At 37.4% G+C, this 144,179-nt stretch overlaps 1 pseudogene; it reads right to left on the reverse strand.

Moving 5' to 3' along the window:
* Positions 1-34,339: 34,339 nt before the first annotated feature.
* LOC118857663 lies at positions 34,340-93,164 on the reverse strand (annotated as a pseudogene).
* Positions 93,165-144,179: the final 51,015 nt, after the last annotated feature.

The following is a 144,179-nucleotide window of genomic DNA, read 5'->3' on the forward strand; positions in this document are numbered from 1 at the left end:
AAAGAATTTGTGGGAGCTTTGAGTATGTGCTGGGGAGTCAGAAGGGAGAGGAGGGAGGACAAGGCAGATGTTGACAGAAATCAAGAGCAGAGTTTACTCCGTTCTATTCAGTTTCATCAATAAATGGCTTGACCTTGCCTAGAATGTACAAGGACTTGCACAGTGTGACTCTCTCACCCCACTCCACCCTTCCTTTCCTGTTTTCTCTGTGTTCTCTAAGTTAGATTTCTGCTTTCACTACTGTCACTGTCACTAACCACATACATCTTAAATAAGTACAAGCTCCCATCTCTCTGGAGGGGGCCTGTGTATTTCAGCCCCTTGCGGTCTCAAATAGGGAATCTGCCCTTACTAGAAAGATAGCGCAAGGAACCTTGATATCTTAACAGTCAAGAAAGGTCAGAGTCCTTCCCCCAAATGTATTCAAACAGCTTACAATTTTGACCTAAAATTCATTCTGATACTTTTGTGCTCTCCCTACTCAGACTTTGGCAAGAAAGTCTGCTTGGAGGAGAGGCTTGATAGCCCTGTTACTTTAACTGTGTAACGTGTCTGATAGAATGCATGAATATAGCAGTGATGGGTATTATAGGACTAGGGAGAAAAATGTACCTGCTTACAGTTTCGAAAGTATCCCTGGTTCCTTTAGAGTAAATTGTGCTCTGTAAATCATAAATCACTCATATTAGAATGCCATGTCGAGCTTAGGGTTGTTATTTAAAGTGGGAAATTGGTATTACAGTCTCTTATTGATAATGTACGTAGGAACGTTCATTCAACATGTTCGCTGTGTGCAAGGCACTAAGCTAAAGTTAGCAGAGATACAGAATAATAAGATGTAGTCTCTGCTATCAACATCTAGTAGAGGAGATGAAAAATATTTATCAATAGCTATAATGCAAAAAATGTCACATTTATGTGTAATTTTAAGCCCTGGAGAGTGTTTTTCTCATTAACAATCCTGTGACAAAGATAGTATAAATATTGTTATTCCCAGGAGATATTTGAGGATTAGAGAAATTAAATGACTTGCCCATAGTTATGCATGATATCATAAATCATGAAGATCTGAACCTTGGAATCCTCATTTCAAATCTCGTACCCTCTTCACTATGCCACAATTCTTCCCTTCTCAACAACCTGGTGAGGTGGGTAGTTTTTAAGTATCATCCCCATTTTATAGCTGAGAAAATAATGTTCATATGGTAAGTGCTAAGAAAGTTATGATCAATTTACTATGATAGTTGATTTGTAGCTGGGAGAAGCAGCGAAGGCTTTAAGGATGTGCCTTGAAGGATGGGTTGGATTTTATCTAGGATGAAGGATGTAGGAAGATACTAGGAAAGGCATTCCTACAACTGGAAAAGGCATAGAGGTGGGAAAATATCAAGCATCTTTTTCAGAAGATGGAAAACAATGCAGCTTTGAGGGAAGATTGGCAATGAGGTAGCTTTTAAACATGCTAAGGTTATAAAAGAGAACTAATTCACGTAGTAATTGTAATGATGATAATAATAATTATAACTTTTATATAGCACTTAGTATGTGGCAGGCACTGTGCTTAAACACTTTACAAATATTATCTCATTTCATCCTCACAACAACCCTGAGAGGTAGGAAGCTACATAAATAAAACCCTTAGGTTATGAGCGAGTTCCATTGTGGCATTATAGTTTATCCTGAAAATCTCCCTGCGAGAGACAATTAGCACAGAAACTAATCCACCAAGTAAATGTTTAAAAGGTATCTTTTTAAAAGTAGGGATGATATTTGTGGTATCTCCCCCCACCCTGCTTTGTTTCTCAAGGCATTATCTTTGTAGATGTTGGCATGTATGATTTGAAAATCCAAAATGTAGCTGTAGCTGTGTTAAATATCCACTTTGGACTTCTCCTTTTTGGTCTTTTATGCTTTATCTGATCAGATTACTAACAATAATTCTTTGGTCCTCACTCTGGCTCGGTTCCCACTGGGAAACTTCCAAATGGGAACTAGGCCCAAGTGAAGACAAGAGAACCGGGCTCACAAAAATATCTTTCTATGCTTGATACCAGAAAAAAACAGCAGCAGCAGCAACAATAAGCTGAACCGTATTCTACATTGTGTCATCCACCGAATTACCAGGTAAATTCTGATTTACAGAACATCAATCAGGTTTGATGCTGGTGGGTAGAAAAAAATGAAGCTCATTTTATCCTTTACATGGCAATATCTTTGGGCAAATAGAGAAGAAGTTGTGTTTAACTTTTAAAAAGAAGCCAATTTGATAGGGAAACTACTGAGGAAGCATGTACAGGAAAAATCCAAAGTCAACAGACTGTGAAAAAGTAGCAAAATGATTACTTCAATTAGCATAAGTATGGAAGAAAACCTACTCATTTAATTTTTTACATCTAAGTTTTCTTTTTATTATGAGAGAGAAGGGTTCCAGTTGTGCTTTTGGCCTCACCTTATATGTCTTTTTATAAATAAGAAACTCCTTAAGACTATAAGAAAAGGTGCCAATCTGTTTTGGTAAGGTAAAGTTCTTCTCTGGGAGTTCCTTACATACTAGTAAACTCATGGATTTAGTTCAAATATGTATATATAAATATATATGCACACATATACACACATATGTATAAACAAGTCAAAGAAAGCAAGTCAAAGAAAAGGCAAGAGCTCCATTTGAAAGTTTTTAGGTATATATATTTTGATGGAACCCAATAAGAACTATGTTAAGGAAGATTGCATAGGATGATTTATATTTGAAAAGTTATTTTAACTGTGTTTCAGATTTCCATGAAAACTAAGGATATGAAAAGAGTCTTCAGTTGTCATGCTTTTTATGTATAGAGAAAACAAGATATTAAAATTAATCTATTTTGGAAATATTTGGTATCATGGAATCTGTCCATATTTTAGCAATATAGTTCAACCTAGGAAGGGAAACCTTATACACTTACACAAACGCCCCTGGTAAGCTTCACATTCATAAAAGGAGTCACTTTTGTTGAACAGGGGAGATTGTTTAACATTTGGGCTATTGTTTTTTGTTCTCTGATTCTGGATTTTGGAGCGACTTTTCTTTTTTCCTTTAAAAAAAAATATCATTACAGTAATATTCCATTGAGCCTGTAGGTGGCAGCAACTTTCCGCCTATGGAGTTTGCGTTATGAAACTTCATTTGGACTGAGTGAGAGAGTAGATTGAAATTTGAGGTGGTTATTGCAATGGGGGTGCTGGCTATCACAGATCTATTTTGAGTTAAGCAAGTGTAGGTGTATTTTATATTTGACTTTTAAAGGCCACCCTCACCCCCCACCCCCGCCTCCACCTCCGTAATTGAACATATGCATCCATGAACTCATATATATACACAGTCTAGATTTAGGGAGTATTCATTTTGAAATCTAATGCCCTTGTAAATCTGGGTGTGATATTACTAGCTGGCCTTTGTCTCAAAGAGAAAGTGTCGTACTAAGTGGAGTGTATTATCAACAAAGGCAGTGAATATCACCAAGCATTTTGTCATCATTCTTTTGGCATTATATTTGAACTATTACACAACTTTCCTAAAGACAATGACCTTTAAGATTTGTGTTGAATCAATGAATATAGTGATCCAGTATATTTACAAAGTGTTCTGATCAATTTTCTTCACGGACCCCACTTACTTACACCTGAAAGGTCGCCTCCTGCCTGTGTCTCCAATCTGTCACTGATTTACTCCCTTTTTTAGGCATGACAAAACTTGCCTTTTCTGAGCAGTGTGCAAATTGAAGGCCTTCACAATGGCAATAGTTACAAAGATTTGGAAGGGCTAATTGGAGAGGTCAGGGGGAAAATCATTCATATTGCCATGGCTAAGTCTTTCCAAGGGGAATTATTTAAACATCTTGGCAGCTGTTTATTTTTTACAATGCTTAGAGATATTAAGATTGCTATCCTTTTGATAACTCCTTGTGATTTGCCTCCCTTTGGGTTGACCGAGATGATACTGGTGAGAAAGGATGGTTCCAATTAATGAATCTTAATAGAAAATCTGGCCCCAACACATTTGGCCTCTGTGGCCCTTTCCCAGTGGGGTTTCAGTTTAAAGAAATAGAGGGAAGTGTTTTGTAAAACTGAACTTCCAAGGGTCCCCCTCTCTGACTGCTGGTCAGATCAATTTTCAACATCGCTCGCCTACCCAGGCTGGTTTCTGACATCTGTTTCTTCGTTTGTCACTGGGCAGAAATCCAAATAAATATTTTCTGAAGCAGGACACCTTGTTCAGAAGTTGAAAGCTTGACAAGTCCAAGTAAATACTGATGGTTAATAAGATTAAGAGAGAGAAAGGATGAGTCAAAGATGCTTATTTAAGAAGAATTCTTTTTTGGAAAGAGAAGAAGAAAGTCAATGAGCTTCAGTGTCTCCTATGTTACTGTAGATGTGATGAGACAAAGTCAAGTTTCTTAGGCAGAATAGAACCCCTTTATAGCATGTGCTGATCCCTATGTAAACAAGACACATGATTTGTCTTATAAGATAAACAAATCCTTAACATAATGTACTTTAAAGCAATTTTAAAAATTTAGTTAAAATGTTAAAACTGCAGAGGATCTTAATTTCATTTACCGGTAGAATTGTAGGTATAGAGTTGTAAAGGGACCTGAGAGCCCATCTCAGGGTCAGATAAGTGGTGCAGTGAATAGAGCACTGGGCTGGAAGTCAGAAAAACCTGAGTTCAAATCCCACCTCAGACATTTACTAGCTATGTGACCCTAGGCAAACCACTTAACTCCTGTTCTCAATTTTCTCATAGGTAGAATGTGGATAATGATAGCACCTATGTTGCTGGGTTTTTGTGAGAGTCAAATAAGATAATAATTGTAAAGCACTTAGAGTGCCTGGTACAGAGAAGTATTATATAAATATTATTATTATCATTATGTCTAATCCCCTCACTTTACAGATGAAGAAACTAAGCCCGAGTAAATTCAGTGCTTAACTAAGGTCACACCAGTAGGGTCAGAGGTAGGATTTAACCCCTGACTCAAAATTCAGGGCTTTTTCTACCATCCCACAAGATCTTTTAGTCTAATGCCTTCATTTTCTATATGACGAAACTGAGATCCAAGGAGGTTTAATGACTTGTTCAGAATCATATACCTAGCTATTTTCTTATTTCTTATCAATGCAATTGCTGGCTGAACCAGGGAGTTGATTCAGGTTTTTCTCTGTGACTCTTATTTGCCTGCAGTCTGTTTTTAGGCTCATAGTGTCCTAGCCATCACTATTTCAATTTACAAGTAAATGTCAGTTTAAAAAAATCCCTCAAACCTTGATATTTGTATAAGTTTCTATTCACAATAGGAATGTTGATTCTTTCTTTGAAGTAGAATTAGACATTTTAAATTTCTTTTTTTTTAAAATAACTTATTTTTAAGCATGAAGTACAGGACAATTTACAGAAAACCGAAGCGTCAAGCAACAAAAAAGGGATTGTATTTTATCTTTCTGTTTCACTTAGCACCCAGCTAAGCACCCAACAAGGCACTTTGTAAAAATGTAATGAATATTGTATGAACTAATTACTAGATGAGGAAAAAGGATATTATACCTATTGTAGAGTAATAATTATAGCTGATACTTATTAAGGGGCTTTAAGATTTGTAAAGCAATTTACATGTATTCTTTCATTTGTTCCTCATAACAACCAGCACTTAACACAGTAGGTGCTTAATAAATGTTTATTTATTGGTTTATTACTGATTGTAAGGTAAAAACTGTAAATATTACTGTTCTCACTTTACATAGGAAGAAATTAAGGATCATAGGAATTAAGACACTGACTCTGTGTCATATAAGTTGTAAGTATTAGAAATGGGATTCAATCTAGAGCTCTCCTGATTCTACATCTAGCATTCTCTATCTTGCTTGGTTTTCTGAGGTGCAAATGATAACTTTGTGGTTTAAAAGAAAATTACAGCTTTCAAGGTTCTTGAACATAAAATCATATACTATATACGTATGCGATATCAAACTCTTTGGCTAATTATAACTTATAGGATGGTTGATAACAAAAACAAAGTATTTTTTACATCTGATACCTGTATTACATTTCTCTCAGAAACTAATGTAGGCTTAAACATTGAGGAACATTAGTCATGTGACTTGGGGTAAGTCACACTTGTCTGGGACTCAGTATCCTCATTCATAAAATGAAGAGATTGGACTATGTTATTTCTAATGGTTCCTTCAAGAACTAAGTCATCCTGTCTTGTGATTTATTGGGACGGTATGTTTGATTTTGTTGAGTCTAAACCTCTGGAAAAGAACAACTTAAGCTGTTCTGTGAAAACCCTTGTGGGGATTGGCCCACCCCTTGAGGAAACTAGATTGGTCGTCTTAGATTACTATTTTTAAGAAATGATGTCAAGACATTGAATCCAACAGTCTGAGCAGGGAAAAAAGAATCATTCATATTTCTGAGACTGCATTATAAATGTTTCATAATTTAAGTAATAGATAGTAATACTAGTAGGAAGATTTTGATTTCTAATAATGCATTTGTTTTTAATAATATGTTAGTTTTTCAAGTTTAAGAATCACTAATAACCCAGCATATTTTGAAATTTTGGTTCTCAATTTGTGATGATTAAGTCGCTGGAAATATTTGTTAAGCTAAAGAAAAAAGAAAAACTACAACAACAAATCCCACTATATTAAAAAAATATACAAAGAAAAGAGAAACAATACTTTAGATTTGACACAATATAGTCCCTGTAGATGAACTTTCCTTTCTATGCCAGAAAGCCTGCTTTTGTTCTCAGAAATGTTCTGTAACACGCATATGTGCCAACTATCCATGTTTTAGAGAAACATTCTATTTTTTTGGGAAAAAATTAACCATTTTAAACTCAATTTTCCCCAAACTTTCATGGTCTGTTAGCTAAGTTTTCCAATCTCTGCTTTTCTCTATAGAAAAGAGCCTTAAAAATGGTAATGTTGTTTTCATACTTAAAATCTCATGGCTAATGTATACATCTACACTCACCCACATACATACTTACGTACATACCTATGCTCATACATACAGATGTATAACTCTCTCTCTCTCTCTCTCTCTCTCTCACCCATCACTCTGGATAAAGTTACCTGACAACTTATAGCAGAACTTATAATCTATAGTAGAACAAGTGCCCAGACTGGATTTGAATTTAATCATGTGGAGTTAATCAAATCTGATTTATATTTTTATAGAATTTTGAGCTGGAAAATATTCACTTATTTTACAGGTGAGGAAAGTGAGGCCTGAAGTAGTTAAATGGTTTGCCTAAGGATACACAGCTAGTTGGTGTCAGAGCCTAAATTAAAACCTGGGTAGAGTCTTTGTTCAGTCTTCTTTCCATTTACCATGCTGCTTCCTTTCTGAAACATTTCACATTTTTGGCCTTCTCTCATTGAGGAAGCCTAGAAAGAGTACACTAGAAAGAGTACTGTACTTGGACTGACTATTCTATTTACTAGCTATGTGACTTTGGACTAATCGCTTAATGTTTCTACCTCAGTTTCCCAATTTGTAAATTGGGGATGATAATACTTTTACTATTAACTTCATAAGGCTATTGAAGGGAATATTCTCTGGAAAGCCTGAAGTGATCCACAGGTGCTGGTTATTATTATATTTCTGAAGAAAGGTCCCCATCATTGGAGGTTCTTCAGAAGAAGCCAGGTAACCATTTATTTTTATTATGTTATGTAGTAATGTTTTGGGTACCTCAAAAGGGTTGGAGTGGATGATCCCTGAGGTCCTTTTTTACTTGAATATTATGGGATTCTAATTCTACATTTAGCTCTGTGATGTTATATGAAATATATAAATCTCAATTAGAAAACAACCAAATTTTGGCTTACCTAAAGGTGATGGAGGTGCCTCTTTTGGACCTTGGACAAATGCCTGTTATTATCAAACATGGTGTAATTCATGGTGCATAAGTACCTGTGATTATATAACATGTAGAGAAGAAGGGCAAAGAAAGCTTTAATAACTGTTTTTAAGCACATAAGCTATTTTTTATACCAAGGATGGTGAGCATCTGTTCTCCATCTCTACTGAAGCCAGAGCATGAGGAAACAGGAATAAATTGCAATATGAGGTAGTTAGGTTAGATCAAATGAAGAATTTCCTGTCAGTACTGTTAAACACTGAAATGGATTTGTGATGGGAGATTGTGAAATCTTCTCATGACTTGTTTTAAAAATAGGGTAGTGTTCCATCGAACTAGGCTCTTTTAGATGTAGTCTTGCCTATAAACAAAGGGTATAGACATGGAATGACAAATATTGGTGGAACACCCACTGATTGAGTCCATACATAGGTTGCTTTCTGGATGGTGAGCATGTTGCTAAAGAACTTACTGTTATTAGTGAGATGACCTGTACTAAATCTTGTATGAGAAATGAAAGTCCCGTATCTTAAACCAGTGTGGTAAGATTCCTGCTATCAGTAATAATACACTTGGGGTGTATGGGGTCCTCAGGAGGAATAGCATCTCTGGTGTGAGGGCTTGCTAAGCTCTTTTCAGAGCTGCTTGTCCACCTTTGGTGTCCACCTGATTCTCCCAGCTCTCCTCTAAGAAGCTATAGCATGGGCAGTGGCCACACTCCAGTAAAACCATCTTGGCAGACATGCTAACCCAAATTGAAGGTAACTGACAGGCCCTCAAACCTACAGGTGAGTTAGAAGGATGTCTCCCCCAAGTACGTGAAGACTTTCTCTGGCAGAATGGGCAGACAAGAACAATTTGTTCCGATGGCCATGAAGGTGGCTGAAGTAGACACTGTGGAACACTTAGAGCCTGGTCAGGCATTGAAGATCCCAAAGCCATCTATTGCATCCTGGGCCATTGTGAGTCACCTTGACTTTTGTCTGCCACTGGACTTGAATGACTCAGGAAGAGAGAGTGAGGTTGATGACTGTGCAACTCTGACTTATCTAAGTCCAATTCATGCTCAAGTCAAGACATTACCTATGATGTTTTTGGTCCTCTTTGAAAATGAGGGACAAACAACGATAGTACACTTAGTTCTAATGGAGCTAAGAGAGACATGGTATGTGAGTGGTTCAGGTCATTTTTCAAGGTTGTTCCACATCTGAGGATGTCACATTTTCAGAGTCAGAAGGGACATTAGTGGCCATGTTGTCAAAACTATGCATGAAATAATCTTATCTGTAATGCATTGTTTCATCATTACTAAAATGAGTAGGTTGAATTAGATACCCTTGGAGATCTCTTACAGCTTTAAATCTAATATCCTGTGATCCTCTGATGTCTGACAAGTCATCTGCCATCTAGCATTTGTTTAAAGACTTCTAACAGAGGCAGCTAGGTGGCACAGCGGATAGAGCACTGGCCCTGGAGTCAGGAGGACCCTGAATTCAAATCCAGCCTCAGACACTTGACACTTACTAGCTGGGTGGCCCTGGGTAAATCACTTAACCCTAATTGCCTTGTAAAAAACAGACGCACAGACACACACACACATATACACCTTCCAATGAAGGAATATGCACTACCTCTTAAAGCAGTCTATTCCACTTTTGAATAGTTCTGGTTGTTAAAAGTTTTACCTAAATCAAGCTTAAACTTGCCTCTTGGTGATGTCTGCCCATTGTTCTTTGTTTTGTTCTCTGTGGCCAAACATAACGGGCCCATCCTCATCAGCCTTTCTGATACTTGACGATATATCCTATCTCCCACTATGTCTTTTCTTTTCCTGGCTAAAGACCCCTAGTTCATTTAGTTGATCCTCCTATCAGATGACCTTGAGGCCCTTCCCAATCCTTGTTCTTCTCTGGACACTACCTAGATTATCAATAATGTAGATAACCTCCTCAACGATGCGGCAGATGTTCCAGAGAACCATGTAATCTCTATTGTACTTTTGTCTACAATCAGCCTAGAAAGGACTGGTTATGCCAAAATACTTGAGGTAACAATATTTCACTGTAATTTATACAAATAATCTGAAATCCAGTGACACTAGCCTCCTCACTCTTTTTTGACCAGGGCACTCCATTATTTCCCTACACAAGACCTTTTCATTGGTTGTTCTCTATGCCTCCTCATCTCCCCCTCCTGGTTTCTTTCAAGTCTCACATAAAATCCACCTTCTATAAAAAGCCTCTCCTAAGTCTCCTTAATCTCAGTTCCTTTCCTCAGCAATTATCTTCAATTTATCTTGTATGTATCTTGTTTGTACATAGTTGTTTATGTGTTATGTCCCCCATTTGACTGAACTCTGGATGTTGAACTTGTTTCTGAAGCATTTGCTGTTGCTAGTGAGACGATCTTTCTGAATCCTGTATGAAAAATAAAAATCTCACATCTTAAACCTGTGTGGTAAGGTTTTTGCTTTTCTTTGTATCTCCAGTGCTTAGTACAGTGACTAGCACATAATAGGTGCTGAACAAATATTTATTAACCTCACTTGGAATCTTAGGAATCTTTGAGATATCCCCTCATCTATCCCATCTGCCTATAGGCGTTTATCCCCTCATCTCTCAAAGAGCTAGAGGTTCTCATGGCATTTTTTGTTTGTTTGCTTTATTTCAAAATGCAATGTGCCTCCCGGGGGACCATTCTTTGGCCACCAGGAAGGGATTGCTAGGCTTCATAACCTGGAAAATAAAGACTTTGTCTGAGATGGCTTTATATGTTAGAATGAAAACATCCAGACCAAATCTTTAACTTCGTTATCAAAAAAGTTGGATCATTGCTTGGCTCTTAGTTTGCTGTGTGACACAGCTCGGTCCTGTGTGACACAACTTGATTTTGTGCTTGTTCTCTGTGTTCTTTCAGTTGTAAACTTTAGCAGCAGGGACTGGTCTTGATTTCACAACCTTGTAAGCATGCCCAGAGGCTTCACCAATGGGAGATACAGGGAATCCAAAGACAAAAACAAATAATAATAGTGAAAACATGTCAACTGGCAGATTGTCTGAAAGGATTTCTCTAGCAGCCAAGTTGATGAAAGACAAGAACGCATCTTTTTTTTGATAAGTCTAACCAAATGTATTTGTTTCCTTTAGCAACACTTGCACTACTGTTGTTGTTTCCATGTGTTCTCAAGATTTCATAAGTACTAGAAATCTCCAGGGATGAGAGCAGTAAATGGGAAGTCCAGAACTGTGAGTTCTAATTGGGATTTTGCTATTCGATTTACCATTGTTAAACTGATGATGAAGAAGAAGAAGAAGAAGAAGAAGAGGAGGAGGAGGAAGAGGGGAGGAGGAGGAGGAAGAGGGGAGGAGCAGTGGGAGAAGGAAGAGAAAAAGAAAAAGAAAAGATGAAGAAAAAGAGGAGGAGGAGGAGAAAGAAGAGGAGGAAGAAAAAGAGGAGAAGGAGAGGAAGAGAAAAAAGGGGAAGAAGAGGAGTAAGAAAAGAACAAGAATAGAATGATGATAATGATGATGATTGTTCTTGTGATTTTCAATTTGTTTGAAGTTTTGCTTCTGAACAGCAAAGATCAAAAGTATAGTGGGAATTAACTACAAGGTGAGGAGTTTCCAGTGATGAAATTACTCATGGAGGGTATTAGGCTTGTTGGAAAGGACTTGAGATATTACTGCCCTTTTTTCTTTTATTGTGTCAGTATATTATATTGCAAGAGATTTTTAAAATAGGGAATAAGGATTTCCTGTTGGAATGAGGATCAACTAGCCTGACATGTGATACTGACACTAAAAGGAAAAGACAGACCTCACCTATATCTGCTCTTAAGGGTTAACAGTTATAGTGTTTCCCTAGTAGTGCCGGCACTCATTTCATCATGAGCTTCAGTCAGGCTACTCTTATGCTACCAGTCTGTGCAAGTCAGGGGTAAGGTGTTGTTGATTTATCCAGTGGGTGAAGATAAAATGTCCTAAATGCCCTCAATCCATCCCCAGCATGGATACCCATGGGCAAAAAGTATTGGCATTATGTGTCTGCAGATGGATTTATTTATCTTTTTTCATTACACTTGAAAAAAATGGCAAGTCTGTTTAGCTATTGAATACTGGTTTTAATGTTGGTATGTCTTTTTTTCTTCCCTATGAGGCCAATAAGTATTTCATTTAGACATCACAATAGGAGGGGAATTTGGTGGTCAGACTATTACCTCTGGATCCAAGTAAAATATGGAATGTTATTTTATTGCTGAAATCCCACTGGAGGGTAAAAATTCATTATATTAACAAAGTATTCATCTTAAGGTGCTACTTGAAGCAATAACCTCATTTTACTTTCAGCAGAGCATTAGATGTGCTGATAATTTTGTTACTGTGTTTGGGTGCTGGCATCAAACAATGTAAAAGTCAGTTCTCATGGGAAAATAAAATCAAAGAGCTTGTCTTAAATATTGTTGAAAGGACTCATTCTTTTTGGCATCCAATTTCTAATTCTCAAAATTTTTTAAAAATATGTTTAAAAAGTCACCAAGTATGGAAAAATCTATAAATTCCAATGAAACCTCATAAAATAATTTTCCTGGTAGTTGAACAAAGGGCTGGATTGTGTCAAACTGTGCAGGTGAAAAGTCCATTCTCTGTCCCAGTGTGAATAACCCTGGCAGAATATGAAATCAAATCATAGAAGGTGAGCAATTTCAAATAATTTAGTCTATTTCAGTGTTCCTTTGAAATAGTTATAGAGCCTGACACACCTCAAATTCACCATGAAACAGCCAGGAGGGGTTTATAAAAATTGTTATGTACTTCATCAGAAATAAATTATAGGGTCATAGATAGAGAACTGGAAGGCACCTCAGAGTTGGTCTATTCCAAATCACTAATTTTAAAGCTAAGGAAACTGAACTCAGAAAGGTTCAATGACTTGCCCATGGCTGCACATTCGATAAGTGACAGGGAACAGGATTTGAACCCAAGTTCTTTGATGGCTTTTTTCTTGGAACTCTGTAGCTTCTCAATCATTTGTGTACTGGTACAAATATAGATCATATCTATGGATGGATGTAGATGCAGCTAATTGGTGCAGTGGATAGGGTGCCAGGCTTGGAGGCAGAAAGATCATCTTCATGCGTTCAAATCCTACCTCAGACACTTACTAGCTGTGTGACCCTGGGCAAGTAACCTAATCCTGTTTGCTCCTATTCCTCACCTGTAAAAATGAGCTAGAGAAGGAAATGGGAAACCATTCCAGTATCTTTGACAAGAAAACCCCAAATGGGGTTGTGAAGAGTTGGAAATGACTGAACAGCAATCACAAAGACATAGATATAATCTTTCTTTGTACCATTGTACGTACATATATATGTGTATACATATGTGTGTTACAGGAAATTCATGTAAGTGACTTTTGTGAAACTCTTAAGAGAGACAAAGAAAGAGTGAGGGAAAGGAGAGAAAGTGGAGAGAAAGTGAGGGAGAGGGAGAAAGAGAAAATGATAGATGAAAGAGAGTGAAGGAGAGAGAGAGAGGGAGGGCGGGAGAGAGAGAGAGAGAAAGAGAGAGAGAGAGAGAGAGAGAGAGAGAGAGAGAGAGAGAGAGAGAGAGAGAGAGAGAGAGAGATGGAGAAAAGGGAGGGATGAACTATAAACTAATCAGTGGTAACTTTTAATTTGTGATTCTAGACAGGTGTTTTTCTAGGCGAAAGTTTGAAATAAGGGAGGGAGGTGAGGGGCCTCCACTAAGAACTTGTGTCCTGTCCAGTCACCTACTACTCCCAAGACTCTAAATCATCTGACCAAGGAGGTTGGGCTCTAACCTTGGTATTTCTCAGAGGCAGAGCTAGAAGGCTTCTTGCTTCATAACCATATGGAAGTGGCATCTATTCTTCCCTGAACACCACAGCAAAGCAACAGCCTTACCCTGCTACCATGCACCCAGATTCTGAAGCTTATTGAGTCCACTGTGCAGGATCTACTGCACCAAATGATTCTCTCTACTTCCTTGAGCTATCTGTATAAAGTACCAATGCCTTAGCCTTCTGTAGCCATTGAGTGCCCTCTGACCTAACTTCTCACTTCCAGAATTTTGTACAGGAGCAGAGCCTCTGGCAAGAGACCCAACCTGCAGACAAGTGCATGCCTTAGTCTAGGATATCTTGTCTTCCATCTGCTGTCTAAGGATAAGCAAAGGACTGAAACTGAATATGACTAGTTAGGCCCCAGAGGTCCTAAGTCCTAGGTACTTACCAGCCTGGAAGCCTAACCTGATCTTTCTTCTTCCCTGATGTTTGGGAAAGAACAAAAAATGTAATCAAAAGACTCTTGCAGCTGGGAGCCCATGAGGAGAGTCTTATGGAAATATTACAGGCTTGAAACCTGAAGTAATACTACAGCTAAGTAAACTCTCTCCTAATCCTAGTGATTCAGAGTCATGATCTGATGAAGGAGAAATTCCATTTCTTAATGACTTATCTCTGTTCTTCCAAGTAGCCACCCTGCTCTGTCTTCCCCTTCCATAGTGGTATTTGGAACCCAACTTCTATGCTTAACAAAAACTCGCCTTCATCTTAAGACTCTTCCTCAAACTCTACTTTTTTTCCTTTGCTCACAAAGCAAATCAAATCCCTCCAGATGGCTCTCTATTCAAGGCCCCCTCTGGTATTAGATATATTTCCTCTCATGTTTTCTGACACATTAGAGCAAGAGGAGAAATTTGGATACTTTCTTGGTCCCTCTTGCCCCTTTCAGACTCTCTGACTCCATTGCTCAGCAAGCTCTCCTCCTTTGAGATTCACTCTATTAAGATATAGAACACACTTTTTTTCTCCAATTTTTTTTCCCACTCACTTCTTAGCCCCTTGTAATCTGGTTTATGATTCTACCACTTGACTAAAATTGTTCTTTTCAAGGTTCCCAATGATCCCTTAATTGGTATCCAATAGCTTTTTCTCAGTAGTTATCCTTTGGGACTGCTTGGTTGATTGTGTTCATCACTGCCTTCTCCTGTGTATTCTTTCTTCCTTTGGCTGTTGTGACACTTCTCTTCTGGTTCTCCTATCTTTCTAGCCATTCTCCAGCTCCCTTGCTGGATCATTATTCATCTCTTACCCTCTAACTGTGGGTGTCCCTAAAGGTTCTATCTGGATCTTCTCTACTTTCTTTTTTCATGCTCTCTCCTTGCTCTCATTAGTTTTCATGGGGTTTAATTATATGCACATGACTCTGAGACCTATATATCTTATACACAGTTCTTTCCTGGGCTCTAGTCCCTTATCAGCAATTGTCTATTGTACCTGGAATCACCATAGGGAATTCAAGTTCAATATGACCCACATAAAACTATGTATCTTCCTCATTCAATCAACCCCCTCCTCCATATATCCCTCCGATAACTCAGGGTACCCACCATTTTTCTAGTAACTCAGGTTTTTATCTTATACTCACCCTTAACTCTTTATTTTCTTTCCTTCTCTCCCTGGTACCAATTTTAAAGCAATTACCAGACTTTCTTTATTCTACCTCCACACCCTATCTCACCTCCAACCCCTTATGTCCACTCACATAGATTCCACTCTCTTTCAGGCCCTCATCATGTTTTGCTTAAACTATGGCAACGTACTCCTAATTAATCTCCTTGTTCACGGTGTTTTCCCTCTCTAATCTATTTCTAAATAGTCAGGCTAGCAACAAGCATTTATTAAGAACTTACCATGTTCTAGGAATTCTGCTCAATGTTAGAGAAGCAAATATAATCCCAAAGAAAGATAGTACTTATCCTATAGGAGCTTGCATTTTAATGGGGGAAATGAAACACACAAAAAGAGCTACCAACCTGAGGAGGGGATTGAGAATATCTCATACTGGGGAGTGATGGTGAAGTCTGGGGAGACAGAAACACTATTGAGAGGGGAATGAAGTATGGCCATCTTGATCTAATCTCCCAAATGGAAGCCCCTGAAAGAAACTCTTCAGTAGGTAAAGAGAGCAGTCATGGTAGATGGATGTTTCAGGCTGAGAAGGATCCAGGTCCTGAGGGAAGTTCTAGGGTGGTTAGACTCCTGAATTATGGAAGCAAAATCAGGAGAGTCAGAAGCATAGCCGAAAAGAAATGGAGGATGGCCTGTATGTAGAGTTACCAAAATAATCTTCCTAAAGCCAAGTTCTGACCACATGATTTTACTGTTCAAAAATCTTCAATGGCTCTATATTGCTTATAGGCTGAAATTAAAACTTGTCAACCTTGCATTTCACAATATGGCTCTAAACTGCCCCTCTAAATTTATTTCACATTCTTCTTCATTCACTTTTTGTTTCAGCCAAACTGACTTTCTTTTTTTCTAGTTTCCTGGAGCTTCTTATAAGAGACATGATGGGAGCATTAATGCACCAGTCTGCCAATGAAATATTTCATTTGGGGCAATGATTCTAATCTACTCGTCATTTCTCTTCTGAAAAAGACTGATTAACAACAATTAATAAAGTATTTTCTGGGCATGGATGAAACCACAAATGTGACAGCACTTGTAAAAGTTAGAACTTCAATAATTTAGAAGATATTAGTTATTATTATTATTTTCTAAATTATTGAAGTATTGAAGAGGTAAATATTCTTTGTTTAGAAGTATTTTGATTGCAAAACAAAACAAAAGCTTCCATTTGGTATATATATATTTTTCACTCTTATGATGCATATCATATGCCCATTCCAAAGGAAAAAGCCCAACACATTTCATGTACTGGGTACATTTGGAAGCTCTGGATTCATTAACAGTGTTTATTTCTCCACTCATCTCTTTAGTGTTCTGTCTACTGTCTTCAAAATGAATCTGTTTTTGCTTTATCTGGCCAAAGTCTCCTGAGAACATGTTGACTTGGAACAAAGATCTGGATAATTTTAAATTTAAATGTACCTAAAGCTAAATCAGCAAATGTTCTCTGTTAGGATCCAGAGGAGGGGAGGGAGAAACCTCTTGCAAGGAGAACTGAAGACTGGTGGAAATGGAAGCTCCAAGACATAAAGGTCCATTTCCAGTAGGGAGTAGAGGATTTATGATCTTCTATTTATTAAATAAACATTAAAATGAAGAGATATTTCTGTAATTAAGGAAACTGGTGAAGTTTTGTGGGGCCCTTCCTGTAGATGCAGCACTCCATTGAGCTGATACTCTTTAGCTATCTCACACCCCAAACTCTCCAATTCCTTGTTCCTAAAGTTTCACAAACATCTTGAATATTATTCCCTGAGGTTGTACTGTCTGGACTGTTACCTGAAATTGGAATGAACGAGAAGCACATGCCAATTTGATTGGGTTGGTTTTTTTATACCCAAGTGTAATACTTTACATTTATCCCTATGGAATTTCTTCTTAGATTCAGTTTAGTGCTCAAGCCCATCAAGATCCTGATTCCAAAAGACACCGACTATATTGACTGTCTCTCTAAGCTCTGTGATTTGCAGACTTGTTGAACATACTCATCTTTGCTTTTAACCACATCATTGATAAAAATATTAAGCAAGACTGGGCTAAGCTCAGGTCCCTGAGGTACTTCACTGGAGACCTGCCATTTAGATATTGAACCATTAACAATAACCTTCTCTTTCAGTCTGGCCATCCAACCAGTTCTGAATCCCTTTGAGTGTATTATTGTCTTATTATCTATTCAGCTTCTGAATAAGGACAGTATAAGACACTTTATCAAAAGTTTTGCTTAAGTCTAGGTAAACTAGATTCAAACCAAATTCCAAGTCTACTGGTTTAGTAATCCTTTCAAAAAAGGAAATGAGATTAGTCTGTTCTTAATGAAGTCATGCTATCTCTTGGTAATTATTACATCTATTTATAGATATTTGTTAACATCTCTCTCTCTTTTTTTAATTAAAATTTTAAAAAAATTAAGAAGCACTTTTTTCTTTTTCACCGCCTCCCCCTGGGAAAAAAGGAAAAAAAATTCTTGTAACAAATATGTATAGTAAAAACAAATTCCCATATTGGCCATTTTCCATGTTGGTCATAAGTTGTCTCATTCTGTGTATGTATGTATACACACACATATATATTCTAACACTGCTCTTTCAGGAGGTGGGTAGTATTTTTTATCATTGATTCTTGGAAATCATGGTTTATTATTATTTTATTGGAGATCTTAAGTCTTTCAAAGCTGTTCATTTTTACAGTGTTCTTGTCATGGCATAATTTTTTTTAAATTTTGCTCACTTCCCTCTGCATCAGTTCACATAACTCTTCCCAGTTTTTCCAGGTTTGTTGAGCATACCAAATCTGTTTAGCCATGTGAGGCAACTGGTGGCATTGTAGATTGAGCACTAGACCTGAGTTCAGTTCTGCCCTCAGACACTGACCCTGGGCAAATCATTTTACTTCTGTTTGCTTCAGTTTTCTCAATTATAAAATAGGAACACCTAATCATAAGGTCGTTGTGAGGGTCAAGATAATATTTGTAAAAAGCACTTAGTTCATAGTAGGTACTATGGAAATGCTTATTCCTTCCCTCTCCCTTCCCCCTCAAAAAAAAAAAAGAAAAACAAAATGCTTGTTACAAATATGCATGGTCAAGCAAAAATATTTCAACATTGGCCATGTCCAAAAAAATACATGTTTCAAACTGTACCCTGTGTCCATCAACCTTTTTGTCAAAAGCTGGATAATATGTATCATCATGAGCCCCGTGGAATTGGGGTTGTATAATTTATTGGGTGAGTTGACTAGGATATTTTTGTGTCAGTATTTTTAATATGGGGATTTGTTGTCTGTAAGTTCAGGAAAAATATTAAGTTTTTGATTTATAATTCTAGCTACCAGCTCATATCTTAGTAGGTATCCAGTAGGTGTTAAATTTTTATACCTCCTGTAGTGATGTGGTACACATAATTTCCTTACATAGTTTACATCAGTCACTAAGTCTGGACTCCTCAAGGACGAACTTTCTGTAATATCTGTGGCAAAGTCTTGGTCCTGAATTGCTTTAACTGTACCACTTGGCTTAATGTAGAAGGGGTGTATGAGTGTTCAGGGAAGACTAGTACCTCTGGTGTGAGGGATTGCTGAGCCCTTTTCAGGGCTGCTTTTCCAGCTTTTGGTGTCCACCTGATTTGCCCAGCTCTCACCTGTGGCTTCAAGAAGCTGTGGCATGCACAGTGGTCACTTTTTACCATTTTGCCATTTACCAAGGAAAGGGAAGCCAAGTGGTACAGTGGATAGCAGTGCAGGGATTGGAGTCAGGAAGACCCAAATTCAAATCCTGCCACGCATATTAGCTGTGGTCCTTGGTAAATGGTTTTGGCAGATGGGCTAAACCAGGTTGAACACAACCAAGGGGATTCAAACCCATCAGTGAGTTAGGGGGATGTCTACCCCAAGCATGTAAAGACTTCAGAATTTTTTACAACGGCCATGAAAGTGGTGGAAGTAGGAGCTTCTAGAGAAGTGATATAAGGACACTCTCAAAGTGTGTTTGAGGATCTTTGGTGCTGATTGTGAGACATGGAAGACACTGCCACAGGGCTGCCCAGAATGGCATGTGCACATCAAAGAAGGCACCGTGCTCTATGAACAAACCAGAATTGTAGTAACTCAAAAGACACGTGAGATGTGCAAATTTTTAGCGATCTCCACTCCATATGTTTATATGTACTATTCATGCCTGGCCTATGATAGAGCCTTCTGAATTCATATTGGTATGATTGGACAAAGTTACACACACCACATACCTTGACCCCAACATAGGGATGTTGTTGTGGTCCTCTTTGAACAACAACCAACCAAAGGAAATCAGGGATTTCAAAAAGTGGAGGTAAAGAGGGAGTGCATAAGGCATGAGGAAAAGCCAGAAAAGCCATGGAGATGGGAGACAGCGTGTCAAGCATGTTTCCTTTATGTTTCAGCTAAAGCCCTCCTTAGTTTTAGTGTTTTCCCTTTGTATATATCTTGTTTGTACATAGATGCATATTTTCTGTCTTTCATTAGGTTTTGAGCTTCTTCAGATTAAGGGGCTATTTTCGCCTTTCTTTGTATCCCTAGCACTTAGCCTAGACTCTGGCACCTTTTTAGGTGAATAGGCTCACATGGCTAGATTGCGAAGTGAGTGGAGGGGAAAGTGGGAAGGATTCAGGATGTGAAGAGCTTTAAATTACAATCAAAGGAACTTAAATTCGATTCTAGACATAATAGGGAGCTTCTGGAATATGATGAATGAATGTTATGTTCATACCTGCCTTTTAAGGAAAATCATTTTGGTGGTTGTGGGGAGGATGAATGATGAAGTGATATCTGCTTGTTCCAAAAGTATTTCTGTAAATTTTTTACCTGTTTATCATGTGCTCTAAGAATATCTATCAATATTCTTATTCCATCTTGACAAGAAAGTGTTCTATTTTTATTCTTTTGTCCTCACCTTTATGTCCTATCTCTGACACAGACTATCTCTTTGGACCAGCAGACTGCTCTAAATGGTCATGTTGTGCTGCATAGAGCATTAGATTTGGAGTCAGGAATACCTGGCTTCAAGTCTCACCTTAGATACTTGGCAAGTTATTTGACCTCTGTGTTTGATTTCTCATCTATAAGCCAAATTTTGTGTGTGTGTGTGTGTGTGTGTGTGTATTCAGTAGATTCTAGAGTCCCTTCCAATTTGAAATCTATGATCCTATGACTGCTATTTTTTTCTATGATGACCTTAGCCTGACCTGACACAACCTGGTGTTATAATTAGTTACCTGCATTGTAGCCGCATCAGCTGGTTGTACAGAGAGACGTCCAGAGGTGACTTTGGATACATTTTATTATGTTTCAATCATTTAGCAATCCATTTTTGTGCTTTCCAGAAAACTGAATTTAAGTTAGTATCACCCTGATTATTACAATCATTGTCTTATTTACAGTGGGATAGAACTGAGAAATAGGTAACAGCTGATTTTGTATAATTACTGAATCTCAAGAGTTAGAAAGAACTTTAGAGACTAGCTAGTCTAACCCATCATTGAGCAAAAAGCCCCTCTACCTCATCCTTGGCAAGTAGTTATCCAGCCTCCCCTTGAGTACTTCCAATATTGACTTTCTGAGGCAGCCCATAACACTTTTGTACAGTTTTAATTGTTAACAATTTCTTTTTTCTTTCAGTGTGTCAACATCTGCCTACCTATAGTTTTCACCACTGCTTCTCCTTTTGATTTCAGAGACTGGGGAAAACAAATCTAATCCTTACTGCACACGATAGTACTTCTAATATTGCACACAGCTGTCACATCCCATTAGCCTTCTCTTTTCCAAACTCAACATCCCTTGTCCCTTCAAACAATCATTCCATGACATGACTTCCAATCCTTTTGCTATCCTGATCATTCTCTTTGTATGTATTCTAGTCAATGTCCTCTCTTAAATTTGGTACCTTGATCTAACTGAATAAACTAAAACATCTTTGAATTTATATATAGCCCATTCCAGGCTATCCAAGGTAACTTTGTCATTCACCAAGTAATTCACATAGCATATCTTTTCTCATGTTCTTAGAGGAAACTCTTGAGCTTTTGAAATTTAGCAAGTATCTATGAGTTAGGATCTCTTCCTTTAATGATACCTATGCATGTTTCTGGTTCAGTCATGGTTGCCACCCCCAATATGGGGAGGTAGGGTAAGGTCATTTTCTTCAATGCCAACCCTAGCTCCATTGTCATGTAAGAAGTTTCCTGACATTCCACTGAGGATTTTGGCTTTGAAACCCGTTCTTGTTTTCCTTAGGTTCAGGTAGGTTAACAGGTAGGTTATTTTGAGTAGGAAGTTAGCAAAGTGTAGCCTGAACCAATGCAACACTCTCAATTCATGGGCTCTTGGAAAAGCTACAAATCTAATAGTAAAACACTTAATTAAGACACAAAAAGAATGTAATGCATTGTCAGGTACCTCATTCACTTAGATTATAGGTGGGCAATAGAGAGGTATGTTTATTTGAGTGTTCCTGTGGCTACGTGTGGATAGCATATGTAGTAGGCTTAACTGTCATATGCCTGTCTTTAGGAAGAACTTATATCATAAATACATAACCTGTACTTTTTTTTAGAATATTTTAAGAAGAGTAAAAAAAATTCCAACAATACCTGGCTTTATAGATATTAATACAATTGTCAACATGACCTTTTGAGTTGGATAGAAGGTATTATGATCTTGCTGCGTTTCATGTTAAATCTTTCTTTTTCAAGTGGAGAAACTAAAGTCAAAAGAGGATAAATGATTCTCTCTTTTTCTCTCCCTGTTTCTCTCTGTCTCTCTGCCTCTGTCTCTCTGTGTTTCTCTCTCTCATCTCTATCTCTTTCTGTTTCTCTGTATGCCTCTCTTTCATCTTTGTCTCTGTCTGGTCTGTCTCTGCCTGGTCTGTCTCTGTCTCTTTCTCCTAAATGGTTTTCTTGGCTTCTCAGAGAAGCTGCTGAGTTCCAGACCAGACTGACAGACACAATAGGAATGAAATTTGTCTGGTGAGCTGGGTAAGAGAGCAGTATTTCTTACTTCCCCCTGGCTCTTTCCAGTATGATGTGAAAGGATTCCATGCCTGGTAATCTTTTTGTACTTGACTGCAGACTTTTGTAAAATGTTTTGACTAGAAAAATGCCAAGCTACACAGAACGAATCTGAAGAGTCTCTGAACCATGGCATGCTTGTTGGGATATGTAAAATCAGACTTTCTGGCATTGTCTCTCCCTCCTTCCTCCAACATTTTGATCTGAAAACACAGCATCCAGATTGACAGGAGATATCTGGTCCACCAGAAGGATGAAGTTTTTTGAGGCCTGATAAATGTGTTCATGGCTGCTCCCTTTCCTCTCCTTTCCTTCAGAGACAAATGCCAAGCCTGTGTATCTGGGTTACAGTAGATCCACAAAAATTAGCAGTGCCTCTCAAAGGGTATGAGGAAAATTAGGCAGTTGCTATATAAAATACTGGGACTACAAATAAATGTCATATACTCTTCTTCTCGGACATGAGTGTCAGTAAAACTTTGTAGCATTCGCTTTAGGCATATATGTTCTCTTAGCTCAAGAATATCGGGAAACGGTGGAGGTGAATATCTAGAAGAGTGGAAAGGACTTGGAAAAATATGCAGCATATCAAAATAATGTGGGCTATGAAGAATTGTTTTTTGAAAATCTGGTGATTTAAAAAAAAGTGATTTCAATTGTATACTAATGAAGTCACAAGTCCCATCCTTGGTAACAGTAATTGGCATTTATATAGCACTTTAAGATTTACAAGTATGCTATTACACACATCCTTCATTTGATCTTCACAACAACCCCATGCAGTAAAAACTTCACAAACATTGGAATTTTATAAACTAATGATGATATGTTCTACCAAATATTTATACTTGGGTACTTAAAAAATACTTCCATGACTTTGGCGTTGTGCGTCCAGTTTCCCAGATGCAGAATGCAGTCTTCTCAAGCCTTAATAAACAACTTTGTGGAGGTAGTTTGGTAAAAAAAAAAGTTATCAGTTGGTGTCCAATTTTCTGGTGATTAAGCTCTCCAAATTTAGGTAAGTCCATGGTTGATGGATATAGAGTTCTCTGGGCCATACCCAAATTTGGCTCTTCTGGCTTGTTGGATCCATCTAGAATAGAATATTATTCTGGAATCAAATCTTCAATCCTTGATTTGACATTTAAAGCCCCTCACAATATGTCCTCTTCCTACCTGTCCTGTCTTTCATCTTACTCTCTTTTCAAATACTTTACAATCCTGCTGCCTTGGTTTATTTGCTTTTCCTCACACAGAGACACTCCATCTCCTGACTCGGTGCTTTTTCTCTGGCTGTCCTAAGTGCCTAGAATGCCTTCTCTCCTCATTTCCATCTCTTAGATTCCCTGGTTTCCTTCAAGGCAATTCAAATGCCAGTTTCTATAGAAAGGCCTTCTGGATTCCCACCTCTCCCCATTGCCTTGCCTCTGGGGTTAATTTAGATTGACACTTTATATGTCCTGTGTATACATAGTTATTTTTATTTGATTCCTAACCTACCTTTTAAGAATCTGAATTCCTTAAGCACAGTGATTGTATTTTTGCAGTGTGTGTGTGTGTGTGTGTGTGTGTGTGTGTGTGTGTATGTGTGTCCTTGGCTGCTGCGGAAGGCAATCAGATCATGTGGCACATCTGTATTCACCTCATTTCTGCATACGTTTCTGTGGTTGATCCTGTTTCCTGAGAGCCAGTTTACAGAATACATTGAAGAAGAGATCTGAGTGATGATGATGTGTCTTGCTGATTGGGCCCAAGAGTTGCCTATGTGACACTCTCCGAATGAACTTCATTCTCCAATCACCTGCAAGTTGGCATCATATGTGACATACTGCTCCCTGTTGTTTGTTGACTATTTAATGGTGAACTACCTCATTCCTCCTGTCCTGTGTCCCATCCCTCTAAGTTAGTTTTCAGATTATGTATCATTAAAAACTAATTTAATAAATCTGTTTGTGTTTTAATGGTTACTAATAGCTCAACGTCCTTGTTTTTACAATGGTAACATAATGGGAATCCTGGAGACTTGGTGTCTTAAGTCGAAATAATTGACCATTAGCGGTGGAATTTTATAAATTAGACATAAATTTGGGGCAAATACCTTAGAGTGAGTCACTATTGGTGACAGCTAGATAACACAGTGAATAGAGTGCTGGGCCTGGAATTAGGAAAACCTGAGTTCAAAACTAACTTTGGATACTACCTTAACCTTGACCTTGAACTCTGTCTGCCTTAGTTTCCTCAACTGCAATATGGGGATAATAACAGGATCTACCTTATAGGGTTGTTGTTTTGAGAATTTCCTTCCCTTTCCTGCCCTTCCTTTCCCTGAAGATATTTCTCTCACATGATGTCACTTGTTATGCCTAGCGCAAGACCAGTCCCAATTGGAGCTTTTCTTTTTTGAAGGCTATATTGAAAGAGCTGGTAAATGTGATAGTTGAGCCACTGTGTTGAAAGATTGTGGTGAACAGCAGAGGTGCTATAGGACTGGAAATGGGTAAATATTATCCTGATTTAAAAAAAAGTAAAAGAGTTGAATGGGTAAACTATAAATTAGGGAGCTTGACTTTGTTTCCTGAAGGAATTCTAGAACATATAATTAAAGGGATGGTTACTGAACAACTACGAAATGGAGGGATGATCACAAAGAATGAGTACGGCTTCATCAAGAGCAGGTTAGGGTGCACGAGGCTCTTTTCCATTTTTAACAAGGCTATTCAACTGGTCAATCAGGGGAGTGCTAAAATATAGTTTGCCAGAGTACTTTCTAACGTCATCTTAAAAGAGATCTCTAATGGAGTGTTTCAGAAATCTATGCCTAGTCCTATTGTTTAACACAGAATCATATATTAAACATGAATTTCAAGACGAGTTAATCCAATTGCCTCATTGTACAGGTAAAGAAAATGAAGTTGAAAGAGATATGCACACAGTCACTCATAATAATAAGTGGCAGAATCAGAGTTTGAACTCAGCTCCTCTGACTCCAAATCCATATTAATCAAAAATTTAGGCAAAGACATAGAAGATATATTTGTTAAATTTGCCATTGATGCAATGTTAGGACATACAGCTAGCAATTAAATCACAAAGTCATCAGATTCTTAAAAGGCTAAGATGTCAGGTTGAATAAAAATAATCCCATTTCATAGGAATAAGTGTAAAGTTTCACACTAGGTTAAAACATCAAAATCGTAAGTTGAAGGGGAACAGGGGATGATTCATCTATAACATACCTTAGTGTTTTAGTAGATGGTTAAGTCACTGAGAAACTCTGAGTCAATATTGTGATATGACAAACACAAAACATAATAGAATCTTGGGGTACATCAAGAGGTATCAGTTCTGGGCACCATTTTTAAAATGAGCATTAATGATCTAGAGCATGCCCGGAAGAGAGCATCCAGGATGAGAGGACTGGAGATTAGGACATATGAGAGTCAGCTAAAGAAACTAAGGTGGCACCTACACTTATGGTGTGTGTGTGTGCGTGCGTGCGTGCATGTGTGTGTGTGATAATTATTTTCGAATATTTGAAGGGCTTACATACAGAATAGGAAATGGATTTATTTTATTCATCCCTGAGCGACAGACATAGGAATAATGGGTGGAAGTGTTGCAGAATCTATTTTGGGCTCAATATAAGCAAAAACTTGCTAACAGATCTCTGCATAAGTGTATTAGGGTGATGTAGTTCGTTCTTTACTTCAAGCAAAGGCTAAATGATCCCTTTGGATATATGTTGTAAAGGTAATTTATGCTCACCTACAGATTAGAATAAATGGCCATTTGAGGTCATGGAGAATCTGTGATTTTCCCTTGAAATGTCCACTGTTGGACGTTGCTTTAGGGACTCTATGGTTTTGGAAAAACAATGTTTTGTATTTGTGACCCCAGTACTTAGCATAGTGTATTGCTCCTAATAGTGCAGAATACACACTTTTCCATTTATTTGTTAATTCGTAATGGTGCTTTAGAGCTCCCTAACGATGAAAGCCTCCTTCTCCTGTCTTATCTCCTTCTGTTCTTCCACATGAAGGCATATGGAAGAACATTTCTTGTGTCCTTACTTTGGAGTTGTTCCCAGAGGTCAGAATCAGGCTTGTGATGGGAAAAGAAGAGTAAATATTTTATGTTATATACAACCTCTCAGAAGCACTAATTTCCCTTACATTGTCTTTCAGGACTAAAGTCAAAAAACTTTACAGAAAACTTTTACAGTGGTTTAAAAATGTAATAACCTTAGGCAGTGGATTCCAAGGCAAAGAACAACATTTCTCCCCTCACTTTCGCTTGTTCTACTCTCACAATGGAAACATGGAGGGCCATGCTCTTTGTCTTTTTAGTCTAGGTAAAATATTGTTACAGTGATTCATATATCCACATAAATATCATAGCAGATGTACTCATCTCTTCCTTTGAATTCATCTGCAACTATAAACGGAACCAAACAAAAGACATTGGCATGCTTTTACTTAAACATATTTGACACATTAAAATCATAAATCTGAAAAAAGTCAACTTCATTCCACTGATGAAAAACTGACCCTCTAGTCTGGACTTAAATGATTGAAATCAGGCAAAAGAAATTACAAAACTCACATTATTGACCTTTTCTCAGTTGGCCGAGTTCTGTAATATAAATGGCAGACATATAAAGTTCTGTTCTGGGAAGACGTTTCCCAACACATGACATTTAGTCACCTGGAAAAAACTTACATGATGTGAAATTTTCCTCTGAAGCAAATTGATGGTCACTCTACCAGATCTTCAGGAAATGGAAAAAGCTAGCATAGAAATGGTCATTAATGATAGCATTACCTCAAAATTATAGTAGTACCTCAAAAAGTGATAGCTGTATGCCCAGCCAGACAGCATTATGCTTGTTACCACACAAAAGAAATTGGAAAGATCCAGTTTCTGCCCTTTCTAGGGCTTATAATTTAAGACCAAAGGCACTGATACAGACACATCTATAGGACAGCATGTCTATTTTGTTTTTTGTTTTTTTTTTAGGTCTCAGTTCATTTTCATGACCTGGTTTCCTCATCACTTAAATAGAATAGGTGGTATTGACTGATAGTATTCTAGACTGTGAAAAATTGCTACTTCGTAAATGCTGAAAATTTGGAAAATATATCGTGATTTATATTAATTGTTTTACTGATAATATTATTGTGAATGCTCATCATAAGAAAGTCAGTCACTGGGTAATATATTGTTTCAGCCACCATAGCTTATGGAATTATCTACTGAGGCATGAGAAGTTTGTGATCTTCACAAATGAAGCCACAAATTCTTAGAATGTTTAAGTAACATATACTCCAAATGGTATGGTCAGGTCACACATCAATGGACGACCCATGTGCTCCATTGGCATATGTTTTAAAGAGAATAAAAGAATGTTTCTAATATGATGGGTGGACTCTACGTGGGCATGTGAGTCATGGATGATTGCACATGTTGGGTAGTTATGGATGGACTTAGGTCTTCATTATTAGAAGGAATATTCACATTGGTGAAATAATTTGAGTATTGCTCATGTTACTCCATTACTATACCACAAAATACTCTATTGGAGTAGTACTTCAAGTATTTTAAAGTATGGTTGAAATTATTCTATTTTCTTTTGCCATAATACGGGGTATCCCCAAAGTCTTAGTGTGGTTTTAGGCTGTTAAGATTTAATTAGTTTTAAGCTTAGTAGCTTAAAACAGTACTAAAGCTTTTGGGATACCGTATGTACTAAATGTTATTTCTTATTAACATCAGGTAGTAGTTTTTCTTAATTTCAATTAAATTAAATAATATTTAGTAAGCTGCTGCTACATGCTAGGCATTTGGAATGCAAGAATGAAGAACATGTGGCCCCTGTCCCCAAGGAGCTTATAATCTAAAATATATATATATGTGTGTATATATATATATTTATATATATATATATGTGTGTGTGTATATATATATATATATATATATATATATATGTAAAATGTGTATAATTGTAAAGAATGTGTGTAGGAGGTAGTCTTCTAATTTTTTTTTCTCCTTAATAAAGTGTTACTACTTTGAGAAAGCTCTCTAATAAGGTATAAATTTGCCTGAGTGTGGACATTCCCCTTGTCCCCTTAATATTACATTAAGAGTAATCAAATCTCACCTAGTATATGTATCTGGGTTTATATAGTCCTATCAGATACACAGAGTCTCAGACTAGGTTCTCCAGAAGACAAGTCTGTGTTTCAGTGAGGCCTTTCCAGGGAGCCATGTGTCCCCAGAGATGGAAACAGATGGAGGCCATGGCAGCAGACCAAGGGTTTACAGAGTTAGGTTGGGAGCTGTAGAAATTCTTGGAATTCCTAGACAAACAGAAGAATTTCTGGTCTAAGCCTCTCTGACCCAGAGGAAGAGTTTCTGGACAACACTGCATTTCTGGACCAACTGGAAATCAGATCTTTGGAGCAGGAAGGAACAGAACCGTAGTTAGGCAGAACAGGCATGACCTTTGTCTTTCACTGGTACTTTGAAGATTTGGATAAAAGGGGCCAACTCTCTGGCAACTCTGGCTGCTTTTTCCTTCCGAGGGCAGTCAAGCCTAAGATGTCTGGAGGACTGTATAATCTCTGGGAGAGGTAGGCAGCTAGGTGGCCTAATGGATAAAGAGCTGGACCTGGAGTCAGGAAGACTAGAATTCAAATCCTACCTCAGACACTTACTAGCCATGTGACCCTGGGCAGGTCATTTAACTTGTGTTTGCCTCAGTTTCCTCATCTGTAAAATGGGATCAATAATAAGACCTACCTCCCAGGGTTGGTGAGAGGATGAAATGGTCCTTAATAGAAAGAAGGATTTTCACAGGTGGAGATGAGGTTGGAGTATATTTCTAGAAACCTTACCCTAGAGGATGACATTGATTCCAACCTTTAAACACAGTGGGTACCCATATGTACAAAAATATTTATAGCAGCTCTTTTTATGCAGCTCTGTTTATGGTGGCAAAGAACTGGAAACTAAAGGGAGGAGATTCCTATCACTTGGTGACTGGATGAAGAAATTATGGCATAAGAGTGTAATGGAATACTATTGAGCTATAAGAAATCACGAGGGGGCTGGTTTCAGAGAAACCTGGGAAGACTTGTATGAATTGATGCAGCATGAAGTGAATAGAAACAGAATAATTTATTTAAGAACTTATACACTGTAAAGACAAATTTGAAAAATTTTGATAAATTCCGATAAATGCAAAAACCAACCACAATTCTAGAAGATCCATGACAAAGCACACTACCTACCTCCTGACAGAGTGGTGATGGACTCAAGGTGCAAATTAAGATATGTATTTTTGGACACGGCCAATATGGGAATTGGTTTTATTTGACCGTGCATATTGTTATGTGTTTAGTTTTTGCTTTTTTTTTAATGGGATGGGGTAGGAGGGAAATAAAACAGATTTTTGCTCATTACAGAAAATAAGATTACATTAAAAATAAATACAGCAGTTGCAACCTCAAAATACATTCCCCCACTCCATAATTTGTAGATAAGATAAACAGATCATGGTTAATTAATGTAATAACTTCATATTTCTATTTTACTGTTCCTATATCCTAGATCTGCCAGTCTTGAGTAATGTAAATAATTCATGTCATCCAACATAGTAGTTATATATTTTTTATATTGTGCCTATATCCATCTCTATCCCAAGTGTTCATCTAATAACTTATACTTGACCTGTGGCACAGTCTTCAGAACTCTTAATGAATCCATTAAGATCAATTGATCAGCCACAGCCAAATATACTGTATCCTGACCCCAACATCATGATTGCATCAGTCCTCTTAAAAAACAAAGCATCAACAACATATTCTACATATGTATTATTGTTTTGGATTGCAGGCACCAAGTAGAGCATGAACTGGATCTATGCAGTTATATTTGTGCTATAATGAACATGGTGCTAATGTCCAATTAAAAGCAAGTGTAAGAAACCTCATCCTTTTTGATGCAGATCACTATTGTTCAGGTCTACACTAGTGCCCCCCTCCCCCTCCCATTTCCTCACTATTCAGTGTGGTGGAAATTCATTTATTTATTCATTTAGCTCTCTTTCAAAAGAAAAATTTTTAACATAGATTTTTTCTCTATATGATAAAATATCATGTATAGGAAAAGTTCTTCCATAACAGAACTTTATATTTCTATATTTTTTGTATTGAATTTAACCAGCCTAGAAAGAGGTTGCTCTTTTGAGTTTTAATGAGTGCATTTGCCTACAATGTGTCTAGAAGTCCTAGAATATTTTTATTCATATTGTTAAATTATATATAGTGTCATTTTGAAGGAATTTGCTACTCAAGCCTTATCATGTCCAGGGCTATTGGTATAATACATTATTGTCTCATGTATGGAATCCAGTTCCTTATATGTGAATTCTTTTCAGCACTGTCTCTCTCATTTATCTTGTGATGCCTTCTTCAAAGTGACTCAGGTGTCTTTTTTACCTATAAAGTGATCTACCAGGTTTGTGTCCTTTGTAATCACTTAATAGGAGAACACTACTTGACCAAATCACTTGTTTTTTAGTGCCTTAGTAGCCTTCAAGATGAAATTGTAGGAAGTCTCTTTAGTGAGAAATCATTTGGGAGGAACATTAATTTAGTGAAAAATAGATACATATGGTTTGTGTCAGATTTCTGTTATATAACAAGGGTTGCCTGTTGATACATTTTATAGATTAAACTCTGACTTAAATATTAATGCAATTTTCAATGAGATTGCATTTCTAAGGTTTCTTTGAAGATGTAGAGCACATTCTTCTTTGGTTCAAGCTTCATCTTCTATAAGGTCTTCATAGTTATAGATCATAAATATAGACCTGGAAGGTATCTTTGAGATCATTTGGTCTAATACCCTTATTTTACATGTTGGTTATGGAACCAAACTAAGCTGCCATGGTTTCTTCCACTGACCATATGTAGCCCAATTCTGAAGGATTTGATCACTTTGGGATGATATAGCATACTATGATGGTTGAAGTGGAGGGACTATATCAAACCTGTGTTAGAGATAGTTGTCCATTAAATGAGATGGAGTTGTCTACTCAGCGGGTCTTAAAGGAAGTGATCCCCCACTTCCCCTGCTCCCTTCTCTCTCTCTTCCCATTTGCCAATCATGTTGGATGCTTTCATTCTTTTCTTTGAGGGATGGAGGAGTTCCTGTTGTCCTCCCTCATTCGAGTGAAATGGTAACTTTGAGCATGTGGTGGCCACACTTGTACTGGCCTAGAAACTGGACAACAAAGCCCTGGCCAACTCTTATGCCTTATACTTCCTGCCTGAGTATAAATGACTAAGCAGCAACCCTGAAGGAAAGGAGGGGAAGCAACCTTGTAAATGTGAGAGCTCCTTTGTCTTCCCTTGGTATTGCTTATACTTCCAGAGATTTTTCCCCCCTCCCCCATCTCCAAATGCCATGGTGGTTCATGGAGAAGATGACCACAGACAGAGGAGGAGGAGGCCAACTTCTGACTTGACTTGTTAGAAGACATGGATCTATAGAGAATTGTTTAGACAGTACTGAATTGTAGTTAAGGTAGAATGCTGATTCAGCAGAGTCACAAAATCTTTCTTGATGTTTTAAATCTCAAAGGGGCAAAAGAATCTAGTAATCACAAGTTATTACTGTTCCTCATTTAAGTCTTTGTTAATTTCTTCTTGGATTAAGCATTTTTTAGATCTGATTAATGTTTGCATTGTCTCTTTGTTTGGGGAGTCTGTGGATATGAGCTAAACCTAAACTTTAATTGATTTTTTTTCCCTCAAGGCTCCAGGGTAGGAGTGTAAAGACCCAGAGCTCAAGAAAAAGAGTCTGACCCCTTGCTGTAAAGGACAAACTCCCCCAGGACTGACCTGATCCATATGTTTGAATCTAGAGACAAGAGGGGTTCTTTAGCTTAGAAGGAGAGGCTAAGATTTCTGGGCTCAATAGTGGAGGTTATAATTATTACATACAAATGAAAAAACTGAGGCTCAGAGAAGTAATAGCTAGCACCTACTATGTGCCAGGTACTGTGCTTTGCAACTAATATCTTACTAATCTCCACAATATTCGTGGGAGGTAGATACTATTATTGTATGCATTTTCTAGGTGAGAAAACTGAGGCAAACAGGGGTTGTGATTTGTTTAAGTGTTGGAAGCCAGATTTGAACTCAGATCTTCCTTGACTTGAGGCTCGGCTTTCTATCCACTGTGCCACCTTGCTGCCTCTGACACCATCATTTGCCCAGACAATGATTTGCCCAAAATCTCACTAAGGAATGGAGGCATTATTTAACCGCAGATCCTTTGACATCAAATCCAGTGCTCTTTCCACTGCTTTGTTTACAATTCCCCTCCTTTCCTAGAAATGTTTTCCACTGATGTCAATAGCTCAGAGAACAGAGAATGCCCAATTTGGGGATCTGGGAAGGAAGAAAAACTTTGAGTAGTTGGGGGAAAACATCTGAGACACCTGGGACCACTAATAAGCTGTATAAGTTTGGGCGAGTAACTTGACCCGAGTTATGAACATCTCAGTTTTCTGATTTTAAAATGGAACAGCTAGACCAGAAAATCTCTGAGGTCCTTTCCAGCTTTGAACTTCTATAATTACTGCTCTAGAGCCTGAGAAGATGGAGTTTTTTTTTTTCTGAAAGTACCGATGAATTGTGGTGTAGACCATGCGGGCATCCAAAATCATATTTATCTTGACCATTCTTTCCGATTAGACAAACATTCCCATCTCTGGAAGTGAATGAGGTATGCAAAAGAGCAGAACTCATTTAGGCTACAAAGACTGTTATGCATTTGTCATGTATAAGTCATAATAGCAATAACAACTGGTAGTAATATAGAGGAAGCATTTAAAGTGGCTCAGTGGATAGAGCACTGGGCCTGGAGTTAGGAAGACCAGAGTTCAAATCTGGCCTCAGATGCTTAAAAGTTATATGACCTTGGGTAAGTCACATAACCTCTGCCTTAATCCATTGGAACTACTCCAGTATCTTTGCCAAGAAAATCTCATGGACAGTATGGTCCTTGAGATCACAAAAAGTCGGGCGTAACTGAACAACAACACTTGACATGGTACTTTTTAGGTTTCTAAAGTGATGCACATATTATCTCATTTGATCATGTATTATTTTGTAGTCTAGTCATTTTTGCATATGTCATCTCCTAATAGAATAAATTTCTTGAAGGCCGGAACTTAATCTTCCTTTTCATCTCTCACAGCACATAGTAGGCACTCGAATATTTGTGGAATTTGATTAAATGTGTTGCTATACGTCAAACCTAGATCTATGTGACCTAGAGTAAAGTAGGTATCTGATAATTATCTAGTAAATTTGACCAATAAAAGATAATTCAGTGAAGCATACCTACCTTTAGCAAAAATTAATTAAGCAAACCTCTTTGTTGTTGTTTGTCCTTAGTCCTTGAAGAGGACCATGACATCAGGGAGGTGATGCCATGACATGCAAGTGAATTGGATTTAAGTGAGGGAGAGCTGTGCAAAGTCACCAGCCTCACTCTCTCCTCTGGAGCCCTATGGGTCCAGTGGTAAAATATAAATCAGGACAACTAGAGATGGCAAACCTCTTTACGTTTTAGAGAAGGAGGTAGATTCTTTCATTTTCATTTTCATTTTTGAGCCTAAATTTTCCTATCTGGAGATTAGGTCAGCAGTGAAGCAGCCACTTTCAAGCCTGATCCTATTGCTCCCCAGCAATGGAGTTCTGATTTGCTTTGTTCCTGACCTAGGCCAGTTTGTCCTTCCTTTTTTTTTGACAAAAAATATTTTTTTTTTGACATCTGAATAAATGTTGACTCCTGCAGGACACAGCCTTTGGCGTCTTTTCCAACTTATTCCTCCCCTTGTTGTACTGTGCCTTTCTCAGAAACACAGGTGTCATCCAAAAATTTTCTGATATCCTTGGTTTTGATAGTAGTGGCCTGTTGGATCAGGGCAGCTGAGTTTGAAACAAGTTCAATACCATTTGCTACAAGAATTAACTCATCTTTTTGGGCTTGAGAAACAGCACAAGCAACACCTGGTCTCATGCGCACTCTTTGGATATATTTTTCACCCAAGAAATTTCTGATTTCAACAAGTGAGCCATTCTCTTGAATAACAGCTTTGATGGGGAAGTGAGCATACCCAGCCCTCATCTTGTAACGAAAACCCAGGGTAACACCTTTGATCATGTTTCGTACATAACTACAGATTATGCACAGGTTGCAAGTTCTTTTTGATTTCCCCACCTCTTGTCCACCCAGATCTTTTTTTTTCTCCTTTCCAAGGAGACTGAGCTCAACATTGATTGATATGGTTGAAATCCCTTTGGAGGATTCCTCTGGGCTCCTTCATAATAACTGTCCAAGCCTTAAGAGAGATGTCAACATTTTCTGGGATGTCGATGGTCTGGTTGTTTAGAATGGTCTTTGTTCTGATAGCGAATGGGACAAACCCAGTTTGCCCTTCTTAAGCAGCTTATTGGGTCCCCTGGTCCCAGGGACTCACTATATGGCATTAGACTTAGCTTAGCCCACTGAGGGTCAGAGTTACTGGGCTCAAAAGATCCATTAGCCTCAGCCTCTCTGATAACAGGGATTATGAGCATGCTCTTATCAGAATATTAGAATTTATTTATAAAATCTTTGTTTTTATAAGAATTTAAGATAGTGTTAAATCTCTAGTGGGATTGCAAACCTACAGAATCTATAGGTATGAGAGACACGAAGAAATTTGACAAGGCCTTTATGAAATAAGGTGAACTGAAAAAGATTTTAGCTGTTTGGTCATTTTTCAGTCATGTCCGACTCTTTGTGACACTATTTGGGGTTTTCTTGCCAAATATACTGGAGTAGCATGCCATTTCTTTCAGCAGCTCATGAGGGAAACTGAGGCAAACAGGGTTAAGTGACTTGCCTAGGCTCACACAGCTAGTAAATGTCTGAGGCCTGATTTGAATTCATGAAAATGAGTCTTCCTGATTCCAAGCCCAACGCTCTATCCACTGCACCATCTAGCTGCCCTTTTATGAAATAAGGGGAAATGAAAAAGATAAGACCAGAAAAAAGTGTCAGCTTGTCCACTACAAGAAATGCTGCTACTGATTTCTCTGGCACTGAATGCATGGATGACTAATTACTGGGACTCTAGATGTGGGTTGGACTATATGACCTTGAAAGTTCCCTATCTATGTCTAACTTTGAGATTCTTTGCTTCTGTAATTTAATCAGATCAGCAGGCCATGTAGCAGTAAGCAATGGTGTGACTCCTTTGGAGCCAATGGATTTGGCAATACCTCAGATGGCAGGAGCTTACCCACAGTGGCTGTGGTGGCATACCACAAAATAGCCTGTGTGCCATGAGTAAAAACAAATGTCAGTTATTCCTTTACACCTAGATGGCAATAATGAAAAGCAGAGTTTACTTTTTAAACGAAATCTTTTTTTTAACACCGTTTGCCTTTCCCAGTATATCCATTCCTATACCAAAGACTGAAAAAAGAGATTAAAAAAAGCATCTCAGTAAAATTAGTCAATGCAGGAATGAAGTCTGACAATACAATATATTTTGTTTTCCACCTTCATAGTCTTCCCTTGTTGAAAAGTCACAAAGGACTATATTCTCTCATCTATTCTTTGGGGCCAATGTTGATCATTATAATTACCCAGTGTTTAGTTTTAATTTTTGTTTTTCTTTCCATTGAAGATGTTATAGTCTTTATATAGTTTGTTTCCTTGGTTCTGCTTATTTCATTTTGTATCAGTTTTGTAATAAAATTCTTCCTACATTAGCAGTTGTTTCATGCAATCCTCTATTTTTGGGTCATCTATAAGAATTTGAAAATTAGAATTGCACAAGCAAAGTGACTTTTGGCAAGAGCCTGGAACTCTGCTATACCAACTTGGCAACAGAATCAATTTACAACCTTAAACAAGCTGCTCCAATGCCTCCTGCATCCTTTCTTCTGTTGTGAAATCCAGATAATAATATTGGTTTAGCCCCAGGATGTTTTGTGACAAGTTAGAGAAATAGATCTTCATAGATAAATGTCAAGTATCCTTGTAAATGCCATGGTTAAAATTTGTTGTTTTTTTTTTTGTCAGAGTTGAAAATAGAAGACCTTATTTCTAAATAAGTCTCTGGCTTCTTCTTTTTCTAATGCATTTATTCCAGGGCTACCCCCGCAGTATATAGGACTGTGTTTGCATTAGTAAGAGCATGTCCTGAGCTTTCCTATGTGGTTTGTGTCCCAGAGCTGGGTAAAACTTTGCAGCTGGAGTGAGCTTGCAGAGGAAAGTCAACATCAAAATGATTGTTCATTCATTCAAAAACAAGAGCTTCCAGCAGAAAGGGGTGGAAACAGAAGAAAGAAAGGAAGATGACTGCCGACATCTGATAAAAGACATTTGGGGAGGGGGAAATTTCTGCTGATACAAGTTTAAAAATTAATTCTTCTTGTTTTGTGCTTACTTTACTTTTCTTTTTATTAACAAAAGACTTCTTGTTTTCTTTGGGGGTAGGGGAAAAGGATTTTTATTTCTTAAGAGCTAATCTCCTGCTGGGTGTTCCCTACCTGAAGTTATCATCTGTGATATCCCAGCAAGCTGCTCTGTATGAAGTTTCTTAGCTTGAGATCAAAATTCTGTGTTTGAAAAGCAGGAAAGTAATTCTTAAGGATTAAATATCATGTTTTCAGGCAAATGTTCCCAGTTATTAAATAAAAAGGAGAGATAAACACAAGGAAGTATGTCAACAGATATATTTCTGCAATTAAATACTTTCCCAAGGTTAACTAAAACTCTTTCTATATGACCCAAGCATAGAAGAAAATTCAAACAATTCATTCAATTATTCAGATACTACCAAATGTTCAGGTGGTTGGATGCGAAGTATAAAAATGTCTACGTAATTAAGTGTTCAGTTTTCATCTATCAATTTAGCATAATGGATATATAGTTTGGGTTTTATTTTCCATACAAAGATATTAACTATCACCATATTTTCTTGGATTGAGACCTTTATGAGAGCCGAAAGTTGCTAGGAGTAGCATGGAGTAGAGAGGAGGTCACTGGATTTAGGGACAGGAAGGTCTGAATTTGAATCATGCCTCAGACTCTCAGTAGCTCTGTGACTATGGATGGAGGTCACTTCACCTCCTTGAGCCTCAGTGTCCCCATTTCTGAAATGGGCATGTAAAACCTGCAGTGTCTACCTCACCAGGTAATCGAGAGAATCACATAAGATATTGTCAGCAAAGTGCCTTGCAGGCTTTTAAAAAGCACTATAAAAATGTCAACTATGATTATTATTTTAGACATCTATAAATCCTTGGCACTGGAGCTAACCATCTTCTGTATACTTAAATTCTAAGTATGTAAAAGTAAAAGAACTTTTATCTTGGAGAATCCCTTTCCTGTGCTTCTTAGTCATTGGAATAAAAATGACCTCAAAAAAGAAGGAAAAGAAAGCAAGGAAAGAAAATTAAAAAAAAACACAGAGAAGAGAGTAGAAAGAAATTTTAGAAGGAAAATTATGGTGTTGACACTATTGTATTTAATTTAATGTGTTTTTAAAAGAGAAAAAATTTAGAATAAGATTCACATTAAATGCAATTTTCCTGTTTTTTATTAAACATGTAAATGTTCATGTTTATTGACATTTGTCAAGTTTATGAGTTTAAAAAAAGAAAATTTGGAGAAAAAATTGAAAATGAGTCTCTTTTTAGAAAAAAAAAGTCCTATTTTTTCATTTGTATTTTCTTCATATCCTTTGCTCCTAAGCAAAGAGAAACTGAGACTAGGACTGTTACCTATTTGCTCTTAAAAGCAAAAGGGGGAGAAACAAGAACAAATCCAAACCTTCAGGATAAAAGGAGGATTTTCCCCCCTAAATCCAGTAGATAGATACTTTTGGAGTTATTAAGACACACATAGCTAAAGGATCTGTGATTTCCTCAGCATGAAAATTCCCTCCGTTAATGCAGGTGGCAATCTGAGTTAGCAGGGAATTACCTATGTCAGCAGGGGGCGGGGGAACCTGCAACCTTGAGGCCACACTGCAGGTGCCTCACCCCTGAAGGTTTAGAGAAGTGAAGTGACTAGTCCAGGATCACCTACCTAGCACTATCAGAAGCCTAGGTCTTACTGATTCCAAGCCTGTAGGCTATCCATGAAAGGCAACCTTTCTCTATGTGAATATATTTTGACAAAATATTAGCATAGCAACAATTTGCTTTATAAGGTCACAGAATTATAGCTAGAAAGACACTTAAAGAACATTTAGTCTAAGTGCCTCATTTTATAGATGTACGAAATGACTTATGGTGAGAGAGGTGGGATTTGAACCCTAGAGTATCCTCTAAATTCAATACTCTTCTGCACCATTGTAATGTTAATGGAATAGGAAGATATTCCTCATCTATTAGTAGGCTAATGTGACCATGTGTTTAATCATGATGTTTTCCTGCTTTAAAACTCCAACTCACAGCTATGATACATCCTGAGTCGTGGAGCCCATTGGGGGAAGAACTTACTTAAAGGGGAAGCTTGCTTATGGGGAGGCTTGCTTGCTTGCTTGCAGACTTTCACACGTTTTGATAATTAGGCACAGTGATGCCTTCTGGTTCTGAGAAGTTATATATATTCTGAGGTTAGCATTTTGCTTTGGAGCTCACTCATGGGAAGAATGTTCCTGTGATTTGGACAGACAAGCCTCTGGATAGCAGTTATGGACCTTCCTGCCCATCCCTTGCCCCCTCCACCACCTGACTTTGAAAACGCAGATGTTGGTGCTTTCCTCTCTGGTAATTATATATGTATTACTTTGGTCAGACAGTTGGAAGCCCTGTCTGTTGATCTGTGCTATTTTCTCAGCTTGTACTTTCTCTACGTTCAGGGTGCTGAGCTTTCCCCTGAACTAAGTGAATGGTATATATGTTTTACTTAAAGAAAGATTGTTGACCCCTTTAAAAGCTGTTTTTCCTTTAAAAGCAGATCAAAAAACCTGTGCTAGCAGGCCATCCTGTGTATGTTAGGGTGCTTGTTGTTACCACCATTCACCATAGAGCTCTGCAATTCATATCTTAAACGTGTACATTATATTCTTCCCCAAAGAAAAGAAACATTCAGACTGGGAATTAGAAGGCTTCTAATGTGGGAACGCTTGCATCGTTTGCATTTAAAAGGTCCTCATTTTCTGCCACCTCACCTAGCAAATCGTTTGGCAAATCTTGTTATTTCTTCCTTCATGTCTCTTGCATATGGCCCCTTTGCTCCACTCACACAGAAACCACCTTAGTTTGGCCCTCATCACTTCTTGCTTAGATTATTGCAGCGTCTCAAAATTGGTCTCCCTGCCTCAAATCTCACTTTACTCCAGTCTATACTACACAAAGCTACCAAAGTAATTTTCCTTTAGTGTGGATCTGACCACCTGATTCCCCTGTTCAATCAGCTCTAGGGATTCTGATGCCTCTAGGATAAAATATAAACTCCACTGTTTTGGTTTTAAAGCCGTACACATCAGGCCTCAAAACCTTTCCAGCCCCCCCTGGACATCACTCCCCCTCATGCATTCTGCAGTACAGCCAAATGGGCTTTTTCTCTATTTCCCAGTCATGACAAAAATGTGGCTAACCATGTTTCATATATTTGAATTACAAGCATGTAGAGTTTACACCTCCATGGTTTTGCACTGGCCATTCTCCATTCTTCCAACCTTACTTCTACTTCACAGACTCCCTCTTTTCCTTAAGATACTAAAGTACCGTATTCTGCATGAAGCCTTTCCTAATTCCCTTCATCCCCCCCACCCCAATACTGTCAGTGCCATTTACTTCCAAGCTTCTTTGTAGTTAACTATCGTATGTGTGTATATAATACACATATATGTATTTGCTAATTTTGTATTTATATTGTATATGTTTTTATGTGTACTTGTCTCCTCCATTAGAAGGGAAGATCATTACAATTAGGGATTGTTTCATTCTTTATACTTGTAACCCTGGAGCATCTAGGAGTCAGAAAAGACTCATCTTCCTGAGTTCAAATCTGGCCTCAGGTACTTACTAGCTGTGTGACCTTGGGTAAGTCACTTAATCCTGTTTGACTTAGTTCCTCATCTGTAAAATGAGCTGGAGAAGTAGATGGCGAACCACTCCACAATTTTTGCCAAGTCAGACGCAACTGAAATGAACAACAACAAATGTGTATCCTTAGTGCCTAGCACTGGGATTCAGTAGTAGGCACTGCATAAAGCCTGTTAAGCTGGCTCTGTGTGTGGCCTGAAGCCTTTCATTCTGTAAAGGCTACCATTTTCCAAACAGTAAATTCATGTTAAAAAAGGAAGCCAATTAAAACGTAAAATGATCAGGTGAGCCTACATCTTCAGGAGAAAAAGAAGATAAAATTCCAAGATGATTAAAGTTAAAACTCCTGCTGAGCTTCCATACATATGAATTTTGAAAGAAAGTGAGGCCTAGAGAAATGACTAATGGAGTGGGATTATCAAAGCAATGAATTCCAGCGCTGGCTCCATTATTTATTAGATTTTTCTATAACCTCTCTTTGCCCCCGGTTCCTTTTGTCTGTCATACAGTTATTAACAATATGGATTTCCCACACATGCAGTGGTGATGATTAAAGTGGGACTTTCCCGAGTGTTCCTCACCTTTCTGTCATCTCCAGCTTTCACCAGCTGTCCCTCAAATATGAAAATCAAGTAAGGCAATAATGAATTTGAGCCCTGCCCTGGGTCTTTGCTGCTGTCACTGTTGGCTCATTAAAGGGAAATAATTTTTATTTCAGTCATTGAATATTTACCCCAGAAACATTATTTTTCTGAATAATGACATAATATAAATTAAAAGATATGATATAAATGTGATTCAAGCAGCATGAAAGCATTAGGTGCATAGTAGTTTGGACACTGATTCTGTCCTGTAGTGTGAACAAGTGCACGTGTGTTAGACTAAGCATGTATCCTTGAACCTATAGCATAGGACTTAGAGCTGGAAGGCACTTTAGAGGTCATCTAGTCTAATCCTTTTATATGCTAGATAAAGAAACTGAAGCCAGGAGAAGTTAATTGATTTGCTCATCATTGCACAAGTGTAAGCACAAGGGAGGGCCAGGATTTGAACCCAGGTCACCTAATTCCAAATCCAATACTATGTCATGCTGTTTAGTGTCATACAACTATTTACTGAGTGATATGGGACTCTAGTTAATGTCTTCTCAACAGAAATTTATGGCTTCTTCAGCAACATACTGCTAGAGAATTCTTTAGATCTGACATTTATTGATTTCTTGCTTTCAGCCTTGAGTATATGAGCTTTTGGGGAGACAATACAATGCCTATGTCCCTCTACTGAGAATGTGTTAGCAATACTCTCTCAGGTGGTCTGGTATTATTTTGATACAATGCCATGATGGATGAGGACTTCCTGTCTACTGTGGTGTAGAGAGAGAGAGAGAGAGACAGAGAGAGAGAGAGAGAGAGAGAGAGAGAGAGAGAGAGAGAGAGAGAGAGAGACAGAGAGAGAGACAGAGAGAGAGACAGAGAGAGACAGAGACAGAGAGAGAGACAGAGACAAAGAGAGAGAGACAGAGAGAGAGAGAGACAGAGAGACAGACAGAGACAAAGAGAGAAACAGACAGAGAGAGAGAGAGAGAGAGAGAGCAAGCAACCAAGTACAACTGCCATTAAGCCCAATGTTCCATTTTGCTCTGCTCAGATCAGATTTGCTAACTTTATATCGGGTGTACAAAACCATGACCAGATTAGGCTGTAATTTCTTAAGGGTTTATTGTATTTTTCATGTTTCTTTGTAGCCACTATGAGCTGCTCTTTTTCTCCTAATAGTTAACGAAAGTATGACCTCAGGAAATTTTTCTTTGAGAGCTGAGAGATATTCATGAGGCCAAATAAAAACAAACAGACAAAAATCTGAAAAGCAGATCACTAAGCACTACATACAGGGATTTGAGTGCTTATATACATTGGTTTCCCTAATGGGTTACTGCCTTCTAGAGAGAGAGAGAGAGACAGAGACAGAGACACACAGAGAGACAGAGAAAGAGAGAGAATAAGAAAATATGAGAGGCAAGAGAAAGAGAAACACAGTAACAGAGACACCCAGAAACACACATACACACAGAGGATAATAAACAAAATGAGAACACATAAAGCAATGGGAATGAACACAGAATGAGAATACATGGAAAGTATAAGAATATGCACAGAGAATGAGAGCATACAGAGAATAAGAATACAAACACAGAGATGGAGAGAGAGAGTAAGAACATAGAGAGGGGGTGAAAATGTGAATAGGGACAGAGAACAAAACAGACAGAAACAGACAGAGAGCAAAAAGGCACACAGAGATAGAGACCAACTGCTGGTTGCTCCTCTGTCCACAAGAAGAGCAGGGCTTCTATTCACTTTTGCCCATAGAAAATGTGAAGTCTTGATTTTCCCTACTACTCTAGTCTTTAAAGATGGAGTGTAGAATCAAGAAGCTATATACTATAATTACAATGCTATATTCATTTTAAAAACAATATCCTTAAAATTTCATTTGTAGCAGCAGGAAAAAGAGTCAAAATTGGGTGGGCAAGTCAACAAGTACCTATTAATCCCTGTGTTTATCAAAATATTTATAGCAGTATTTTTTATGAGAGTAAAGAATTAGAAACGAAGTAGATGCCTATTGATTGTGTTTTGGCTAGACAAATTGTGGTGCATATATTTAACGGAATATCACTCTGCTATAAGAAATGAATATGATAAATAAAGAGAAGCATGGAAAGATCTATGTGAACTGATGCAGAGTGAAGTAAACAGAGCCAAGAGAACAATATACTCAATGAGTACAACAATGGAAATGGAAAGAATAAGTACAAAGCAATCAAAAGCAAATGTTGCATGATTACAAAGAACAAATACAAAGAAGAGATAGGAGATGACACCATGCAACACCCCTTTGCTGAGGTGAGAGGCTCACTAGTGTGGTACATTGCATATATTTTCAGATTTTTTGATGTGTTAATCATTATACAGTTTTCCTCCTCTTTTTTTTTTTGGTCTTTAAAAATATTATTTGTTATATGGGATGGCTCTCTCAGAATGGGGGAGAGGGATACTAGGGGAAACTATGATTGTGTAGAAATACAAGAAATGTCATCAATAAAAACTTATTTTAAAAACAACCAAACCCCTCCAATAAATATTTATGAAGCCCTTACTATGAGCCAAGCATTGTGCTAAATGCTGGGGATATGAGTACAAAGAACCAAACAATCCCTACTCACAACGTGCAGATCTTTCTATAGCAAAATCATTAAAAGTGATGTGAACTACCAATGTATTCCTCTTAAGCTGCTTAAGCCGTTCTCATTCTTTATGAGCTAGAGAGTTGTCTGGATTCCTTTTAAAATTCTATGCTAAGTGCTATTGCCACTGTCCCTGAATTTTCAATGCTAGTTCCTTTCCCAATATTGTTCAACTAAAATACAGAAAATGTTCTCTCAGGGTTGAAATGGCAAACGTTAATGGAAGCTCTCTGTAGCCCTCAGAGTTTATGATGTCATCTAGGACTACAATTTGTAAATGCCTAATAAGAGAGATTCCAGGCTTGTTACTACTTAATTGGTCCTTAGGGACTATTTTATTTTGTTATCGAAGTAGTACGACGGACCTTGTTAAAGCTTGAATCGATCAGCCATTAAAAGTTGTTTTGAGACTTAAAAACTCCCCTTATGCGTGAGTCAGTAAGTTTACTATGATATAATTATTAGTTATGATTTAATATAATATAAAGATTTTTTCCCTTGAAATAGAGATAGCTGACCAGAAAAACTGTTAGAAGTGTTTTATTTTGTTGTCATGATCTTTATATACAATAAACATTTAAAATTTGCATCCCATGATTTCACACTTGACAGCTTAAAATTCTATATTTTTCACAGAGAATGCTAAAGAGTAGCTCAGAATCTTTGGGAGAAGACCTAACATTTTTATACTCCTAAACTCTCCCGGACTTGGAGATGGTTTCTAATTGTATATACCTTGAACTAATTTCTCCTCACTTCTCATCCTTAAGTCTGAACAGCCAGAACTTGCCATGGGCTTCTTGGAGCTTTCCCAAGAACCAGAATTTTGGCATTTAGCAGTCAATGCCATGAGAAGCCCTACATTCTAGGGAAAAGAGATAATAACAGGGAGCTCCCTAGAAAGTCCCCAACTACCAGTTTCTGACCCAAGGTTCTTATCCTTTTTTTGTATGCCACAGACCTCATTGGCAATCTGGCCCTTTCTTGGAATAATGTTTTCAATGCATAAAATAAAACACGTAAGATTACAAAGGAAACCATTTATATTGAAGTTTAGCTATCAAAATATTAAAAAACAAAACAAGTTCACCATTACATATTAAGAATCTGCAGTCTATATGCTCCCATTTTTCTTAGAACTCTGAAATAACTCCTCTGGAGTAAGGCCAGGTATCAAATCCTTTATTCCAAGGCCCTCCATTAGTCTATGATGATACCCTTAAATCTGTATGCTCCATGAGATCAGCCTGTTGGCCCTGAAGGTGGCCACATCTGCTTTTTGAAGCAAGAGAGTTATATTGCTTTTCTTGAACTGCAGTTTCTACCAGTCTTTCTAATATCTTAAGATATTTAATAGTATAACATAAAGTGTTAATGAATTCTGTTGTTATTTGATTTCCAGTATATTTCCTAGCAAGTAGATTCTCATCTTTCCTCCTGAGAATTTTGATTTCACTTTAATTCTAGAAACATTTATTAAGTCCATAATATAGACAAAGCACTGTGCTAGGCTGAGAAAGAGGTAGGGTGGGATTAAAAAAACAAGAAGGGCTGTTTCTGCCATCATGCCAACTCATAATTTACTAGAAAGACAGAACACATGCACAAGGGACAGTGATTGGGATTGGGCCTGTGATTTCAGGGATAAAGAATACCACCCATCCTACCAACCATACCAATCTAGGTATGTTTTCCACAGCTCTTAGGTTTAGAGACTTGGCTAAAATATTGACTGAGAGATTAAATATCTGGCCCAGAGTCACATATGCAGTATGTGTCATGGAAAGACTTGAGCCCACATCTTCATAGATCCAAGGCCAGATTTCTATCCACCATGTCATGCTACCTTTCAACACATATACAAATAAATGTGACCAAATAAAGCATGATAAATATATAAGAGAAATGTGAACAAAATGTTAAGTGTAATTCCAGGAGAAAAGTCTATTTGTGATCAGGGACATCCAGGGACACTTCAAGGAGGAGGTAGCATTTGATTTGGATCCTAATAATAGTTTAACTTTATATAGTGCTTTAAGGTTTACAAAGTCCTTTGCATGTATATTTGATCATTAAATAACATGAAGTAGGTTCTATTATTAGTCATATTTTACAGGGAGAGAAACTGAGACTCAGATGCTTTAAGTAACTTGTTCAGAATTAAAACAGCTAGTAAGTGTCTGATAAGGTATTAGAACTAAGGTCTTGACTTAGGACCAGTACTCTAGCCATGATCCCACATTGAACCATGGATGGGATATCAACAGGTAGAGATAAGAGGAGCAGGATATTTCAGCCAGAGGGAACAGCATAAGCAAAGGCACAAAGGCCAGAGATGATTCATGTACAGAAATTGTTAAAGCATTTAGAAGCTTTATACATAAAGTACTTTGTATTCTATTATTAAATGCCCTCAGGTCTTAGGAACGGTGGCAGAGACTATATTTCAAGACTCTAAGTTAAAGACCAGATGAAGCTTTGGGCACAGTATGTAATCAAATTGGCATTGCCATTGTTTCTGGAAAGGGTGTGCCAATCAGCCTCTTGATGACTCCCCTGACTCACTGTTGTGAATTTACAGATTTAAACTCCTTTCCCTGGCTGCCGCTGTCCTATAGGTGTAGTTTCCTCTTATTAAAATATCAGTCCTTGAGGGAAGAAACTATCTCATTTTTTTTGTATTTTGTGGTCTTTGTGCTAATTATAGTCCCTGACACACAGTAAATGCTTAATAATTTTTTTTTCTCATTCATTAAGTAGTCCAGTTTTGTTAGAGCCTAAAACATCTTCATGGAGAGGAGTAGTATAAAGCAAGCTTTGAAAGACGGATGGAGGCAGGATATCAGATTGGAGTAAGTTCGAATGGAGGTTAGAGAGTCTGGACTTCATTCTGTAGAAAGTAGGAAGCTTGAAGAGTAACAATAGTCAGGACTATACTGCAGGCATTATAATGAGGCAGCTACAAGTAGGCGTTGGAGTAGCAAAAAGGAGAAAAAGGAAGACAAATAAAGAGATTAACCTTGAAAAGCACTTTCTCTCCAAAGCTTTCTCCTTTGTTTTCTGACCTTAGGATATAGTTCCAAAGCATTTGGGATTTTATTCACTTGCTCATTTGTTTAAGTTTCTTTTTTAAATGATATGAAGAAGGGGAGGTAAATACTTAATATGCTTGACTGCTTTATGATAAATGTTGCTTGAACATAGTTTAGACATCATGACTATGACTTCTTTGAGATACCAAAGAAGGAAAAGATGAAAAGCAAAATAGAAGCAATTCTAATGCACATTTAATGCTCATCATCTGACGGAAGAAAATTGATATTTCATAAACATGAACAGAGCAGCAGGGCTATAATGTGCTGTTTATACGGAACCAATGTTTCAGCAAGAAATAGCATTTCAAGTTAATGATTGCAAAACTGAAAAAAGTCTACTGAGAAAACTTGAGCTGAATGATATTGTACCCAACCCAGAGAATAACACAGTTGTACTTAAAACTCCCCAAAGTTGGATCAGTCATTATAACAGTTGGTGAAATGACCAGAACTGAAGTGATTACACAGAATTGTGGGCAGACTGGAGAAATAAAATCAGAATGAAAGGACAATAAACAGTTGACTCTAAAGACTGTGGTTCTAAGCATAAACCAAAACAGTAGTCAGGGCGAAAAAGTTGTGGGAGCTATAAAAGAGGAAAGTAATTTTTCAAAAATGTGTTTTTTCTCAGTATGCACCAATTCCATAGTAATAGGTGATTTTATCATAACTGAAACAGATCTGTCAATGGAGAGCTATTGACTAGGACAAAAACGATCCATTCTTTATGACACACGCATATTATCAATGCAGATTTCCATGATGGAGCTTGCAGAAGCAGCACTAGGCAGCTTTTGAACTCAGCCATTTCAGCTTATGGGTCATAGATGACTTTTTTTCCCCATCTGGACCTGTGATTTTAATAAGTTTAGGAAGTCTTTGGTGGGAAAACTAGCTTGAACAATATGGATCAGCAATAATAGGCTTGTAGCTTATGATTTTAAAGAGTTGCTAAAAGATTAAGCAACTTGCCCAAGGTCACACAGCTTGGAAGTGTTAAAGACAGAACTTTAACCTGCATCTTATGGGCTCCAAGACTAGCTCTGTGCCCTCTTGTGAATCACTTATAACATGTAAATTGAACATGAGCACAAAAGATAAGATGTTGGTATATTTCTGTTTGTAAGAATGAAATGGTCAAAGATCTAGAAATTTGGAGAGTTCTAATTTCAGTTTAATTCACCTGAAAAATTCCCTGTTAGACAAGGAGGAAGCATAATGTAGTAGAAAGTCTGTTCATTACACTGGTACTCGGGAGACCTGGAATCCTCTATTCCCAGTCTTGTCATTTCTTAGCTGTGGGAACAGCTCTGGATCTTTAATTTCTTTTCTGTTATTAAGAAGAGGCTGATCTATGGATTCCTTTCTACCACCACCATTCTTTCAATCTATAAGGTAATGTTCTTTTTATCACTTAATTAACTTATGGTTAGAAATGGCTTGTCTTTCTTTTGCCTGTCTTTTGTCATTTCCATTTGGAGAATTTTTTTGAGTGCTAAAAACATTCAAAGTTATATAAAATCTCCTTTGAAATTTCATGGACTAGACCTCATTATATTTTCCCCTAAAACCTATCCCTCTTCCAAATTTCCTTATTACTGTCGAGTGCATCACCTTCCTCACAGTCCCCCAGGCTTACAACCTAGGTGTCATTCTCAACTTCTCACACCTATCTCATGTCCCATAGCCAATCTGTTGCCAAGACCTGTTGATTTCACCTTTGCAATGTCTCTCAAATATGCCCCCTTCTCTCCTCCAATACTGCTACCACTCTGGCGCAGACCTTAATCTCTTCACACTTGGCTATTTCAATAGCTTGCTTGTTGGTCTGTCTACCATTAGTTTTTTCCCAGTCCTATTTGTCCTCCATTTAGCTGCCAAGTGATTTTCCTAAAGCACCGGTCAGACTATGACACCTTTCCTTCCTTATTCAATAGACCCATGTGGTTCTCTAGCCTCTGTTTGGCATTCAAAGACCTTCATAATGCTTCTAGTCTTCTCACACCTGGCCCCACCCCTCTTTCCTCCACCACATACTCTTTGATTCAATGACTCTGGCCTTCTTGTTGTTCTTGGAACAAGACACTTCATTTTTCCCCTCTGGGCAGTTTACTGGCTGTCCACCATTCCTAGAATATTCTTCCTTTTCATCTCTATCTCCTAGCTTCCTTCAGTTCTCAGAAATCCCACCTTTTACAGGAAGAAACCCTTGCCAATCCCCCTTAATTCTAGTGTCTTCCCTTGTATGATTATTTTCTATTTATTCTATATATAGCTTGTCTGCATGTTAGGTTGTATGCTTCTCTTGGTCAGAGAATCTCTTTGCATTTCTTGGCATCTCCACAGTTTATCAGAGTGCCTGACACACAGTAGAGGTTTAATAAATGTGAATTGACTCCTGTATTTTAATCGTTATAGGGTACTCCCAGTGAAGAACTTTCCCCTGGTAATATAGCAATTATTCTACTACTTATAGTCATAGAGAATTCCCTGGGAATATATAGTAAGAGTTTAGGTGACTTGCTCAGCTTTCCATAGTCAGAGGCATCACTTGAACCCAGGTCTTCCTTTCTCTGAGCCCAGTTGTCTATCCACTAAGCCAGGCTCCCTCTCAGGCATACTGTGGCACTTATCAGTTCATTTTAGCAATTATTTAATATGACATTCTTTATCACATTCTACCTTGGGCTATAATTATTCATGTAAGTCACATCTCCCTTTTTAGATTGCAAACTGCTTGAGGGCAAAGTCTACTTCTTCATCTTTGTACTCTGCTAGCATCCAGTAAAGGGCCCTTAAATAGTGATTGTTTAACCAATGTTGAATGAATAATGAAAATGAAGAGAAGAAATCTTTTAGGCTCAATAGGTCTTTTCCATTCTTTTCTTTGATGTATGGGCCATGATGTTAAACTATAACCCAAATAGTTGAGCATAGGGTCTGAAATAGCTGGGTGATCTGTTCTTATGAAGAGCAGCACTGTTCTGGTTTGTGTCATTTCTAGCCTCCAGACAGACTTGGTGGTTAGGCATTTCACTAGCTGAGGCTGTATGTAGCCCGTTTATTCAGAAAGGTGTCATGATCTAGATATCAAGACTAAATATAGTCCTGGGAATCAGGAGCTCTTACATTACATACCTATTTAGGCCTCTGCTTTTCCATGCTGTCTGAAGAAAGGCATCTATCTGATTTTTTTGTTTGGGGCGGTGGTCCTCATAAACTAAGTAGGGTAAATGTCCTTTCACTTTCTCAAGATATTGAGTGTAACAACTACTTAGATGATAGGTTACCAAAAAGGAAAAAACCCAACTGATTAGGAATAGAATTGTGACCAGGTGGTGAGAAGAAAAGAAGACTAAAAGCCATTTTGGATGCAGTTACTGATGTTCCTCGGGTATTAAGGGTCTGTCTTTATTGTAGGATTCTGACTCCAGTGGGGCACAGGCCAAGGTCTGTGGTCAAACTTGGACTCAGTGATCAAGATAAAAGCATGCCTTTTGTCACTGATTTACAGGCTGTTGAAACTTGAAAGATTGATTAGTTGCTAGAAAGGAAAGAATAAGCAAGAAAAACCCCAAGTTTCATAAATGTTGAAGTTGATATCCCAATTGATCAACTGTGAAAGCACACAAAAGTGGCTATTTAGAAAGAATGTGAACCAAGTGGATCTTTACCCACAACTCCTTGGTCATCAAGGTTAGCCAAGAATGGCGGTGCTATGGAAATGAACAACCAAGACAAAAGTCCATTAAAACATGTGGAAAAACCACAGATGCTTGCGAGCCAAAGAACAACAACAAGAAGAAACCTGCTTCCAAGCCACAAGTCAGATATTTAAGTGGAAAAACTCAGACGTGTAGGGGAGCGATGAATCACAAGATCCTTGGTAGATAGAACTACCCATTTTTGTACTTGGATTGATCATTCAGTAAGCATTTATTAGGTGCCTCTTATATGCCAAGTACTGTGCTAGGCATTGAAAATACCAATACAGTAAATAAAATAATTTCTATTCACAATGAACTCATGTGAAAATGGGTCTAAAGACAATGAAGCACAGAGCCAAAGGCATGTGACACTTAGGAAATGCACAATCTACTTTTTTTTCAGTATCCTAAAAATTATCACCTTAAATCAATCACTTGGCTAACAAACATTAGACACCTATATAGTATGGCTCTATTTAGTCTATGTGGCATGGTGGAAAGAGCAATGGACTTGAAGTCCTGAAGATATGGATTCAAATCCCATCTTTGATTCTTAGTAGCTGGGTGTGACCATGGGCAAATAACTTGATTCTTCTGAGTTTCAGGCAACTGTAAGATTCATGTATTAAATTATAGATAAGTCTTAATCTGTGTTGGTTGAAGAAATTCTCACACTCAAAGAAATTACAGATTTTTGACATAGTTTGGAATACAGGTGATTATGCTAGGTGTTGGGGAGATAAAAGCATTAGTTAAAGAATGGTTCCTTCCATTATTGAATATGTAATTTAGGAAGAGTATAAGACATAAGCAAAGGTTACATGGTATTATACAAGTATTTTGTAGAAGGATAAACCAAAATGCCATTTGTGATCCAAAGGAAAATGATCAAGGGGAATATCATCAATTGAGACATACTTTGAATTGGGATTTAAAGGTATTGGGTGGTGCAGCAGATAGATAAGAGTGCTGGCTCTGGAATTCAGGAAGGTTCATCTTGCTGAGTTTAAATCAGGCCTCAGACATTTGCTAGCTATGTGACCCCAGGCAAGCCCCTTAACCCTGTTTGCCCGAGTTTCTTCATCTATAAAATGAGCTTGAGAAAGAAATAGCAAACCATTCCAGTATCTTTGCCAAGAAAATCCCAAATGGGGTCACAAAGAGTCAGACACAACTGAACAAAAACAATTTGTAATTAAGCAGTTGAAGAGGAGGAGAGAAGGAATTCTGGCTATTGAGAAAATGATGAGCAAAGGGACAGAGAAGCAGGAAAGTGCAGTGCATGCCCAGAGGTCAGAGGAGTCAAATTTGACTAGAGCGCAGAATGGGAAGGGAATAATGTGCAAAGTCTATAAACAAAGGATTGCAGATGGACTTGAGATGCCAGGCAAAGACTTTGAATTTTACAAAAGGCAGTTGTTGACACCCTCTGCTTAAAAATCTTCAAGAAAGACAATTCTGGAAGCAGGATGAGGAACTGATAGAAGGGACAGAGAGTCAAAGTGGGAAGAACTGCTAGAAAATTATTGAGATAGTGATGGCAGTAATGGAGGCCTATGCTGATGTGGTGTCAGTGAGAATGGAGAGGATGGGGATGGATTTGGGAAATGTTGTAGAGGGGGATTTAATAAGATTTGGTAACCAATTTGGGAGATGGGAGAGTCAGACACAAATACACGGTAGTACTAGAGATAGAAATGGTGATGTGGTTGTTGAGCTTAAAAGACAGAACATTATTATAGCTAAAGAATTGGAATCATTTGCATAGAGTTTAGAGTTAAAATCTGGAGCTTGCCGTGGTGGTGAGTCTAGAGAAGGGGACCAAGGACAGACCCTTGACAAGCATTCACATTAAGGGGCACAATGAAGAGCACAGGGAAGGAATGGTCTTTGAAGCCCAGGAAGGAGAGAGAATACAGTAGGAGTGTCTAACACTGTCAAAAGATTTAGAGAAATCAAGGAAGGCTGAAAAAAAGTCCTTTGAATTTGGAAATTAGGGGGTTATTTTCAAGAGAGTGTTGGGAGTAGAGATCAGACTGCAAGATACTGAGGAGACAGTGGGAGTGAGGAACTGGAAGCAATGTTTTCAAGATGTTTATCAGTTAAGAGGAGGAGATATACCCATAGCTAGATGGTGCAGGCTTTTTATTTTTTTAAAGCGTTGAAGAGATAGTGTTAAATTTTTTTTTTTTGGCAGATGGGACAGCGCTAACCAAAAGAGAGTGATTTCAAATGTATGAAAGAGAGGGGATGGCTATGGGAGTAAGGTCCTGGAGGAGGCAGGAGGTAATTCCCAAGGGCATTAGGATTAGCAGTTAGAGGAATTTGCATTTATGAGGAGCAAGGATTGCTCTTCTGTGACTAGAGAATGGATTTTTAATCTTTTTTGTGTAATCGACCTCTTTAGCAGTCTCCTGAAGCCTCTGTGCCTCTTCTCAGAGCAATGTTTTTAAATAATTGAAGGAAATGAGAAATTTCAGCTAGACACAGTGAAAATATAGAGGTAATTTTTTTTCCTCTCCAAGTTCAGGTTGCTGTTGAGTTGTTTCAGTTGTGTCTGACTCTTTGTGACTCCATTTGGGATTTTTTCCCCCGAGTTCCACTAATTTTCCCTTCTTTCTTTCTTTCTTTTTTTAATTAAATTTATTTATTTTTAGTTTTCAACATTCACTTCCATAATATTTTGAGCTCCAAATTTTCTCCCCATCTCTCCTCACCTCCCACCCCAAGATGGCATGTAATTTGATATAGCCTATACGTATACATTCATATTAAACCTATTTTCACATTAGTCGTGTAGTAAAGAAGAATTAGAACCAATGAGAGAAACCATGAGAAGGAAGAAACAAAAAACAAAAAAAAAAAGAGAGAAAGAGAAAGCAAATAATATACTTTGATCTGCATTCAGACTCCATAGTTCTGGATGTGGACAGCATTTTCCTTTGTGAGTCTTTTGGAGTTGTCTTAGATCTTTGTGTTGCTAAGAAGAGGTAAGTCTATCAAAGTTAGTTATTGCACCATATGGCTCTGCTCACTTCACTCAGCACCAGTTCATATAAGTCTTTCCAAGTTTTTCTGAAGTCTGCCTGTTCATCATTTCTTATAGCACAGTAGTATTCCATTACATTCATATGCCACAACTTGCTCAGTCATTCTCCATCTGATGGGCATCCCCTCAATTTCTAATTCTTTGCCACAACAAAAAGAGCTGCTATAAATATTTTTGTACATGTAGGTCCTTTTCCCATTTGTATGATCTCTTTGGGATACTGCCCTAGAACTAGTATTGCTGGGTCAAAGGGTTTGCACATTTTTATAGCCCTTTGGGCATAGTTCCAAATTGTTCTCCAGAGTGGTTGGATCAGTTCACAACTCCACCAACAATGCATTAGTCTTCTAATTTTCCCATATGTTCTCCAGCATTTATTATTTTCCTGTTTTGTCATGTTAGCCAATCTGGTAGGTATGATGTGGTACCTCAAAGTTGTTTTGATTTGTATTTCTCTAATCAATAGTGATTTAGAGCATTTTTCATATGACTATAGATAGCTTTAATTTCTTCCTCTGAAAACTGCCTGTTCATATCCTTTGACCACTTATCAATTGGGGAATGACTTTTATTCTTATAAATTTGACTCAGTTCTCTATGTATTTTAGAAATGAGGCCTTTATCAGAGAAACTCATTGTAAAATTCTTTCCCATTTTTCTGCTTCCCTCCTAATCTTGGTTGCATTGGCTTTGTTTGTGCCATTTGTGATTTTCTTGGCAAAGATACTAGAATGGTTTGCCATTTCCTTCTCCAGCTCATTTTACAGATGAGGAAACTGAGGCAAACAGAGTTAAGCAACTTGCCCAGGGTCACACAGTTAGTAAGCCAGATTTGAACTCATGAAGATGAGTATTCCTGATTCCAGGCCTAGCACTATCCACTACACCAAGTTCTTAGACCCCTTGAAATCAATCCACAGACCCCTGTGGACCACAGGTTAAGAAAACCCAGACTAGAAGAAGGAAGTGAGGGTGAGGGATGCACTGAGAATATTTTGTTTTGTTTTGTTTTGTTTTTAGAGGGGGGAAGGCAGGACAATTGGGGTTAAGTGGCTTGCCCAAGGTCACACAGCTAGTAAGTGTGTCAAGTGTCTGAGGTCAGATTTGAACTCAGGTCCTCCTGACTCCAGGACCGGTGCTCAATTCACTGATCCACTTAGCTGCCCCACACTGAGAATATTTGAGGACTGACCTGTCAAGTCTAAAGGATTTCATATCAGATGATTCCCCAACTTATCAATGAAGCGAGGAACTACGTCATTATATGCTGTTGTTATGTAGATATGTGGGTTCTCTAGAGGGCAAAAATTTGGAAGAGATGCTCTGGAGAATGAGACATGGAGTCGATAAAGCTAGAGAAGGAGGATTGTTAAGAAGTAGCGAGGGCTCTAGGGGCATAACTAGGTGGTGCAGTAGATAGAATGCTGGGCCTGGAATCAGGAAGATGCATCTTTGCGAATTCAAATCTTACTTACTAGCTGTGTGACTCTGGGCAAGTCACTTAGCCCTGTTTGCCTCAGTTTCCTCATCTGTAAAATGAGCTGGAGACGGAAATGACAAGCCACTCCTCTATCTTTGCCAAGAAAACTTCAAATGGGGTCATGAAGGGTTGGACACAACTGAAGCAATAAAAGTGCTTTCCATATATCATCTCCTTTGGTCCTCATCACAAACCTGTGAGGAAGGTAATCTCCATATGGTTCTCCGTTCTCCTGGATACGCTCTTCTCCATGGTTTTTGTGATGCTGTTCCGTCTGTTCTACTTTGTTGTGAACAGAGTCACAGCTTAAAACTTGGGTGCAGATCAGAGGCAGCTTTACTCAGGAATATGAAGCTATGCAGCGATTCAGAAGGAAGAATCCCCTGCTGAGCACACAGCGGGCTTTTGTACTCTAAGAAAAACAAGTCGTTTTTGTCTGCAGTTAGCTTTGCCAATGGAACAGGGCAACTTGTTTCACTCTGTGGTTGGCCCTGAAAGCAGAATAGGTCAAACTTTTTTTCACTCTGGTGTGGGGTGAGGTAAGCTCAAATTCCGAGCAATAAACATGACTGTTTTGTAGATAGATGCTGGCTCATGTCAAGACAGTAGGAGGATATGGGGACTTTCTTTTTTGGGTGTACACACCTCCTACCTACCTTGCCATCCCTTAGTCTCCTTTGAAAGCTGTGACATCCATATTTGTTTATAGAAGGAAAGGTAAGGTTGATCTGATTCACTTCCTTCAGTAGTTCATCCATTTCGCAGTCAGTGAACTAGAATCTCCCATTAGGATACCAGCTGCTAAGTTAAATTTATAAATGATCTAATAAACAATTCTTTAGTCCTTCTGCTCCCCCTTTTTTGCCATTAGCATCTCTGAAGAAATGGAAAGGGATTACATAGAACTTTGGGCCTTTTTATATTTGTCTTTGTTTCACGGTTGCCTTGACCCAAAAATTCATCACCACTTACTGTGATATACCTCTCTATTTAACTAGGGTGGTCTGGGAAAAACAGATTCTGTCTGTTACTGGGATTGTATTTGAAACTTTGCCAGCATAGAACCTGCCAGATTTTGGAGTCCTTTGAGAACCCAGGGGCATTTCTTCACCGCAATGCAACATTAGATAGGACTTAGCTAAGAAAATGTTTGTTGAAGAAAATAAGTGATAATTTTCTTCAATTATTTTTTGTGAAAGACAACAATCTGTGGGCAATCTGTGTGCTGTACTGATAGCCCCAAGATAGTCAAAGGGACAAAGAAAAGTCCACAGTGCTTTAGGTGGCTCCTTTGTGGGGTTTTGAGGTAAAATGGTGAATATGAATGGAAAGATAATAAAGGGCATAGAAGAGGTGAAATCGGCATTGATAGAGGGAATACCCACAACTAATGAAACCACAGATCTATTGATTCCCTATATCTAAAATATAACCTGTTGAAAGAATTAATGATATATGGATGGTTGTCCCATAATGGCTTTCAATTCTGTCCTTTTTAAGTCATGTCTGACTTTTTGTGACCCCATCTGGTGTTTTCTTGGGAAAGATACTGGAGTAGTTTGTCATTTCCAACTCCAGCTCATTTTACAGATCAAGAAACTGAGGCAAACAGGGTCACATAGCTAGCAAGTGTCTGAGGCCACATTTGAACTCAGGCAAAGGAGTCTTCTTGACTCCAGGTCCAGCACTCTATCCTTTGTGCCACCAGGCTGCCCCCTGCAGTGGCTACTTATGATCATTTGGTCTGCCTCTCAGAGGGACTTCTTTGGATGATTTACTTGGGACATCTTCCTTTCTGTTTTGGACACAGGTTCCAATACAATGAATGTTGAGTCTGATACAATGTTCACTTCATCTATGTACCCAACAGACAAGTCAACTTTTTTAAGTCTTGAGTTTCAAGAAGTCAAGAAGTCAGAGCAACAGTGACGTCACTAATCCAGTAAAGATCACTTGCATAAAATTATGTGAGACCTTCTAACTTCCAGGTATTATGAGGGAGTGATCCAAGACCTTTTTTCAAGCCCTCTGATACACAACATCTTTTTAAATCATTAAAGTGGTTACTCCCTCCAAAAGTGCTGATAGCATCTGCTATTTATGTTCTTCTGTCAATTTTCTACAAGAGGTCTAATGTTCTTGAGGCTCTCCTATAGAGAAATCTCTTGAAATTACATTGGTGTCATCTTTAGGAAGTCCTTCTTCAATTTGAAGTTTGCTTTAGATATTTTCCATGACAACAGTAAACACTCTTGCCAAGCATCTCAGTAGTTATAATAAGAAGGTTAGTGAAAGACCCAGGTAACTGAGGGACAACATGACATAATGAGTAGAATGGGGAATTTGGAGTCAGGAAGCTCTCAGTTCAGATCTTCCCTCTGATAGTAGATGTGTGACCATGGATAAGTCACCCAAGCTCTATGAACCTTTATTTCTTTCTTGATAAAATTGGGACAATAATCTCTATTGTATCTTCCTCACCATGTTGTTATGAGGCTCAAACGAGGTAAAAGATGTAAAGCACAAATGGTGATTTTTTATTACCTTCTGCTTATTCTGCCATTTTATTGCTTGTACCACAGAAGCAAAGGCAAGTCATAGGATTGCAGGCCAATTTATATTTTTTTCTTCATTTTCTGGTTTGAGACAGCTGAGGAATTCATCACCTAGTAGTCAGTCTAGTGGTGATAAGCCTCTTGGTACTTAGCTAGACTGGTCCTTGGAAAATAGACACAGTCCATTGCCAACACTTCTCAAAACCTTCCAGCACAGAACCTGGCAGAATTTGTGCCCTGTTGGCATTGTCTTTGAGAGCCAAGAATCATCTTCACTATTTTCATTCTTAACGAAAATGGCAATTCACACTACTAAAGGGATTAAAAATAAAACAATGACTGGCAGTCTACACTGGAAAAAAATGACTGGACAACTGCTAGGTCTCTATTTCTCTTTATTCCATGTATACATACCCCATTATCACAGCTTTGGGAACATATAACTAGGGCTGATGGAAATCATCTGATAAACCAACAGGTGTTAGTATTATCATAGCCATCCAGTGGAAAAAATGGTATATTAAAATGCTGCTTCAAAGACAGAAAATAAGTCTAGGCAACCCTTTGAATTCACAGAATAGATTCGCAATTTATGGTGTTCCTGTTGTTCTGTTCCCTGGCAGGCCTAGGGGAATCTATAATAAGTCCAACTCCAATCCTTCTGATACTGGGTCTCAGTCTGCCCTTCCATTTATAGTCAGACCTTCTTTACTGGAGGACTCTTTCTAGGAAGCAAAGCTTTCTATAACCAGGACTACATAAAGGAAGAGGGACTGGATCGTTGTTCAACTTTGAATCATTTCGATGGGGAGGCATCTTATAGGATTGCAATTGGATAGACCACAGCATAGATCGATCATCTAATGGTTGGGAGTGGGGAAAAGAAAAGAAATAAAGCCAAATGAGTGACTTTTCCCCTAGAGAATTTTCTGAGTCTTCTTTAGGAATCTTGGGGACTTCTCAATTTTGGTTTTTCATTCTGAACCTTATTTAGTCCTGCTTGAGGATGAATGTACAGAATGGCACAGTGTTAACAGATTCCCCTGTTCACTAGATTGTCCAAACTTAGCTCTTAGCAATAGTGTGGGTGGTCATTAAGGTCTTTTTAATGCCACAAAATGTTCCCTTGTTCTAATGGGATGATAACTACCAGCAATCATATTTAACCACACAGAGTGGTTAAAATGAATAGCTTCAGGGTTATTTCACTCAGGATAGGTCAGAAGTGCAAGGTTAAATGAAAAGATATTTTAGCAGGACATTAAGAGGAGGAATTCTTTCAAATAATTACCATCAGACAATATTATTGCTTGGTCATGAGGTTTTCTCCTTTTGTTAAGCTTCCCAAGCTAGATTTTACTGACATAGAAGACATAATTCAATGTTTACAAGTCAACACAGGAAAGCTAAGGAGGTTTATGTGTCCTTTTTCTGACTGTAAAGTGTTTTCATGGTAAGAGAATTGGCTGGATCATTAATCTTATCATGGTAATGAACATGTGCAAATAATGCAGTTTTTCTCCCATGTATTCCCGTGGCTCTGTTTCCCAAGAGGACGGTGGTAGGAGCCAGTTGCCCTTCGGTTTTTCCCCCAAATTGTAGCTCATCTTTCTGACCTTTTAGTAAAATGAAGCTGGAGTGATAATGAGTCATATGTGATTGAAGGTTTTAAGATCATTTGGAGCTGGTTTTGGCAATGCTAACAATGGTGTGGAAAGCTGACCAGGGCAAGCTCCTAAGGGAACTGGGAAGACAGGACTGACCTCTGTACCAGGCACAAAAACATATATGGGTTGGTAAAGGGCTTGAGGATTGTTTTGGGCTCTTTGTGAAACTTAAACCTCCCTTGTTTTCCATGATATTTAGTGCAGAGGTCAGAGTACTGGGCTTGGAGTCAGTGTATCTGGGCTCAAATCCCAGCCTCGATAATTGCTGTGGACAAATCACTTAGCTTCCCTGAGGTTTAGTTTCATCGTCTGCAAAATAGGAATGATGAAGATGTTGTCAATGATAATAATACTTATACTCAGTGTTATTCTTTCTTCCCAATAGACTATAAGCCTCTTGAGGACAAGGGCTATTTTTAGTTTTTTCTTTGTATCCTCTATCCCTAGCAGTCACTTGTACATAGCAATTACTTAATAAATGCCTTTTGGATTGGATTATTTTACCTCTCTCACAAGGATACTGTGAAGACAGAGCTTTATTAACCCTAAAATGCCACAGAAGTGTTGTCAGAGTCAATTTTATCATTCACCCAAAGGCAACAAAAACATAATTTCATGGGACATTAGATCACTTTGTCTTGTGGGGCTCATGATGAGTGATTTTTAACAATTGCCACACAGATAATCTCCATTAATGAGCCAGTATTTGACATATTAGGATTTGAACCCAGGTCTTTTTACTTTAAATCCTTTCCACTCCAACACTATTGTTCCTAAAGCATCCATTTCATTGACCTTTTCTCTCCATAATTCTTCATTATTTATTTTCTTTTGTTTACATGACTTTGAATTTCTATTTTCTTCAAAGATATTATGTGGTTGTTATTATTTGCTATTTAGAAACTAGAAGAATAGATATTTAAAGACTAGAGGTTACTGAAAGGATAATATTAGCTTAGAAATTACAGAGTAATCCTGAGTTGGAAGGAGCTTCCAGAGGTAACCTTTCATTTCCAGGTAAAACTAAGATCATACCAGATTCTGATAGTTCTACTTTCAAAGGTTCTGAAGAAGGGAGATGTAGTAACTTCTCTGCTTAGTCCTTCCTAGGAAGGAGCAACAGTAAGAATGTGTCAACATTGCATGAAAGTTGGTATGGTTTAGTGAAAAGAGAATAACTAGAATTTTTGTCAAAAGCCCTAGATTCAGAGTTCTAGAATTGTCATTTACTGGTCATGAGGGCAAAGGCAGATCTCTTCAACTCTTTGAACTTCACTGTAATCACCTGTAAATGAGGCTAATAGGCATTGTACTCCATTTCTTATAAGGTTGTTTTGAGGAAAGTTCTTAAAAATCTGAAAATTGCCATACAAGTGCAAGCTATTATTATTTGGCATTTTTGTCTGTTTCATGGATCTTGTGGTCAAAATAAAAAATCCATCATGAGCTGGCAACTTTCTGTTGTGAATTTCACTTTACTTAGCTAGTCCGGTGCTCAGCTAGCAGACATGCTAGTTGGTCCCTTTTTTCCTGGGCCTGTTCTTGAAGCTTTTCTAGTTTGATGGAATATGACAGAGTTTGTGCTTCACTGCCATAGTTTCCAGGAACCTGAAGTCTCCTCCATGCTATAATGAGGCATCAGAGTAGGTCTTCTGGGAATCAAATAATATATAATCCTAATAGATCAATCAATCAATCTTTGAGCATTAATTTAGTGCCTGCTATGTGTAAGATACTCTGCAAAATGCTTGGAATAAGATAGGGATAGCAATTGGACCTGAAATTTTATTAGTAAGGGGAACTCCCAGGTGAGGATCTCCCTCTGCCAATGCAGGTCAGTACCTTCTCTGCTAATTATAATCTTATGGAGTTAACCAAAGACACTAAGATGTCGAATGAGTTGCCCAAGGTTGAATAGCCAATTTGTGTCAGAGGCAGGATTTGAACCCAGGTCTTCTTGTCTTTAAAGAAAGCTCTCTGGGGACACAAAGAAAAAAAAGTCATTCCCTCAAAGAGCTCTTACTCTGTCCAAAGTAAATGTAATCAAAATAAATGTAGGAATTATTAACCCAGGACAAAGTACAACAGAAATTTGATAATTCATTATCCAGTTAACCTGTTGGATTGAGCAGATGAGATTAATAATGCATAGATTTTATCCTACTAATATATGGAAAAATCCTTTTCCAGGCTTCAATGAAGAGATTGGTCCATAGGAAGCTCATTCTGTGACATAACACAGTTCAAACTCTTTTCCTCTAATTTTCTTCTTAGTGGAGATGGAAAACCCCTGGCTACTGTCTTCCGAAAGATTAGTTTTCTTACCTCAAACAACTGGGTCTGATACATATGTTGAACTCACCAAGAGAGAAAAGAGAAGATGTGTGCATTTCAGGAATATAATAAATTATAGGCTTGTGATTTTATAGTTGCAAACAAATTGGATTATACTTACTGTGAAAAGTGATAGTTCCCATCGTATTTTGTTTTGTTTTGCTCAAAAGATTAAATGAGATGATTTTAATATGGATACAATTGTTAGTAGTCTTAAATTTAGAACTATAAGAAGTCATCTGATACAAGCCAACTTATAGATGAGGGAACTGAGGCCAAAAGAGGTTAAGGTCATATGGGTACTAAGTATCAGAGCAAGGACTTAATCTTCAGTCAGCTAGCAGCCCACTTTCCACTGTACTACCTTGCCTCCTAAGGTTATTAGGTATTCTGTAGTTGAATGTTTATTTTTTATGCCAAATTTAATAAAAAATATGAAATTATTATTTCCCAGCAAGTACCTTCCCAGCAACAGCAACAATGTTTTCATTATTTCTTTCCCTAAATAATCTTCTTTGTTTATGTATTAAGTGCTCTCTGGATTTCACCTATAAAATGGGGGTGATAATCTCTGTAGTGCCTACTTTATAGGGTTGTCATGAGAATTACATGACTAAATATATTAAAGAGTTTTTAAAAACTCGAAAGTACTTTACAAGTGCCAGTTGTTATGACAGCATCTCTAAAACCCATGCTTTCTCTATTTTTACTATCATCGTCTTAATGCAAGTACTTACTACCACTCACCCAGATTATTCCAATGGTCTCCTAACTTTTCTTCCAGGCTTTCTCCCCTTTAATTTTTTTATACCAATGATAAAACAATTCTTCTTACTCACACCTTTAATTATATCACTCCCTTAAAAATTCAGTGTCTTTCTATTGTCCACATTGAGATAAAAACCCACAACTGGTGTCACCCCCTCTTTACCAGCCTTATTTGATATTACTGTCCATTATATACTCTATTTTCCTGCCCTACTGAATTATTCTTTGCTCCCAGAAACGTATTCTATTCTTTTCTATCTCTGTGCTGTTACTTATACTGTTCCCTATGTCTGTAATATCCTTTCTTTTCTATCTCTGTGCTGTTACTTATACTGTTCCCTATGTCTGTAATATCCTTCCTTTTCCTCATTGCCTGTTGAATTTCTATCCCTTAAAACTTAATATCTTCTCCCCCACAAAGTCTTCTCTGGTATGCTGATGAAATTTAATGGGAAAAATGTAAAGTCCTTAAGTTGAGTTAAAAAACAAAACAAAAGTAGTCAAGTCTAGGATGGGGATGAAGTGACTTATCCATACTTCATTTGAAAAAGAATCAAGGGATGTGAGCTTATTATATAAGTCCACCAGTATGAAGTGACAACCTAAAAATTCCTAGTCTGGCTTAAAACAATGTACATCAGATGAAGGGAAGTGAGAAAGTAGAACAGTGGTTTGAGTATTGGACTTGGAGTTAGGAAGGCCTGAGTTCAAATCCTGCCTCAGACACTTAGCTCTGTGACCCTGGGAGGGCTAATTAAATTCTTTCAGCCACAGTTTCCTCATCTGTAAAATGGGGAGAATAATAGCACCTACCTTACAGGGTTGCTGTGAGTACAAAAATGAAATAATATATGTAAATCACTTTGCAATTCTTAAACTGAAATGTGAATATATAGAATGTAAAAGCTAGATATTATCAGCTATAATGACTGTATTGGCATGAATTTATGCTGACTTAAAGATAGGTTGCGCTCCTGGTATAGTTATCTTTGAAGGAGAGATATTACACATATATAGTATATATGCAGATATGTGTATATATATGTGTGTGTGTGTATATGTATGTGGGGGTGTAGGGTATGTTCAGGGAAGACTAGTACCTCTGGTATGAAGGCTGCTGAATCCTTTTCAGGGCTGCTTTCCACCTTTGGTATTCACCTGATGTACCTAACTCTTACCTGTGGCTCTAAGAAACTGCAGCATGCGCAGTGGCCACACCCCCATAAATCATTTCCACAGACAGGCTAAACTGGGTTGAGGGTAACCAAGGGATCTCGGAGCCATTGGCGGGGTAAGAGGGTGTCTACCCCAAGCTTGTGGAGACTTCACCTGGTGGAATGGGTGGATAAGAACAGTTTGTTCCAATGGCCATGAAAGGGGCTAAAGCAGGTGCTGTGGAGCACTTAGAGCTTGGTCAGACATCGAAGATGCCAAGGTCATCCACTGCATCTTCAGCCATCACCAGTCATCTTGACTCTGTTCTGCCACTGAACTGTGATGACTTTGGAAGAGAGAGTGAGTCTGAGGACTTTGCGCAACTGTGCCTCACTTAAATCCAAGTTGTACATTAATCAAAAGACATCACCCATACCATTTTACCATTTTTACCTATATCAAAGTCCTGTGGTGACAGGCAAGTGATGAGGCATCAGGTGCAGATACACTGGGAGCTGTTGTTACATAGGGAGCCCAGGTCATAAAGTCATCTTCTCACTGAAAGCAGCATAGGATTCGGCAGCCCCCTCGGTTACTGAGCAGACTTTCAAGGATCCCACTTCTCAACTCCTGTTATGAGTAAGGGGCTAAAAAAAGTGCCCTAAAATTGTCTGCTTACTCAACCCTGGCCTGATTACTGTGGTAGGTGGCCATCCTACCCTGTGGTTGAAACACATAAAAATGTACAAAAACTTCTGCAAAGATGATTCCATTCACCATCGGTACATTGAATGTGTGCATACTTGTAAACAACACAAAATCCACTAGACCTGAAAGATGAAGATGAACGGCTTTTGTTGCAAGAGAACTCAGCTGGTATCACATCCAAGTAGCAGCCCTGAGTGAAATAAGGCTGGCAAATGAAGGCCAGTTTGCTGAAATCAGAGCTGGATACACGGTTTTCTGGAGTGGCCACAGTGAAGGGGAGCACTGTGAAACTGGTGTAAGTTTTGCGATCAAAACTAATCTAGGCAACAAACTTGTATGCCTACCAAAAGAAGTGAACAACAGACTCATGACACTGTGATTGCTACTTGCAGGAAAATGCCACACCACCATCATCAGTGCCTATGCTCCCACCATGACGAACTCTGATGCGGTCAAAGAAAAGTTTTATGAAGACCTGGAAACCCTTATCATCGATGTGCCAGAAGGGAACAAGCTTATAATTCTGGGTGACTTTAATGCTAGAGTAGGCTGAGACTACCAAATATGGCAGGGAATCCTTGAAAGGAATGGAGTTGGAAAAAGCAACAACAATAGTCACTTAGTACTGAAGACTTGTGCATCTCATGATCAGATTCTCATCACCAACACTGTCTTCCATTTACCTAAACACAATAAAACTTCATGGGTGCATCCTCTCAGCAAACACTGGCATTTAATAGACTATGTGATTGTAAGGAGAAGAGACAGACAAGATGTGAAAGTGGTGAAGGCAATGCATGGTGCAGAGTGCTGGACTGATCTTAGACTTATCCACTCCAAGCTAAAGATTCACATTCAACAAAAGCGGATACATCAAGACAAAATGACTACCAGAAGAACTAATGTCAACAGATTAGAGTGCTTCTCTGAGCAGGAACAGTGTTGCTAACTCGGAGGGAAAGTTGAGCCAACACACAGTTGGCAACAGTGGAGCAGAAGAGGAGTGGGCAGCTTTCAGAGATTTAGTGTACAGCTCTGCATTTGCTCATCTGGGTCAGAACACTCTCAAACATCAAGATTGGTTTGATGAAAGTGAAGGAGAAATTCAGAAGGTGCTAAATGAAGAATGAGGTTTACCAGCAGGATAGTTCATACATCTCTAAGAAGGCAGTATTTAATTCCTCCAAAAGTAAAGTGAAAGTGAAATTTAGAGAGATGCAGGATTCTTGGCTCAGTAAGAAGGCAGATGAAATTCAGTTTTATGCTGATAGTAACAATCTAAAGCACTTTTATGATTCCTTGAAGGCTATTTATGGGCCAAAGATCTCTGGTGCATCTCAACTATTCAGTGCAGGTGGAGCTGCATTGATTAGTGATAAGGACATCATTCTAGAGATATGGGCTGAACACTTCCACAGTGCTCTCAACAGACCATCATCAATCAATGCTGAAGCCATTGACCATTTACCTCATGTTAAAGTCAATCCCTCCTTAGCTGAAGTTCCAACTGAAGAAGTTTTGAATGCCATTAGGCTCTTTTCATGTGGCAAAGCACTTGGTGCTGATTCTATTCCAGCTGAGATTTATAAGGTGTGTGTGTGGGGTGGGGGTGGGGGGCTCCATTGGTAAAACAAAAACTGACTGGAATTTTCCAGGTTGTATGGCAAAAGGAGGTTATTGCCCAGGAGTTCAAGGACGCCTTCCTTGTCCATCTCTATAAAGGTAAAGGAAATAGATTATGCTGTGACAATCATGGAGGGAGGGGTGTGTGTGTGTGTATCTCTTAGTCATTGCTGGCAAGATTCTTGCCAGAATCCTCCTTAATAGGCTGATCCTTCACCTGGAAGATTAGCCTATGTTGCTTCACAAAGGGCCAAGGAATGGTCAATATGGTGTTAGCTGCCCAACAACTCTAGGAGAAATACCAGCAGCAGAACAGAGAGGTCTGTATACAACATTAGTAGATCTGACCAAGGCCTTTGATACTACCAGTTGTGAGGGCTTATAGAAAATTATGTCAAAATTTGGTTGCCTTGGAGAAGTTCATCAGTATCATATGTCAACATGCTTGCCCCTGTTCTGGATAATGGACAATGCTCTCATGTTTCCCAGTCACCAGTGGAGTGAAACAAAGCTGTGTGCTTGCTTCCATGCTTTTTAGCATGGTTTTTCAGCCATATTGTGAAACACCTTCAATGAGGATGAACATGGCATTAAGGTCAGCTATCACACTGATCATAAATTCTTCAACTTGAAAAGGCTACAAGCCAAGACTAAAGTGGAGGGAGTGTTGGTGCATGATTTTTTGTTTGCTGATGATCGTGCACTCAGTGTAGCCTCTGAAGCTGACATGCAACAAAATATGGATTTATTCTCTGCTGCTTGTGCTACTTTTGGCTTAACAATTAACACCAAGAAAACAGAGATGCTACATCAGCCAGCACCACACCACACCACCCATATGTGGAAACATCAGTTACAGCAAATGGAGAAGTTTTGAATACTGTGGATAAGTTCATTTACTTTCTAGGGATGCACACATTGATAATGAGGTTGATACATACATTGCCAGAGCTAGCTCAGTGTTTGGGAGGCTCCAAAAGTGTGGGAGGGAAGAGGTATTGGACTGACTCCCAAACTGAAGGTCTACAGAGCTGTTGTGCTGACCTCATTGCTGTATGCCTGTGAAACCTGGACAGTATGCCAACATCATGACAGGAAACCGAATGGCTTCTATTTGAATTGCCTTAAGAAGATTCTGAAGATTACCTGTCAGGATGAGACACCAGACGCTGAGGTCCTTTCTTGAATTAAACTGCCAAGCATTCAGACTCTACTGTAGAGAGCACAACTCTGATGGGCTGACCACATTGTTTGAATGGCAAATATATGCTTGCCAAAAAGACTATTTTATGGAGAATTCATACGGGGCAAGAGCTCACATGGTGGTCAGAAAAAGTGACACAAGGACACTCTCAAGTTATCTCTTGAGAATTTTTAAATTGATTGCGTGACATGGGAGATGCTGGCACAGGACCACCCAGCATGGTGTACCCTCATCAGAGAAGGGTCTCTGTTCTGTGAGCAAAGCATAGTTGAAGTAGCTCAAAAGAAATGGAAGGTTAGCCAATTTAGAGAATCCACCCCAAATGTTCACATGGCCTTGTTGTGCCAGACTTATAGTAGACAGACCATTCTGAGCTGCTGTTGTCTGACCAGCCAATTAGACACATTGTGATGTCACTTTGGTCCTCTTGGAGAATGAAGGAGGATAATCATGTGTATGTGACTGTTAAATATGCAAAGTACATATTAAATGTGGATTTTTAAACATTTCTTTCAATTAAAGCAAAGATATTTCATTCATTTTTGACATTGTTTCTCCCTTAATCTTTATCACTTGGATTGCTTTCTTCACATTTTTTATATCTATCACTTTCCTTCTTAGGTTTTACCCCTTTCACTATCTAACAATACATTGAAAAAGCAAACTATTTCTCAGTTAGTTAAAATCCAGTGAAGAGCTTTTTTTTTCCTATCTGCTTTGGGGGTTTATCCTCCTGAGAAATACTTCGATCCTTTGATTGGTCTACTTCCAGAGGCTATCTTTGAAGGGCTTATTGACAATCATGTCATGATGTATGAAGTCATTCTACCAGGAATTACTATTAGATCTGATTTTGATGATCTGTTCCTACTTGGTAGAAAATACCCCATGTCCTCTAAATCTGTTTGACATCAATATTCTCCTCTTTTGAGTCCTAGCTGTTCATCCCTGAAGCTCCTCCACCCCCAGCCCTGGAATTCACACATTGGAAGTACCCTCCACCTCTCTGGCTTCTCTCTCTGATTACATGGCTCCTTCCAGAACCCCCATTTAAGAAGGATGTTTTGGCTAGCCATATCTCATTCCTTTCTACTTCTCTCACTCTGGACTTTCCTAGCTTTTCCTGGCTTGTCTCTCTACCCTCTTTTGTTGTTGTTCAATGATTTCAGTCCTGTTCCACTCGCTTTACAGATTCCTTTAAATGCTGTCCTCTCCCATTAGAATTGAAACTCCTTGAGGGCAGAGATTGTTTTCCTTTTTGCTTGCATTTGTATGGCTAACGTAGCATATTGCTGTTGTACCTTCTTCCCTGTCATTTGTCCATTGCTATGCCAGAATATAAATAAAATTTTATTTTAATGAAGAAAGTACTATACCTCCCCATCAACGATATATTAAAATATATTTTGGTTCAAAAATTGACCCTCACCAATTGGTCCCTTCTCTTTGTCTCTTCCTTGTGCTGTTCCCCAAATAAATCAGATATCTTAAGAAATGGGAGGATCATAGGACAGAATCCTAGGAATCAGAGACAGAAGAGACCTTGGAAATTATTTAGAGCAATCACTTCATTTTATGTGTATGGATAAAGAGCTTTCAAATTTCAGGCTTCTACTTTGTTTAATGCTTTCAACACTGTGTCCAATAATACTTGGTAAAATGTTCACTAAGTGACTCTTTATGCAGATCCTATCAGCTTTTGGACCATGTAGGACTGACCCAATATATTTGAAAACCTAGTGACACAAATGTAATTAAACATGCCTTCATTCTTAAATTGGCCATAAGTACCTCAAACACCCCTTTTGTTTGCTTTTATAGCTCTAAGACAAAATCCAGACATCTGTTTACTCATTACATGACTTGATAGGCCATCTGATGGCGATTTAAAAGGTCTGAGATACTAAGTGCTTAAGTGGGGTTTTAATTAGTAACTGGCAAACTTCAAAAAGCTTCCATGTTTGGTTTGGATAAACCCTGATTAGCTTGAAGGCTTGGCTAGTGTTTCACCATTTCCCTAACTCAGCTTCATATTTTCATTGGTCCACCAGTCTCTCCAGAGAGTGAGAGTTGTATTGTTGATATGCCAACCAAGCAAACCATTTTGGAAGCATGTCTTTAAAAAGTCAGAGGCACTATCTGACTTTCCAGTTATCTTTTCCAATCCTTTGCATCTAAGCTTGCTCATTCATATGCATCTCTTTGGCTTTTAGCACAGAAATTGAATTGGAACTTGGAAATCATATAGTTCAACTTCTTCATTTCACAGATAAGGAAGCTGGGACCCGGAGAGATGAAGTGACTTGCTTAAGGTTACATAGCTAGGAGGTGGCAGTCAGTCAATAAACATTTATTAAATCCCTACTATGTGCATTGTAGTAAGTACAGAGGATACAAATAAAGACAAAAGACAGTCTCTTCTTTCAACAGCCTCCTAAGCTAATGGGAGAGCCAACACAGAAATGACCATGTATGAACAAACAATATACAGTATAAGTTGGAGATCATCAAGGCATAAAATTAAGGGGGATCAGGAAAGGCTTCTTGTGGAAGGTGATATTTTGGCTAAGACGAAGGAAGCCAGTGAAGCCAGGAGGCTAAGGGGAAGAGGGAGCACATCCAGCTTCAGCTCATAACAATAGAAAGGAAATTAAAAGCTCTCGTGACACTTCCTTGCTCCCTCAACCTTGCCTCCTCCTTGCCTCTCTCTGTTTGTCTACCTCTCTCAGACTGTCTACCTCTGTCCTCCCAGTCTTTTGCCCCTCTCTCTGTATCTCTGTCTTACCTTGCCTCTCTCTCTCTCTCTGTCTGTTTCTTTGTTTCTGTCTGCTCTGTTTCTGTCTATCTCTGTGTCTGACTGTCTGTCTGTCTCTCTTCCCTCTGTCCTCTTGTCCTTTTCTGTCTTGTTACAGGTTTTTTTTCTCCATTGTCCATAAGCTTAATTTTTCTGGGGTTGCTTACTAGAATTCCAAGGGTTCTATTTTTATAACATTTCAGAAAGGTGCTTGTAACAACTGCATACATAGGTCATATATCTCACAGAATCACAGAATCTCATTTGGAAGGGAAACCAGGGGCTATCTAATCCAACTCATACAGAACTTCCTCTTTTTCACTCATTTGAAGATCCTGCTCTTATGGAGATGCTGTTCAGGTGTTTCAGTGATTGGATATGGGACCAACAGTTCTTCTAGCAATATATCTTAAACAATAAGCATTTATTAAACATGTATGTTGCAGGAACTCCTGACCACAGGAGATACGCAACATGTGCACATTTAAATATAAGGTATATTACATGTGTATTACAAAGTAATTACATTTATAGTATATACAAGATAGTTTTGGGGGTTGTGGAGACACTGGCAGCTGGGAAAGGGATCAGAAAAGGTCTCGTGTGATTATGATTCTCTGGTTTATGTCTGCAGCTGCTGCTGTATATCCACCACTGCCTCTTTGCTTGGGTTTTTCCTCAAAAAAGAGACACATCCTCACTCTGGCTGTGTCCATTAAGGCATTGACTCAAATATTTTAGGCAAACACTTATGTTTGGTGCCTATTGCCAAGGCAGCAACTCAAATATGTCCACCATTTTAAGATGTTAGGAAAAAAATTTTCAAGGAACTTAATATGAAATAGTTGATAATTAGAATAATAATTATGATACTTCACTGTCTTTTCCAGTAGATTGTAAGGTCTTTGAGGGCAGAATTTTCTTTTTGTTTTTATATTCCCAACAACCTAGCACAGTCTCTGGTACTTAATAGGTATTTAATACATACTTATTAATTGATTGATTTATGTGGGGCTTTAGAAGCACTTTTCTCAGAAGAAATTCCTGAGCTGGTAACCCCATCTACATCTGAGGAAAATTAGGTTTACAGAAATTATGGGACTTGCTCAGGATCACAGAATTAGTAAGTGCTTGACTGAGAATGTAAGCAAGGGCTCCTGACTCTAAGACCAGTGAGTATAGGAACTGGGAGCTAAAATCCTCCTCGGATATTTCAGCATGCTGTGGTGATGCCCTAGGGTTCTTGAAGACAATACTAATAGAATGAAAACCCTTATATATCCTACCAAGTTAGAAAGATGGTGAAGTATGGATCTGACAGTGGATTGTTATCTGGGGGGGAGGGGTCACTGGCCATCAAATCTGTATCCTTTGCATGCTAATAGAAGGGGAGATGGCATGTCAGTTAATTCTGAAGTATGTTATTATGAGAAAGTTGATGACCAGATGATGAATTTTGGGACTTTAGCAACATATGAAACTCTTTTACAAAGGTTAAGTGTTTTGATCTCCTTCAGTATATAAATCTACATTGATTAATTCATGAATCTTTTGAAGTACTGAGGCATCTATCTGTAACAGATTTCCTTCCTTACTTAATAGGTAACTGGAAAGCTTTCTTTTTTCTCTCTTGTTCATTCTGTGGTATATTAGTCTGTCCAGATTTTGAACCTCTGTGGTTCCCATCTGTACATTTAGTCCTTTGTGGGTTACAAAAACTCTCATTGTTTCAGTGCCAATATAGTCCAACGACTTTTATGCTTGTATATAGGTCACAACATAAACTAAAATCTCTCACTTCAATATTCAAATAAATGTAAAGTTTATGCATATTGGGTATGTGTAAAAGAATTCCCGTTTTTTTTTGTGGCATCAGAAGGTGTGTTTTCAGTACAGTTGGCATGACCATTCCAACGTTATGAATTCAACTTTCTCTGGCTGTTAATATCTACAATAATATTTGTGACCTGAGTCCAGCTAAAATCCCACCTCCTATAGGAAGTTCTTTCTGATCTCCCTTAATTCTAGTGCTTTCCCTCTGTTGATTATTTTTAATTTATCCTGCACATAGCTTGATTGTATATAGTTCTTTGCATGCTGTCTCCTACAATTAATTTTAGAATAGGATTTTTTATTTTTGGCCTTTCTTTGGTATTCTTAGCACTTAGCACACTGGCACACAGGAAGTACTTAATAATGTTTATTGACTGTCTGGAATGCAGTCATACATTTGTAGGAGGGGACAGGAAATAAAAAGATGCTCTAATTTTACTATGAAATAAAAAACAGAAGCAAGTTATACTTGTCTTCTAAAATAATTTTAAACAAAATATTTGTCAATCATTTTGCCTAATCTTTTTCGGTAACCAAAAATAATTTCCAAGAGTCAATTAATTCCCAAGAGTTTGTAATATGGGTATAATAGAAATAATATATAAAGACTTAATTGGCAAGGAGGAATATATGTAGAAATTACTTATAGATAATGTAGTGCCTGGGAGCATCCTCCCTCCTCCAACTGCAGCTTATATGGTGGGATTCTCCAGAGAAGACTACACCCCAGTTTCAAAGTAGCCTGTGAGTCCACATCCACAAAAACTGCAAGCTCATGAGCCTCTACTTGAGTGTTTACCTTTAATAGTCAGTCAGTGAAGCCAACTAGTTCAAAAGCAAAGGTATTTAAGGAAATTGCACAGCAATAAAAGTAGTTTAAAGGTAGCCCCAGAGGGAGTATGACCATAGCAATAAAACATTTTCTCCACAAATATAAAAATAAAATTCCGCAAAATAAAAACAAAAATAATAGCTAACACTTATACAGTGCTTACTGTGTGCCAGGCACTAAGTGCTAAGTGCTTTACAATTTTTGTCTTATATGATCTTCATAACAGCCTTGAGAGTTGGGTGCTATTACTATCATCATTTCACAGTTGAAGAAAGTGAGACAAATAGAGGTTATGTGACCTGCCCAGGGTCACATAGCTAGTTGGTGTCCGAGGTTGGATTTGTACTCATGTCTTCCTGATTCCAGTTCCAATGCTCTATCCACTGCTCCACCTAGCTGCCCTACATACCATCGGGGGAAGAGTGGACAGACATATGTAGCAAACACAATAGAGAAACATGCAGGTGAGGAATGTGAGTTGCCAAGTTGCACAGATGGAGGGGGTAATTCTTGTCTCTATTGCAATAGCTTTTCTGATGTTTTCTTGTGATCTGCTCCCTCTTGATCTTCTCTCTGCTGATCTCTACTGTATGAATAGTATACTGTACAATGCCTCTGCTAGCCATTGTTTTGCTGGACCTTCTTTTTGCTTCCAGCTTCTAGCTTCAGGTGAGGTCCTTGGTTAGTTCCTCCTTAAGAGAAGACTGGGCTTTGAAATACTCTTAAAAAAGAGCCAGAGACTTTTTCACAAGCTCTTTTAGGAAAGCAAGATACCATCACAGCCACAGGACTTGCAACAGTTTTAGAGGGAAGAAATACCACAACCTAGCCTTCTTTTTCCTGACTTGTTCCTTTCAGAATCTTGGTTATTGATTCACTCATCTCCAGTGGGAGAGTCTCAATCAGATGTGCCAAGCTCTTTAGAAGAAAGAACAAAAATATCCTCTAGTTACTCTGCTAATGTACTCAGGTTCAAGTCTGTCTTTTCTTTGGACTGAATTTCCTGGTTGCTAGGTTCAGAGTGTCTCTGGGCTACTCATTCCAGCACACGATGAGCATTCTAATTTCAATCTTTGAATGCTAGGCAATATCAGGTTACTATTCATGTAAGAGCTATTTGCCCATTAACTAATAAACACTTCTGGGTTTGGGGTTTCCCCTGGTCTTTTGTATTTTTTTCCTCATATCCTAGCTCTTTCCAATCTTCCATGTAGGGGAAAGAAATAGACACAAAGCTAAACCCAGGAGGTAAGGTATATTCTTTCAACCCATATTCCTGGTCTTATTTAATGACAAACAAAGCCTGAAAAGCATTTGAACTCAGCTTTACGTTCCTCCCAAAGCTGAACCATTTGCATTGAGGATCTGAGTTGAAGTCCAGTCTTTGCTATGTATTGTCTCTGTGACCCTGGGCAAGTCAAGGAATCTCTGTATCCCAAGTGAGTCTCTAATTCTTTAAGTTGCAGAGAAATTGCTGATCGGCTTTAGTAGGGGGAGTTTCCTCACCAAGGAGTCCTGTACACCAATAAAATCGTAGACTGGGACATCTCCCCCATTCCAAAGTAGCTGGTTTTGTATAATGCCTTAAGATTTCCAGGGCACTTTACAAGCAGAATGATGGCCTTAATCAACCTTATTCACATTGTGTGGGTTAAAAAAAAAGTTCTCTGTTCTCCAGGGGTTTGGGGGTGGTGCTTCAAGTAGAAATTGACTAAAATGTTTTAAAAATTATTTAAAATATTAAATTTTAAAAAGTTAAGCTAGTCATGGAAAAGGTTAAATCTTGTTACAAATGAAGCTTGAAAAGTTTTTCAACAAAGAGGAGAATGTAATGGAGCTAAATTCACCATTTCCCCCCTCTCCTTCTCTAATGTCTCTTGAAAGGTGGCTCTGGGTCTGGAGAAAGTTAGGCAAGAAAAACATTTTAGTATGTCGTATTAGGTTCCCTTCCTTGTACGATCTGCAGTCACTGATAAGTAAACTTTGGAGTGGATGGAAAGTTGAGATGATGCAGTCGACCTAGGTTAACATTCACATAAATAACAAATGAAGACTACTTTAGGATAGAGGCACAGTCATAGGAAATTAAAGGGCAGAAGGTTGGAAAGAGGTTCTACTTTAATGATCAAGATGCTCAAAGCCCAGGAAGTTTGGTGAATTTTGATCATTAAAAAGGTTATGTGAAACTCTAATGGGAGCACATTTGGGCTCCAATTCAATGATTAAAGTATTCTGAAGCTTTGTTGCAGAAACTTAATGATGTATTATTTCCAATTTTTTAGAAAAGAGTTCAAGTGGAATTCATAGGATGTGGAAGCAAAGAATTACAGAAACTCAGAGTCAGAAAGGAATTCTGAGGTCGTTTAGTCCAATTTGCACCTGAGTCATTAATCCCTTCTACAGCATTACCAGCTAGAAATGAGTAACTCAGCACCTCTTGAGACAACACATCTGTTTGGATGGTTTTGATTGCTGGAAAGTGTTTTTCACCCTCATATTCAGTCAACATTTCTTTCTTTGTAGCTTCCGCCTAATATGCCAGACTTTTAAATATTTAGGATGACAGGATCTGGAGGTGGAAGGAGCTTCATAGTCCCTTATTTTACAGAGGGAGAAACTCTAACTGAAAGAGGTTAGATGATATTCTCAAGGTCACTTAGAGGTAAGAATTGACTCATGCCATCCAATCCAACTATTAAATTCTTTCTGTGTCTTCTAGACTATAAGCTAAGCATGTCTAAGTTTCTTCAGCTGTTTCATGTATGGCATGATTTCTATTTCTCTTACCATCCTGATTACCTTTGTGGTTATGTGTGTTAGTTTGTCAGTATCTTCCTGAAGCTGTTCAGAACTGAACAGAACATTGCAGATTTAGTTAAATCTGAGCAGAGTGTGAGAAGACTATTACTTCTCTCTAAATAATTTATTTCTATTAATTCTGCTATTTAGCTGCCTTGTTATATTATTGACTTATATTGAACTTGTGGCCCACTGAGGTCCACTTGTAGGTCAAGCAATCTAACCAAGCTGAAACAGCAAGATGGCCTGAGCGAGAGAGGATATATGTACAAGGGAAGACAAACCACCACCATTGCTATGACTACCACTGTTTCAGGTCCTGATGGAGACAGCCTAGCACCCTGAGCCGAGGAGCATTGAGCCCCTGACTTCTGGTCCTGCCTTCTGTCCAGTCCTCACAGCCATCATCCTGAAAGCAATCTTCATAATGATGAGGCTTGTCAACTCCTTCTATAGGTGCTATAGCCACAATGATTGTAGAGCCAGCAAAGAAAGTTTTTCTCTCCAAAATCTTTGGAATTGTCAACTGGTTCAATACCAGAAACTAACATTAAATATAATACATTACTATTTATTTTGATGCTGTACCCTAAGGACCATGGAACCTTTTCATCTAACTCGCAGCTGAAACCTTCTATGACATGTATTATCTCTCTCATTAGAATGTGAGCTTCTTGAGAGCTGAGACTGTCTTTTCCTATTTCTGTCCCTAGAGCTTAGTACAAGGCTTTGTGCATGGTAAACAATAAATTCTCATTCATTCATTTGACCTGCAGACCTTTTTCAGTTTTTGAAACCATGTATGCTTTTACATTTGTCCCTATTCTACTTTCTCTTAATAGATTTGTCAGATTTGTCCTATTTTCAATTTAACAACACATAGCTACAGACATTTATTATGCACCCACTCTAGGCTTTTCTAGCTGTTTAGATATTTTTGGATTCTGACTCTATCATCCAACTGGTTAATTATTCCTTTGAGTTTTGTGGCATCCACAGATTTGGTAAGCATGCTGTTATTGCACTGGACTAAACTATTGGCCAAGATGTGAAACAGAGCAGGGCCAATGATACTTGGGACACTTCATTAGGTACCTCCCTCTAGTTTGATCTAGATTTATGAATCACCATTTGGGGGTCTAGTCATTCAACTAATTGTCAATCTATTTAAATGTATTGTCACCAAATCCATTTCCCCCCATCTTGTTTACCAGGATATTACAAGAGATTTTGTCAAATACTTTGATGAAATTCAAACTCTATGGCAGTCCCATGGTCTACTAGAATTGTAACCCCATCAGAAGAGAAAATGAAATTAGTCAGACATCACTTCTTCTTGAACTTGTACCGGCTTCAACCTATGTTTTGTTTATGGGATTAATGACACTAATTTAAACTTTGTTTTGTTTATGGGTCTTCTTATCTGAGCTAGCAACATTGGTATTTCCCAAAATAGTGCTAAGGAAAATTTAATTATTTCAATTTTGTAAAAAATTTCAAAATAGTGATATTTGAATATTTGTGAGGTCAGTGGTAGTATTTTTGGTTAATCTTCATGATCAGTGTTGGTCTCCCACAGTGCCGTTGTACTGTAAATGAGTAGTTCTGATTTGTCTAAGTGCAATAAAGTCCATGGTTCCAGTATTAAAATGATAATAAATAGACTAGTAGTCATTTCAATAGCAATGCGATTATGGAAGTTGCCTGTTCGGTGCTTGGAGAAAATAGCAGCAATGCCCATAAAAGAAATCTTTTCCATTTGTTTCTTAATGCATGCATATTTGAATGGTTGCCAAGCCCACTTTGTTTACAGGAGTTTTAAAACAGCTTCCGTAGCTTATATGGAACTGATGATTTGAAAGAACATTTATAATGTGGCAGAAGGAATTTCCAGGTTATCTAGGGGATGCATTTGTTAAAACTGTAGTTAAGACAAAGAGAAATTTCTTTGACCTTTAAAGTATTTGGCTGAGTCATTCTGGAAAGTTCTATTTCAGAAATAGCCCTTAATATATAGAAATACAGAATATCCTTAGAAAACACAGTCTTTGCACTTCTATCTAAATCCCTCCAAGGACAGCAAATATACATTGAACCAGAACATCCTGGTGTAGAAATCACTCCTTGATCAGCAGGGAACTATCTCTGGAAAATCTCAAATAGGAAACTATAATATGGTGACCTGAAAGAGTTAATGGAGCTACCGGCGTGCTGAAACATAGAAAAAAGTATGGCTGAGTATGTTAATGTTGCTGACTCCATAGCCCTCTTTTGCTTTACTCTCAGAGGATACATTGGCTGTTTTCCTTTCCTTCTCCATGTATGATTCCTTTTCTCCTGAAAGCCAGCAACTGGGCTTAACCTTCACAGTTTCTTAATCTCTTTTTAATAATAATAATATCTTTTCTTTTATAGGAAAGCCCCCACCCCAACATAGTCAGATCTTCCATGCATTAGCAAAGAAACAACAAAACAAATAAGTAAAACTTCCCTTAACCTCAGCTTTTCTTTAGGCTATCAGACTATATTCCTCTTCTCTCCATCCATGCTGAAGCCCTGGAAAGAAGAGTTTATACTTGCCACTTCTACTTCCTTACAATGTGTTGATATACTCCTCAATCCCTTGTAATCTGGCTTTACTGAAACTGCCCTTTTATAGGTCCAGTAATATCCTAATCGGTAAAGCCAGTGATCTTTTCTTAACTCTCATTCTCTTTGATTTTTTTTGGGGGGAAGGGGGTAATATTTGATGCTTCTGGCCCTCTATCTTCTCGGATATTTCCTCCCTGCTTCTTTGATACTGTTCTCTTCTTTTTCTCCTCCTACCTTTATCTTCCCATCCACTATGTGAGCATCCCTCTAGCATTTGTTTTCACTCTTCTTTTCTCTCTGTGCTCTGTACTGGCAATCTAATCTAATTCTATGGATTCAATTATTACCCCTATGCAGATGACTTTCGGTATATGAATATTGTTTTTACTTGTAAAAAATAAAGATATCTTTAGAAAATGTGAAGACCTTTAATGAAGTATCAATGAATGTGAACTTCTGTTTTAACCCTAACAATTCATGAATCCTAGGAATGCTGCTGAGGGTAAATGACTATTTTCCCATGACCCTTAGGCATCAGAATAACTAAAGTCAGTTTCTCTCATAGATTAAGTATAATTTGGCCGTGATATGGAAGGGAATTTCAAGAGACGCAACTTTTCATATTGTTTGAATGCAAAGTCAGGGGGAAATGGCTGAACTGGTTAGTACCATCATTCTTCCTGCTGAAGTAAATTTTCTTTACCATTTTCTACTTTCTCTAGTACTTAGTCCAGATGACATCCCTTTAGCTCAGGATTTGCTCAAAACTGGTTTTCCTCAGCCCCTTGGGAGCATAAGTTTTTTTTTTCATTTTTTTAAATTATTTTTTTATTTAGTTTTCAGCATTGATTTTCACAAGAATTTGAATTACAAATTTTCTCCCCATTTCTACCCTCCCCCCCACTCCAAGATGGCATATATTCTGGTTGCCCTGTTCCCCAGTTAGCCCTCCCTTCTGTCACCCCCCTCCCCTCCCATCCCCTTTTCCCTTCCTTTCTTGTAGGGCAAGATAAATTTCTACGCCCCATTGCCTGTGTATCTTATTTTCTAGTTGCATGCAAAAACTTTTTTTTTTGTTTTTTAACATCTGTTTTTAAAACTTTGAGTTCCAAATTCTCTCCCCTCTTCCCTTCCCAACCACCCTCCCTAAGAAGTCAAGCAATTCAACATAGGCCACATGTGTATCATTATGTATAACCCTTCCACAATACTCATGTTGTGAAAGACTAACTATATTTTGCTCCTTCCTAACCTATCCCCATTTACTGAATTTTCTCCCTTGGCCCTGTCCCCTTTCGAAAGTGTTTCTTTTGGATTACCTCCACCCCCATCTGCCCTCCCTTCTATCATCCCTCCTTTTTTATCTTCTTCCTCCTTTTTTCCTGTGGGGTAAGATACCCAAATGAGTATGTATGGTATTCCCTCCTCAGGTCAAATTTGATGAGAGCAAGATTCACTCATTCCCCCTCACCTGCCTTCTCTTCTCTTCCTACAGAACTGTTTTTTCTTGCCACTTTTATGCGAGATAATTTTCCCCATTCTATCTCTCCCTATCTCCCTCTCTCAATATATTCCTCTCTCATCCCTTAATTTGATTTTATTTCTTTTAGATATCTTCCCTTCATCTTCAACTCACCCTGTGCCCGCTCTCTCTGTCTCTTTCTCTCTCTCTCTCTCTCTCTCTCTCTCTCTATATATATATATATATATATACACATACATATATACATACATACACACTCACACATATGTATATATACATAAAGATATATATATGTATGTGTATATATATATATGTATATATATATATATTTATATATGCATATTCCCTTCAGGTCTCCTAATACTGAGGTCTCATGAATCATACACATTATCTTTCCATGTGGGAATGTAAACAAAACAGTTCAACTTTAGTAAGTCCCTTGCAATTTCTTTTTCTTGTTCTTTTTCTTGATTACCTTTTCATTCTTCTCTTGATTCTTGTGTTTGAAAGTCAAATTTTCTATTCAGTTCTGGTCTTTTCACTGAGAAAGCTTGAAAGTCCTCTATTTTATTAAAAATCCATATTTTGCCTTGGAGCATGATACTCAGTTTTGTTGGGTAGGTGATTCTTGGTTTTAATCCTAGCTCCATTGACCTTCAGAATATTGTATTCCAAGCCCTTCGATATCTTAATGTAGAAGCTGCTAGATCTTTGGTTATTCTGATTGTGTTTCCACAATACTCAAATTGTTTCTTTCTGGCTGTTTGTGGTATTTTCTCCTTGATCTGGGAGCTCTGGAATTTGGCGACAATATTCCTAGGAGATTTCTTTTTGGGATCTGTTTGAGGAGGTGATCTGTGGATTCTTTCAATTTCTATTTTTCCCTGTGGCTCTAGAATATCAGGGCAGTTCTCCTTGATAATTTCTTGAAAGATGATATCTAGGCTCTTTTTTTGATCATGGCTCTCAGGTAGTCCAATAATTTTTAAAACTATCTCTTTCCAGGTTAGTAGTTTTTCCAATGAGATATTTCACATTGTCTTCCATTTTTTCATTCCTTTGGTTCTGTTTTATAATATCTTGATTTCTCATCAAGTCACTAGCTTACACTTGCTCCAATCTAATTTTTAAGGTAGTATTTTCTTCAGTGGTCTTTTGGACCTCCTTTTCCATTTGGCTAATTCTGCCTTTCAAGGCATTCTTCTCCTCATTGGCTTTTTGGAGCTCTTTTGCCATTTGAGTTAGTCTATTTTTTAAGGTGTTGTTTTCTTCAGTATATTTTTCAGTATTTTTTTGGGTCTCCTTTAGCAAGTCATTGACTAGTTTTTCATGGTTTTCTCGTATCCTTCTCATTTCTCTTCCCAATTTTTCCTCTACTTCTCTAACTTGCTTTTCCAAATCCTTTTTGAGCTCTTCCATGGCCTGAGACCAGTTCATGTTTTTCTTGGAGGCTTTTGTTGTAGGCTCTTTGACTTTGTTGACTTCTTCTGTCTGTATGTTTTGGTCTTCTTTGTCACCAAAGAAAGATTCCAGAGTCTGAGACTGAATCTGGGTGCATTTTCACTGCCTGGCCATATTCCCAGCCAACTAACTTGACCCTTGAGTTTTTCAGCGGGGTATGACTGCTTGTAGAGTTAAGAGAACTACCTTCCAAGCCTGGGGGATGTGCCAGCTCTGCCACACCAGCACTTATCCTTCCCCAAGAACCCCTAACCCGGACTGGACTTAGATCTTCAGCAGGCTCTTCACTCCTGCTCTGATCTGCCACTTAATTCCTCCCACCAGGTGGGCCTGGGGCTGGAAGCAACTGCAGCTGTAGTTCTGTAGCTGCCCCACCTCCTCTGCCCCAGGGGCGGTGGCTGAACTGCAAACTCCTTTATAACTCTGTCCCCAGCAACTTTTCCCACTAATCTTCTCTGTTGTCTTTGGTGTTTGTGGGTTGAGAAGTCTGGTAACTGCTGCAGCTCACTGATTCAGGGCGCTAGGGCATGCTCCACCTGGCTCGTGGTCTGGTTAGTCTGTGCTGCCCATGCTGGGCTCTACTCCACTGCTCTGCTCTGCTCCCAGCTCCATGTGGGATAGACCTCACCTAGAGACCATCCAGGCTGTCCTGGGCTGGAGCCCTGCTTCCCTCTGCTATTTTCTGGGTTCTTCAGTTCTAGAATTGGTTCAGAGCCATTTTTTATAGGTTTTTGGGTGGGCTCGGTGGGGAGCTCATGCTAGTCCCTGCTTTCCAGCCATCTTGGCTCTGCCCCTGGGAGCGTAAGTTTAAGGAAGGATTCTTACCTTCCTCTACCTCTAAACAATTCTCTATCTGTAATTTTCCTCCCTCCCTCCCTTCCTTCCTTCCCTTTTCTCATTTTTTTTTTTGCATCACTCTCCTTTCTCTTCACCATTTTCCCCCTACCTCTCTTACTTGATTTTCAAAGTCCTTTTTGAGTCTTTCCATGGCCTGAGACCAATTCATATTTTTCTTGCAGGCTTTGGATGTAGGAGCTTTGATTTTGCTATCTTCTTCTGGGTGTGTATTTTGATCTTCCTTATCACCATAATAACTTTCTACAGTCAGAGTTTTTTTTTTTCCATTGTTTGCTCATTTTCCCAGCTTATTACTGGATTTTTAACTGTTTGTTAAAGTAGGGGTCTGCTTCCAGGATGGAGGGTGCACTGTCCCAAGCTTCAGAGGTTCTGTGTAGTTATTTTCGGAATTACCTCTAGGGACCTGTAAATTTTCAGTTCTTCCAAGGTGGTATGATCAATATACTCCTCTCCTGGCCTGTGCTCTGGTCTGTAAGTGACCACAATCACTCTTTTCTGTCCTGGAACTGTGAGGAAGGTTCCCTCTCCACTCTTGCCACAAGCTCTGCTATGCTAGTGCTCCTCCTTGCCCTCGAACTACCACCCAGGACTGGGACCCAGCTCCGAGCGTAGGCAAAGCAACAGAGGACTGCTAACAAAGTGCTAGGAAAGAAATTCTTACGATCTCCTTCGGACCAGTTGTTTGACCCCCTTATTGTTCGTGGGCTGGGAGCCCCGGAAGCAGCCACTGCTGCTGCCTCTTCTGATTTAGTAACTCTCAAGCTCTGGGCCTGCACTGGACTGAGGGTGGCATGACAGGCCCTTCCTGCTGACCTTCTAAGTTGTCCCTGGTGCCTGTGGGTTGAGAGGTCCAGAAAATGCCACAGCTGCCAGTGATTCATTTGCCCCGAGGCCTCCTTCAGGCTCAATGTGGGGCCTTACCTGAGCTGGTGCAGCTGGTGCTGGACTGCACTCCTCTCTCAGCCTGGTGCAACAGACCTTTCCTGCTGACCTTGTAAGTTGTCTTAGGCTGAAAATTTGTTTCACTCTGTCTTTTTATGGATTCTGCCATTCTAGAATTTGTTTAGAGTCATTTTTAAAAGGTATTTGGAAGGTTTTGGAGGAAACTTAGGTGAGTCCCTGCCTTTACCCTGCCATCTTGGCTCCACCCTTTCCTTCTTTCCTTCCTTCCTTCCTTTCTTCCTTTTTTCCTTTCTTCCTTCCTTCTTTCCTTCCTTCCTTCCCTCCTTCCTTCCTTCCTTCTTTCTTTCCTTCCTTCCTTCCTTCCTTCCTTCCTTCCTTCCCTCCTTCCTTCCTTCCTTCCTTCTTCCTTTCCCCCTTATCTATTCTGAGCTTGCAAAACCCCAAATCAAATAATATTTCCACATATGTTGTAGAACAGAAGGAAGGAATCATACACAAAACTGTATTATGCAGACCTTGCTTTCTTTTTTCTTTATATAATAAATTCAAAATGTAACTTAAAAAAACAAATCAAATGAGATTGAGGATAAGTTGGACAAATAGAAGGTGGATCAGGAGAGAGCAGTGTCCTGAAAATGCCCTCCCCTCCCAATATCTAGGAAATAATCAAATGCTGCAGAAAGGTAAAGAAGAATGAGGATTGAGAAAAAAATAATTAAATTGGACCATTAATAGATCAGTGGTGACTTTTGAGAGTACACTTTTCAATTGAGTGGTAAGGTAAGAAACTGAGAAGAAAAGAAGTGGCAGCCCCAGGTTAACTTTTTCGAGGAGTTTTGCTGGGTGGAGAAAGCAAGATTATGGGTGGCTGAGATGGTAAGATCAAGTGAAGGATTTTTGAGCACAGAGGAGATTTTGCATGCTTGTAGGCAACAGGAAAGGAGCTGGTAGATGGATAAAGATTGATGATTAGAAAGTGGAGATGATACTATCAAAGATGGGATCAGTGGTATATGCAGAGGGCTTTGCTTTAGTAAGGAGGACTACCTCATCATCATGAACTGGAGCGAAGGAAGAGATATGAGAGATAGCAAAGAGATATGAGAAGAAGGATAAAGAGAAGAGTTCTCAGAATGACATTTTTAAAAAAGTATGAGGTGAGGGTATGAGAGATTGAGAATTGATAGAACTGATAGGGAAGGGTATGATGTGTGAGGCTTAAAAAGACAAGCAGGTTTTGAATAGCCTCTGAGGTTAGGGGGATAGAGATAACGGAGGCTTAGGAGGATTTCCCTGCTTCTTGGAGGGTCCATTTGAGATTAGGTCACATATATTTATAGTAGACCCAATCGGGATGGTTTTTTGATTTCTTTTAGCTCTGCTTAGCAGCACATGAATAGTGTCAAAGACAGGTGGAAGAAATAATCCAGTGATGGAGTTTGGCAAGGTGCGAATGACAATAGGAAAACAGAGCAAGGGGTTTGAGAGTAAAGTATTATGTTGAATTGAACTGGTCCAACAAAGGGTGGATACTGGTAAGGGAAAAGAATTTTTCCAGTGCAGAGATGATAACTTCGGAAAGTTTTGAGGGATGGAGGGATTGGAGATTCTGGTGAGGATAATACACAAGTATCACAAGTCATAAAAAACATGGAATAATAAAAGACTATTATCAGATAAAAGAATATCAGACTTTGTAAACATGGAAGTGGAGTATTTGTGTGTTGCCAAGTGATGTCAGGATCAAAAGTCTGACCATCTCTGTGTGTGGCTGATGTGGCATGAAGGAGTAGGTAATAGAAATTGAGTAGACTGAGGAATTGTAGTTAGATATTTGAGGGAATACACACACACACACACACACACACACACACACACACACACTCCCCACATGTTATCTCCCCTAATAGGAGATAGGAGTTGAAGTAGAGAGAAAGACAGTGAACCAGGCATTGAGCTCACTGAGGAATAGTACATAAAGAGCTGGGACTTGGGGGATAGTAGCTAAAAAAATCTGGACTGGGTGATAAATTTGGTTATCATGAGCCTCAAAGGAAGAGAGATTGCTGAGTATTGGTGGTAGACTGGGAGTTTGGTAGTGTCAACGAGGAGCAAAGAATATTCTGAATATAAAGGAATTTGGGCATGGAGAGGGGGGTGAGAGACATGCCAAAGGTCAAACAGGTAGAAGAGTCTAAGCCAGGATATGAGTCCAGGTAATCTTACTCCAAATCCAGAATTAGTTCTATTATTCCAAGCTACTTCCTTAAAATAATTTTTAGGTATATTATAAACCTACACTCTAATTTTGATTTTTTTTTGCCTTTTTTCTTCCTTTTGTTCTTTCCTTAGTTTAAGCTCATTGCTTTTCCCCTCCTTTCTTCTTGCAGATGACTTTTATGAATGGCCTAGTTCTGATGTTCAGTTCACACTGTGCTATTTAGAAAGGTTAGATTAATGTGTGGCTCCCACCCCCACTTGTTCCCCACCCCTTTTCCTGGTGAAAGTAGATATTTCAAAAGCTTTGGCAGCTAGAATCTTCAAATGAATCACCTTGTTTACAAGAAGAGTCTAGCAGTAGCTGACTGCTAATAATAACCCATTTGCTTTATTAGCAAGGAAAGTGTACAGCATATACTTAAGCTGCTTAAAGAAGATGCTGAGATGGCAAGTATTTTTAAGATGATGCCATGGAGTGAGGAGTGAAGGACAGACAGTAATACCATAAGAGGAGATGCTTTGAAGGCAACCAAGTTTCTGATATAGGCTAAAAGGCTTGCCATTTTAAATTATTAACAACTTGAATTCTATTCAAGTGAATTAAATCTGCTAGCATAACAGAGCTGCCAAAAATTACTAAAAACTCAAATGAAATCAGGATTTACATTGCCAGAAAAACTCTCTTAACCACTGCCTACTGCAAATCCTTCATTTAAATGTCAAAATATTTGAACAGAGTAAGTATAAAATCACAGATGAAAGATTCCCCCCCTCCCAAAAAAAGCCAAATCACAATTTACAGCTATCCTAAGTACTAATGAAGCAAAAATAAAAACAAAACAAAACCAAAACCCAAACATAGAACAAAGACAGTGCAGACATGGTCTCTCTTAATTGTATTAAGACTGTCATTTTTCATACAGTAGGCAAGGAAATTCTATTGGAAACGTACTCAAGAGCAGCAAAACTGGCTCATTTTTTAATAGCTCTTAGAAGTCTCAGAATATTTGGAAAAAAATAAAAGAAAGTAGTTTTTCTGTTTGGTCATACCCCTGAAACTCAGAGGTATGAGATGGAATGAAACTTATTACAATCTAAGGAGGATTTTATGAAGGTTATTATTTAAGTTTTATTTTTTTTTGGAGCAGGTAAGTAAAGCTTAAAATTGTTATGACAAACCAGGCAGTATTTATGGGAAATAGTCTTCAGTTAAGGTCATAGAATGTTAGATGTTAGGGGAGAGAGAGAGAGAGAGAGAGAGAGAGAGAGAGAGAGAGAGAGAGAGAGAACGAGAGAAAGAGAGTTCAGGGATTATGTGTTCCAATCCCTTCATTTAAAAGGTAGAGAATTTAGAAGGTCTTGATTCCTCCCCCCCGCCCCAGATTTTTTTTTTCTTGATAGCAGGATTTCAAAGTAGCTTATTTTAGGCACTTAATAGACACAATGGATGAGACACCACCAGTTCTAACTTTTCCCAACTTTTTCTTCATTTATGCAAAATGCAAGCTCCTTGAGGGCAGGGACTGTTTCCTTTTGTCTTTGCATCCCCATTGGCCGATACGGTGCCAAGCACACAATGGTAACTGATGCCAATGATAATAAGAAAACTGTATCTGAATCATATGCCAGTGAATTCATATTGTTATAAACACCACATAAATGCAGCTTACTTTAAAATATGAAAGTGAAATTCTCTATTACATACCGCTTCCTTCTTCAAAGTGCATAATACATTCAGCATTTTAGTTTCAAAGCTGTCTTGCTTGCCTCTATCTCCCTCTAAACATCCTTCTGCTTTCTTCTGTGTGTTTAAAAAATGCTTTATTGCTAATTAGTGCTTTTTTCTTTCATCTGTTATTTTCTTGTATCCTATCACTAGCTCCACTTTTTATCCTAATTTCCTCCCCACCTCAAAAAATTCTATTATAATAATTAAATATAGTCAAGCAAAACAAACCCACATATTATACAAACCCCAAAATATAGTTTTAATTCTGCACCTACAGTGCTTCATCTTTCCATCTGGAGGTAGCAAGCATGTTTTATCATTGATCATATAGAGATCTGGTTGATCAATCTATTGATCAGAGTTTCCTCAGTCTTTCAATGTTGGTTTTCTTTTCACCATTGTAGTCATTGTATAAATTGTTCTCATGATTCTGTCTGCTTCCTTCATGATCAATCATACAAATTTTCTCAGGTTTCTTTGAATTTATATATGATATTAAAATTATTTCATTGTACACAGTACCTTTAAAATGATATGTTTTCCTGGTTTATTTCTTATAACCATTTCTGTTTTTGCTTTTGTCTCGAGTGAGATGATGATTGCTACACCCCGCTCTTTTGAGTTTACCCTAAGCAAACAAAATTTTGCTTCAGCCACTCATTTTAATGCCATGGGAATCTTCATGTTTCAAGTACATTTCTTTTCAACAACCTATTGCTGGTTTGTTTTTTAATCCATTGTGCCACCCTCCTCTATTTTATGAATGTGTTCAATACAATCATTTTCATGGATATGATTATTTATTATAGATTTTCTCCTTCTTATCCACTTATACTTTTCCCTCTCTTTGTCCCTATACCCTCTTTACAAAGAAGGTAGCAAAAGTGAAGAAATACTTGTGATCAAAAGTGAAAAATATTCATCTGTAATAAAATGATTTGCTTCCATATCACTGCCCCTCTTCTCTTCCTTCCCCACCTCCCTGAATTTCATTATTGATTCTTTCACTTTCATTTTTTAAAACCCCCATGTTACAATCCACCTCTGAAGCAGAAGTATGTTTTGCTTGTGACTATTCCCTATCTGGCTCCACTACACCTCTTAAATTTCCCCCTCCCTTCTTGGTGTCCTTCCTCTTGTTTCCTTGTTGAGTATATTGTTTTACTAAACTCTCTGTCTCTCTGTCTCTGCCTCTGTCTCTGCCTCTCTCTCTCTCTCTCCAATCCTATTTTATCTGGTTCAGATTAATAAGATTTATCAGATAACCACTCCCCGCCGTTCTTTCCTCCAAGTTTTTATACTCTCCTTGAATACTCCAATGAGGAGAAATAGTAAGTTCCATCTTTCCTTGTGTATTCACTTTCTCATTCCTTCTCTTTCCTCTCTTCAGATTATTAAAACAAAACAAAAACACATACCCAGGTAATCTCTTTATTTGGCTTTGTGCCTTCTGTGGCCTTTGAAGACATTAAGATTCTGGAGGGACTTTTGTCTCTTCTCTTATTAGAAAGTAAGCACTGCATTATCATTTATCCCCTTCCAGTTGCTCAAATTATTCACTTTTCTAGGTTTCTATTGAATCTGTTATTTGCATTTCAAATTTCTTCTCAGATCTGATCTTTTCATCAAGAATGCAATACTTGAAAGTGTTCTTCTTCATTAAAGGTCCATTTCCTCCTCCTGCAAGACTATGCTTAATCTTTCAGGGTAAGTTATTTTTGGTTGTAAGACTTTATCTTTTGCCTTTAACACATCGTACCCCAAGATTTTCTTTCCTTTATGATAATGGCTGCCAAATATTGTGTAATCCTGACTATGCTTACTTGGTTTTTTTAAAGGTTTTATTGATGTATTTTGTTTTATTAATTGTAGTATTTGAATGCTTTCTTTTTCCTTGCTTATATTATTTTCCATTGACCAGGAAGTTCTGGGTTTTTCCTATAAAATTCCTGGGACTTTTAATTTTAGGGATTTTTTTCAAGCTGCCACCCATGGTTTCTTCTTATTTTAATTTTGTCCTCTGCTTCTAATTGTGCTGCAAAGTTTTTATGATTTCGTGAAACCATACGTTTTTTGCTTGGTAATTTTTTTGTAGGAACTCTAATGATTCTTAAATCATATCTCCTTGACCTCTTTTCCAGGTTAATTATTTTGGAGAATAGATATTTAACAATTTCTTCTATTTTTTAATCATTGGATTTTATTCCAATATCTCTTTATCTCATGGAATCATTGAATTCTGTTTGATCCTTTCTAATTTTCTGTTACTTGCAAAATGTTTTCTACCTTTTATTCTAAGTTATTTATTTTCCTACCATTTCTTTCCTCTACATCTCTTACTTCTCTTTTTATTTCTTCCAAGTACTCTTTTGGCCAAGTCATTTTTTTTCCTATGAGGCTATGCTTGTACTTGTGCATTTACATACTTCTGAATTTTTCTTTTAAGTACATGTTGGCCCATAATATTTCTCTATAGTATTTGGTGTAACCTTTTGTTTATTCATATCTTTGGTCTCAGTTCCTGATTTGGGACTCTGTGCTTACATCAAGCTGTGTCTTTTCCTGCTTTCTTGGATGCTGTGGTCATGACCTGTTTCATCTTGACCTCAATTTCATGGCCCCTGTTAAAGACTTCTACCTTTTCTGTTGTATGTACAGTCATAGTAGTCCTATGCTAATTGTGAGAGTGCTGGGGGAACCTCATCCCTCTGAAACTTCCCTGTCTGAGTACTCTGGATTTCCTTCCTCTGCCCTGTAACAAAGTGCTCTAGGCTTCAGGTATCACAGACCATTTCTAGACAGAATACTGTAATGGCTTATTTACCCATGCTTATTCTGACTTCTCTTATGGGACCACTTTCTCAGTGTCCTCAGGATTTGGGCAACACACACACATATGTATATATGCATGTAATGTGTAGTTAAGCTTATTTTTGTTTCTCTTTGGACTTCATCATTATTTGACCTGGTTCTCTTTATAGGTCTTTGCTAGTGAATACATGCGGGAGTTCAATTTTTCATACCACCACTTAACAGAAAGTCCAATGTTGTGATTTTTTTAAGGAATCCATCCTCAACTAATGGTGAAAAATCCCATGTTTGCCAACTAGATAAGCCAACTTTAATTCTTAGGTTGGTTTCTATTGAATGAGAAAAGTGGTACTACATGGAGCATCTCATTCGCTTAATTAGGGATGTATTATTGTGGTGGGTTTATGAGGGGCAGCTAAGAGGCACAGTGGATAGAGCACTGGATCAGGAAGACCTAAGTTTGATCTGGCCTCTGACACTTACTAGCTGTGTGATCCTAGACAAGTAATATGACCTCAGTTTCCTCATCTATAAAATGGGGATACTAATAGCACCTACCTCCCCAGGTTGTTGTGAGGATAAAATGAGATAATATTTTAAAAGTGCTTTGCACAGTATCTGACACATAGTAGGTGCTATTTAAATGATAGCTATTGTTACTGGGCAGTAAATAAGTATGCACAGTATAGCTATTCCAAAGAATCGTTGACCACTGGTGCCATATGTTTATATATGTGAGACACCTAGAGAATAAAAAAACTGAACTACTCTTGTATTTTGCTGAAGCTTTAATGTTATCAATATGTGTACTTGCTCCATTGATGCAGATTTCCAAGCCATCCATGTTGGTCTATTCTCTGCTACTTTTGTCTTTTTGTCTATCCCTCCTCTAAATCTGCCACAAGGGGTCCAGCAGATTTTTATGAGCTTTTTTTTTGATATTTGAAGGATACTCATGGAGCAACAGAACTGTCCATCAGTTATTCCTCACTCTTGTTACTAAATTGTCATTTTTTTGATCATCCATTTATATGACGATCCATTTATCTGGTGGATCTGCATCTCTCAAGTTTTTTCCCCTTCCAATGCATCCTCTGTTCAGCCTCTAAAATGATTTTCCGAAAGTGCAGGTCTAATCATGTCACCCCCCACACCCGCACCAACTCAATAAACTCAACAAATTCTATTGTCTCCAGGATCAAATGCAAATTCTCTGTTAGGCATTCAATGCTCTTTATAACCTAGCTGCCACCTACCTTTCCATTCTTCTTCCACCTTATTCCCTAATACATTCTCTTCAATGCAGTAATAGTGGCCTCCTGGATGTTCCATGAACAATACACTCCATCTCTCAGTTCTGGGCACTTTCACTGGCTGTTCCCCATGCCTGGAACACTCTTCCTCCTCCACTCTGACTACTAACTACTAACCCCTCTTATTTCCACGGCTTTCCCTTTGTTAATAATTTTCTATTTATCCAACATATAGCTTGCTTTGTATATGTTTGTTTGCATGTTGTCTCTTCCATGAGATTGTAAGCTCATTGAGGGTAGGGACTATCTTTTGCCTCTTTTTGTATCCCTAGTACTTTGCACAGTGCCTGGCACATAGTAGACAATAAATATTTATTGTTGGTTTCTGTTCTGATGACATTCTTTATGACATTTCTCTTGGACAGCTCCTCATTTATAATGTATTGTAGCTTTGCAGCTTTCACCATGTCACTTTCCATTGGCCTTTAATTGATCCTCCACCTCACCTCTTCAGAGACTATGACATTTCAGGACTCATGGCCATACGTGATCATTAGAAGACATTCTTCCTCAAGCAAATTGTAGGGAGAAGTCTTGGGGTCCTAAAGGAAATCCAGCCTGCTCTCTTCTTCCTCTTCAGTTCTGGACCCAATGCATTGTCTATATAAATATATAATCAAGTGCTGGATTGTTTGGTATGTCCAAGAGTGTTTGTTGAAATAATGGAAGGATCATGTGAAACTGGGATTAGTCAGGGAAGATATGAGCCTCGATCGGAGGCCTTGGAGAACACACGTGAAGAATTTGGATTGGCTGAGAAGAGGCAGAAAAGCCTTCCGTGTGATGGCCCCAAATCTTGGTTTCTTTGCTTCTATTTCCTGTAGTCCACCTTCTGTGGTTTCAGTGCATCAGTCCATGTCAGGGATGGATGTGCTGTGGTAGGAAAAGAGGAAGCTCAAATCCAATCAGTTCTTGTGTAATGGGAAGAGCAATGCGTTTGCATCTCAGGCCTGACATTAACAGTGTCACTCCCTTGAGTCTCATTTATAAAATGAGGATAATAATATTTGCACTACTATCTCACATATTAGTTGTGAGGAAAGTGCCTTGTAAAATAAATATATAAATTTGAGCTTCTATAATTTTTTTTCCCTTAAATACCAGCCTTAAACTCCAAACCACTCTGGTTCCAGACCAAGCCCTTCCTTGGTCACTGTTTGGGCTCTGGTTGGCCCGGAATGAATGTAAATAACAGTTGTTTCTATTTGAGCCAGAAACCCTGAGGGTCTTCTCCTCCCAGATCTATATTTTTAAAGAGGCCATTCTCTGCCTCATTTTATTAAGCCTTAATCACTGAATGGGCATTGCCTCAATCAGACTGAGTCCTGTTAAAGACCTTAGCTTGAAAAGGCCAAGGTCCCCCCTGCATCCTGAGCCATCTCCAGTAGTCCTGATCTATATCTGACCACTGGACCCAGATGACTAGAGGAGAAAGTGAGGCTGGTGACTATGCACAGCCCTCCCTCATGTAAATCCAATTCACTTGCATGTCATGGCATCACCTCCCTGATGTCACGGTCCTCTTTGAGAAGGAAGGACAAACAGCGAAATAGCAGCAGCTAGGACATTTAGTAAAAAAGGCTCTGATGAAAAGGACTTGAAACAATTCATGGAATTAAATTTAAGGGATTATGCATAGATTTTCAATGAACATAATATCTCTATTGAATTCTGTGCATAGCCAAAAATAACCATAGTTCAAAATATACAAAATAAATATTCACCAATATATTTTATGTAGATTCATTTTTTCCTGACAAAATTTTTGATGAGATTTGTATAATAATTAATAATAACTAGCAATCATATAGTGCTTTAAGGTTTACAAATTGCTCTATATTTGTCAACTCATTTAATCCAAAATACAACCCTGGGAGATAGGTGGGATTATCCCCACTTTGCGGATGAAGAAACCAAGAGTGAGAGAGGTTAAGTGACTTATCCTGCATCACACATTAAATAAGAATCTGAGATAGGATTTAACTCAGATCTTCTGGATTCCAGGTCTAATGCTGTAGCCACTGCTCCATCTAGCTGCCTCCTAATGAGAAAAGTTTGCATTGTTCTTAAATATTTACAAAATGCTTTTTAAAAAAATGAGCCAGGTAATATGAGTAGTATTGTTTTTATTTTGCAAATAAGTAAATGGAGAGCTAGGGACATGTTCTGGGTCACATAGGTAAGAATCTGAGGCAGGATTTGAACTCATCTTCCTAATTCCAAATTTAACACTTTATGCATGGTCCCATCTAGTTGCCTGCTAATGACAAAGGCAACACTCATTCATACGGTACTTCAATGGTCACAAAATGCTTTTTATTTTTAACCACAGCAGTTTCATGAGCCAGGTAAAAGAGCTGTTGTTCAGTCATCGCGATTGTGTCCAATTCCTCATGACTCCATTTTGGGATTTTCTTGGCAACAATACTGGAGCAGTTTGCCATTTCCTTCTCCAGCTCATTTTACAGATGAGGAAATTGAGGCAAACAGGGTTAAGTGACCTGCCCAGGGTCACATAGTTAGTAAATGTTTGAGGCTGGATTTGAACTCAGGAAGATGAGTCTTCCTGACTCCAGGCCTGCTGCTCTATCCACTGCTCTACTTAGATGTCCCATAAATAGTGTTTTACAAATTAGTAAAGCTCACAGTGAAAAATTCAGTATATGTATAAGTCAGGACTAGGATCTGGGCCTCCTGACCCCAGCTCCAACACTCTTTCTCCTGTATCATGCTACTTTTCTCACTGGCAAAATGTCAGAAGGATTCGTATTTGATCTATAGTCTGTGTTCAGACCTTGCCACTTACATTCTTGGATCTGTTCCACAGAGATAATTTAGCCAGGGAGAGTGGCTGTTTGTTCATTTGGGCCGCACAGGACTTGGCATTTAAGAAAAGGATCAGAATGCCAGAAGCTTTCCTTTCTGGTGTATGTTAATATCATCTAACAGATGTCAAAATGCAACAGGTGCAATACCTGTTCTGTGTTTCAGACATTTGGAAAGTAACTATAAATCTCTGGAAAGCCAGATCACCTGATGGAAAGACCTAGCCTTTAAGCCAGAAAAGGAAATATAAAAGTTAAAATGGGACCAAGACTGGAGAAAGGAGAAGCATGTCATGTTTTTATAAGTAAATTAGGCAATCATGAATTTTTTTAGCTCATTATTTACTATACTCTTTGCTTTGACAATCTATGACATATCTATAAACCCCAGTGGGCTTCATGGTGGGGAAAACTGATGCCTACTGTTAAGAGTAAAAAGGTGAGATAAACTCACTAGAGTTTTTTTTTTTAGTATGGCATGGAAATCCGTGGCCTGGATGAATAATATGTTTTTACTTATATATGAAGAAAATAAAATGTAGACTTTGGCATTCAATTAATAGCTTTTAATGAAAGAGCTCATATTTATACTAGTTCATAAATTGCCTACTATTAATATTAGATAATACTGCTTATGTGACTCTGGGCATGTCACTTAAACTCTGTGGACTTCAGTTTCTTTATCTGTAAAATAAGGAGATTGGGCCAGATGATCCCCAAGGTTGCTTCCAGTTCTACATCCTATGACCCTATGTCTCAAAATATTTGAGATAACTTTTTTTAGGTTCATTAACATTTAACCTTGGGGTTCATAGCATAATGGTAAACTCCTAATCTTTACCTTTCCCACTGAAGAGACTGAGTTGTTTTCTTGGACCTAGTCAGGAGGACCTTCAGAAGAAAATAGTTTTTGTTATCTTGGTGGTATTTTTTTGGAAAGAAATATAATTAGTTGATTAGTTTCCATCATGCCTTATCAGTGCTATGCAGAATACACTGGAGTCAGTACATTCCTGACATCCTTTAAAGGTTTGTGTCTCAAAGGAAATACAAAATAAGTATCTATGTGAACAACCAAATAAATAACAGCCTGGAGGTATGAACATTTTATATTACATTCAATTTACCTTTTAAGTCATTTTTAAAATAAGGAACATCAGGAAATTAGACACTGTGGTGGGCGCATGGCTGTCCTCCTCCCGAAACATCAGTACTTCGCAATTTCATTCCGTTGCTTAAGGCTGAAGCAGCAAGACATCCTGTACAAGAGACAAGCGGGCAAATCAAACAATCGCCATCTCCCCTTACATTTCCATGAAAAGGACCCAAGACCTTGAGCCCAGGGGCCCTAGGAAATGATGTTCCCCTATCCCCATTGAACTTACTCTGAACCCAGCCCCTGAAGCCATCATCCAGCCGAACAAACCCCATGAAGAAGGGAAACTCTCATCCCCATCAACTACTGAGCAGCTACCCACCAAGAGGGTAGGCAGGTCAGCCTAGATCTAGCCCAAGCAGTAAAGTTTTTAGAGGCAGAGATAGGAGGCAGGATATGCCAGACCAGTCAAAGCCCACCACCATCTCGACCATTGATTTCCCTTTAGATGTCAAGCAAAACAGCTCCTGAACCAGAGAGCCCTGGGAATAGCAGTACCTCTCAGACCAATGATTTTGTTTCCAAGCTACACCCCAAATCACTTGGCAACTGCTTCTGCTACTGCAGAGCTACTGAAGACCCAGAGAAAAAAAGGTCTCATAACCAAAGTCCTTGGTGTTGTCAAATGGTTTAGCATAGAAATGGATATGATTCTAATGTTAGAAATAACGCTGAAGAATATAGTCCTCTGCCACTGTGCCGTAAGAGCCATAAGATCTTCCCGGTTCATTTGCAACTAAAACTTTCTAAATTTGTTTTCTCCACTTATAAGATTGTAAGTTACTTGAGAGCTGGGACAGCCTTGCTTTCCCCCTCCTATTTATTCTATTTCTGTTTTCTATCTAATGTTTTCTATTTTTTCCAATTTTGATTTCATTTTAAAAAATTATCTCCAGCACTTAGCATAGTGTTTTGTACACAGTACACTTAGATAAATGCTTTTTTCATTCTTTCATTCTTCAAGGCTAGTGGTCTGTTTTAGAATCACAGTATTATAGAATCCTAGCGTTGGAAGGGATCTCAGAGGTCATCTAGAACAATTCATACTTCAAGCAAAATCTGTCTTCTCCAGCAAGTGGTCATCTAGCCTCTGCTGGAAGACCTACAGAGATGGGGAACCCACGTCTTCCTGAATTCAATTTTTGAATTGTCCTAAATGTTGGGAAACTCTTCCTTATGTTAAGTTGAAATCTGCATTCCTACATATACCTACAGTAAGTGCATTTGGCTAGCCCATGTCTGCACAAAGAGACAGCCAGAAGCCTGTGGGCACTAGTGAAGGGGTCGAGATAGACAAGTTTGGCCAAGGCCTTCCATCTCTTAAACTAGGGATAAGCCAGGAAAAGTCCAGAGCCTGAAGCTATAGAGTGGGGCCTTGTACCCAGTCGTCCTAATTCTCCTTTATGGCATTAAGCAGAATAAATCTAATCTCCTTTCTATAACTCTCCAAATATTTGAAGGAAATGGCTAAAATTATAGACAGCAGAGCTTTCATTAATAATTGTGCATATATAGGAAATGAATGATAAAGCCAGGATGTAAATTCAGTAACAATTTAAATGTCTCTCTTCTGTCTTACCTTTTCTCACTCATAATTGAACTTCCAAAGTAGTTTTCTAGTACTTTATCCTGTAGCCATTGTTATTTTTTTTGTTGTTGTTTTTCAGTTGTGTCTGACTCTTCATGACCAACCATTTGAGGTTTCTTAGCAAAGATACTGGAGTCATTTGACATTTCCTTCTTCAGCTCATTTTACAGATGAGAAAACAGAGGCAAACAAGGTTAAGTGACTTGCTCAGGGTCACGCAGCTAGTAAGTGTTTGAGAGTGGATTTGAACTCAGAAAGATGAGTCTTCTTGGTTTCAGGCCTCACACTCTATCTACTGAGCAACCTAGCTGCTCATTGGTCTCACTAGATATCATGATAGAGAAGTTTAGCTTTCCCTCTCATTACTTTCATCTTCTTTTTTGACTTTGGAATACCCTAACACATCATGTGTTGAGATTTTGATTTTATTGCCCATGAAATGATAGGTGTGGGTTGGATAGGGTGCTATCTGCTCATGCAGAGGCAAAAGTGGATTAGAAGAGAAAGAACCTGAAGAAATGAAGGGAAAACAGTGTGCTCACTAAAGCATGTTTATGCTGATCTTGGCTTTTAGGATTTACCATTATTTAGGTGCAAGGTTTAACCCAGGTTTTGAAGACTGTTTGGAACCTGGGTCAATTAACTTTTACCTTCTCATGACAACTTTATCTGGTAGTGAAGATACGGAATATTGCAGTTTTAAGATGTATCCCAGAAAATGCCAAATAACTGATAAATTTAAAACCTGTTTTTAGGAGGAGATACATGGGAAGCTTTAGGGAGTACTTTCAGGAGAAAGGAGTCAATTTGAGGGCAAAGGTATTCATTTCATATCATTTTATCACTATAGTTTGGAAGGTGAAAAATAGCCTTTCTCTGCTCCAGGCCTGTTTCTTCATTATTGCTCAGTCACTTTTCATCAAGTTTTAGATGAATTTAAGTGTGTGTTGTTAAAAGGAGCCCATGCACCCAAACAAAACAAAATGAAAAAACTCCTCCCCACCAAATCCTTCTCATTTGTTTCCAAACACTAGCAGAGTTGGGGAGAGGAGGAGCAGAATAATATTTTTTTGAGCTGTACTCTCAAGATGGTGGATCCTTCCCCTAAAAGGTCACTGCTTTGCAGTGGTGTAAGTGCCATTTCTGTTCAACTAGATGAGACAAGTAATGGGATGAATCTCTAGATTTTCAGGGAAAAAACTCTTAGGAACCTAACTGATTTCTATGTCCTCTAGTTGCCTTAGGAAAAAATTACATTAAAATCCTTGTCTTGCAGGGAGAGCCAATAGAGCACATATATAAATTTCACCTTTAAGTGTGATTTAAATACCTTTTCATCATTAGCTTTTCTTATCTATCACTCTGATTTGAAAGAAAGTTGATTGGAATGCATTTTTTATCACGAATTCTAAAATAATTTGTATTATCGAGGGGATTCTAATAATTTGCCTATATTTTTAAGTGTTACACATTCATGATAATAGATTCAAAATGGATTATATAACAGCTATATAATGGATTCATAATAGAACCATTTCTGTTATTCTAATTAGTTTAGATTTCATTTTGATGATGCTTTAACATTTTATGTTATTTTAATTCTTATTGTGTTGTACTCATGCTTTTATATCATAATTGCTTTCTTATAATCTTTTCCCGCAACAGTCTCTCTTCTTAAAAAATAGGTAAGGCAAAACATTTTGATACACTGTCTCTTCACTAAGAGAAGGCAATAATATTCCAAGATTAGTCATCTGTAGTCAATATTGACCTTTTCCTTTGATCTGATCTCTGTTGTCCTCTATTATTATGTCCATACATTGCAGTCATTATGTAGTCTGTTTCTTGGTTCTAGCTATTTTCCTAGCTATGCGTCAGTTTATGCAAGCCTTTCCACGTTTTTCTCAATTCTTTAAAGTCATCATTCCTTATAGCACAGTAACATTCCATTAAATCCATATATTATAATTTGTTCATTCATTCCCCAATTGATGTATACTAAACTTTATTCCCTAGTTTTTGTTACTATGGAAAGTACTGCTATTAATATTTTGGTAAGAGTTCCTTTCTTTTTCTCCTGTCCCATCACCATCAGAGATACTGGACTGGTATCAAACAATTCATCCAGCTGGGATAAGAAAGATTGGAATAGTAGGAGATGATGCATCCCGCTAGAAGCAGAGTGACCCACTGTGGACAAACATGGAAAGATATTCACCTGAGGAGGTGGGCAGATTCCAGAAGCATCATTCTTTACATAAAAGAAGAATGGCAGATACATGTTCTTGAAAGGTATTTTAGGTGATAAAGTGCTAGCAGTTTTAAGTTATCTCTTCACCACACATGTATTCTAGACCTATAATTCTTTTTTTAATGGGGAAATTATCTTCATTTTTAATTTACAATAAAAAGAATATAAAGCATTCAGAAAATGTTTTCCATATTTTATGGTCAATTCAAAACATTTTGCATGGTTCCAGCAGCTGAGTTCTTCAACAGATCCATTGATTCAGAGATGCTTTACATGCACAATTACAAAAATAAAACTTACAAAAAGGAGACATCTAGACTAATTTTATATTCAAGTCTTGGGAACTCCCCATTGGGTGCTAATACTGTGTAGGACTGCCATAAGCGACCGTGTAACCATAGAGGGGTTCACGTTATACTCTTTATTTTGTTCACACAGTACAGCTGATTTCAAATATGTAATAATAGCAATTATATTTTCAGGAGATAGAATAATATTAACTATTAATTTTTATAATGAAATCCTACTCCTGGCACTTGGGAATTCAGATTATCTAAGAAAGCTGCATTTACTCAAAACTATGATTCACAACCAAGAAAAGGGCAATCAGAAATGCATTATTTCAATGAAAGTGCATTTTTAACTAACTCAGTGGTCAATCTACACCTATAATTCTTGTGCTCCAAGTTTGAGCCCACTCTTCCCACACACTTGTGGGTATTTGTCGGAAAGGGTGTCCCAGGCTTTGGGGAAAATGTTTTGTGCCAATGATTCCTATACCATCTTAGTAAATATTATTGCTAAAAGCTACTGGCTCAGTAAATACTAAAAGCTAAAAGTCTACTGGCTGATTGTTAGTGGAAGTATGCTGGTGGGTGTTCTTGATTGGCAATGCTAGAAACTTAAGCCTTAAGGATTACTGCTAGAATCTTGAGAGTAGTAGTAGCTTCCCTCTAGAGACACCAACCTATGAATATGTATAAATTGGAGAAAGTAGCTCTTGAAAGGTTGCTGCATTTACATGATGAGAAATTCTCTTTCTTCTTTTGAAAACTTCATATCTTTTAATCTATTGGAGAATGGTATATAAATGCATTGGGTTTTTAGAAAGTTGTCCCCTCTGGAGACTCAAAATAGTATTATTTCAGAATACTCAGCTAGCTCTGCCAGTTGTAAATTGGGTCAATGACTTAACTGATTTGGGAACTACTTTTCTCACCCGTAAAAAGGAAGGATAAACTTTGTGGCCTTCAATATCCCTTTTAGCTTAAAAACACGTGACTTTAGGAATCAAATACCTTTCTTACAAAAATTTAGGGGAAAGCTTATAAACCAGAGGGTTTGTGCATGAACACTAAAACTGGTAAAAAAATAAATTCAGTATCTGAGCATTGCTAAGAAATTATCAGTAAAGTAATTTTTAAAATTGCACTATGAGCATCTCTCTCCTTTCTACTACTACATTCAACTAAATGCATGGGAGTTTATTCAGTTTTAATTTGTTTTATAATTTAACTGCTATGTACTTAATGATTCAATGAATAATTACATAATTCCAGGTGGAACTATTCCTCTTGGTCACAGTCCAAGTCTGGGTCTCCCTATATTTTCCAGGCTGGAAGTGCCAGGGCTGTTTATTGGCTTGATCCCACTACCAATTGGCACATAAGATTTGACTTGCTCTATTTCTGACCTGAATAGTTATTCTTTCTTAGGCAGTCTGGTGGCTCTCTGTTCCCAGGGGCCTCATCATATTGGAGCTGGACTTTGTGTGAACACTCAAATGACTTTGGCCCTACTGCAGCTCTGATTTCTCAAACTCAAGTGATCCATCAGCCTCAGCCTTCCCAGTAGCAAGAGCTAGAGGTGTGTGCCACCATGCTAGGCTTGGTCATAGTTTTGAAGATTCGTAGTATATAGAGAGTGTTAGAACATTGAATGGCTTCTGATATTTTCCTATTCAAAAACACATACTGTTTTCAACATCGTGGCATAGTGGAGAGAAGGCCGGTTTTGGAAGTAGGAAAGGTTAAGTTTGGGTCCTTCTACTGACACTGGCTATGCTGCCATGGGGCAAGTCAGATAATCTATCACCTCCCCCCCCCCAAAAAAAAAATCTAAGACAATAAATTATAGAAGACACTTCATCTGCATAGAGGGAGAGTTTTACATTGTAAGTTCCTCACACAAATACATTCACAGACCCAGATGGTCCCCATTACTTAAAGATGGTAACACCTTCCCCTTCCTTCTACCTTCCATTTTGTGAAAAAATAATTTAAATCCTGAAAAAAATATTTCCATTCTAATAAATATGGTTCAAAATGAAATGATCTTTTAAAAAATTATCTGGTGGTGCTTGAAAGCCAAATCAGGAATGAAAAACCCCATTTCTCTCCAAAGTTTAAGTCAGCACAAATCTTTTAAGTAGTTGACAGTGTTTAAAGTTTTTCACTGGATTCTGGTACTATTAACTGATATGGCATGGGTATTTTTGTTTCTTCTAAAGTTGCTAGAAAAAAAATTATGATAATGTCTAGTCTACACTTGATCTCTGATGTCCTCTCTGGGAGGGGGGGTGGAGTGAGGAAATAATATGACATCCCTATACCTGCCAATTTAATTGGTTGGATGAAATGTTTGCCCTATGCTTTTGTGATACTAATTGCCTTCATTATTCAGTTGTATCTGGTCCTTAATGACTGACCCCTCTTGGGGTTTTCTTGGTAAATATGCTGGAGTGGCTTGCCATTTCCTTCTGCAGCTTATTTTAAAGATGAGGAAACTGAGGCAAATAGTGTTAAGTAACTTGCCCAAGGTCACACAGTTAATAAATGTCTGAGGCTGGATTTGAACTCAGGTCTTCCTGACTCTTGAACTGGGGCTCTATCCACTGTGCCACCTAGGTGGCCTATTGTTATTATTATCTATAGTGTAAATGCCAATGTTTTAAACTGTGTCTAAATCAGAAAGCATCCCCTTGAATATTGATAATGCAATAATGGGAATTATTTTCAAAACTTTTTTCACTTATATTTTCAGATTGAGTTTTCCCAGTTTTATTACCCAGGAAGTAGGTTTTTCCTTTTCTTGCTTACAGTGCATTTTAAAAGATGATTGCAGATGTCTTTTCAGTGGGTTTTGGTTTGGCCTGCTGATTGATCCCTTTCTGCTCTATTTCCATTTAATGCTCAAAGAAATTCTTGTCCAATAGCTTATGTAACCAATTTGCTATAAAACTCATCAGGTTTGATTCTTCTCTCTTCCTATTATTCCCCAAACATTAGCAATCTCATTCTTTTCTCACACCATTTCTGGATAGAATTCTTTTTTGGGGCAAATTTAAATGTTTGGAATGATGACCATGTTTCTGGAAAGTTGGGCTTTAAAATTTTTAATTTCTGCCACCTCGTAATAAATATTTCCAAGATTCACATTGTAAATTTAATTGACTGTTATAAGTTTTCCTTTTCTTTGTGTTCCGTTTTCTGACCTGACTTCTTGGAGCTGTGGCTAGGGATGTTCAATCATGTGGCCTGTTTTGAGGTTTTATTCTATTGCCTCAGTTTCCAGTTTGGCTGAGTTGGGCTTTGTTTTGGAGTGCTTCGAAGTGACTGCAAAACATTTGGGGTTCACTCAAGCCCCAAACGTGTTTAGCGAAGCATTTTTCCCCTTTATTTTTTAAAGGCATATGTAATTTGAAGAAAATGTAATCCATGTGTTTTGAACTCATTCGTCCTCAAAAAACATTAATAGGAACATATCTTGTTCTTAAATAATGATTTACATTAAAAAAAAATTTGCTGTGCATTATTTTGTTAACCCCAGTTGCATGCCAGTTTGTCAAAATGTGGTATTCAGAAAAGGACAGGAAAAAACAATGTCTTTTGTATGTGGGGATTTGCAGTGGGGAGGGTCAAGATACTCTGAAGGGTATTTGGAATTAGAGGAACTGCATTCAAAATGTGGCTTAGCTGCTTACTACTGCCTGTGTAACACCCCCTTAACTTTGGTCAACTTCAGCTTCCCCATTTGCAAAATAAGGGTGTGACTGGCTATCCTTGGAGGTCCATTTTTTAGCTCCAAGTCTGTGTCTCCCTTCATTGTTCAGTGACTTTAGGTGTCTTGATCATGTTTTAGAGAATCTATGAAGAGTTTTTAAGCAGCTAGAACCATTTGTAGGTGAGATTTTATACACACAGTCTATATAATGAATATATACATACATGTACATTCACAAATTTGTATCCATATAGATACATACACACATATGCATATATATCTTAAAATTTATTTATTTATGAATTTATTTATATTATTTTATTTTTAGTAGGGCCAGTCAAAAACTATTTGGATAATTGCATTGATACTATCCAGCTCTTTAGTTGTGTAGACACAAATTAAAAGTGATTCAATCTATGCTGCACTGTTTGGTAAAGGTGCATTCATTGAAGAAGATATAAAAGGCTTTCAATATCAGACATGCTTTATCTATGCAGACAAAGACAAATAGAGAAATGACTGTTCATCCAAATAATCTGGGTTCCAAACTCTGCCATTTAAAGAAAAGGGAATTTTATCATATATACATACATACATACATACACACATAAACACAAAGAATATTCTCACTGACTTCTATGTTTATTCACTTATTTAACTCAATAAATATTTATCAAATTTTTACTCTTCCTGCTATGGCAGTAAGTAGTAAATAATAGTCATTTATGGTCTCTGAGTCTTAGCTGCTTCATTCGTAAATTGGGGATAACAATAGCACTGTGGTGTAGTGCATATAGAGCCCACTTTGGAGTTAGGAAGACTTGGGTTCAAGCTCTGTCTCCGACATGTGAAGGCAGGGCAAAGAGGGAGAGACTGGGAGTCACAGGACTTGGACTCAAATTCTGACTGTCTCACTTCTTGTGTGATCTTGGGCAAGTCACTTGACCTATGTGGCCTTGATTTAATAATTTTGAAAATGAGGGCATTGAACTCGATAACCTCTAAAGTCCCTTCCAGATCTAAATCTGTAAACCTGTCATCTTAATGGCTATGGGTATACCTCTCAGCATTTTAATGTATTTCAGAAAAAAAGAAAAAGGCTGATCTTCCTTTGCAGAGGGAATTTCTCACTGGGTGCTTCTGACACTGATGAATTTCAGGTCTACATTGAAAATGTGTGTGTGTGTGTGTGTGTGTGTGTGTGTGTGTGTGTGTATCCCCTAGCTCTCAAGGGTTGTTGTGAGGCTGATTTAAGATAATTCACATAAAGTACTTTCTAAACCTTAATCTACCACATATAAATTTTAGGACAGCATTACCATTACCTTTTCGCGTTTTTATAGCACATTTTTGTTTACAAAGTGCTATCTCACATTTTCTTTTCTTGTTTCATGTGTGTTCATCTCTTCCTCTAATCACATAGTAAGCTCCTTGAAGGAAGAATTGTATTTCAATCTGACACAACCTGGTGGGGAAGTGATTCAAGTGCTGGACTTGGACTCAGGAAGACTTGAGTTCAACTGCTGCTTCAGATACTTACTAGCTTGGTGACCTTGGACAAGTCACTTAACTTCTGCATACCTCATTTTCTCATCTGTAATCTAAGTACAATAAATGCATCTGCTTCCCACAGTTGTGACAATCAAATGAGATATATGTAAAATGTTTTGGAAACCTTAAAGTACTGTATAAATGATAGCTATTATAGTTTTGATCATTGTATTCCCCATAAAGAATCTAGCGGAGAGCTAGGTAAAGGGATTGTTACTCAGTAAATCTTTGCTGAGAAATTGACTGAAACTAGTCAAATAAATTTAGGCATTGTACTGCCTGATGCTCCAGAATGTGGCCGCTTTTTTTCTTTCTTCCTGTCTGAAGGCCAAAGGTTGCCATTTGGTACTGAATGTGAGCTGCGTGACTTAATTCAAAGCTATGTGTTGTGAGCTGGCTAAAGCATACTTAAAGACAGTTTCAGCCTGTCAAGCAGTTTAACAAAAAATGCACATTACTGCCATGGAGAGCCTCAGGGAGGAGCAGTCAGTCTCAATTAGCATGAAGAGAGCCTAGCCTTTCCAGGGTGAAGGACTGAAAAGGGTATTTGCTTGCTTTCTACCAAAATGCTCCCAGCTGATAGACTCAATAAATAAAGGCACATTTTCCCTTATTATCATTGGCTGGGCGCACTTACTGATAATAAGTAGATTGATAAGACAGAAAGAAGGAAGATGTTATTAAGTTCTCATCCTCCAGTGCTGCAAGTTACTGAATCGAACGTGATAATAATGGATTTCTTTTTGCTAGTGTTATATCATTATGGACCTACTCACCACCTCAATCACACCTTGAGTTTTGGTTCCACTTACACTGTCCAAACCCTGACCTCTGTCTCACATGAGAACTACATCAGAACTATGTCATTCAGATAGGCAATATATCTGAGACTTCCATCACTGCTTCCCACATTCAGTGACATTAGCCTCCTTGCTGTCCAACAATCAAGACATTTAAGTCATCTTTTGGTTCCAGGCCACATGCCTGGAACACTCTTCCTCTTCCACTTTGCCTACTGACCTCCCTCGTGTCCTTTAAGTATCAACTTAGATCCCATCTTTTACTGGAAGCCTTTCTCAACCCCTCCTAATTCTAGTGTCTTCCCTTTGTTAATTATTGTTAATTAATTGATTCTGAATATAGTTTGTTTTGTATATATTTCTTTGCATGACATCTCCCCCATCCGATGTTAGCTCCTTCAGGGAAGAAATTGTCTTTTGTCACTTTTTGTATCCCAGCTTGGCATATAATAGGCACTTAATAAATGTTAATTGATTGATTAATTGCTCTCTGTATATGTGCATAGAGGCAGCACTTTTAGGGGTGGGGATATTGTGACTCAGAGTTTTATATAATAATAGGGCTAAAGCACAGCCAGGGTGTACCCTACCTCTCTCTACCCTTCCTACCCTCTAACAACTCAAGCCTCAAGTCCCTCAAGTTCCTCAAGTCCCAAAGATTCCCACACCCAGATCACAAGGGTTTTTTGTGCTTAATACTTTTTCTTGGTATATGTCACAAATATCTAAAGTAGAGATTACCTACTGTTATGTATTCTATTACTAGTAACAGGAGAATTCCATTATGTTCTTTTATAACCCAGAAAATAATTAACAATTATAGATAACTGCGAGCCCCTCTTGCCTTCCATACTGGCTGTCACCATAGTCCAACATGTAGCAGAAGAGGTTCAAGCCTAAAAGCCAATACTTTGATGCTTAACCCAAAGATCTTTAATGCTTAAAACAAACAAAATGAAAAACCACGCACCATGCACTACAAAATTTCAAATACCAATTAGTTGATATTAATGATTTAGATTAAATTTCATTATGAATTTTGGGTTTTATTCTTCGAGAAGTTTCTCTCCATTTTTGTTATTGAAAGAACTGCATTTCTTAGAAACATATTTCAATAGTTTAATGGATTTGGGATTTGATTGACGTGGGCATGTCTTCCAATGATGCATGTTGGAAGGCAGCCACATAATTCTCGTTCATGTTCTCCATGTATCTCCCAAAGAGGATCTTCCCAGTGTGCTGGAGGCCTACCCTGCAGTCTTTTTGTTTGTTAGCTGATGGGTATCAATGCAGTCCTTGGATTATCTAGCTATTTGGCCATGGCAAGCCATAGTTTGGAAACACACAGTCATACAGTGTATTAATATTTTCGGGAACTTCAGTGGAACCCATTTCCCTCACCAAAAAAGAAAAGAAAACAAAACAAAATCTACAAGTATCTTGTCTTTGTGTTTCGACTTGTTGTAGTCAGCTTCGTCTTGTTGGAGACAACATATTTGTAGCATGTCGGATCTTTGTGTCCTTTAACTGTGCATAATAAAACTTAACCCTGGGAAGGAACAGCTTAGGTCATTGGAAATAATATTGGTCTTTTCTTGAACTTTAAATTTCAATAGCTGTCCTGTTTATACAAACAAGTTGACATGTTTAGAAAAGAAGCAACATTTATCTTCACATGCAGTCCAAAGTAGCTGCCAGTACTCTGCAACATAGCAAAGCTTTGAGGTGCTTCGTGAGTGTTCCCAAACTAGTCTGACATGCTCATTCCTCCCCACCCCCCACTTCCTACAAGAATTCAGAGGAAAGATTGAGCTTTAATTTGATCAATGACCTTAATTTTAAAACTCAGAACTTGGAAGCGTTTGTGATTCATGGCTCACCACCTCCCAGTTCTGCCCACATGCTTCCTTTGGACCATTTTTCTGAACATGCCATGGTGTTATCTTGTGTAGCAGTTTGCATCCTATAGGAAGAATCATCTTGATAACACTTCATGGCAGAGTAATAATTGCATTTTGCCCAGCTAGAACTCTGATTTGAAATCAACACTTTGTGATATTCATATTTCAACTCTAATGATTTAAAATGTGTGTCTAAGGCTTGTAAACACCGCATTGGAAATATTCCAAACTTTACATTTCAACAGCATAGGAGCAAAGGTAAATCTGACAAGTAATTATTCATGAGCTTAAGAAAAAGGCATATTCACTTTCTATACTTGGCATGTTCACATCAGACAGTATTTGTCTTATTTCATTCACTTCTTTAAACTATGGCTGAATAGATGAATGAAACTGTCTTCTATATTTATTTTAAGGACTTTTCAAGTGCTTTTCAAGTGTTACTGTGAAAACATTTAGACGGTTGTCCCTTTAACTTTGGTTGCTTGAGTATTTTACTAAGAGTCAGCATATAAGTTGTGCTCAGAGTTGATATGCAAGGTTTTTCTGCCACTTAAGTGGTATGATTATGTTTCCTACTTATTAAAATAGAATTGGTGATAAATCATTTGACCCATTTCCCTGCTGTTTCAAATTGACTTTTGGTGGTCTGTTTAACAACTCAGACTTTTGAATCATGTATTTTACTATAATCAGAAAAACAGGACATTTGATCTGTGGGAGGAAAAAAAAGAAGCAAATGATACCAATAGGTTCACTTTCCCCCCTTAATCTGGGGTTGCCTATAGAGTAGAATCAAGGAGAGTCAAAACCTCTGGGTTGGTGTTTTGGTATAGGCTGGCCCATTATAGCGTATTGTTAGATTGAAGTGCCCTGAAAGGTAGGAGAGAAAGAGAACCAAATGATTTCATTTGATGGCAGAGCAGTATGGTTTTGTGGGTCTGGCATTTGGGGTGTCTTCCCCTATATGTCTGCAGTTTTGATTTCCTATGTGGTATGTGCTCTGGAAAACTCTTGTGTTCTAAGCAATTCATATCCTATTTCATTTATATAACGTAGGACTTTTGAATTGGAAATAATCTTAATGGTTGTTTAGCACAACCACTTCATTTTACAAATAAGGAAATAGGAACAGAGAGGGGAAGTGATTTGTCCAAGGTTCATATAGTAGTAAAGAGCAAAGGTGGAATTTGAATAAAGTCCTTTGACTCCAGGGCCAGTTCTCTTCTACTGCATCATCTGTCTGAAAATCTTGAAGATAGAGATAACACTGCAGGGGTGGGTCAGAATTATTTTATATTACAAGGTTTGTGATAACTATGCCCGTGAAACATATTTTGTCTCTTTAATTATCTTTTAAGCAATTTCTATGTCTGAAATTATAGGAATATGCTAAGCAGAGGCTGAGAGACCCTGCCATTACAGACTAGTAATCAAGCAATGAGTTTTGTCCATAGTTTCCTTGGTAATTCACTTGTTGTCCATACCTACTTCAGTAATATGGACTAGTGAATTGTTAAATCTGTTACTACCTTATTTACCATTTTCATTAAACGAGATAGCACCCACTATTAATTTTTGTGGTTTGGACCTGCGTGTATATATTTATGTATATGTGTGTATATGTACGTCTACCATGTTATGTATATATATATATATATGTATATACATATATAGAAAAAATACAAAATGTACTTTAATGTAGCCAAAAATATTTCTAACATATGCTAAGGAAATTTTATTCATCTTATTCCAACCATCTTTATTCTATTGTTAGCAAAAAAAAATTGCATCTGAAATTTATTACTGAAAATTTTTTGAGTTTTTACAGATAATTCTGGAAGCCAAAGGCTTTTGAGTTATGTGTGAATCATAGGGAAGAAATAATCCATTTGTGGCCCAAAGCTGGCTGTTTTTGATATCATAGCAATATTGATTTATCGTAGGTCCTCTATTACCCTGACTTAAACTGATTCATTTTGATACTGTGATCAGTGTCTCCATCGAGAATTGACCAGGACATTATCTCTGTTCTTTGCAAGCAGTGAAGGAACATGTTTGTTTCCCACTCTTTCCTCACTACCTGGTTCAAAATCTGTCATATTCTCAGAAGGAATACATGTTCAGTTTGTGCACTTTCCATAGGACCTCATGAAGCTTATTTAGCTTATTTCTCATTGATATGTATGCCTTTGTAAGATTGAATAATGCCTGCCCATTGTTATATATTCTTGATTTGCATTTTTACAATATACAACAATCATTCAATTATTCATTTATTCAACAAATATTTCTTAAATAGCCTGAATGGAAAAATGAACGACCCTTTACTCTTCACTATTGTGAAGCTGGATAACAACGTGATGGAATTATATTATAGGAAATTCCTATTCAGCTACAGCTTGAATAAATGAACTTTGAGCTCCCTTCTAATTCTGAAATTTTGTGCTAGGTTGTGTCAGTGAAAGACAGCATAATCCATGATACAGATTTTTGATTAAACTGCCATATAAAACACTTTACTAATAAAATGCTATTTAATTAGAATTAGACACTATGAATTAAAATTGTTAAAATTGTCTTTAATGGTACAAGCCTAGGAATGACAAATTGAACAAACAATAATCTATTCATTTTTGAAGTGCTTTATTTTCTTAAATCCATCAGTCAATCCATAAGCGTTTAGTAAATGCCTACTACATACCAGGCATTATCCTAGGAGAGAAATACAAGATAATTTCTGTCCTCAGGAAAACCTCCTGGTGTCCCTCCAAAGCCAAGGTTAAATTTTCTCTAAGATGTCCTTTCATGACTTGAATTTATAGTATCGACTATTGCTTTCAGCTCCTTCCAAAGTTGCTTTCTATACTAACTGTACTAGGCTATTTGTTGTGGGGCTAGGTGTGGAACACCATTGATTGACCAGATTTTTGACTCGTGCTCATCCTCTTAGATGACCGGGAAATCAGGATATTTGAGGTGTGAGAGAAACAAGGAAACAAATGTTACCAATAGTACTCACTTTTTTTTTTCCTACTGTAAGGTCACTTGCAGAGTATTTTATTGGTTGGCTCATGGCTCATTATACTATATTGTTAGACTGAAGTTTTCTGAAAGTAGCAGAAGAGAAAGAAATAATTTTTTTTACCACAGGTATTGTTAGTGCAGAATATTTCTGGGTATCTTTTCTCATTAATCCAGTTGCAAAGTTAAATAAATCCAAATAATAATAGCTAGGATTTATATAAGATAGTACTTTAAGATTGGCAAAGCACTTTAAAAGTTTTCTCATTTGATCCTCATTCCAGTTTGGTGCTCTGATTGGCCCTGTTTTAGTATGTATTGAAATTGCATCATGTTATGTTCCCCGCCCCATCCCCACCTCACCATAGTGAGGCACCAAGTAGGCGTATAAGCAGCCAGTGTAAGCTAACAATACACAGACAGTAAGAACTAAGAGTGTAAAGAGGAACATATAAGCTACTTGCCAAAACTGCCTCCTAAATTAAATTAAGGCCACATCTAGAAACAATGTGCTATATTAGAGGAAGCCAGCTAGTCCCCAATAAATGGCACTCAGCTAAGCTCCAGACGAGTGCAGTAAAACTAGAAAAATGGTATACTAATAAGGGATCCCCAAGGTGCCTTATTAAAATGTGATTGATACATTGCTCCCTGCTTCCTGCCTGTGTGATCTTTCCCATAGAGTATCCAAAGAACTGGGCTTGTTCTCCCTGACTCAACCAGGGACTCCTTTACGGTCTTTTTCCTTAAGGCATAAAACCAGGAACACCGGCTGGGACTTAATTTGCTGCAGTGGGTGTGCATGGCTCTGTGAATTCAAGGGCGGACAAAGAAAACCCATGAGTCCCCCTGCCCCTTCTGAGGTAGGGACCTCTCCTCATGGTTGGGCTTAATAGGACAAGCAAGTTTGTAGCATTTATACTTCCAAAGTTATTAAAATTTAAAAATACACTAACTCTGTATATGTCTCATTTAGCATCTTGAGGCTTTTGCCTCTCTGTCAGGAGGTAGGTAGCAGGATTTAGCACTGGTCCGCGGGAACTGTAGCTAGTGTTTTCATGGATCAAAATTTTTAAAACTTTCAAATTGTTTTTCTTTATAATGTTATTATTTTACAAATTATTCTCCTGGTTCTGCTCATGTCACTCTGCGTTAGTTCATATAAGTCTTCACAGTCTTCTCTGAAACCATCCATTTCATCACTTCTTATGGAATTCAATACATCTAAACAAAAATTTGTTAAGTTCCCACTGTGCGTCAGACATTTTACTAGCCTCTGGTGATACTAAGAAAAAAAATTAGCCTGTGTCCTCAATAGGCATATAATCTTATAATATTATTTGTATTTATTGCATCAAACTCCAGAAAAATGTATTCTCCTAAATGAGATATTTAGTCACTGAACAAAGTTTGGTTTAACTGTCTACAAGAGGAAAACCAAGTAGATAAAGATTTTGCTTGTTGTTCAGGATATGATATTCAAGTTCAAATATTCAGCTCATAGAGCTGGCCTGTCTTGGACAGACTTTGTGAATTGATAATGAGCTGGGACCAGGCTTAAATAGGTGGAAGATTCCAAGCCAATTATATTTGATAACCTGAATAATGCTTTTAATGACCCTCAATCTTTTCCCCAGAACAAAGGCCCTTCTTTTTAATATCAGTATTCTTCTGGAGATGTATGGCTCTAGATTATGGACTATCATACTCTCTAAAGAATTGGTGCCGTGGGTCATATTAAAGGTGACTGAGAGGCACAATTGAGGATGAGTAGTAGGCAGCATGTTACCAATGAAGAACTGTACTGAGCACGCAAAAACAAATTAGAGAGTAATGGCTGGAAAATGAGTTGGACTATTCATGCAGCCGTAGTGAGAGATGACTAATGGAGAGCGTAAATGCTCCACTGGTATCCATGCAATGGCGAGATAGGTAAAGGAAGGCTCCAGGGTGTTGGGTTGATCCCCTTTACAGGAATTATAAATGGGGCTGACTGTCCCTTTCCCATGTTCAAAAAGCACCTGGCTCTCTGGATAAACAAAAATGTACACAGGACACACTTTTAAGTTTAATCTGAGTTATTAACATTCCCACCCCCCCCTCGCTTATTTAAGTCTAGACAATGAACAAAACAATAAATCAAGTTCTGAATATTTTCTGATTTCAAAGGTATAAATGCTCACACTGAAAATTTAACAATGACTTGTTGGGAGTCAGTTCTAACTGACTTATACACACACACACACACACACACACACATACACACAGAGCTTGGATGGATGGATTCTGATCTGGACTCTTGCAGAGCATACTCATAGGGCCAAATGAAATATCAAGATTGAAGACATTTACCAAGCCCAATTTTTCTTTTGAAGTCATTAGGCAACTTTGAGGACAAAACAATCTATTTTCTGCTGTCAGAGACATTGTCTCTGGTGTAATGTCTGGAAGTTCATATTTTTCCATCCTCATTTCAGCAAGAGCGAATTTCCTAAAGTGTTTTTCTTATGAGGAACCAACATTCATTTGAGCTTCCAGGGGCATCTCAGAAACTTGTCATTGTTATTCAGTCATTTTTCAGTCATGTTGTAAGGTTAATGGGGATTAAGATCTTCCCTGCCCATCAATAGGCCTCATATGGAGCCCATTAAGGGAAGCTTGCTTGTTTGTATGAAGGCTTACACACATTTTGTTAATTTCTAATTAGGCACTGAGCCTGAAGAGTATATATTCTGAGAGGTGAGCTTTTGCTTTGGGGGCTCACTTGTGAGAAAGATGTTGTGATTCCCTGGCAGAGACTCTGAGTGGCCGTATGTTCAGAACCACTCGACTGCTCAGAGGTAAAGGCTCTCTTGATTCAGTGGTGGATCTAAAGTTTTGATTCAGGCAGTAGAGCCCTGTCTGTTGGTCTTTATTTCTCTTTTCCGTATTTCCTGTGTTTGTATTTTATGTGATTAAAAAAGAAAGATTGTTGACCCCCGAAACAGCTATCTTTCCTTAGTAAAGCAGATAAAAAAACCCTGCACTAGCAGCCATCCTGGGTGTGCCACATGTCTAACTCATTTGGGGTTTTCTTGCCAAATATAATGGAGTAGTTTGACATTTCCTTCTCCAGCTCATTTTACAGATGAGGAGACTGAAAAACGGTTAGTGACTTATCCAGGGTCATACAGCTAGTGAGTGTCTGAGGCCAGATTTGAACTCAGGAATATGAGTTTTCCTCACTCCAGGGCCAGCACTGTGACACCTAGCTGCCCAACTTGCCATTAGTGTTCTGCATGGTTTTCATGTAAGACAATTGAAGGAGCAATTGTAATTTTTTGCCTTTTGATGAAGCTATCAGGCTAGTTTGCTGACAGCCAAACTGGTGCTTTGTTTATTGCAACTACTGTCTAAAAGGGCCAAAGCTCTTATGATCAACGTTAAGCCTACTCTCAGCAAGACTTAATACGCAAAACATTTTTTTTTTGCATCACCATTCTATTTTTCCACATTGTACCATTTGTTGATAGGTTTCCTTACTCAGCCCTGACTAAATAGTGGAGAAATATTTAAGGCCATTCCAAATAATTTGAATTGTTAGCCCTAACATCAGAGCAGTAGGTTAAAAAAAACAAATAAACCTGGCAGAGTAGGTTTATTACATCTTTTGTTTTTTCTCTGCCTTACAAATTTCGAGCTAAATTCTCAGAAGGCCCCATGTTGTTTACATCGTTTGTGATTAAAAGAATCATAACAACTTATAATTTATATTTACATAGCAATTTCAAATTTTACAAAGCACTTTCATCACAATTTATTTGTGATGGTATACATTATTATCTCTGTTTAACAGGTAATAATAGCTAGTATTTATGTAGCACTTTAAGGTTTGCTGAAGTACTATTATAACCCCATTTTACAAGTAAGAAAACTGACACAGACAGCAATTAAGAGATTTGCCCAGGTCCCATAGCTAATAACTTATCCGAGTTCACATTTGAACTCAGGTCTTTCTGACTCCACGTCCAGTCCTCTATCCACTGATCACCCAGCTACCTCATAGAACAAACTCAGACTTGGAAAGGTTAAGTTGTATGCTAAGCCTATGGTCTGTCACGTGGTAAAGTGTAATTATCTACTCATGACCAGAAACTTAAGTGGGCAATCATCCATCAGTAATGAGAGTCAACCTATGGAACACCAAAAAGTACATTGACTCCTCCCCCCAATATTACAGAAAGGCTTCCGGTCTATGGGGTGGAGTCTGTGTGGAGTATTACTGAGACAACATTGACCACAAGAATGACATAGGATTAGAAGACTTGGAGGAATTTCAATAGGTATTGGTAGAAGGGTCAAATCAAAACTCTACTAAATCATCAAATAAACATGATCTCAGTATGTCTTTTGATAGGTTTCATTGTTTTAGTTTTTGTGCATATAGCTTCATTTTTGTGTTTCAAATGGATTTTTTCATAATATTTTGAAAGGGGTTTATTCATAGATATGTGTACTTATTTGCTTATAATACATATACATATATCTTATATATTTGTTTATATTACAGAAGATTGTATATAGACCATAATTTGTGTATGTTTTTATGTATATGTAAGGCTGGGGACCCTGGGATATGGTTTCCAACCAATGACTATTTTATATGTGTGATCTTGGGCAAGTCACTTAATCTGGGCTTCAGTTTTTACTCATTTATCAAAAAAGGATATTGGACTAGAGGGCCTCCAGAGACCCTTTCAGCTTTAGATATATAATTCTATGATCTTACCTATTTCAAGAATGAGGTGATTTTTATGAATGGCTTGGGATGATGTGTCCCAAGGAAGGTCCTGTGAGGTAATGGGAACAGATTCTCAGAGGTTTAAGGTTCTAGGGAAGTCATAGCTTAAGTATTAGTATTTATCCCTTTCCCACACTCTACATCCTAGCCAAACTAGTCTTTTTAATCTTTTGCCTTGTGATGGTGGACAGAGAAGAAATAACATTCCCCACACTGTTTACATAAGCAATGGCTACTTAGAGGTTCCAACCCTGCCCCAGTTGCCAAAGGTATCACTTGATAGTCTTTCAAAATAGAAATTATATTTTCTTATTAAGAAAAGATGTGCATAAGGACGAATGGTAATTCTTCATATTGGGCCATTTGGCTTCTCACTTGAGCTCTTTGCATCCTTTCTTGTAGTAGGATGCAAAGAACATCTCAGATTGTAAGCTCTTTGAGGGCAGGGACTATCTTTCTTTTCCTTATTTCTATCCCCAGTGCTTAGTGCACTGCCTGGGCACATAGTAAGTACTTAGTAAATATTTATTGAGTTGAATTGAAAGATGGTCAGGGCTTCCCATCCATCTCATGGAACATGCAGCGCTGCTCATCCTAGAACAGGAGTTCTTAACTCCTGGTTAACTCCTGGTCCATGGTTAAGTATATGGATAGATTTGAAGGGATCTGTGAACTTGGATGGAAAAAATTACATCTTTATTTTCACTAATTTCTAACAAAAATTTAATATCTTTTTCAATTATTTTCAAACAGTACTCTGAGGAGTCCATAGGTTTCACCAGTTTGCCGAAGGGATCCATGATACAAGGTTAAGAATTATGTTTTCCACATGTGTTGTAATATGGCTGGCTGCTTATCCCAGAATGACCCATGATAGTTGATGCATTCCAAAGCCATTGTCTAATAGGAACCCTAGGCTCTGTCTGTCTGGAGGTTATTCTCACTAGGAGTATGGTTGGGGGAAAACATCTTGCCTAGACCATACTTACCAGTAAGTATTCTGTTCCACCAATGTTGTGCTTGGCCTGTATACCTCCAGAGTAAGAGTAGAGCTTGGGATGACTGTGCCCAAGAAGGGCATAACCCATTTTCCAGGATCCTTGGGATTAGCATATTTTCCTTTCTCACAACTGCCTGCTGCTGAATCTGTTAAATATTGTATATGGGTTTGTGCACTGTCTATTTAGTAAGCTGCCAGAATTTCTCTTGTTAGAGAGAAAGGAGTGTGTTAGAGAGGAAGGAGTATGGTAGAGCAGAAAGCATACTGATCCTGAAGTCAGAGGCTCTGGGTTTACCTACTACTTCTGATGATACTCCCTGTGTTTCCCTATGCAAGTTATTTCCCTCCCAGGTATTTGGTTTTTTTAATCTGTAAAGTGGGGCAGATGGACAAGGCAGCCTCTATGATCCCTTTCAGCTTGGGAACTATGATCCCATGACCCTATAATCTTAAGTTCCTGTCACATTGTCCCAATTAAAGATTCAAGAAGAGATAATGGAGAGAAAAGAAAGACTTTCCTCCTATTTATAAGCCAGAACAGGAGCTGTTTCGATACTGCAAACAGAAGCCTAGATATATAAAGCAGTTGTGTGTAAATTTCAGGATATTTGAATCATAGCTGACAACCCCAGATGCTGTACAATGGTAGTACATATATAAATCACAATGAAGAGTTTTACAAAAATAGTTAACGACAAACTGGCGATCATATTAGAGATAGCTACATTTTATGATGGGTCTATTAAAATTGCTAGGCAGACATTAATTTGAGTTCCAGACGTCCGCTTCAGTTCACATGGGTACATAACTACTTACAGCACTGCAATTTTTCATAATGCTTGTGTATTTTACATGATATCAAAAGGATGGATTTTTATGTAAACCAATGTGGCTATATTGCAGCCAGCACACATAACATAACTCAAACTGGCTTCTCATGAAACTATTCATTCAGGGAACGAGTAATGAGAATATTTGAAAACATTGGATATATTGTTTGGCAAGGCAAGATAGGGATAAATCTTTTAACACACCTTGGGATTTCAAGCATTTCTCCCTCAGTATTCATTTTTCAACTGGGCTTGGTTTTCCTTGCCAGTTGTAATCAAAGTTAATTGAAGAAAGGAACTCAGAATCACAGAATTTTAGGGCTGGAATGGACATTAAAGAGCCTCAAATTCAGAGGTACTTAACCTGAAATTCATAGATTTTTTTTGGGGGGGGGGAATCTGTCAGCTTGAATGGGAAAAAACTACATATTTATTTCAATATAATTAGTTTCCTTTGTAATCCTATGTATTTTACTTTATGCATTTAAAAACATTATTCTGAGAACCGATTAAAAATGACAAAAGGTTCTATGACAGGAAAAAAAAAACCATTTAGAACGCTTGTCCTAATTCAACTGAATTAAAATAAGATGATATCATAGATGTTGAGTTGGAAGGGACTGCTTAAGACATTTAATCCCAATCCTGTCCACCAGTATTTTATTGTTAATAGGTTTTATTGATGCTTTTGGTTATTTAAATCATATTCATTTCTGTTCTATCCCTTCCCACCCCATTGACAAAGAAGAATAATTTAAAAAAATATCTAATAATGTGACTGTCCTAACCAATGTATTTTACTTTTTTCCCTTTGCAGTCACTCACCTCTCTGCTGAGAGAGAAGTATACTTAATAATCTGCCCTCTGGGACCTTCATTGTTCTTCCCGTGACTCAGAGTTGGACTTCCTTTGAGTGATGTTTTCATCTGTATTATATTAGCTTAGTCAAGGACATATATTATCCTCTTGGTTTTGCTTTTTTAAAAAATTCTGTATGAGTGCATACAGATCTTCCCGTTTTTCTTTCAATTCTTTACATTCCTCATTTCTTACTATCTAATAACATCCTATTACTTTCATATATTATAGTTTTCCTTAGCTGTGCCTGGACAAATGGATACGTACTTTGTTTCCAATTGTCTGCTCCTATAGGGTGCTGCTATGATGATTTCAGCATATATTGAACCTTTGTTCAAAAACTTCAGAGTTGTTTACATTTCTGTTATTGTTAGTGATTTGGAGCATGTTTTCCTGTTTTCATTTATAGTTTGCAATTCTTCTTGAGGAAGCTGTTTGTTTATATCCTTTGAACACTTATCTATTATCTAACTCCATTTTACAGATGAAGAGTCTTGGACCCAAAGAGCATAAATGATTTATTCAGGTTCACACCAGCTAATGTGGCAAATCCTGGGTTTGAAACCAAATCTGATACCAAATCTAGCATTCACAGTATGACGATAATGAAATTGAGGTCCTCTCACCCAAAGTTCTGACTTTTCCTAAATTTCTGGTTCTTTCTTGATGGCCAAGACAAGAACCTAAATCATCTAATTCCCAGTTTTCATAAAATCATGCTGCCACTATGGAGCAGATGAGTTTCAAAACATAAATTTAGAGAATGTTAGAAAAAAGAACCAAATGGATCAGCATGGGGGTGCTGAGTTGAGACAAAAATGAACCACAAAGTATAGCAGATCTTCAGTCCTGCCAGGCAGGACTGATATAAACCAGTGATTAGCGGTCATTAACAGAGTCTGAGGGCAAGAAACCTTCTGGGAAAAAACAGCATGGTCAAATTTGTAATCTAGGACAGTAAACAGAATATCTTGCTGGGTCAACAAGATTCAATGAATGACCAAATATAAGGGTTAGGAAAGGGTCCAACTCCACTATGGAGCTTGTCATGTTGCTGGAGCAACTCTAGATTTTTTCCTCCTTCCATTGCCTGGTACCTAGGTACCTGTTTCCTGTTTCAGAAGTTTAAATACTGGGGGCAGTCTTCCATCCCCTTTCCTATGCCCTCTCCCTTAGGGAGGGATAAGTAGGATGGTTCCAGGATGTTGGAACCTAAGGTAGCCTGAAGGAAGAGGATATGCTTGGTTTTGACTTCCTCAGATCCTGTTAGAAGAATAGGGGTAGAGGAACCCTATTTGATGGAGGACTCTGGAGCATTGGTAGTCTTACTGGAGCCAGAGGATATTAGACTGAGTCTTGGCCCTGCCACTTAGGCAGCTAGGTGACACAATGTGATCCAACCCATACCTAAAAATAATCCTTTCTAAAACATAAAAAGTGGCCATCCAGTCTTTGCTTGAAGTCTTCTAGTAAGGGTGAGACTGCTGCCTCCCATGGTTTGGTTGTTCTTGTTCAGTCATTTTTGATCATGTCCAGCTCTTAGTGAGCCCATTTAGGGTTTTTTTTTGCAAAGATACTGGAATGGTTTGCCATTTCCCTCTCCAAGTCATTTTACAGATGAGGAAACCGAGGCAAATAGGGTTACATGACTTGCCTAAGATCACACAACTAGAAAGTGTCTGAGGCTGGATTTGAACTCAGGAAGAGAAGTCATCCTTACTCCAGGCTCAGCACTCTAACCATTATACCACCTAGTTCCCAATGTACCCATTTTATTTCTGGATAGTTTAAATGTTAACACAATTTAGCCTCATAGCAAGCCAAAATTTGTCTCTTTGCCACATATACTTAGTTCTCCTAAGTCTCCTCTTTGTGTACCAGTAGAAAAGTCTATTCTATCTTCCACATAAGAGTCCTTTCAACTACTTCAGGATGTCTATGATAGTCCCATGAAGTCTTCTCTTATACAGACAAAAATACCCAATTCATGCCTTCTCACTTGAGCACATAATTTTTTTGAACCCAAGTATAAGATTTACATTACTTTTTTATATTTCCTTCTTTAAAATTTTGAATTATTCATCTTAGCTTAATGTTCTAGTCTATGAAGATTTTTTTGAATGCTGAACTGTGCTAACATCTTTGCCAACTTTGTGGTATCTGCAAATTTCATAAGCTTGCCATTTTTGCTTTGATCCAAGACCTTAATAAAAAAGGCAAAAGAGCACAGGTACTTGAAGCACTTTACTAGAACGTTCCAGGTTGATTTAAGAACTTTAAAGGATTTGTGATCTCCCAGATGTGGGTATTTTCTCTAATAATACATATCACAACCTTTCCAGTCCAGTCTATCCTACTTTTATCAGCCGTTTCTTAACTTATGCGCCCCCATTTTGTTTTTAGTTCTTTGCTACCACAATATGGTGTTCATTACTCTTACGAGAGTAAGCTAGACTTAGGTGAATTAATGATTCTTTTCTACAATTAATTCATCTTAGAGCATCCGTTCAGAATACTGGGGAATCTTCCTCTGAACTCTCTATAATATCCTCTCATAATTTAAGGTGCATATCACATTATCCTATATTTCTTCTCCTCTATATCAAATTCCAAAATAGACTGATCACTTGGGATATAGTTTCAAGCTCCTCACCATCTTGGTCACCCTCTTCCATAAATGGTTAAATTTATCAAATGTTCCTCTTCCTAAAATGTAGTACCCAGAACTAAAAACAAAATCACAAAATATTATTATTGGAAAGACCTCAAAGCTTACATATTCCAACCCATATCTGAATAGCAAACCCCTTTATAAAATCTATCTCTAATGGTTAGTCAGACTCTATTAGAAGACCTCATGTGACCTACCTTCTTAGGCAGACCATTCCATTTCTGTATAATACTGATTGATAGGAAATTTTTCCTTATATTTATTTTGCTGCTCCACAACTTCCATCAACTCTTCCCAAATTTGCCTTCTGGAAGGAAACAGAACAATCTAATTATTTTTTCTCACATATTTTCTTGTTGTCTATTTAAGCTTCTTGTGAATAGGAACTGTTTTGTTAATTATATTTGTATCTCTAGCACTTAGTACAGTTGGTAAATGCATGTTGCCTCCACTTAACTTCACATACTTGAAGACAATGATATATACCCACTAAGATTTTTCTTCTCCAGGTTAGATGTTCTTAGCTCTTTTCATGAGCCATCACCATAGTACAGCCCCTAGTTCTCTCATCATTTTGGTTAACTTCCTTTGGATATATTTCAATTTACCTTTGCCCTTCCTGGAAGATGGCACCCATAATAGAACACATTACTTCATATTTGGTCTTTCCAGGCACAAGTAGAATGGAGCCATGAGCTATCTAAGTGGTATGTACCCCATAGGAGTCCTTGTTTTACATTGACGCTGAAAGGTTTTCTGGAATAGCTACTAGGTTTTTTTTTAAGTTTCATTGTATTTTATTATTGTCTGCTAAGTGTGCACTCTTTTAAAATTTATTCAGAGCTTCCTATCTACACAAACAATCTTTGCAAATGGCACATAAACATTTAAAACAAATGTGTATTTTTCCACATTTCTTTCTTTATACATAAGAACTTCTATATTCAATAAACTTGTCTTATTTGTTATCTTTTTTATTAGTTACATGTTGACATTTCGTATTATTAAGTAATAAAGGAATACACACATTCAAACTGTGATTTGTACTCATAATTTTGGTTTTTAGCTTACTTTGCTATTTAAGGTATAAAAACTTAACATTGTTATGGTTGTTTTGTAACTTACTGCTCCTTTTGCCGTGATCTAATATTCTTGTCTTTCTTAATGTTTCCATTTTGGATTTATTTGCCGTAATCACTGCTACTCCCCCTTTTCTTGCACTGGACACTTCATGATAAATTTCAGTCAAGTATATAATCTTGGTTTTCATATATTTTTGCTTTAGATATGTTTCCTGTAGGCACCTAGCCAATGAATCTTTAGTATTTATTGGTCATTTTGTCAGATTTGGCTTATTCCTATTTCTCTCTCCATCCCAATTTACCTTCTATTTCAGTATCAAGATAAGGGTATCATTTTGAGGATCACCCTCTCCTTTCTTTCCTTGCCCTCTCTTTAAAAATTTTGTTCTCACATCACAGACATTACCAAATATATCCCTCCCCTCCCTCTATTTACCTTATTTCAAATCTTTTACCCATTTTTCTTATTTTCAGAATTGCTACGATATATATTTTTTCTTACCAGATTGTAATCTCAAGAGGAAAGCTTGTCTTATCCACTATACAGTTTTATGTACACAGTAGTGATTAATTATTGAACTGAATTGAAGTCAATACAACACCGTTAAATTTCTCTTTTAGAGGTTTGTAAATGTTAATTTATAATCACAACTGTAGTTCTGAGTATGTTCTAAGAACCCTTTGTTGAATATTTTTAACTACTTATCCACATAAAGGAAATATTGCTACACCTCTCTGATCTTAGTTATTTTCAATTGAAGTCTTTTGTCATGGAATTCCTTGAAGGGTTGTAAGTTTTCAGGTATTATTCTTATGCTCTCAAAAAGAATGCTTAAGTTTGCTGGATAGCTGATTTCTAGGAATCAAGCCCATATCTCTTGGTTTTAAGTTCTTGATCAATCATCCTGTCCTCTATAGTCTTATGAAATACTGCTTGTTTCTTTCTGATATATGAATTATTCTTTTTTATGGTTCGCATTAATTTTTTAAAATCTCTGTAGTTTTGGAGTTTAATGTGCCTTACAGACTGGAATTTTAGGTTTGTTGTTAGAATTCTGAATTTTTCTTATTGCAACATGTTATTAATTCTTGGAAAATTTCTTGAATTATTTGTTCATGTCCTTTCTTATTGTCCACTGGAGAGCTAATTACTATGAAGTTTGGTCTTCTGAATCTATGTTCAGGGTTGGCCACTTTTTCCTGCAATGCTATCACTTAGCTTTCTGGGTCTCTGTTATATTCTGGTTTTGTTCTTCCATTTTGTTTCTGTTGTCTTTCTTTTGTTATATTGTGTCCCGTCTCATTTTTGCTGTTTCCACCATTATTTTATCTACATGATGTTCATTTCTATATAATTTCTCCTTCTTTCCATATAAGTTTTTTTGGCTTAAATAGTTTTGTTTTCAGCTTCTTTAGAATACCTGGTATCAAAACAGTTGATCCCTTAGCATTTCTTATTTTTTTCTGACTTTTTTGTTTTTACTTTTTGTGAGGATTTATTTTATTTTTTCTCAATTACATGTAAACAAAAATTTTTAATGTTCATTTAAAAAGATTTTGAGTTACAAATTCTCTTCCTCCTTTTCTCTCTTCCCCTCCTTGAGAAGGCAAGCAACTTGATATTAGCCATATTACAAAAGAAAACGCAGACCAAAACAAAAAAACAAAAATAATAAAGAAAGGTAAAGAGGTATGCTTCATTCTTCCATTCTGGATTCCGACTCCATCAGTTCTTTCTCTAGAGGTGGATAGTATTTTTCATCTAAGTCTTAGAAGGGTCTTGGATCATTGTGTTGCTGAGAATAGCTAAGTTCTTCATAAGTTGATCAGCATAGAATGTTGCTGTGCAATATTCTCCTGGTTCTGCTCATGTCCCTCTGCATCGGTTCATGTAAGTCTTCCCAGGTTCTTCTGAAAACATCCTTCTCAATACAATAATATTCCCTCACAATCAAACCACAACTTGTTCAGCCATTCCCCAACTGATGGATATCTTCTCAATTTCCAATTCTTTGCCACCCACAAAGAGAGCTGCTGTAGATATTTTTGTACATATAGGTACTTTTACTTTTTCTTTGATCTTTTTGGGGTACATACCTAGTAGTGGTTAAAGAGTATGCACAGTTTTATAGCCTTTTGGGCATAGTTTCAAATTGCTCTCCAAAATGATTGGATCAGTTCACAGTTCCCTTTACATTTCTTGAGTTGCTTTTGGTGATACTTTAGTAGGAGTAAAGCACATTTTAGATAGGTGCTGGAGTCCAAATTAAACTCAGTCATAAACATTATCTCAGATGCTTTGTACTTCTTTGTAGTGGTATTTTCACTCTAACCAATTTATTACCTCCTCCTCTTTGCAGTTTGGCCTTGGCAGGAATGCTACTGGGGCCTAAGGAAAATTGTAGGATCCCCTCACAGCTGACGGAGCACAAGCCTCGAGCTCAAGCTGCTCCCAGGGTGCAACATCTGCATATGCCACAAAAAATTTACTAAAAGTTCTGAACTAGCAGCTCAAGTAACTGAAAATGTATATGCAGCTTTATGTCCTAATTCCTTTGCATATATGTGGATAGAACACCTTAGCCTTTTCTTTTGTGGCCTTAGCCTGGGGTTCATATCCAGGTCTAAGCATAGCAATAACTATAATAACTCAAAAATATTGCATGACAACCCCCTTGTTGTTGAAATTCTAACCTCTTTACCAAATTTGCTTAATGCTCTATCACATGTAGATTAAATAAACTATTTTAATGAAAATGAAATGAACAATCTTGGCTTTAAAATTTTCCAAGTGCCAGACAACCCACTGTTCATAGTGAAGTCTCAAAGCTCAACTCTTGTAGCCATCTCTTCTGCCCAGATTTTCCATAGGCATGTCCACTGTATAGTATCAAATATTTTTGTTTCAGAGTTAAAAGGATGTGGCACAGTCTGTATATTGGCTCATTATACTCATTTGGTGTCTTTGGGTATCTTCTGGTATACCAAAGGGGAAGATTGCCTAACTGAACCAAAAATATAAAGGTTTAATAAATGTTTTTTCATTTATTCAGACTGTTTTCTTTCTCTTATTAAATTCTGGGTCCAACTGACTAACCATTTTTCATCTTCAGGGCATTTTCTAAGTATATGTGCTGATGAAATATCTAGTAGACTGGCTATCCAGCTGCAGGTCATAAGCTGGATAACATATTATTCACCGACTCAGTTTTTATCATATGGATTGATTGGCGAATTTCTTTTAAGTGGCTCATAGATCTTATAGGAATAAGCCAGTCTTAGATGCAAGAGGAGATAAATCAAGTAATTCTGGTTCTAAGCAATAAAAATGAATAAAAATCAAGAAGAAATAAATAATAAAAATATACAGAATAAGGAGATAGAATAGCTCATGGAATTTTCTGAGTTGTACATTCTTGAGGATATGCAATTTGATGCTTCTAAGTGGGTCAAGTGTTTCTTCATATCATACTATATAAAAAATCACCATTGTTATCTTGATTTCATTTAAAAATATTATTTTGCTTCAGTATTTCCATCTTTGAAAGAAACCGTGATTTGCAGTGGGCATGGTAAAGAATCATTCCACTTTGGATAGCTAAAGTAATCTTATTATTCACAGATATAAAATACTACCAGGTTGGACAGTTTCACTTTTGTGAAGGGTATATATTTTTATTAGAATCACATAAAGTCCCATGTAGAGCAGCAGAAAAAGTTTAAAAAGTACAACTTTCAGAGTAAGGAAGAATTACATAGATGGAAATTAGATTGGATTGGCCATTTAAGATTGGAGAAGAGTTAATCTTCCGAGGAGAGTGGTAGAAATATCATCCTTTGAATTTTTGAAAACTGGACAGGATAGAACATTACAAATTCAGTGGGAGAAAATAATCTTTGATAATCAAGGGTCTGGAACAGGGAACCTAAGAAGCCTATTTCAGCCTTCACAGAAATTTATAGCCTATTATGTTTACATGAAAGAAGATAAGGAGGTACTGCACCTCATGAAAAAGAAACTGCTTACTATTCATATCTGTCTCTTATTGCAGACCTTTATGATTTAGAATGGTATGAAAAGTTATCTATTGACCCTAATGATGTCATATACTAATACAGCATTTTGTCATCAATATTGATCATACATTGGAAGGGATGCCAAATCCAACTTCATCTCTGGCCCATCTTTTTAAATATTAGTCTTGATTGAACCCAGCTTTCATGGATTAGTCTTGTTTGGACCTACAGCAAATGGTTATGCTTCAACGCAGAGGTCTATGTGGCCAAAGGGAAGCAGACGGAGCCCCAACTTATTAAAGCCCTTGGTGCTTTGGGAAGTAGAAGCATCCAAAAGGAGCACTTTCAGTTGAATAACTGGCCAATTTTCTTGGCATTGGTAATGAATTAGAGCAAACCTTCAACATAATTTCCCTTTTGGTTCATTGAGGGAGTAATTATAAAAGTCATTCTCAACAGTATTATAAGATTGGGGGTAAACATCTCAGAATGGAAGGTGAAAAAGTCCTCTACTGTAAGATTATCAGATGTCTCCTATAAACTATGTCTTATGAACATAATGGATTTGTCATCCATCAAACAGGCAAGAATGAAGGAGATGTTATCAGAGGATCCTCTTACTCTGATTCTGCAATGATGATGCAAGGAGGGATATTTCTTCATTTAGAACTAGTAACCATTGAAGAGATTTAAAAAGCTGGCATTAATTACACTTTACTCCCTCTCAGTACTCTACTATCCAGTGACAGTTGCCTCCTAGCTATTCATCAAATGAGACTGCCCATCTCCCACCTCTATGCATTTTATCTGGCTGTTTTCCATGCCTGGAATTCTGTGCTTCCTTATCTCCATATCCTGCCTCCCTTGGATTCAATTCTCATTTAAAATCCAAAGTTCTGTGAGAAGCCTGTCTTGGTCCTCCCTAATGTTAGTATGTTCACTCTGAGATCACTCCCAATTTATCTCATTTATCTTTTTTGTATGTATTTTTTACATGTTGTCTCCCTCATTAATGAGCTCTCAAGGGCAGAGTCTGGTTTTTTTTTAGTAAGCCCTAATAAATATTTATTGATTAATGTAAGCTCTAAAAATAAACCATAGCACTAGGAAAAGACTTGGGGAACTGTTTAATTTAATCCAAAAACAAAACAAAAGGAGTATAAAAAGATATGAGAGGCCTTTTGTGATTTGAAACAGCCACACACTTGGAGAAACAAAGACTTCTTTGTATTGTTGGAGGAATGAATAGCTCTCCAAATTATCTTTTATGGAGCCTTTTTTAGCCTCTAACAGAAATAGCTGAAAATTAATAAGCAAACTGCATGTTGCCACTGAGACAGTGTCAAGGTGTGAAAACAGGTAAGCAGCTCAAAAGGAAATGCAAAATAAAAATCCAATCAAAGCTGTGATGAGCTTTGATCCCTGGTTTCTTTGTTTCAGTATAATAACAACAAATTCTAATTTTCTTGAATAGTCTGTTTTTCTCACTACTGTGAAAATGGTTAGGGGAATAATTTTATTTTTGTAAACACACCTGTCTTTTCCCAATTTATGTTCTCTGAACAATTTTAATTAAACTTGAAAAAAACAGAGGGAGAGAAAAAATTGGAGAGGAGAGGGAGTATTTATATTTTCTTTCAGGCTTGTGAAGCACTAATGTTAATGTTGTTTTCTTAGTCTCTCACTGAACTACCCACATTATCACCCTCACTCCACCCTCCCCAATACCATATAAGTAAAACTTATATCATACATTTTATTGTGAATTATCCCCTAATTTAGGACATAAGCAAATCTGAACATATTGATTTCTCAAAGAGGTTCTGGACAGCATAGGTTAACTTTGAATATTACTTTATTATCCAGTTGTCATTGATTCCAGTCAACCAAAACATGATTGAACTGGATGAAAATGAAATCCTTTCTAATTCTACAATTTTGTGATTATGTAAGATTTTCATTGTTTTCACAGGTTTTAATACACACATGGTATCTGTCTGGCAATTTTCCCCCAAATCTTCACATAAAAGCTTGTATAAAACAATGAAAATCTCATATATCACAGAATTCTAGAGTTAGGATCTCATGTTCCTCTAGTTCAATGAAAACTAAAGCTGGGATGTTTTCTACAGCATTCCTGATAAATGGTCATCCAGCATCTGCTTGAAGACCTTAAGCAATGGGGAAAAGAAGGAGAGAATAAATGAAAAAGCATACATTAAGTATTTACAAATGTGACAGGCACTGTGCTAAACAATGGTGATACAAATATAAAAGTGAGACAGCAGCTGCCCTCAAGATGCTTAGGGGAATGATGGTCAAGTGATGATGGTTTGGTCTAGCAAGTCATAAGAATAGTGAATAGAACAACAGTCTAGTCTATTGATACATCTTTTCCACAAGCAATTATATTGTTGATTGGATTACAGTATTTGGAGGTCTATAACTCAACCCTGAGGTGCTCAAGGGAGCTCTCTAAGATTGTAAGTTGTCGAGAAGGTACTGACCTGGCTCCAGAGAGGTAGATCTTTACCTGAGCTCTGATATTGATGAAATAACGGAACTAATATTTCCCTCCTCTAGAACAAAAAGTGAAAAAGAATGTGGGATGGGGTAGGAAAGGAGAGGAGGAAGCTATGCATGTGGTGGCAGGATGGAATATGTTTGATGTAGTAAATCAGATACTCAACAAGCATTGTTATACTCTCACTATGTAACAGACATTGTCCTAAGCACTGGAGATACAAAGAAAGACAAAAAAGTGGTCTCTACATTCAACAAACTCACATTCTGTGGGGGAGACAAAATGCAAAAAGTTGTAGAGATATATGTATTTATGTACACATATACAATCATACATATATGTAGTATATTTCATATGTAATTATACCTGTGTATATATGTGTATATATAGTATTTTATATATATACACAGGTGTAGTACATTTCACACATATAACCTATCTGTATATGTATATACATGTAGTGCATTTTATGCCTGTGTGTGCATTTGTGTGTGTGCGAATATATATATATATATACATACACACACATGTAATATGTTATATTGAAATGCAATTCCTTCATTTTTAATATGAGGATACTTGTAGCACCTATCATAGTGTTGTTCCGAGAATCAAATGAGATAATGTATTTAAAGTGCTTTGCAAACCTGAAAGTATTTTATAAATTTTAGCTATTATTATTATTATTATTATTAGGAATCAGTGGGTACTAAACATGGAAAATACCATACTACATCATAATAATGAAATTGACAGGGAATGCTCAGTTAAATCACATCTTTTAAAATATTTATGTTAAACGTTTTATTCTTTTTATATTTTGAATTCAAAATTCTCTCCCTCCATCCTATCCTCTCCCCCATTCACTGAGAAGGGAAGCAATATATCAATTATCATGCAAAACTATTTCCATATTGCAAAAGAAAGAAAAAGTAGAGTGAGAAAAATAGACTTCAATTTGTAATTAGAGTTCATCAGTTCTCTCTCTGGAGGTGGACAGCATTTTTTCATGAATCCTTTGGAATCATCTTGTATTGATCATAGTAGCCACGTCTTTTACAGTTTATCATCATTACAACATTGCTGTTACTGTGCACAATGACCTCCCAGTTCTTCTGATTCACTTTGCATCAGTTCATATAGGTCTTGCCATGTTTTTCTGAAACCCTCGTAATTTCTTATAGTTAGTACTCCATCACAATCATATGCCAGAATTTGTTCAGCTATTCTCCAATTAATGAATGTATGCTCAATTTCCAAATCTTTGCCACCCCAAAATGAACTGATATAAATAATTTTGAACATATGGGTTTTTAAATTTTTCTTTGAGCTCTTTGAGATACAGACATAGTAGTAGTATTTCTGAGTAAAGGATATTCACAGTTTTATAGCTCTTTGGGTATAGTTACAAATTTTTCTCCAAAAGAATTGGACTAGTTAACTACTCTTCATTAGGGTACTTATTTTCCCTCACCCCCTCCAGCAATTGTCATTTCTGTTAGGTGTATGGTGGTACCTCAGAGTTGTTTTAATTTGCATTTCTCTAATCAATAGTGATTTAGAACATCTTTTCATATGACTATGAATAGCTTTGATTTCTTCTTCTGAAAACTGCCTTTTTATAGCTTTGACCATTTATCAATTGGGAATGGCTCTTTTTTTAAATAAATTTGACTCAATTATCTACATATTTGAGAAGTGTGGTCTTTATCAGAGAAACTTGCTGTAATTCTTTTTGATATTATTTCATTTTTATGGTATTTTTTAAGCAAAATGTAGTTCCCCTGATTATCTCTTTTAGAGAGGTCTGGTTTTGCTTTTGGTTTGTCTGAGATTATGATTGCTACTGCTGCCTTTTTTTTTTACTTCAGCTGAAACATTAGATTCTTCTCTAGCCCTTTATTTTAACTTTGTGTATGTCTTTCTATTACAAATGTGTCTCTTGTAAACAACAAATTGTTGGATTCTGGTTTTTCATCTATTCTATCAGCTTCTGTTGTATGGGTTGGCTTATCCCATTCACATTCACAGTTATGATTACTAACTCTGCATTTCCCTCCCTCCTATTTTCTTCTGTTTATTCTTCTCTCTTTTTATTATGTCCCTCCTCAAAAATTTATTTTGCTTCTAGCCACTGCCTCCCTTAATCTGCTTTCTTTTTTGTCATCCCTTCTTTTTGTCATCTCCTTGTCCGACTATATCCCTATTGGGTAAGATACATTTCTTACTGAGTATGTGTATATTCATTCTTCAATCTTTGTACCAATTCTGATGAGAATGAGGCTCAAGCATCTCCTGCCACCTTTTTTCATTTCCCCCTCCCCTGTAAAAGCTCTTCTTTGTGCACCTCTTCTACATGAGAAAAACTTTCCCATTTTCCCTCTCCCTTTCTTTCCCCTTCTCTTAGTATATTCCTCTTTCTCACTCCTTCACTTTTTGGGGAGATTATTTTAATATGATTGATTCACACTCATGCTCTCTGTCTATGTAAACTCCTCTTAACTGCCCCAATAGTGTTAAAGTTCTTAGGAGTTACACAAATCATCTTTCCATATAGGAATCTAAACAGTTTAACCTTATTGAATCTCTTAAAATTTCTCTTCTATGTTTGCCTTTTTATGCTTTCCTTGAGTCTTGTGTTTGAATGTCAAATTTTCTATTTAGCTCTGGTGTTTTCATCAGAAATACTTGAAAATCCCATATTTCATTAAATGTCCATTTCCTACCCTGAAGCATTATATTCAGTTTTGCTGGGTAGGTTATTCTTGGTTGTAATCCTAGCTGTTTTGCCTTTTGGAATATCATATTCCAAGATCTTTGCTCCTTAAATGTGGAAGTGACTAAATCTTGTGTGATCCTGACTATTGCTGCATGATATTTACATTATTTGTTTCTGGCTGCTTGAAATATTTTCTCCTTGACCTGAAAGTTCTGGAATTTGGCTATAATATTCCTTAGAATTTTCATTTTGGGATCTCTATCTTAGGAGGTGATTGATGGATTCTTTCAATTTCTATTTTAACTTTTGGATCTAAGATATTGGGGCAGTTTTTCTTGATAATTTCTTGAAATATGATGTCTAGGATTTTTAAAAATAATTTTTGGTAGTACAATAATTTTAAATTATTTCTCCTTATTTTGTTTTCAAGGTCAGTTACTTTTCTAATAAGATATCTTGCATTTTCTTCTATTTTCTCATTCTTTTGACTTTATTTTATTGTTTCTTGATGCATCATGCGGTCATTAGCTTCTAGTTGCCCAATTCTAATTTTTAAGGAATTACTTTCTTCAGCAATCTTTTTTTTACCTTTCCCCCAATTTGGCTAATTCTACTTTTTAAGGTGTTCTTTTCTTCAGTGAATTTTTTTGTACCTTCTTTTCCATTTTACCTATTCTGCTTTTTAAGGAGTTCTTTTCTTCGGTGAATTTTTGTGTGTCTTTTTCCATTAGGCCAATTCTGTTACTTAATGTGTCATTTTCTTCAACATTTTCTGTGCCTCTTTTGCTGAGCTGTTAATTCTCTTTTCATAATTTTCTTATATCACTCTCATATCTTTTCCCAATTTGTCCTCTACCACTACTATTTCTTTAACTCTTGCAGGAATTCTTGTTCAGCTTGTGTACAATCAACATTTTTTGAGCCTTGTTTGTAGCTGTTTTAAAGTTATTGTCTTCTGGTTATGCTCATTTCACTTTGCATCAGTTCATGTAAGTCTTCCCAGGTTTTTTTTTTCTGAAAGCATCTAGCTTGTCATTTCTTATAGCACAATACTATTCTATTATAAGCTTTCCGGATCACTGGTGGAGGAGCTTGGGCTTGTGTAGCTCAATGAAATTACAAACTATTTTGTGTAGGGTTGCCCAAGATGGACGTGTCATAGTTAAGAGTTCAGAAAAAAGGTGATCCACTGGAGAAGGAAATGGCAAACAATTCTAGTATCTTTGCTGAGAAAACCCCATGGACAGTATTAAAATGATAAAGACATAACACTGGAAGATGAGACCTTCAGGTTGGAAGGTGTCCAACATGCTACTGGGGAAGAGCAGAGGACAACTACAAGTAGTTCCAGTGCCTTTGGCTGGGTCACAGCCAAAGGAAGCTAAGTTGTGGATGTGTCTGGTGATGAGAGGCAAGTCTGACGCTGTAATGATCGATATTGCATAGGAATCTGGAATGTAAGATCTATGAACCAAGGCTGGATGAATCAAAAGCCAGAATTAAGACTGTTGGGAGAAATATCAACAATCTCAGATATGCTAATGATACCACTCTGATGGCAGAAAGTGAAGAGGAATTAAGAAGCCTGTTGATGAGGGTGAAATAAGAGATTGTAAAAGCTAGCTTGAAGCTTAATGTAAAAAAAAAAACTAAGAACAGGGCAATCGTTACCATTGCTTCCTGGCAAATAGAGGGAAAAGAAATGAAAGCAGTGTCAGATTTTATAATCTTGGACTCAAAGATCACTGCAGATGGTAACTGTAGACATGAAATTAAAAGACACTTGCTCCTTGGAAGGAAAGCTATGTCAAATCTGGACAATATACTAAAAAACAGAGACATCACCTTGGTGACAAAGGTCCATATAGTCAACGTTTTAATTTTTTTTTCCAGTAGCAATGTATTGCCATAAGAGTTGGACTATAAGGAAAGCTGAGTTCCACAGAATGGACATTTCTGAACTGTGGTGCTGGAGAAGATTTCTGAAAGTCTATGGTACAATAAGGAGATCGAATAAGTCAAGACTTAAAGAAATTAATTCAGACTGTTTATTTGAGGCAAGGTCAAATATTGACGCTGAAGCTTAAATACTTTGGTCGCATAGTTAGAAGATGGGACTCTTTGGAAAAGACCATGATGTTGGGAAACTTGAAGGCAAAAGGAAAAGGGAACTGAAGAGGATGAGATGGTTAGATAGTGGCATGGAAGCAATGAATATGAACTTGGACAGACTTCCAGAGACAGTTGAAGATAGAAGGGCCTGACGTGCCACAGTTCATAGGGTCATGAAGAGTTTGACATGACTGAATGAATGAACAACAACATTCCATAACAATCATATACTACACAACTTATTTAGCCATTCCCTAGTTGATGGGCATCCCCTCGACATCCAATTCTTTGCCACCACAAAAAGAGCTGCTATAAATATTTTTTGTACATATAGATCCTTTTCCTTTTCTTTTGAAATGCTGTAAATTTTCCCCCAAAGTTTTCTGCTTTCCATCTAAGTTTGACTGTATCAGTTTTACATGTGCAAACTCTTTTTAATTTAATGTGATCAAAATTATCCATTTTATATCCTGTAATGCTCCCCATCTATTGTTTGGTCATAAATTCTTCCCTTATCCATAGGTCTGACAGGTAAAATATTTTATGCTCAACTAATTTGCTTATGATGACCTTATCTTGGTATGCGATGTGATGTTGATCTATACCTAGTTTCTGCCAAACTGCTTTCCAGTTTTCCCATCAATTTTTGTCAAACAATGAGTTCTTGTCCCAAAAGTTTGGATCTCTGTTTATCAAATACTAGATTATTGTAGTCATTTACTACTTTGTATTGTGCATTTAATCTATTCCACTGCTCCACCACTCCATTTCTTAGCCAGTACCAGATTGTTTTGATGATTGCTACTTTATAATACAATTTGAGATCTGGTACTGTGAGGGCACCTTTCTTCACATTTTTCCTCCATTGGTTCCCTTGATATTTTTGATCTTTTTCTCTTCCAGATGAGTTTTGTTATTATTTATAAAATAATTTCCATAGTTTGATTGGTATGGCACTGAATAAGTAAATTAATTAGGTAGAACTATCATTTTTATATATTGGTGTGGCCTATGCATGAGCAATTAATATTTTCCAAATTGTCCAGGTCTGATTTTGTCTGAAAAGTATTTTATAATCATGTTCATATAGTTTCTGGGTTTGTCTTGCTGTGTAGACTTCCAAGTGCTGGCCTTTGTTGGTGATACATAGAAATGTTTATTTACATGAATATTTTATATCCTGCAACTTTGCTAAAGTTGTTGATTATTCCAGCTAGTATTTTAGTTGGTTCTTTAGGGTTCTATAAATATAGTATCACATCATCTCCAAAGAGTGATAGCTTTGTTTCCTCATCACCTATTCTAATTTCTCCAATTTCTTTTTTCTTCTCTTATTGCTATAGCTAGCCTTTCTAGTACAGCCTTAGTACAGTAATATCTTTCTGACCAGTTGTCTGACCCCTTTACCACCTCCAGGCTGAGCTCCTGAAGCTGCTGCTGCTGCAACTACTGTTTCTGCCTCCATATATGTCCACTCCAGACAAGCCTCTACCCTCATGCTGAAGACCTCTCTTGGGCCCTTCTATGTTTTATTCGGCTGGAAAAATGTCTCACCCTGACCTTATTTTGGCTCTGCCACTCCAAAATTTGATTTGAGGTGTTTTTTAAAAGTCATTTGGAGAGGGATGTTGAGAGAGTTCAGTTGGAGTGCTGCCTCAAATTGACCATCTTTAGTCTGAATCCAACTGTGTGCATTTGGATTGGTTACCTAGAGCAGAGGTGAAAATCAACTTTTGATTAGAAGAAAATATAAATACAAGAAAACTCTATAAGTTTTAGCAGTTTGCCCTTGATTATTTAAAGTATCTATTAAATGTGGATAAAGTATGGTGACTCAGGCTGTCTTATAGAATTTAACTTATATAAAATTGTTACAACAAGTTAAAAGAATTAGGCAACTGTCTCATCCATCAAACTCTTTGCCAACCTCAGAGACCTGACAGCAGAGGGTAACATTGTTATTAACTTCTAAATTCATTTTCCAAAGCATTATTGAGGAGCGTGGAGCAAGAATACAAACAGTAATAACTCACCAAATAGTAGAAAGCAGTGAAGGGAAAACAAGGCTGCAGAAAGGCTCAGCAAAATGAAAATATCTGAAGAGCATTTACAGATGAAGGTGAAATAATAAGAATTACATGCAAAATGGAAAAGATTTCTAAAGTTTTAATAGTGATGATAGAATATCATATTCTCTAAAGTATAAAAATTGTAGGCAACCCAAAAAACAATGGAAGCAGGATAAGTGTAATTAGGTTTTGATATATGACTTACACACCAGAAGGTGCTTTGGAGACAATATCAAAGAGATTCATCAAGGGCATATGCAGGTAGATTGGTCATATAGTGAGAGTGAGGGTAAAAGAATAAATGGACAAAGTATTTCTGTAGGAGCAGTAAAATATCCAAGACTTAGAGGTCTCTGGTGAATTTATCAAGAGACATTAATAAGAATCACATTGAGAATGCACGGCATTGCAATCTACACTGGTGAAGGAAGCATTCACATCAACACCATAGATTCATGGAATTATGGATGTAAAATCAATTCAGTGTGCATAATGTGAAAGTCTTTGAAAAGAGGAATATTGTAGAAACTCTTCTGAAGAGAACAAACTCTGAAATTCTTATAACACTGTGAAGAAGGGGCCTTACAAAAAGGCAGTAATCCAGAGAAAATCAGTTCCGTGTTCTTGGTAGATTGTTTGTTTGTTAATTTGACCCTACATACACCTATAGAAGAGTGAAGGAAAATAGAAAAAGATTTAAAAATTAAATAGGCAAAAGGAAGTAGGGTTGAGCCATTAATCATTTTAGTCACTTAACCATCAGATAGTCAAATTGGATTACTTCATTAAAAGCTTGACTGGGTATGGTGTGTTAGAGTTTGCAAAATGCTTCATATATTCTATCTCATGTTGTTCCTCATGAGTCTGTGTGAAGTCAATACTATAGGAATTATCTTTCCCTTTTTACAGATGGGAAAGCTGAGGCTAGTGGAGTGAAGTGACTTTCTCATGTTCAACATGGTAAGTATAAGAAACGGGATTTAAACCCAATTCTCTCTTGATTTCAAGTTCCATGTTCTTTGTACTATTTGGTATTTCCTCTAAAATATTCCTAAATTGTGATTTTCCTTTGAGTAGGCTTTGTTCTAAATTATCTACCCCAGCTATTCATGTTGCCAGTGTAAACAAAGACTTAATGTATTAAAGCCTTAATCCCACACATAATTATCACCTGTATGCCCCTTAGTAGCTTTTTCATAGGATTGAATTTGTTTGGCTTTCTCAAATGACTGTTTCAGTGAGAATGGTAAATGTGTTTCTGTTTTAAATTTGAGGTTTTATTTCTATAAATGTGTATGTTTTATAATATAAGTAAGGCAGGAGTCAGTGCCACAATCTTCATTCCACCAATAACTCAATGTATTGTCCTATTAATGCACAAAATTCAATACCTTTTAATATTTGTATTGGAATACATCACAAAAAGATTATGGCTTTTTTTGTCCCATTCACCAAATCTATTACTATACTCAAGAGAACTCTAAAATAGAGCCTTCTACCAAGGATTGTGCTGCAAATGTTTAACAGATAGCTCTACAAAAAAAGAAAAATATATATGAGGCACATTTTAAAGTTTAATAGGCATCATTAATATTTTCTCCATCACCTTCTTAAATTTAGACAATCAACAAAATAATAAATCCAGTCCTGATTTATGGCATTTGCCAATTTCTGAAATATTTACCCTGAAAAATTGAACAGTTGGCTCTAGTGAGCTACTTTGATCTGGCTCCAGCATACCTCTCTTTCCACCATCAAAATAATATGGCTAATGCCCTTTAATAGACATAATGCTATTTATAAAGGATCTTATATTGTAGGCATATTATTCATGATTAGGAAGCTCTTCTGATATCAAGGGAATATTTTCATTTATTTATAACTCATTTCATATCTTGCCTCCATAACAGTTTTATCCCAATGACTCCTTGTGGTGTAGAAGCAACTGTTAGCTTTTCAAAGTTTAGGCCAACAGAATGAAATGATGGTTTGCATTTGAGAAGTCTCATAGAATGTCCTCAAGTCTATTAAGCTGCACATTAAACCCATGAATATTACTGTTTATACCCCAAGGAGAAAAAAGAATGATGAAATAGCTCCATATATACAAAAATATTTATAGTAGCTCCTCTTGTGGTGCCAAAGAGTTGAAAACTTAGGAGATGCCCATCAGTTGGGGATGAATAAGCATATTATGGTATATGAATGTGATGGAATACTATTATACTGTTAGAAATGATGAAAGGGATGATTTCAGAGAATTCTGGGGAACTGTACATGAACTGATGCAAAGTGAACTAAGTAGAACCAAGAGAACAAATTATACAATAGCAACATTATTGTAAAGACAAAAATCTGTGACTTAGGAACTCCAATCTACACACACTAACCACAATTCCGAAGAACTCACAATAAAAGAAGCTATCCACCTCTAGTTAGAGAATATTTGTGATGGGTTTTGTTTTTCTTGCTTTCTCAGTGGGAGAGGAGAGGAAAGAGAGACCATAGACATGAAAATAAAATAAAATTGAATTTGAAAAAGAATTAGCACAGAAAATGTGTTTGAAGACATCTATGACTAGAAAAGGAATTGAGTTTGTCAAGATGGAGGAATAACAGAATGTCAGCATGAGCATTGGAAGGGTATCCACAAAATAATAAAAGCCCTTTAATACATTCTTTACATCCTTTCCAGAGTATCTGTAGAAAGCCGTAGAAAAGAATCACACAGAATAAAAGTGCATGAAGAGGTTGCAACCCCATCTGTACATTACCAATATTAAGCGTACACACCAACACTGATGGGATCAGACCCATAGAAGTATGGTGGTGCTATTTATTATTAGGTGCTCCTATCACCAGAAAGGATCAGTAGTTGGGCTTGTCCCACAATTGTCTTGGTGATTATAGTGCTCTTCCCCATTAAATAAAAGTGCTAAATTCTGCTAGGTTCTCAGAGAATGGTCTGCTTTATACCCCCAGTTCTACCTATTTCTGGTTATCCCTGCTGAGGAGAGGGTATCACTGGTCACTCAATAAACAGTTGGCTACTCTTTAATTTCCACTTATTTTTCCTAGGTCTCCCCTCTAGGGCCAAACAGAACAAGTCTAATTTTTTCCTCCACACAATAATACAGATTATGCTATATCAGTAGTTAAAGATTTCCAAAAGAAAAAGGGTTGCTCAATACTGGCAATAATAATAGATGAAGGGTGGGGAAGATATACTCAGAAACCAAATTAAAAAAAAAAACTATTCAATTGGTAAACAGCAGAAGGGAGAATATTTCTATGACAGGTGCTTTAGGACTTCCTTTCTTTCCTTTCCCTAATACCTTAATAGCTTAATGTATGTTTAGAAAATTCCTTTCTGAATTCTGAAAGTACACTTTGATGGAAAGTTTTAGGAATATAAGCTTTTGGCTATTGAGGTTTTACTAAATGCTTTAAGCTGTGAGTTAATCTATCCAATCTGATACTTCTGTGAAGAAACTGATGCCTGAAGATGAAACCCTGGGCAGATATCTCTCCCATTCAAGCCTAATGAATATCATAGTGACCTGGGAGTTCATTTTCTGGGTAAGATATCAGTATATGATTTTAAAAGTTCAGTAGTTGAGTGTGTATTATGTTTGTATAGCATAGGTTGCATAGGTAGGCCTCAGGTTGGTTGAACTGTTGTTTGGCCAGGTTGGTCCAGAAATTTCATTATATGAGCCAATGGCTGGGATATGGACAATGGATTCTCAGTGGTAGTAGTCATACTAGGATGTGATTTTATAGTGGTTATATTGTGCAGATTTAGTAATATTTTATGCCACTGGGTGTGGTGGTGCATGCATGTAATCCCTGCTCCCTGGAAAGCTGAAGCTAGTGGATTATTTGAGCATGTAAGATCAGAGCTTCAGTTGGCTAAGCTGTTTGGGTGTCTGTACTCTGGTGAGCTTTTGAAGGTGGGGGAGGGAGACCAAGTTGCCTAAGGAGGATGAAATGGCTCAGGTTGAAAACAGAGTAAAAACTGTGCTGGTCAGTAGTAGGATTAGATGTATGAATAGTTGTTACACTGGCATATATTAGTCCTGGACCTAAAGTCAGGAAGACTCAGCTTCCTGCGTTCAAATCTGGCCTCAGAGGCTTACTAGCTAGCTGTGTAATCCTAGGCAAGTCACTTAACCCTGTTTGCTTCAGTTCAGTATCTTTGCCAAGTAAACCCTGAATGGGTCAAGAAGAGTCAGACACAACTGAAAGGACTGAACAACAACAAATATGTGTGTGTGTGTGTGTGTATGTGTATATACACATATACACACATATATATATACACATATATGTGATCATATATTTGTGTATATCTATCTATTGCCAGTATGTAGGAAAGATTATTGATTCCCTGTTTTGAAATTTAATTTTGTTACATTTTAAGTTCTGAACTATCTCCCTCCTTCCCTCCTCACCCCACACTAGAGAAGGCCACCATTTAACACATACACACACTCACACATACACACCACACATTTATTTATATGTATATGTATATGTATATGTATGTAAAACCATACTATGGACACTTCTATTTATCGGTTCCTTCTCTAGAGGTGGATAGTATATTCCTTCATACCTACATTTTTTTGTAATTGATTTGAGTATTTAAAATATTCAGAATAACTTAGTCATTCACAGTTACTCTTCAAACACTATTGCTATTTTTGTATACAATGTTCTCTTGATTCTAATTATTTCACTCTTCATTATTTCATACACGTCTTCTTATTTTTTCTATAACCAACCTGCTCTTCATTTCTTATAGCACAGTAGTGCTCTATCACAATCATATACCACAACTTGTTTCATCCATTCCCCAATTAATGGGCATTCTCTCAATTTCAAGTTCTTTGCCAACATAAAGAAGATGTTATAAATATTTTAGAACATACAGGTTCTTTTCCTTTTTCCCTGGTCACCTTGGGAAAAGAAACCTAATAATACTAATGCTAGGTCAAAGAGTATATTTGGTTTTATAATTCTTTGGGCATAATTCCAGATTGCTCTCTAAAATGGTTGGATCAGTTCACAGTTGCACCAAAGATATATTAGTGTCCCAATTTTTCCACATCCTCCCCAACATTTCTCATTTTCCCCTTCTATCATTTTAGCCAATTTGATAGGCCTGAGTTAATATCTCAAAGTTGTTTTAATTTGCATTTCTCTAATCAATAATGATTTAGAGAATTTTTTCATATGACTCTATATAACCTTGATTTCTTTATCCAAAAACTGCCTATTCATATCCCTTGACCATTTATTAATTGGGGGATAACTCCTATTCTTATAAATTTGACAAGGTTCTGCCTATATATTTGAGATATGAAACCTTTATCTGACAAATTGTTCATAAAATTTATTCCCTATTTTCTGTTTTCCTTCTAATTTTGGCTACATTGGTTTTATTTGTATAAAACCTTTTAACTTAATGCAATCAAAATTATCCATTTTATATCTCACAATACTCTCTACCTCTTGTATTCATAAATTCTTCTCCTATCCATAAGTTTGATAGGTAATATGTTCCATATTCTAATTTTCTTATGATATCTCCCTTTATATTTAGGTCATATATCCATTTTGACCTTATCTTGGTAAATGGTGTAAGACATTGATTTATGGTATAAGATATTGATCTATACCCAAGTTCTGCCAGTATTCTTTCTAGTTTTCCTAACAATTTTTTTTATTGAAGTAGTGAATTCTTATCCCAAACACTTCACTTTATTTATTGTATATCTACTCTATTCCACTGATCCACCTTTCTGTTTCTTAGCTAATACCAGATAGTTTTGATAAGTACCACCTTGTAATACATTTTAACATCTCATACTGCTAAACCTCTCTCATTTACATGTTTTTATTCATTGCTGTGATATTATTTACATTTTCTTATTTCAAATGAAGTTTGTTATTATTTTATTTCCAGGTGAAAAACATTTTGGGGGGTAACTTAATTGGGGTCACATTGGATAAAGAGATTACTTTAGATAGAATTGTCATTTTTATTATATTGGCTTTGCCCACCCATGAACAATGAATATTTCTCCACTTATTTAAATATGATTTTATTTGTATAAAAAGTGTTTTAGTATTTTGTTCACGTAGTTTCTGGGTTTGTCTTGGCAGGCATACTCTCAGGTATTTTATGCTGTCTATGGTTATTTTAAATGGGGTATTGCTTACTATCTCTTCTTGTAGGGTTTTGTTGGTGATAAATACAAATACCATTTGTGTGGGTTTATTTTTATCCTCCTACTTTGCTAAAATTATTAATTCTTCTCAGTTGAATCTTTAGGATTTTCCAAGTATATCATCATGTCATCTGCAAAAAGAGCTAGTTTTATTACCTCATTACCCATTTTGATTTTCAATTTTTTCCCTTATTATTTTAAGGAAAAGTCCATTTATACTTATGCTTTCAAATGTTTTTAATAGGAATGAGTGTTGTATTTTGTCAAAAGTTTTTTATGCATCTGTTGATATAATCATATTATTTTTGTTACTTTTGTTATTGATATAATGATCAGTTATGTTGATAGTTTTCCTTATGTTAAACCATTTTTGCTAGAAATCCCACTTGGTCACGATGTATAATCTTTGTGATATATTGTTATAGTCTCCTAGCCAGTATTTTATTTAGGATTTTTGCATTCATATTCATTAGTAAAAATGGCCTCTAATTTTCTTTCTCTGTTTTTGCTCTTCCTGGTTTAGGTATCAGCACCATATTTGTTTCATAAAAGAAGTTTAGTAGGACTCCCTCTTTGCCTATTATTCCAGATAATTTATTTAATATTAGAATTAGTTGATCTTTAAATGTTTGGTAGAAGAGATTATTGTTTCCAAATTGATATCTTGCCCCCTCCCCCCCGCCAACCCATCCTCAGCTATTTATTTGTGTTCCTATATGGGAACAGAGATATTTATAATATTTGAAAAAACAAGAACAAATATGTAACATCTACTAAATAGGTGTGTGTTTGGGGATTGTTAAGGGGAATGACTAAATGAATCACAGCATCTCTGTTTTGTTGTAGCTGACAGATGTGAAGTAAAATGTAGACCTCTGATTTTCAAATTTATCTCTAGGTTCCTATGTCCTATTATGTTCTTGTGAAACAGGATGACTGCCTAATGGATATATAGACCTTGGGAAATGTGCAGGGCTCTCTGCCTACTTCCAACCTAGTAGTGATTTGGGGGTTAGGGAAAGGGGAAGGTGGCAATCCTGCTTGTAGAATATGTGGTGATATATAATAGAGAGGCGCTGTTCTCAATTCAGAGCATGCTTAGGTATTATGTGCCTAATGGTAAACAGAAATGGTAAAGAAAAGCCTTTTAATTGGCTACTTAATAAGAGGATTTGTTCCATAAAACTTGAACTCAATCAAAAGGCCATGCTTGAGGACCTAGAAGGCCACATGTGGCCTCGAGGCTGCGGATTCCCCACCCCTGGTCCAAAGAGTTGGAAACAGTTTTGAGAAGAATCAAGTGGCTAATGAATTTGCATAAAAAGGCACAAATTAGCCAAATTGCCTTTAACCTGAGGTTAAGGGAAGGGGCAACCTCTTGATCTGCTCTGTTCTCCCCTCCTGAGTTGACACATGGCCACGAGCATATTTCTATTTCTTTGTCTGTTTGTGCTTGTCTGTGCCAGAACCTTAGTGAATGAGTATCAAGACAGAAGAGATCAGGCTGCTATCTTATGAGCTCCAAAAGGAATGCCTTGTATGATCTAGCCCAGCAATAGGACAACCTGGCAGCCAAAATATTATTGTCTCAAAAGCAAGAAAACAACTCATCTCTTGGCTATTATGGACACTGCAACAGTTAAAATTAAGGTAGACTGAGGCAAAGTCCCAAGCAAAGTCCCACTTTAATAGTAAAGCACAAATTTACCAATAAATAGGATCTCGGCTTTCCCAGCAAAGCTAAGACCCTAATGAGGGGGCAACTGTCTTTTATAGTTTTGGGGAGTATGGAAAACAGGAATGCTAGCATCACAGATGGAAGAAAATATAATTAGATGGAAATTGGGAATGAGGGCTAGCAACAACCTCCTCTTTGCCTCCTGTGACTAAGAAATGTTCATTGTTTGAGTACAGTTACATCTGCAACTTCAGAGATAGCCAACCAGACTTCTTTGGATAACAAACCAGACATCCTTAGAGGATAGCTTGGTGGTGTAAAGATACTAGGCCAGACTCCCTGGTGTCCACCTGTCTCCTTCAAAGGTAACAGATTTCCTTGACACAAGAATAGAATAGTGATTAACGGGAGAACTGGATTTCTAAACTTAACTCATTACAGGACAACTGAATTTCTGAACTAAGTTCAGAGAAAAAGAATCATGACTTAGGCAATCATAGCACAAAAATCAATTAAGTGTAAATAGGATTAATAAGAAATACACATAATCAACCTGATTTTTCAACATGAAATGAACTTAATGTTGGGATGATTTTTGTACCTAACTTTATATTTCAGGCCAATCTACCCAGGGACGGATTGTTGAGGGGATAATGTGCCCTAGCTTAAGGAATTTTTTGGTACTTTTTTTGCTATCTTTTCAGTAAATATACCTTCATTAAAAAACAAAACAAGAAGACCTAAATTCAAATCTAGACATTCACTAGTTGTGTTACTCTGGGAAAATTGCATAAACTTTTTCAGACTCAATTTGCTAATCTTTAAAATGGAAAGAATAATAGAACCTGCCTCTCAGGGCTATTGAGAGGATAAAATAATATATTAAAGTACTTTGCAAACCTTTAAGAGCTATATAAATGATAATTATTATCATAAATATCAGGTGGGAGCTGACCCCAAATCTTGACTTCAAGGACAGTTATCTATTGTAACATACTGACTCTCTACTTAAATAGTATCTTATTAAAAACGAAGCAAATAACTTATTCATTCCCAAATGATAGGATCCCATGTAATTATGTCTTTTCATATGTGTCCAAAGGAGGGGTGGGGAACCTGCAGCCTCAAGGCCATGTGTGGCTCCCTAGGCCCTCAAGTGTGGCCCTTTGACTGAATCCAAACTTCACAGAACAAATTCCCTTAATAGAAGTATTTGTTCTGTAAAACTTGGACTCAATCAAAAGGCTGTGCTTCAGGACCTAGAAGGTCACATGTGGCCTCAAGGTTGCAGGTTCCCCCCACCCCTGGTCCAAAGAGTTGGAAACAGTTTTGAGAGGAATCAATAATTTTTATAACTCAATTTAATTAACATACTTCCTTTCTTTCTTTTATGTCCTTCAAACAAGACACTCTACTTCCCTACCCCAGGTATTTCCCCTGGCTGTCCTCCATGGTTGGAACTCTTTCCTTTGTCATCTTACCTCCTGGATACGGCTTCCTTCAAATCTCAGCTAAGGTTCCGTCTCTACAACATGGCTTTTCTAATCCTCCTTAGTCTCAGTGCCTCCCCTCCTGGAGCTCTCAATTTACCCATTACATACCTGGTTTCTTTATAGTTGTTTGCATGTAGTTTTTCTCCATTAGAACATGAGCTCCTTGAGAGCAGGGTTTTTTTTTGTCTTTTTTTGTATCCCAGGCACATAGCATAATTTC

The sequence above is a fragment of the Trichosurus vulpecula genome, chromosome 7 (genome assembly GCF_011100635.1).
Source record: "Trichosurus vulpecula isolate mTriVul1 chromosome 7, mTriVul1.pri, whole genome shotgun sequence".
In the NCBI taxonomy this organism is placed as follows: Eukaryota; Metazoa; Chordata; class Mammalia; order Diprotodontia; family Phalangeridae; genus Trichosurus; species Trichosurus vulpecula.